Below are 101817 nucleotides of genomic sequence, written 5' to 3' on the forward strand. Positions count from 1 at the left end.
CGTCAGTGCACAGCTGCTGAGCTGGGCTTTTTCCTGCTAATCTCCCTTCAGCAGAAACTTACATTTCCATGTGATATTGAATGACACTAACATGGCAAGAGGTGTTTTTCTTTTATTCCTTTCAAAGCCATTCTTCCTACATTATTATTATCAGTACATGAGCTTTCTAGTCACTGGGTCAAGAGGGGAGTTCTTCATTTCTCCTCAGGGGATATCTGCAGCCTAGGGAGAAAGGTTGCTGCCTCTGCCTCTTTAATTTTGTGACTTCACACCACTGCATTTTCTTTACCCTTCCTCTGCTTGCTTATTAGCAGGAGAGCTTATGGCAATAGCTCATGCCACTTCTCTCTGCAAATGTTATACCCAAGAGAGTGTCTCCTTTAACTCTCACCAGCAAGCCAGCAGCTCAATAAAGACACTTCACATTTTCATGCTGTGAACACATAAAGTAACTGCCATGATTTCCTATTCATAGTGGCTGTCTGGTGCCCACATTTCCATAAGGATGGATTCCTTTCCATTGCCAGCCTAATGCATTGCCCAGCAGAGAGTCCCACTGCCTGTGGCCATACTGAAAAAAGGGCATATGTAGATCAGATATTTGGAAGAGATTCTTCATTGCTAGAGTGCTGAGAACCTGGAACAGGTTACCCAGAGGAATTGTGGATACCTCATCCACCCCACAAGTGTTCAAGGTTGGATGGGGTTTTGAACAACCTGGTCTGGTGGGAGGTGTCTCTGCTCATGCAAGGGGTTGGAACTCGGTGATCTTTAAGGTCCCTTCCAACCAAAACCATTCTATCATGGTGTGAAGGGTGGATGGACCATAACCACCTCAACTATCTTGCTTCAGAGAGAGAAAGCACCAGGAGCCAGTAGCTGTGGATGGAGGAAACCCCTTTTCCTGCCAACGGCCTGGAAAGCAGCTTGTTCAGAGGCAGTCTCTGAAGAGTTTTTAATTCTGAGCAGTTCTTAAGGGCCAGAGGGTTTCTCATTTGCCAGGGAGCCTGGCTGAGAGGCTGTCTCTGGTCACGCTCAGTGAGCTGGCATCTCACCTCCAGTGAGCTGCACTCAGCTGGGGGAAGCAGCAGTCAGCAGCACAGACCTGGGGCAGCACTGCTGCAACACTCTCATCTCCTTAGTGTGGTCACAGCTCCGGTGATGGTTTGTAAGCAGGATGCTGGGGAACCTCCCTAGCAGCCTGACAGAATCACTATGGGCTCTTTGGGTTTTTTGGGGTTTTTTTTTTTCAGTCAAACTGTGTTAAATCAGACCCAGACACACATGCACAGAGATGTGAGAAGGACAGGCAGTTAGCAGGGACCAGACAGTCTTGCTGTGCTCATTGCAAAGTCTGAGCAGACTCTGGGCAAGCAATAGAGCCCTGCTGAACCAGGTCATGCTGTTCTTTACTCGCCCATGGAGGAAGAGGTCCTGAGCAATGTAAAGGTATCCATATCCAAAGGCTGTATCCAAATGACCCAGCAAGATAGTCCTTGGTCTTTTGGGTCACAAAAATGATGAATAATTCAGGCTTGCTTCAAAGCTTTGGATACTACATCCAAGTTTTCCTGGTCTTGGACTTTTCTGTTTTGCATATCTGATGAAGGTAGATTTTGGAGACATTTACCAAAGATTTTCCACCCATTGGAGTTGGCATACATCTTCCTCTAGCGGATGCCTGTGCCTGACTTAGCTGGCCATGCCTCTCAAAGCATTGGGAAGAAGCAGGTCTGGGGAATTCCAGGTGAAAGGAGATTCCTAAAGTAGTTTAAAAGACTCACCACCTAAAAGTCCCAAATTGCACTGACTACATGGGTACTACATTCTCACAGATACAACACCATGATACTCAGTAACCAGGTGAGTTGAACCCCAAGCCCAGTAAGCTGGACATTTCCACACAAGCAGCAGCTCCAGTAAGTGGCATCCTGTGACCCTGCACAAGCCCCCACACATCCCACCTGGACAGTGGATGCCATGGCAGGGGCTGCTTCGGGGAGGTCCTGCTTGTCACCAACACTGTTTGGCCAGCATTGCAGGATGGTCAGTCCCTGCAAGGGGTCCTACCTGCTGCAGGGGTATTGCACAACCCACATTGCTCTCTCTGACCATGCCCAGGGGACTCTAGATTAGTCTGGGCACACAGTGGTGCAAATCCAGCTGTGTCTCCTCTGACCACAATTCAGTTTTGGGCCACGGAGATCCTGATTGCTGGAAGTACCTTGCCAGCACAGACATTATTTTCTTTTTCACCATTGCTGTTTTAATTAAAACCGTGTAGCTTAATCTCCAGTCCTTAAGCCTCTCTTCCTTATTCTCTCATCTGTCTCTATATGGGAAGGGAGAGGGGTTAATGGAGAGCATCTGTAACGCATTTAATTGCTGGCCCAGCATTAAACCATGAAACATCTCCATGGGAGTCTTTGGGATAAAGACCCCCAGGACAAAGCCCAGCGATAATCTCCCATGTGGTTATGGTGAGCCCTGGGGCTACCACCCCTATCTGAAGATCTTACCAGCTTCTGCCATCTAAAGGCTCATGGGCCTCACTGATAACCACTGGCCAGGTGGGACACATAGACCTCTCAAATCTGTATTTACTCACTTTGAAAAATATGCCTGCCCATGCCAGCATTGATGAGATATTTCTGTGAAGATCAGTTAACTAATGGCACAGAGATTTGGAGAGGGACATGTGAAACAGTGAGATAGTTGTGGGAATGTAAGATAGTTTTCAGTGCCAAGTGCTGTTAAGATGATTGCTATGTTTTAGTGCATTATCAGAGAAACCCATCCCTCATGAGTTGCATCTAGTAGCAGCTTGCCTGCACCGTGTCCTCTTACATCTACACATGCACCAAAGGCATTCTGGCAACCAGTAGTATTTTTTTTTCAGTCCACAGACAGCTAAAGTTGAGTCCCCTAGGTCAGAAAAGATGCAAGGACTCATCTGACCATAAAGTGTGCACAAAAAAGGATGTTTAACAAGAAGTGCCTCACCTGGAGCATCAAATCCTCTTTGAATATTCACACATGATGTTCCCATGACACCAGTGGCATTTGCAGACAGGTATCTGGTGGCAGAATTTCATTCCTGGACCATTTATTTCACCTTAAGGATCTTCTCTTAAGGAAAAACTAGAGGTGTCTTGTCCACCCTGACATGAATATGGGGTTGTCCTTGAGCTTAATATAACTTTACAATTATGCTGATGCCAGCAGAGATGAAGCAGACCAATGCCTGCCTTCACCAGCCAGCATAGTGAAAGTCCCTCAGCTCCCTCCAGGCTATCTCCTGCAGCAATCATCTCTTTCTCTGTATCTGGACTAGTGTCTCATGAGCTAGAGATGGGCTGTGATGTCCAGCACCCACATCACATCTGTCTTGCCTCTACTTACGTGGCAAATACCAAGACGAGAAATGCTGGGGAGAGTTTTTTCTAAGTATGACCTCTTTTCACCTCCTTTCTGCATCACAGGTGGTGCTGTGCCATGCTGCAAGCGTGGTCACTCACAGACAGGGGATGTTGGTAGAGCAGCAGAGAGAGGCAGGAGGTGAGAGTTTGGGGGCCAGAACTTGTGCCTATGAATTATCCATTTTCCTTGGGTGGTAAAAGGAGATATATCTGGAGTTACTAAATTTGTTATGAAGCCTAGATTTCACTATTGGAGCAAGATGGCTCAATTCCCCTTCATGCTGATGGGCATGTCACCCCACCTGGGTCCCCCCAGGCAGATGGTTTCTCACCAGGTAGGTTTTCAACAGTGCTTGAAATAAATGTAAAATATACAGCACTGGAAATGACAACAACCAAATAAGTACTTGCAGCAATGTTGCATTCTTGGTTTCCCTGGGGAGAGCAGTTTTGATATTGACAGCATTGCCTCTGTTTTGGGGCACAGCCACAGGATAGACCTTATTGCTTTTCCTCCTGCCTTTGTAGATTTAACTAAATTAATTTGATTTATATGGCAAATAAAACAGGAGCTTCTGTCCCTTGCTTGCAGACACAATTGCCAAATGGACTGCTCCTGCAGCCATGTCTCCACTAATAATAACAACTTCTTTTAGCTGCAAATAATAATTTAAAGGGGCAACTGTGTCTTAATTGCCTGGTTGCCTTAATTGCCTCGCGTCTTGATTCCAGGTCTGTTTTCCAGGGAATAACTAATGATTTTCATAATGAGATCACCTCTGGGGATACATCCACCTTCTCTCTGGAATGTTTTTCATGCCGGAGGATGCGTGTGGAAGCCCAGGAGCAATATTGTTGGCAAAAATCCCAGCTGACTCTTAGTGTTTTGGACTGTGATACAGCTGTCTCCTGAGAGGAAAGCAGAGCTTGACCTCAGTGTATCCAGCAGAGATCAAGGCTGCAAAAGCCCAGCCTGGGATTTAGATTTGCTACTCTCTTGTGTCAGGAAAAACTCTCAGAGCCTGCTCTCCAAGATTTGTTTTTTTTTTTTTCCCCAGCAAAGTGTTTTGAGTTAAATGTCTCGAGGTGAAAACGTCCCCCTGCTGGCAATGACAGCCGAGGGAGTTTCCACTGTGATATGGGTGTAATAGTACTGGGATTAGAACAGCATATGTTGCTTTTCATGGCACCTCAAAGGGTCAGGAAGTATTTTGAGGCTCAGGTTTGGTTTTTTTTGGGAGCTCAGTGTTTCAATATCTACTTGGCATTTCTTAAATACAAATAAAACCTGAACCTTCAGTAAAACCAAGCAACCAGACAGCTCAACACAAAACCTAAAAGCAGGTTATCGAGACTCTCCTGACTATACCATGACCCATTAATAGAAAATAAACAGCTCTTGCACATATTTGCCTGCAATTAGCCAGCAAACAGCAGATTTCTTCCACCACAGCCACCTCCCCTCCCAGCTATCACCCTCAATCACCAAAAGCCCCCCGGAGCAGAAAAGCCCTGACCCATGGCCTGGAGGCCCCTGTGCTCCAGCTCAAGAGGTCTCAAGAGGCTTCTATCCCGAACACACATTGGTTTACATTTTAAATGGCAATTTATAAAACCACAATACAACAAACACTGAAAACCAGATTGGTTTGAAAGCAATCCCGGTCACACAGCATGACAGTGGCAAGCCTCAGGCTTTGCTTTTTTTTTTTTTTTTTTTTTTTAATGTACAGATATCAGATGATCAGCTGACTACCTCAGTGTTATTTCACCTCTCGGTATGAAGCAAGCCCATCAGAGACACTTTTCTTAATTACTTAGCAATCCCACAGAGATTCATTTATCTCCAGGGTTAAAATACGCCAGGCATTTAAAGTGCAAACCAAATGATTGTATTAAAAGTTTGTCAGAGGGACTATCAGCATTTTATATGCATAACATCCCTGTTTGAATGATCTGGAAAGGTAGCTGGGATGTATTCCGTTTAATTATTTCTTTTGATGGTTTTATAAATGTGCTCTCTACGATCTACAAGCCCTGTACATCTCGATTATATAAGACGTGTTTGTTTTTAACTAAAAGCAAATCAATAAAGAGGCTCCACTTTTTATTTAGTGCTGCTACTGGATGGCTGCTCACAACAAAAACCCCATGAATATTAGTTGAATCATAAAAATCCCAAAAAGCTACCTAACAAAGCATAAAAAAAATAGATGACAGCCTTTGTTTTGGAATAAGATTATAAACCATGCATCTGAAAGAAACAGGCTGGAGGATAAAGAACAAAGCAGCACCTTTGTCCCTCTTCTTGCTGGGGTGGTGGCTTTAAATGAAAGCTGGAGAGGAGATGTTCTGCCTCAGAGAGAACTTGTGCCCCACCTTGGCCCCATCATGGGAAAGGAGGAGCTGTGATGAATTACAGTCCCAACGTTCAGATCAGGATTCTTTTGGCATTATTTTGGGGTGCCAAACACACTCAGCCAATGATCCAGTGTGCAGCCCAGAATTGCCACCTCGTCTGTGTTGAGGGTGAGATGCTTCAAAGCACCAACAAAAGCAGGACATGGTCACAACAGAGAACCTGAGCCCTCTGGTGATGTTTTGTGCCAAATTAATTTCCTTCAAATAAAAGAAATACACAAACAAACAGACAAACCCAGTATATTTTGGTTACTCTAGAATACTGTTGGAGGAGGCTTATCCATGTTGTGTCTCCTTTGCCCCTCCTGATTAGGAGGACAGAGATGTAGACTTGGGGACAGCAGCAGCCAGGATACAGAGGGACAGGGGACAGAGAGGCATTCCAGAGTGGAAGAGCACCCATGACACATGAAGCTGTGCTGTAGGAGTGCTGTCAGCCCACACAAGTGTCCTCAAGCCACTTGGGTAGTCCAGCTTTTCCCAGTCCGTGCATTTTCCTGACCTGGTTTTCCAGCCCCATTCAACTCGCACCACCAGTCTTGGAGTCTCTTGCCTCTCCTGGTGTGTCTGGAAATGGCCCCAGCCATGGGTGAGAAGGACTTCTCCACTTCAAAGGTCAGGGTAAGGAGAATGGTGGAGGAGGAAAACAGCACCCAGGTGAATCACACTTAGCAGTTATCACTCAAACTACTGGGTTTCATCATGAGAAGGTGTGAGCAAATAAATGGATTTAAGTGGATTTTGCTTCTTGTACACCTGCCTTTTCCATCATTTGCAGATCTCAATTGACTTCTCCTGGAGAAGAGAAGGCCCTTCTAGATCGTTTTCCAAGGCCTGGCAATTAATGTAAGCAGAGCCCTGAGGGGGGGGTTCGATTTTTGCTAGAGTGTCAGTCTCATTTATGGTTAATTTGGGATGGATCCACTCCACTTTGCTTTGCTGGACTGTAGCACTGAGTCAGATCTGTTTGTGAGATGCACTTTATTACCAGCAGAGGTACCCTCAGGGCACTACATCAATTTACAAGTACTTAGTCCCTGCTTTCTCTTAACCCATTGACTGCCAGAATATTTGCTTTTTGTAAGTTAAATAAACAGTAGTCCCTGGCTGACTGAGGTAAAGAGCAGTTTCTTTATCTAGCGGTTCCTACCGAATGAGATAGGAGTAAGGTGTCCTCCCACATCCCAGTAATTTTTCATCTGGGGGTCCCTGGGATTTTTTGCGACAGTGCAGGGGACAGAGGGCACAGGGATGGGCCAATAGTGAGTACATGAACCTCCATTTGCTGGTGGACACAACAGATGAGTAACTCAGTGATGCCTGCACAGGAGGTGTGGGCAGTGTATGGAAGAGATCTTGGAAGAAAACCCAAGTTTTTTCAGTTTTGCTCCACTTTCATGCTCTGGTCTCCTCCTTCTTCCTGGAGTCAGAAGTCAATAGGGAATCGTTTGGGTGGCTTTATGGAGTCACAGAATGATTTGGGTTGGAAACAACCTTAAAGATCATCTGGTTCCAACGCCCCTGCCACTGGCAGGGACACCTCCCACCAGACCAGGTTGCTCAAAGCCCCATCCAACCTGGCCTTAAACACTTCCAAGGATGGGGCAGGCACAACTTCTCTGGTCAACCTGTGCCAGTGTCTCACCACCGTCAAATTAAAGAATTTCTTCCTGATACCTGATCTTAATCTACCCTCTTCCAGTTTAAAACTGTTACCCCTTGTCCAATCACTACATGTCCTTGTAAAAAGTCACTCCCCAGCTTTTCCATAAGCTCCTTCAGGTACTGGATGGCCACTATAACTCCCTGGAGCCTTCTCTTCTCCAGTCTGAACAACCCCAAGTTTAATTGCCTGTCTTCATAGGAGAGGTGTTCAAGCCCTCTGATCATCTTTGCAGCCCTCACAAGGGCCTTTGTTCAGCCCATTACAAGGAGACCATGAAATCCTTCTGGTTTCCTGGATGTTTAAAGGATGCTGTTGAGTGCTGCAGGGAGTCACCCTTCCACCAAGGCACCTTCCCCATCAGTGACAGAGAAGGAAAGGGGTGCTTAAGGGAATAAGGCAAATTAAAAATAAATGAAACTGTTAAAAAAGGAGCTCAGGCACAGGCGTGACTCAGTCTGCTGGAGCAAGAAGAAAATTGCCCCTGATGTTTTCTGGAAAAAAAAGCTTTTCCACTCAATAAACATTTTCAAGAACATGCTACTTTCAATGATTTTTCATGTTCTGAGAAGTTTTTATTGACAAGAAACTCCCATATGTTTCCATTTCTCAAACCTTGGTTGCATTTCTCAGGCAAAAAGCTGAGAAAACACCAGCAGGAATAACAACAAAATCCCCATCATCTCTGGCTGCAGTGTAGAAACAACCCTGCAGATCAGACCCATGGACAATATCCCATCCTATTTGATCAAGGAAAACCTTCTCTGTGGTGAGGTCTGCAGAGCTTCCTTCTACATCCCCACAAGTGGGAGTAATGGTTACACCATGCAGAGTAGGGCAGAGGCAATGACTGTGTCCTACATCAAGGTCAGTCTTCTCCCATACTCTTTAACAGAAATCACAGTGAGATGAGAGACATGGACCCCTGTTCTACCAGGTTTTGGGCCATTTTTCTGCTCCAGTCACCCTTTGATGAAAGCTGGAGCAGAAGAGAGGGACAGTAAAACAGGGACCTGTAGGAAGTGAGAACAGAGAAAGTGTTTCAAGAGGTTTTAAGTGGAGAGCTTACAGCGGATGGAGGGCTAAATGTGGTTACAACACAAAGCGTTTTAAAGCCGATGGTAAATGACAACTGTGCTCCTTTGCTCCTTATTATTAAATCTCATTGGATTAATCTGGCATTAAGTGGTATTTCTGTCTCTCTCCTCTGTCACAAAGATGCATCATTCCTGGGCAGCACTGGCGGTGATAACTTTCACATGAGCTTCAACCAGCAGTGTGGGATCAGGCTGTGTTTGCAGAGGTTAGAAATGGATTTCTCTACCCTACTACTCTCAGAGATTGTGTTTCTAGATGTTACATGGGAAAAAAATTTTGCAAAACTAGGGCACTGACTGTTCAGATTCATCGTGTCTGAGTCTGTTCTTCCTAAGCAAAATCTGGCTATCTTGGGAAAATGTTTTCCTTGTGAAAAATGCATTGTACCACCAGCAGCTGAAACTGTGATGCTCGACCTTGTAGAAGACAGAAATGAAGAGGTCACGCTCCAGGACACATCAAGTGCTGTGGGGTGTGTTGGGAAACAAGGAGTGGTGGGTCTCAGTTACACACAAAACCAAACAGATCCTTTTAGTAGTCCTCTGTTATTATGGTCACCACGAATAGTGAAAGGGACATCTCTGAGAGCTGTGTTGCTCCTGTGAAAGTGGCTTTAAGATTGTAAATGAAAAACCATAGCTACTCTGCAAGACTTTACAGCAATCTCTCAGGTCATTTGGATAACTTTCAATTATTCTCTTCTGGACCTTCTGGACCTCAAATCTGAACCCAAAAACAAAACAAAAACAAAAAAACCAAACTTCAGATAGCAGCTATTCTGTTGAATTCTCTTGAGCTTTCTGATATGGTCCTAGAAACATGTATTGGGAAGCAGAATGACTGCAAACAGCACTTGGCATTGATTGAATATATAGATTGGTGATGTCTCAACTTCTGTTTTAATCTTTCCATTAGCTATGGTATTTTTTACAGGGAAAGTCTTATTGTTTAGAAAACAATTTCTATCAGCTTCAAATAGACAAGAAGCTGCAGCATCTTAATGGAAGGTAAATTACAGTTGTTTTCACAGCCCAAGAATCTCCCTGGTCTGATGTTAACCATTTAGGACCTCCTCAGTCTCAACACCATTTTTCAAGTGAATGAGAATTTGGATGAATTTGTTGTGTTATATTCAGTAGTGGGACAAGCTTCTCCACATGTGCTGTGAGGGATGGTTACTGTTTGCCAACAGGAGCTAAATTTTTAGCAGCCAAGAAATTCCATACGAGAAGAGCACCTGGCAGGGCAACAACTTGCAGGGACACATGCATCAGCATTTCACCCCATCTATCACTGCCAATGGCCCTGGTCCCAGTGACAGCCACTCCTTAGCTGTCAGATGAGGGCTGTTGGCTTCTGGGACAATTTTGGTGACCTGTCTCCACCTCCTTCTCCCAAAGCAAATGAGCAATTTCACTTGAGCACCAAAATCGGATTCCAGCTGAGGTGTCCAGGTGGGGAAGGCAATTGCTTTAATCCATTAAGCTACTTTAGCTCCCTGTCTTTATCTGAAACTCACAGACAGTAAGTGTCACTGGGAACTTGATGGACTTAACTATTTAGTGCAATCAGGGTGCCTGGGAGCAAATTGGACTTTCCTGGTTACCTTGTTTAAAAGGGGAACAGCCAAAAAGAAAAGGCTCTATTGTAACTTTGGGTGTAACCAAATCCTCTTCAGAAAACCTGTGCCAGCTAAAAAGCATCTCAGAAGAGGGTGGGGATGGGAGTGGTGAAGGGTGTTTAATCTGAAAATGTCTGCAGGCATGGAAGCCTCTTCTGATTTTAAAAACCAAGCAAATCCAGCACGTAAGCTAAAAGGCACAGAGCCGGTTAAATCAGGCAGACTGTCAGCAGACACTGGTGTGACATCTTGATTTTCCTGTCTCTCCCTATTATTTGGTAAACCACAGAGGCTTTCCACACCTCCATCTGTCACAGATCTGTAATTTAAGGTGTGCACCAGCATTAGAGCTTTTGGGTGATTGCAAGAGGCATGATGCAAAATGAAAGACATGTTTGGTGTCAGGCTTTTGAAGCCTCCTGGGCTCTTATTTGGTTTTGATTTTGATGAGGGGGAACACCAAAATCCTCCTCCAGCTCTGCCTGTGAATGGGCAGCAGACACAGGGTTCAGGTTATCTCCCTCCATCCTGCATCCTTTTATGGGCTCAGCCCAAAATTTCTGTGTGAATGTCATGGAGAGAGTAGGGAGAATTTGGGAAAGGACATGGAGCTGACACCAAACATGATGGCAATTCTCCAGGAATTCTCCTAGGAAAAAGCATCAGTGGGATTCTGTCCCCAGGGCTGAGCCTCAGGATGCCTCATCCCCACCCCAGGGGCCTTCTTAAAGGGGCCTTCTTCTTTCCCTTCTTGAAACCTTAACCAGGTATCCCAAAGCCTTCCTGTCCCACCCCCATCACATTAGCCAGCTTGACACAAACCTTAAAATGCTTCATGACTCTTCAAGAGGTTATTAAAGGCAATGAACTGAGGGACTCCAGCAGGTGAAGACTACTTCAGGTGTCACTGAATCAGGGAGGGGTGTAGCAGCTGAACAATGTGCACTCTCACAAGGCTTTGAAAGTCAAAGGCAGAAGCACGGGGAAGATTCCTTGTTGTATTGGCCCTTAGAAGCCCCTCATGCATTTTTTTCCATAAGGGGCCCTTCTACATGTTGCTCAGACAGCAGATGCCAGGCTGCCCAGTTTCCCCACTTCATTCTCTGGATCAGGAGATGACCAATCTTTGGTAGCTCCACTTCTGCCTGTGTTTTACTGGGGAGCAATATTCTGCTCCTATGTCCACCAATATCATCTTGAAGCAGTGTCATTACCCAGAGCTTCCCTTCATCCATCCTTCCTGACTTCTTTTTCATTACACATCAGTTCTGAGTGTTTTGAAGTTGTTTGCTTGGTTGTTTTTTTTCTTACTGTTTTGTCCCCTCTTTTTTTTCCCCTGCAACTTGCCAATTTCTGGATTGTCTGGCCCTTCTCTCACCTTAGGGTCAGGGCTTTTTTCTTTCCCTGAGTGACAGTCACCAACCTAGGTGACTGCCAGCAGGCAGGCAGAAGGAGACAGCTCAGGGGTGCCCTGGGGGAGACACCACAGCCACTTGCAAACAGATTTCCTCATTTATACAGCCCAGCTCCAGGCCTGAGGACAGCACAGGTTTCTTTGTGATTCTCTCCTCACCTGCAAAGATGTTTCCTAACCTGTGGCTGTCACAGTTACCCCCACAAAACTGAGATGTACTGTGATTTGGAGGGTTTTTATTCCACAACCTAGGCTCTATGTCCCAAACTTCGGATGCTGTTTGTTAATGGTAACAGCCAAGTGGATAAGAACCTGGAGTAAATTGAAGGCCCCTTTGAAAACGGGAAACAGGGGTTCAGAAGACTTATGCTCCTCATCGTTGGCTTTAGAATCTAAATTCTGGCTAATTCCTCATTTTATTTCCCAGCCTCATGCTCAAAGTCAGAGAGAACAATCCTGAGGGATGCTCCATACATCAGCTCTGAAGGTCATGGCAGTGGAAATGTACCCAAAGAGGGGTGGAGGGGGTACTGCTGCAGCCCATGGGCTGTGGTTGGGAACAGAAAGGTCTCCTGAGCCTCTGTAGAGAGAAAATGAAATCACGGTCTGAGAGCAGAGGGGGAAAGGAAAGTCTTGTCCTGGAAAAACAGGACTCCTGGACATGAAAGCTATCCTTAGTTTGACTTGTTACCACCTTTTGTGGCTAGATTTTTCTCAGTAAAAAGCCAGGATATTTTTTTTGCTTGTGCAGAAGCTTGTGAAAGACAAAGTCTCTACTCCAACGTGACTTTGTTGTGAGCTGGAGAACAAATTACTTTTGTCTGTGTAGAGGGGAGATTTTTACTATCGCAGGAACAAAGATTTAACAGCATCTGCTCTGTCATCCTCATTCTCTCACTGTTTTGTTTCCAAATATTTATTTACACTCTTTCCCCCTGCTTTTCTGATTCAGCTTTCCTTCCTTCTCTTCCCAAGCACTGTCAGCGCCCAGGACCACAGATGTGGAGGTGAGCTGGGGGAAAATGGGATTTTCCATCTCTGACCTTACCACTTAGACCTCTGAAACTCACATTCCCTCAGCAACTAACTCCTTCTGAACAGGATGGATCCTGCAAGAAGAGCATTCATAAGGAGAACTTACTGAGGACAACACATGAACAAGTTAGTGCTGCTGCATCTAAGAGGTCCCTGCACTTACTGTAGCAGCTCAGCTGGCCTTGACTGCAAGCAAGAGGGACCTGGAATTGCTCATGGACAAGATGTGTAATGGAAAGCAAGAGCTTAAGAGATTCAGGGCACCCAATGGGTCCTCCAGCTCACAGGATGGTGGTTTGCTGGACCTTGATGCACAGCAAGGAGCACCTCAGATAATTTTAAAGCCAGATTTACAGCACAAAGGCTTGGCCAGGGAGCTGCATTTCCATGCAAACGTATTTCTATGAAAGCATGTATGGAAAAACAGCAGCATGGATGAGGGAGTGGAGCTGAGGCAGGCAAGTACAATTTACTGTGTGAGTTGGGATATCAGTGGAAACTCCTCTCGTGTTCTCTTGATGCCTAGAATTCCACTGAGGAAGCAGAGAAAAGCTGAGCACTCATTCTAATCTTTAACTGTGAATACGAAGTATAGGTCAAAAGTACATTTGAAGACAGCATGACCACAGCAGTGTTCTGGGAGATGTGAGTAATAAAGAGGCACCCAAAAGTTTTCCACTTAACAGGCCTCAGTATATCACCACGGACACCTGTCTGCACTTCAGATGTGACAGTTTAATAATGATGAAGCAACTGGAAGCAATAATTGAGAAGACGGCTGACTAGAGCATTATTAATTATCTGTAACAAATCCATCAAGCCAATATGCTGTTGTACATGTAAGATTAACTTCAGCAGGTACATTAAAAGGTCAGCATGAAGCAAGGGGTGGGGAAACAGCATCTCTGATTTGTGGACTTAGGCTGTAGAGTCAGGTGTGAGGTATCACAGCCCTCACTTCACCTCATTTTAAACATTTGTTTAAAATGTTTCTAAAGGGTATATTATTATAATCAAGTACTTCCCATTTATGAATTCCAACTCTGCAAACACAAATCACATTCACTTACAAAGACAATTTTTGATTAGAAGCTAAGACCAATTCCTGATAAGACCACAGGTACAGAGGGACTCGTCAGATGTGCCACAGTAACATCTTGGCTGGGAACAAACCTCCATTAACCTTGAGGAATTAAAAAAAAAAAAATAAAAGCAGCACAGCAATCAGGCAAAGGGGATGTCCAAAGTACAGTTAATTTTGGTGATGCATATTGATCATTTTGCAGTAGTAATGAAGTGAGGTAATATATAGAGGTCTCCAAGGGTGTGCTAATCAAGAAGGTTTTGCCTTGGTACTTCAATATGATGCATTAGAGACAATATGGACAACATAGAGAAACCAGTCAAGAGACCACTAAAGTGATGATCTGCACAATGACCACATCCCCTAAGTGTAAGACTCTCATCAATATTCAAGTGTGCAGACGACCATAAAATAAACCTGTAAGATGTCAAAGGCTGGTCACTGAGGAAAGACCTCACCTCATGTAGACACAGCGAGGCTTTTAGTGGGAGGGGGGGATGCAGTATATTAAACCTGAAGCCAGCAAGAATTCAGACAAGATAAAACCCTAACATCAAAAATATGGGCATGCATGAATGCATTTTTGTCATATTGCTACTTTCATGTGATAAATGCTTTGTCTAGTCTTTTTGAGATCATTTCATACAAAAGAAATGTAATCACACTTTGAGTGTAATATTCAGCTCATGGGACCCAGGCACACACAGAGTCAACACCTCCAGGCTGAGTGTAAGGATGGAAGTTGGTTTTGTGAGGGACAGGGATTTACACGGAAGTGACCAAATATCCCTTTGGAATTACTAACACCAGATATTGAAGGGTGAATTATCCCTTCCCAACCTTTTTTATGGAATCTTTTTCTTCTCCTAAAAGATATAACATGTATGGGGAAAGGGAGCTGAAGACAGTAGGCAGCTTCTGATGCAGGGTCTGATAATGGCTATAAAAACAGAGTTTATTAAATATGGGACCCTTGCTTCATGGCTAAGACCTGAGTGCTCACTACTAAAAATGCCATGAAGCACAAGGGCAATCTGGTCACTGCCTTTTACTGTTGCATCAAATGGTATCAAGCAGAAGGTTTATTCAACTCATTAATAAACCTCATTAATATGAAGAGATTTTTGATTGTTCGTCTTTTTAGGATAAGCAGATGACAGAGTTTGCTTCAGATTCTGCCTTCCCAATCAGCATAACCTGCTTACTGCAGATAACTGTGACAAGTTTAATTTATACCCCAACAGTGATGAGAAAAGCTGAATCTAAATAAGACTTTTGACATAGCAGAGAGGAAAGATGATGGTAATTCATACATCTGTGTACACTCACAGCCACTGAATCTTATGACATTATTAATGAAGGTGTGTGGCTTTGTTATTTTTAAGGCCTAAAATATCTTCTTTGTTGGATGACTAAATTTAATGTCACATTGGTCTGGGATTTCCCCCTCAGGGAACTTGCAATTTGTATTAACCACCTGATTCAGTAGAGAGGCCCATTTAACACTCTTCTTAGCTCACTACAAAGATTAATTAAGCAATAATCTCTTCCAAGCAGCTCCTCACCAGTGGTTAATAACATGTTTGTTAGTTAACTTCCTAGGGCTAGATCTGTGATGGGGAACATTCTAGTGAGTTGGTTAACTGTTTTAGCAATTGTTAACAGTTTTATTGCCAATATAAATTGGACTTCATGATTTCTAACAGGAGCAGCATTCATAAAGAGTTATCCAAAAAAAAAAAAAAAAAAAAAAAACCACACCAGATTTAACCATGTAGAATAAAAAGCCAGTCATTTAAGCAGCAGGAATCTACAACTCAATTAGAAGAGGGCCATGCTAAAGACAACTACATCTCTACAGTGGTCTTTACGATATTCTTTACAATGTATTTTTAACTGTGCCTGAGACTTCTGCTGGTTTTTCAGATGTTTTTATTTGCAAAAGCTCTCTATTGCCATCTAATAACCTTTCCATGACTCCTTTTCCAGCAAGCCTGCACAGATCTGCCAGCCTGCAAGCAGCAGAACACACCAGCAGTGAAGGGATGGAGGGGGCCAGGGGAGAGAACTAAGAAAAAACTCAGGATCTGGCTGTATTTTTGCCTGCCCACCACTCATACAAGTCAAAAGTTGTTTAAAATTTCATTTTTTTATGTCTGGAAAGAAACTTTCTCATCTCTTGAGCAGTAGCATGTGATGAATCACAAACCTAACTGAATCTTGCAGAAGAGAGAGGAAAAAAAAAAACCCCAACAATTCAATTTAGTTTAGGGTTACATCGATTTCTCCTCCATCCCTTTATGGGACAGCATCAGCATTTATCAGACTGAAGTACATTACAATGTCTCTAGATAAAATATCTCTTCTGGAGCTGCAGAAGTTGTGTTTTTACACCCTGCTTCAAAAGAATGTCATCATCTAAATCGTCCTGAAGGTACAGACTGCAGACACCCTGGACACCTCTGCCCAAGGTCTGTGTGGTCAGGGCAGTGGCCAACACATTGATGCTCCTCATCAGAGCTGTCCCCTCCCCAGTGCATGGCTGGGAGCAGCAGGCTGAGCCCATCACCTCCTCCAAGGCAGAAAGACCTGAAAGAGGCACCAAGCTCTGGCCAAACCTCAGCATGATGGAAGAAACTCCACTGCATGTGTTAGTACAATTCTAAGGCAGATGGTTATCCCCTGATTATCTCCTGAAAACATGCAAAAACCTGTCTTTGTATTTCAGCAACAATAAGGGACAAAAGCCAAGGAAACTCTTGCTCTTTAGTTAATATTCCTTTTTTTTTTTCCTTTCTTTCTTTCTGGATACACAAATCAAAACAACATTGATTAAGTACTTTTAAAGCAACACAAGGTATTTCTAAGGAAAAAAATGAATCCTGTCACCTGATAAATCCTCCTCTATAGTTCTCTGATGAAGAGCTGACAACCAATTTCTACGGTTCAGAAGCAAACAGGGAAGGAAAACATCTTTCTTGATACTGGATTTATCACTTTGCTAGTATATCAATTTAATCATGTCATTCTCTTCACTGTTCAGATTGGTTTATACAGGTGAAAATTAGAGTTGAATTTCCCCTACCTAAATGTGATCTGCCCTTTCTGTCCAGATGTGCATGGCTCAGCTGAGCCTGGAACTGATACACTCCAGTTGCTAGAAAAAAGTCTAACACTGAATTTCCCTGTCCAGTTGCTTTATTTATTAACCACCCAGTATTACAGGCTCTGGCAACTAAATGCTAAACCAGGAAGTTTTATTTTCCTATGCTATTTAAGCAGTATTAAATAGTTTTCCTAAAACGGTGCTGAAGTGGGACCCTAATTTTAGCATTTTCTTATGAACAAACCCTGTGGTTGACATTCCCATGTAGATGGTGATGCCATTGTTCTTGCCTTCCAGAAAATGCTCATCTGCCCCCCCAGACACATGCAGTGAACAGAACCTGTTTTTCACAGGTTTGGAAATGCTTTGAAAGTGGTATTTATCAGTCTTTTTTGTTTTTTTTTTCAAGCTTCAGGTCTGCTAAGATTCCATGCTCCCACCTGGGTCAGAGGAAGCCACAAATTTAGACAAAGTTCTCTCCAGTGAGAGAGTGGCAGTGTGGCATTAGTTCAGTGTGGCATCCAGTTCTGGGCCCCCCAGTTCAGGAAGGATATCGAGGTCCTGGAGCAGGTCCAAAGGAGGGCAACCAGGCTGGTGAAGGGACTCGAGCACAGATCCTATGAGGAGAGGCTGAGAGAGCTGGGGCTGTTCAGCCTAAAGAAGAGGCGGCTCAGGGGAGACCTCATCGCTGTCTACAACTCCCTGAAAGGAGGTTGTAACCGGGTGGACGTTGGTCTCTTTTGCCAGACGACTTTCAACAAGACAAGAGGGCACGGTCTTAAGTTGTGCCAGGGGAAGTTTAGGTTGGATATTAGCAAGAATTTCTTTACGGAGAGAGTGATCAGACATTGGAATGGGCTGCCCAGGGAAGTAGTGGATTCTCCGTCCCTGGAGATATTTAAAAAGAGACTGGATGTGGCACTCAGTGCCATGGTCTAGCAACCGCAACAGTGGTTCAAGGGTTGGACTTGATGATCTCTGAGGTCCCTTCCAACCCAGCCGATTCTATGATTCCATGATTAACTAGGATCAAGCAACAAGATAGAATTGAGCTTCACATCCTGTATATTCTTTTGAGTCCACCGATGAATAAGTGAGACCATTGTTACAATTTGTGCACCAAGAAAGGGAAAAAAGTGGGTTAGATTATAGCAATAAAAATGGAAATTAAAGGGATGAATACAGCAAATAGATTATGCTACCACTCCAGAGCAGACAGTGGAGAAGTCACAGTTGCCCATTTATGTTTTTACAATTCATGCATCAGATGAGATTTGCAAAGAGGGGTGGGTACCACTGCTTGGGGAAAGGGTAGAACAGAATAGTTGCTGCTAAGTGTGAATTTAACAGCTCATTTATTATTTGGGTAATTTGGTTTTTGATAAGATGGGAGGCTTTTTTTTTTTTAATTTTCCATAAAGAAAAAAAAATCAGGAAAAACACCACAATCGAGTGTGTGTTCTCTCAATCTCTCTCTTTCCCTCCCTCTCTCTCTCTCTCTTGCAGTTGTCCTGACCAGACACGTCAAAGGAAAATTCAAGACATCAAATTGGGTCTTCTAGTTTCTACCAAAGTTAGACACAGCCTGCAGGCTTCTCAACAGGTCTTACTGTCTCCAAGAGTTGAGCAGTTTAAGCCCACACATATGACACCCTGCAAGATTCAAACATGCCTAGGAAAGTTTTCAAGCATGGGAATATGATTGCCTGAGTCTGCATGATTGCATGGCTGATTCTGGCCTGTCACAACCCAAATTGTCCCCACACACATTCCCCATGTGATTTGGCAGCTGGCTCAGGGGCTTTTTCCAGCAGACAGCAATCCCATCTCAGGAGCATGGAGCAAACTGCTGGGTACCAGTCACTCTCAATGCTCAAGAGCCATCTCCATTGCACGTAACTTCATACATTATAAGGACAGCCTTGGTTTAACTCCCAGGAACAAGTGTATATGCTCCCAGTATGATCAATCTTTTTGAAAATCTTGCTAAGTTTTGGCTTATGCACATACTCCAACATGAACTCTAAGCCTGAGCAGGCACTGGAAGGAAAATCAGAATTTCTGATTTGTTATTTAACTGTGCTGCCCTTTAATTTTATCAAATACAGTTTTGCTGTAAGGACCAGAAAAAAAAGTATCTTCTGTCCTCCTTTTTCTGGACCATTGTTTGACATATTTTAACTATAACTATGAATACTTCTTTCCTTTCTAAGGACACAATTCAGGAATTTTAATAACTTTGATTTGAGATCTGTACCTTCCGTGAGTCCTCACCCGTTTTGCAGTATCTTTTTTGGTACTCAGTGCCTGCTCATAGTACAGTTTCTACCTTTGCATACATCATTTTTCTGTATATTCTCCTATTTTTGGCTTTGCACACATATCTTTACACTAGTTAGAAACTTTCCACGAACTTCTGGCACTGATACTGCTAATCTGTGGCACTGCATGTTATGGAAGTCGATTAAATTTTCCCCTTTGGTGATGTGTCAATTTACACATCTTGTTGCTGACTGGCAGAAGGACTTGCAATGAGCAAAATGAATGGGCCGCATGGCAGCAAACACATTCCCTTGTGTTTTTTCTCCAGTTTTAACTGAATTCGCAAATTTTCCCATCTCCCTTCTCAGTCATACCCTTCCCAAATCACAAATGTACACGGAGGTCACACACTGAACCATTTGTGATGAAATGTGATCATTTAATTCTCTGTTTCACCTCCTGTTTCCCAGTTAATTTTTAATTTATGTCATTTCTTTATCCTTCACTTTCCACAGCTCTATTTTTTTCTAGTAACCTTGTGGGAGACATCTCATAAGTGCTGTGAAACCTCTTGCTGACACATTTTCTGTGAGCATGCAAGACATAGAAACAGGAATGACATTCAACATGGAGACAGCTGCAGGTTTCATGCTGACACAAAGCAACTTTACAACTTGGAGAAAATCTTGTGTGCACCTATTCAGGTCCACAGAGGTTTCCAGTATCCATCTTTAAGGAAAATATGAGCATCTTCGGCTCATCTGGTCTTTTGCTGACTTCCTTCAATTTTTTTGCCCCTTTTGTCACTTTTCCAAGGTGCATTTTTAGGAGACAGTAACCATTATCCATGCTTCTTCTCACTTTCAGGGCTCTCTGTGTCTGTAGGTTCAATTTAACTTCTGTAACCATGCAAGAGCAGAACAGGTGAGAACTGGCAGATACTACAGAGAGTAATAAAACCACAACTCTCCCTGATGGAAACACCCATTTGGGGCCATGTAGGAGCTACACTGCATGGTTCCAGAGGTTTCATCATTGAAATCATAGAATCATAGAATTGGCTGGGTTGGAAGGGACCTCAGAGATCATCAAGTCCAACCCTTGATCCACTACCGCTGCAGTTACCAGACCATGGCACTGAGTGCCACATCCAGTCTCTTCTTAAATATCTCCAGGGATGGAGAATCCACTACTTCCCTGGGCAGCCCATTCCAATGTCTGATCACCCTCTCTGTAAAGAAATTCTTTCTAATATCCAACCTAAACCTCCCCCGGCACAATTTAAGACCATGCCCTCTTGTCTTGCTGAGAGTTGCCTGGGAAAAGAGACCAAACCCCCCCCTGGCTACCCCCTCCTTTCAGGGAGTTGTAGAGAGTGATGAGGTCTCCTCTGAGCCTCCTCTTTTCCAGGCTGAACAGCCCCAGCTCCCTCAGCCTCACCTCATAGGGTCTGTGCTCAAGTCCCTTCACCAGCCTGGTTGCCCTCCTTTGGACCTGCTCCAGCACCTCAATCTCCTTCCTGAACTGAGGGGCCCAGAACTGGACACAGTACTCAAGGTGTAGCCTCACCAGCACTGAGTACAGGGGCAATTGCATTGTATGCTCAGAAAAAGGACACCCAGATCCTTCTTTCTCCACCATTCTGATGAATGAACTCCTGGCTTGCAGGAGTGTGAAGTCGTAACTCCCAGGTTTACAACTACAACCCATGGAAGCTCAGTTCTGTCCCATTTCTACTACTCCTTTCCTCAACTACTTTTGACACAGTGCCACGCATAGGCATAATCAAACAGAAAATTTAATAATGAAGTAGATGGAAAAGAGCTTTTTCCATCGCCCCCAGAGCTGCAACTTCTTAAAATCCTCACCCACTGCCTTAAATCATCCCTTTTGTTAAGGAACTGCATGCTTGCTATCTACACAACCTTTTCACATACACCTATAATCTGTCAGCTCATTGCTTTGTAACTCAGCAGTGTGTTTTAGGACATCTTCTGACACTTCGGTCTTTAAAGATATTACCTCAATTTCATTACCAAAGAGAAAAGCAAGCCTGTGGTAGATGCACCCCTGGCAATGAAAGCTGATACTAAGAAATAAAGCTTCCCCAGAATGCAATTACCTTCCTGCTCTCATCTATAGATTCCTACTGATAGGGGAGAGGCAATGATACTGTCTTGATTATAAAAACACCATCTCCATCCATAAAAACTTCCCTTTTGGGTTTTTAAATGTTTCCTTAGCATTTACCTCTCCCTCATGTTTGGACTTTTCTATTGATTATGATGGGACAAATTTCCACATTCTGGGGAACACAGTCTAGTTTAAGAAACCCCTTGCATCTCCATGCTTGGCCACATTGCTTTACTTAGGGGGTGTTTAGGGGTTTGTTTAGAGCTTTTCATTATTACTTTATGGCAATTATAATGGCATTTGCCATTCTCAAGCTGCCTCCTGAATTACAACCACAAAACCTTGCATGCCCACTCAACCTTACTGACTACCCAACTTGACCAAGCACTTGGTACCATCTGCTTGAGCTTCCCCTTTTTGCAGAATCACAGCATCATTGAGGCTGAGGAAAGGACCTCTGAGATCGTAACTCCAGCCCATGAGCTAACATCACCATGCTGGCTATACCATGGTGCTAAGTGCCACATCCAGTTCCCTAAACACCTCCAGGGACGTTTAAGGATGCACCACTTCCCTGGACAGTCCATTCCACTGCCTGATCACCCTTCCCCATGATAAAGTGCTTCCTAATACCTAAACCTCCCCTGGTGTAGCTTTAGGCAATGCCCTCTGGTCCTATCACTCCCCTTCAGGTAGTTTTAGAGTGATAAGGTCCCCCTGAGTCTCAGGGGAATACCTGTGCAGTAGAAAAAACACAAAGACCCTTTGAAAAGCCACTTTGACTCTTATTGCAAAACAAAGGAGGTTTCTGAGCTCTTTCTGCTGATAGCAACTGCTCAGATGGAACCCAGCCCCCCTGTGGTGTCCTCCCTCCTGCGGGCAGCCTGGACCCATCCAGCCTGCTCTCCGCTGAAGGGTTTCCCTATAGCAGGAAACACAACTGTGTCAAGCCAATTCAAACAAAAGGTTTAATTTAGCAAAATTGCCTTAAACTCTGCCTTTTGAGTACACTGTGCTGATGGCCCACTGTCAAAATCTGTATCTCACTCCACCAGCCAAGGCAGGAACAGCCTGGAAGTACTATTTGAGATAATGAACGTGACAATATCCCCTGACACAGGTCACAGCCCCATTTGTGTCTCCAGCTTCTCAAAACCTGCTCTGCCTGTGAATCTGTTACAGCTGCAGGAGCTGAGCACAGTGTTTCACCTGGCTGGAAGCCTTCCTCAGCCTATCAGCAGCTTGCTCTTCTGTGGCTCCATGTTCCAGACTGCACCTCAGGGATGCTGAAAACTAATTTATCATCCAACTAGGCACAGCACGGCCTTAGCAACGGGAAGGGCTGACATCTCTACTTTGCTACAGGGAATGCTTTAAAGTTGCTGCCATGGCTTACAAGAGGAAGCTGAGTAGGGATAGATGCTTCTCCACGTTTGCAGACTCGGAGCTGAAGCACACGCGGGCATCCAAGGCAGACGCTCAGAACCGAGGCCACAAAACAGGCTCCTGGGTAAACTGCTGAAGCCTTGCGAGATGAAAACTGGAATGAAATTCTTCCCTTTGCTCTTTTTCCACACAAAATAAAGCTAGGAGAGAAATGAAGAGAGGGAAGAGGATAAAAGGGTGGGTAGACTTCATCAAGGAAGTGATGATCAACCCAGGGAAACGGAGGGTCCTGAAGTGAGTTCTTTGGATTCAGATCAGTTTCCCACTTTTTTTTCTGAAATTGGGTTGTGGGCAAATCACCTTTTCTTGAAGTTATTGTAAAATTACCTGATGACAGTTTTGCAACTTACATACCCTGCAAACTAAACACTGGTTTTTTTGTTAAAATTATGGAGAGCAAAACAGCCATACACAGGAACTTCAGACTTGCTGGCCTCTACCTGGGCAGTAACACCTGCCAGGTGAGAGAGGAACTGCTGAAAAAGAAGAATCTGAGTGCACAATGTGCTTCTGTGCTCACAACTGATGCAAAACAAATAAAAACAAAGGAGCATAAGAGGCAATTTCAGCATCATTGTTGTGTTATTCCAACAAATGATGGCACAGGTCAGCACTGGCTTTGACTTTCAACAGGACATCACCACTTCATGAGACACTCATAGCAGCCCATCAAGCCTACTTTATTTTGCACTTTCCAGGGTAATATGAAATATTCTTCTGAAGAATAAGTACATATATACACCTTGACTGCTTTACAGGAAGAGTGTTTAAAATAAGCCTGGTGTAATTAAATGCCACACAGTGAATCTATTTTGTGTATTGCAGTCTTAGACAAGGCTGCTTCTACCTATTTAACATTTTTATGTCTTTTAGAGATGGAGATGGGAATAGGCTTTAACATAATCAGAAGCAATGATCTAATATTTTCAGCTTAAAGACAGTATTATTGTAGCTATAAAACAGGTGAGAATGCATTTAAATGCTGAATAGAACAGGTTCATTAACTCTTGCTCGGGTTAAAGTACTAGTGTATTTAAAAGACATTTTTTTTTTGGAAGCATATATAAAATCACTGATGACACTAAAAATAATAGACACCAAGTCCCTTAAAAATGTTGAACTAGTGAAAAACTTTGAAAATAAAGCTTTGCCTGGGTCACATCCAGTTTAATAAGAATCAAGCAAATGGTAGAAATTCTCATGTTATTTATATTTGATACAAGTACATATACACTAGTGTGGGCACTTACAAAAATATAAATAACCCCCCCCTCACATCTTCTTCAACAACATTTTTTATGTAGTATACAAACATTCTTCTAAAGGCTCATGTACCAGGCATTATGGGAAAGCATTATAGTAAGAAAGCTTTTTATGTGAACTGAACTGCTACTCATATTTAGGCTTTTCCTTGAAGCCAATACATCTGTCAGTAATCACAAGAGATATGAGACAGGCCTGCTGTTGAACTGCACAGTCAACATTCCACCTCTGTCTGCTGGTTCCAAGTGAAGAAAAAGGATAAGAAACTAACACAAACCAACTGTCAAAAAATTCAGTGGTTAATAACTCATTTTCAACCTGAACAAGAACAATGAAAGCAAGTTGCTTTGTAGCAAGCTAGTACCAAGGTTGAAATATGGATTTATTTCTCACTCTCCAGGAATAGAATTCAAAGTAAAAGTCCAGGTTTAAACCCAGGACAAGTAGAGAGGTGTACAGAGTCTGAAGACTTAGAAGCCTCAGTTTCACAGGGAGGCCTCCACAGACTACCTGAACATACCTGACTGGTATAATCCAAAGATCCCACACAAAACATTAACACTTCAAACTGAAAACAATTCTTACAAAACTGAGCCCAGGTTTGACAAGTCTCTAACTGGGCCCCTGAAATCTGTAACACCCAGCAAAACATGAATGCTCTCTGCCTTCACTGCTAACATATGAAAATGGTTGAAATTCATCAAGTATGAAATACCCTCAAGGTTTCCCCACAGGACTGATCTGCCCTCATACTTACCAGGATGTAAAATATATCCATTATTCCTCTTTTGTAAGCACCAGGCATTTCCAAAACAATCCTAGACCCATACAGGCATCTAAAACTGGTCAAAAATCACTTTCTGCAAGGTTTTTATTTTGCTGTTTACTTCTATTCATCAACAAGAAGGGGAGCCTTAAGTGAGTCAATTAGATTTTTATACCCAGAAATTATCAGAGGAAAACTGTGCTAGAGATGGAAAAGAGCCTAGTTTTGTCCAAAACCAGATCCATGCTAGAGACTACTGTGATAAGAAAAAGATTTGGGAAGAAAAGGCAGACAGACTCCCAGGAAGCAAGATATTTAAAGACATTTGAGACGTATTCAGAGACCAAGCTCGTGGTGGGGAAAAAAATATTCATAATGAGGAAGAAGATATGCAGACAGTTTTCTTCAGTTTAATATCAGGTGGTGTTATAAACTCCTAAAACCAGACATCTTCACATTATTACACTAGATGCACCATAAAATAGGCTTATGTTACACGGTAAGATTCCATATTATAAAACTTGCAGAGAACTTCACATAGAAGTCTTTATTTTTTACTCCTTTTACTCACATCCAAGCCAAATAATCCTTATGTGTGTACAAACGGAGTATTTTCTTCCATCTTCTACAGCTGCTTTCCAACCAACCAGTTCTAAACATCAACACCAACACTGGTTGTGGGAAATCAAATAGGAAGTGCCACTGTGCTCACTTGCTCAAGACACACAGACTTCTTGCTGGATAGCTGGTTGTGCAATTTTACTGTCCTCTGTCTTTTCCTGCCCAGGAACTTGGCACACAGTCTTTCGTTTGAATAACCGTAGACTCAACCGTAACAAGTCACTGTCCATTGCTCCAGAATTTGTGTAAGTTTGTTTCGTTGCACCCTATTGAAATAAAAATAGTAAAAAAAGAGTAAGGAAAAAGAAAGAAGTGAAAAGCAGTGGGTTTTAACATGCAAGCTGAGAAATTAACCTCAAGGACTCTCAATAATTAGAGGCTTAATCATACATATTCACTAGAAAAGAGTTTAAGCATTAATGATTTTGCTATTAGCATGCAAGATCATAAAACTTCTGTATGGCAAAAGTATTTTTTTGATTTAGAAAACTACCTAGGTACTTTTAACTGGAAGAACAGGATCTTGTGATTCTTGTAAAGTATGTGGAATCTTAGGCAAGAGAATTATTCAACTATTGTCTTCAAAATGGTACATTAACAAATTCTTTTTCACGTGTCTTCTCTAAAAGTAGAAAGTGTATCTCTCAAATTTAAATCCCAAAATAAGAAACAGGACCTACCTGTAGACTCAATCTTAAATTTATCTCTAATCCTAAACAAAAAATAAACACTTTACAACCTCTTTTTTTTCTTTTCCCAATAGTAGTCTGTTCTCTGTTATTTAAAGGACCGGGTTTGCTCCGGAACAACAAATACATAAATTCTCTCCCCAGAGAAGGGTTTTGCATAGTGGTATCTGTATTTTCACATTCAGATCAAGAACCACTTGCCTTTTCATTCTTCATGAGCTGCTTACGGATTGCAGAATCCCTTCGGAAGCAGAGAGCTTTACAGCAAGGACCCAGGTTACTGAGCAGACCTGCTCTCTCTTCTCTCCGTAGAAGCGCGGCCATGTTCAAGGCTCCCAGTTCATGTTCAAAAAGGTTTTCTGCATCTACAAAGAATTGGTATTTGCTGAGATCAACACATACATGATACTCTGGAACAGCAAGATACAGTAATATGAAATCTCTTAAGGTGTTACTACTTGTATTTCTGCCTTCTAAACCATAATGTTTGGGAAAAAAAGGATGTTGCCGTTTATAGAAAGACGCAAACAAATGCTACACCGAGGGGCCTAAAAAATTCCAAGTGACACCTGTGGGTTAGAAGAGGGGCTACAATTTAGGATCAGGTATGTATGACAAAAGCTGATTACTATTAGTGTTGAGCAGAACGTGGTCTAAATTTCACCTCTATGCAAGGCACAGGACAACTACACCAGTGTCATAATAGGGTTTGAATGGCTGTGCAGAAGTGTAGTGGAACAGAGCGACCAGGTGCCTCTGATCATCAGGAAGTGGGTGTGAGCCGCTATCAACTCCACCTGTGCCCAGTCAGGGCAGGGCCCCTATGGAGCATGTGCAAGACCATGGGGCCAATAAATAGTGAGGCTCACACCCACTGAGGCAGCTCATTCTGGAGCTAGTTGAGAGAGTGGCTGGTTGCTTCCATAGCAGCAGACCATCTTGCTAGTTCCTCGCTGTGGGCAATAGACTCAAACCACATCCTCCGAGTCTATACTACCATATTGACACCTCGATCTCGGACTAGAGACTCCATTCCGGTTACACAGAAGTGAAGTATGACTGAGTAGAATAATTCATTTACCCATGGTGGAGGAACCTGAAGAACAAGTCAACAGATTCTACTGAACTACCCCTCCTACTGGCTAACCTGAAATATTTGTTAATAGTACTCAAAGGGGCAGGACTAGTCCTTTAATACATTTAATTACAAGAAACAACATGAAGCTAGAACGCTTTAACTAAAGATAGCTCCAAACATTTGATGTTCAGGAGAGGATCTAACACCTGACTAGAGACACCAGAAAACCTAGGGAAAACTTAGAACCTAAATCAAGAATCATAAAAAGCAAAGACTGCTTCAGCAGTTTGGCATAATGCACACAGAAGAGAACGAAGATGCATTTTTAAAAACACTCAGTGAATTTGGGATGAAATTGAGTGGTTTTCAAACCAAATGAGACCAAACAAAAAAGTTACATGAAGTTAAGGGCAAGTTAAAGAAAACTGCACTGAAGTCATCAAGACAGCCTCAATGGACAATCAGCAACACAAGTTACAAGACACAAAATGGCCACTTCAAAGGTGACACAAAGGCCACTTGTGTCCCTCAGGGTTCAATTCTAGGGCGAGTCCTGTTTAATATATTTATCAACAGTCTGGACCCAGGAGCTGAATGAACCATTAGCAAGTTTTTGATACCAAAGTGAGAGATGCTATTGACTCTCTTGAGGGACAGGTGGCCTTGCAGAAGGACCTTGACAGACTGGACCACTGGTCTAAGATTGATGGGATAGAATTTACCCAGCTGAGATGCTGGATCCTGCACCAAGACCAGAGTAATGCTAGACACAAGTGCAAAATGGGAAATAAGTGGCTGGAAAGGAAGCAAGCAGACAGGGATCTGGAGGTGCTGGTAAACAGCAGGCTTAATATGAGTCAGCCATGTGCCATAGCAGCTAGGAGGGCAAACCACATCCTGGGGTGCATCACAGCATGACCAGCCCATCAAATGAGGTGACTGCCCTACTATATTCTACCTCACCTTGAGCACTGTGTGCAATTCTGGGCCCCACAATTTAAGAATGATGTAAAAGTCCTTGAATGTGTCCAGAGGAGAGTGAAAGAGCTGGTGAAAAGGCTGGAAGACATGTCCTGTGAGGAGCAGCTCAGGACTCTGGGCTTATCTAGCTTGGAGAAAAGGAGGCTCAGGGGACCTTGTGGCTCTCTCCAGCTTCCTGAGAAGCAGAAGTGGAGAGGGAGGTGCTGAGCTCTTCTCCTTGGGATCCAGCAATAGGATGTGTGTGTGTGAATGGTTCAAAGCTACACCAGGAGAGATTTTAGACTGGAGAGTAGAAAGCATTTTTTTACTGAGAGGGTGGTCAAACCCTGGCACAGGATTCCCAGATGTGGTCAATGCCCCAAGTCTGCCCTTAACAACATGTTTTAACTTTGGTCAGCACTTTTGGTCAGGCAGCTGGACTAGATGATCACTGTAGCTCCCTTTCAAATGAAACAGTCCATTCTATTCCACTGGTAGCAACAAATGACAGCTTATAAGGTCTGCCAATGTGCCAGATGCCCAGTGTAGCTGAAAACTAAGCATGTCTGTATCCTTAGAGGAAACAACATGTACTGTACAGAGAGTAAGTTAGCTACAAATCTGAATTTCATTACATACTACAGATTTTTGTTTCCAAAGAAAACAAATTAAAAAAACAAACAACCCCTCAAATGAGCCATTGCTTCATTTTTTTCAAGCCTTTCAATGTATTACCAGAAACTTTTCACCCACAAATACAAAGAAGGGAATGACAAACTCAGGAGTAAAACAGAGAAACAAGTTCTACCACCACGAAGAAGTCCAAAGTGAAAGCACTACATTTTCACTGTAGTGTATAATGAGTCAAGTTCATTAACTTTTCAGGGCACTATATTTGTGCCTTTGTTTAGAATAGACATGCTGTGGCTGTGCAACCACTTTACAAAGAACTTTCACCCAGCAGATGACAGAAGAAATGAATACACCTGAAAGCCCACTGGCAGTTCCACACGTAGCAGCTTTGATGCATGAGAAACTGCACACACCAATGGGAAACAAATGGAGGAACTTCAGTCTCAATTTGTCACAGAGCCAAGTTCTGCAGTATCTCAGTACACGTAAGACAGCCAAGGGCCAGTGCTGGAGAGCCTCCTTTTATCACCACTCCTCTAAACTTTGCTTCCAAAGAAACACAAAAGGATTGCTGAGGCTGTTTCATGTGTGGTTTTCAACAGCCAGGTAGAATGATTCTGTACTGCAGTTCCTATTGCAAGGAATCCCTGATAAGCAGCACTGAAGCATGCAGCAAGATTAAAAGTTGCAGGGAGAGAGGATGCAGTGAGGGGGACTTGATGATCTTAAAGGTCTTTTCCAACCTTAAACATTCTCTTGGTTCTATGGTTCTGTGTGGTGCTTAGGGATATGCTTTAGCATATTAGCACATCAGACTTGGTAAAGTTAGGTCAATGGCTGGGCTTGATCTTAAAGGTCTTTTCTAACCAGAATGGTTCTCTGATTCATCTTTTTACTGTATCAGACAGTTTGCAAACTGAGTAAGACTCAACGCTGTATCAATTTAATTGGTTATGTGAAGTCCTAAACATAAGAGATTTCTTTTTAACTAGAAGAAAGCTGGTACTGCATAGGAAGAGTTGCAAATATTGCACTGTCACACTTTCAGTACTTAGTAATACAAAGTACGTGCCTCAGATTATACTATGAGGCACTAAATATGTTTGCATTTAATTTAACTTTAAAAAAATGAAGCAGCAGCAACAGCCCATGATAAGCAGCTACACAATTTAAATGGCTCAAGCATGCAGTGACATTCATGGAGATAAACAGGGCGAGGAAAGGTAAGGTAATTTTTTTTTCTACTTTCCATTTATCTGAGACTGTGATGGTAAAAATACAACTGCATGAAGAATAATGTTGCAAAGAATTAAAAAAATATTATTTCAAATTAAGAACAAGAATTTATAGAGTATAAAAAAAACCCCAACACATTAGAAAAATCTCCTATTCCTAAAAACAAAGCCCCTGCAGCTGCTACTATTTATAAGCTCTAACTTTCCCACACTGAGATTCTGGAATAATTTGCAGAGATCTTATAGGAAGCAAATTTTCACAGTCCTAAAACTCCAATTCTACCATGCAAGCTGTTCAAGCAGCAATACCCCTTGTGCAATACCTCTGCTGACAAACTACAGAACTACAGTAAACACCACTGACACAGTTCATGCTGATCCCATCTATTGTACACATCATATGCCACACATTTTGCTCAAATGCCAGGCCTGTGTATTATTTGATTTCCCACTTCTAGCAGAGACACGATATACAAATTTCACTGAGCTCCTTCATTCTGGCCCCAAAACCTTCTGGAGAGGATGCCCCAAAGGGAAATAAAGAGACACACAAAGGACCTTCAAATGAAATAAATCTTATTTCATTCTCACAGTATTACTACTACTTGACTACAGATGATCTTTAGCTCTCAAAAAAAAAACAACTGCTGACACACTTTAGGAACACGTGAATGGTCTCACAAAAAGAATGTGTCACCAGGATGAAAAATCTTGTCCAGGCTATCATTCAAGACCTGGAATTCACCACTGCTGCAATTAAAGCACTAATCTGAGTGGGATGCAGCTGGATTGCATTCCTGTAATTTTCACATAATACTCATACTTTTTCTGGTCTTGAAACCTAATATAATGAACTAATGCACACTTTGTGAGGACTGAATTAAAAAGACAGTTTAATCTCTGCAGAAATAATTACCTTTAGGTTTTTCTAATACTTTCTGGCAAGTCTCTTTAATTTTGGTGAAGAGTTCTGGTCCTGCCAATCGCTTGGAAATGCCAACTCTCAACATAACAGCACCTGGTGTGAATTTTAAGAGTGCAGCCCCAGGCTCCCGTGGTTCTTTAGGCTGCTTTGGCATAAGACTGGACCAATCTACATCTATAACATCCACAGGATCTGCAAAAAACATTGACAGAGAATGAGTTATCACATTATCATCCCTTACCACACTTGATTAATTTCACATGCTGTGTACACCTGTCTCCCAAAAGCAATATATATGAGTTGAACATCATTCTCCAGTTTTTAAAGCCAGATTCTTGAGTACTTCAGGGAAGAACATTAAACCTCACTTAGCATACACATATAAAGCTTCTTGGACTAAAAACTCCACCCTTAATATCCTGATTCATTTTTATTGCAATTCTTTTGCTTAAAGCTGCTCAGACACTCCACTTGTGCACTCACAAAAGTCACAGTACAACTAAAGGTGCTACAACAGATTTAAATTAAATGCTTAAAGAACAAATTTACCACACAATCACGCTTGTCTAGTATGCTTAGCATAAAAAAATACAACTGAACATATAGCCCAGGTGACACAACTGCACTCGACAGGTATAAGATTCCATGCTTTCTAGTGCATTTGGGAAGCATTCAAGCAAGGATAAAAGCTGTTCATAAAAAAATTAGTTCCAAAAAGTGATCAAGACCAACTACTATGAATGAAAATATGTTAAATAAAACCAAAAAGCTTATCTTTCCAGCTATAGAAAACAAGTTAAATATTACTTCACAATACAGCTCCCAGTATTCTCTACTTGTTTCCATACTTCTCAGACTTACCTGACCATTACAGAACAAATGAGAAATAATGACTAGCATGTAAACTCCAGTCCTAATTCAGAAATACCATCAACATCACAACAGCATTACCTGCAAACTGATCTTATCTTTCTATTCAAATAATGATAAAGGGGGTTTGCTATACTTTTACCAGGCATCTTCTCATCCTCCTGTTGATCCTCCCGTTTTTCAGCATCACCTGCCAGAATTTCATCCAGTTCATCATCACTGATTGGCTCATATTCTCCAGCACCAGACCCCAGTGACTGTACATCATCTATCTTTGCTTCATCTTCTCCTCCTACAGGGACAGATATATATTGTAGCTTTAAAGCAATCATTCTTGTTTTCTAAACATGCTTTAAGCAGCTTGAACACAATAGGGGTTCAGCAACCTAAACTGTTAGTTGTTGGGGACAGGTATATTCAACATGAAAACAGGCATTAACTCATGGAAACACAAAAGGTTTTTTTTTTCCCATAAAGAATATGGCAGTTTGAATTTTATATATCTCAGTGCAGTATTTTTTGTGGGATTTTTTTTTTGCACAGTTATTAGTCAAGCTGCACAAAGAAGGCCATATTCAGAAAAAATGTGTCAATTACCCATAAGTACTTAATGATAAAAATATGCTAGCACCATAAAGTCTGATACTTTTGCACATGTATCTAGACTCAGAGTTCAGTTGAAAATGAAGAAGAATTAACAAAACCCCAAAATGCACACGAATCAGACTCATTAAGGTTGAAAAAGACCTCTCAGATCATCAAGGCTAACCATCAACCCAACACCACCACGCCAACTAAACCAAGTCCTGAACTGCCACATCCACGTGGCTTTTTAACACCTCTAGGGATGGTGACTGCACCACTTCCCTGGGCAGCCTGTTCAAATGCTTCACAACTCTTTCAGTAAAAATTTCCTGCTATCCAATCTAAAAAAGTGTTCTACCTCAACTAACCTAAACAGCAGCACATAAAAAGCAAGTAAAAGACATGCTAGCAGAGCATAAATGAACTACTCAGACCACCTGACAGTGCTTTGGAAGAAGCATATAGCATCTGGGGCATTATTTAAATTTAAGCCCAATACTAGAGCCAACACATCAAGGTTCAAGACCCTACAGTAATTTAGCAATTACATTACACATTTTGTTGGACAATATACTACAGTAATTTGTTCAAGTAAATACCAGATATCTCCTTAATATTATCAGATTTATAAACTGTATTTAGTTTCATTTTGTGTCTTATGATTCTAAATTGTCACAAACTGTATGATCCATCTTCTGCCTCCTCACTGACCTACCAGTTACACTTGCCCACCAAAACTACATGCTTTGAGAGCACAGATGAGCCATTAAAAAAATACTGTTCTCAGTTCATGATTAAAAATGAATACTCCCTCCATTTTGAATTTCAAATAAGTTTGATAATATCTAGATTATAATCGTATCACTACCTTAACTGTTTTATTGCAGAAGTGTACTTTTATATTAACTCTGCATTAAAAAGCCAACACATTAGTTGGTGAAATTGAGAAGCGTAGACACGAATAAAGTTATGAAAGACAAATGGGACTAAACCTTATAAAATGCTATGCATAGTATACTTTAATAAAATGGAATGCTATCTAACAGTTTACAAAAGACATTTCCTTTTCTAAAAATAATCCCAAATATGATGTATTTTCCTATTGATAATATTTAGAGAATTTAGAAGAAAACTATTGAAGAATACATATTAGAACACTTATAAGACTGCTGAAATGCCAGACCTAAAACCCACAGCCTGCTTAGTTACAGCCCTCTTGGAAAAAGGGCAATACACCTAGGAATAGCCTTTCACCAACCCTTCTCTGAAGTTACCACATAGCTCTCTCAGATTATTGCACCATTCCTTCCTCTACCTTAACAATTGCTGAATACTGTCCATCACAGCAAGACAGAGCATGCCCCCCTATGCTCACACTTCAAACACTATCTTTGACAAGTGCTTGCACTTCACAGGTAATCTCCTTAAATGGAACTTTCCTAAATTTTACCAGTCAACCTCAAGAACCACTTTGAGAGCAATCAGGTAGCAGATATGATAAGTAGTAAATAGTCCTCATCATCCTCTCCAGACAACATTCAATTTAACTGCCCAAGGTTAACAATGAACATCTACTGATTAATTTTTATTAAGCATTCAAATATAATACAACACTGTCCTGTTATCTTGTGTACAATTACAAAAGCTTAATTTCTCTTTCTGAAGATTATGGACTTCAAGCCTTATCATCCCAAACATGCAAAAATTCCAAATGCCTTTTTTCCTATCAACAGATTTTAGAGAAAACAACTCCTGCAATGACCAAAAGAGCCACCTTCCTGAACATAACAATAATGTACACCGCTCATTGTGGATTTTGATTCTTGCTTCTTTTACATTGTTGATATAGGTTAAAAGTCCTTCTCTAAATCCCTATCCATGCAAAGCTCAAGCTGTCTAATCCACATGACAAACACTTAATTACCCCTTACTTTATAAATTAGTCTGGAGTCTGTTTTGCCCAGTACCATTAGGAACAACAAAGCGAGTCTGCATTTAAGAACAGCACCTCAGGAAAGCCATTTTTAGACTGTTTTGCCACACCATAAATATGTTTCACCTGCTAGTCAAGACAATCCCCTCTATGATAATTGGGCTCTGCAGGGAAAAACTCCAAAAACAGTTCTAAGTCAGCACTGTTTTTTTCACTCACTACCTGTCACTTCCAAACTGAGAAATGGATCTTTTACATATATGCATATATATATATAAATATATATATACACACATAATAAATATATAACACAGCAATCTCATGCTGGTGGTGTTCTTTAGCAAACTGCCTATTCAGAAATGTTACACCTTGGTAAAATTACACCTCATATCACCTATGCTTCTTTACCTCAAGACTTCTTTAAAAATTTACAAACAGCATAACATAATTAACACCAAGAAAGACACTCATCAGAATTCTCTCTTATTGTGTCTGCTTCCAAACTAGAGAAACTGAAGCAAATAAGCCTTTCAGTGGAAAATTTCTGACATAGCTCAGTTCAGCACTATGCTAAAAGGGAGAGAATAAAACATCTGTCAGCCCAGGTTCTTTCCCAGAATATCTCACCTTCTAAACTCTCAACCTTTTCAGCCTCATTTCCATCTTCAAAACCTTGCAAGGGTCCTAAATCTTTGTCTGTTCTTTCCTTCTCTGAAGCTGCTGGATCCCGACAAGCACCATCAAATTCCTTTTCATGATCTCTGTCCAGTTTTGTTTCACTGTGCTTTGCTGATTCTTTCTGAGCGATTTCAAGAGTTCTGTCAGTTCTGTCTCTCTCTCTTTCAGAAGTATCAGGTAGTTGTCTCTCTCTCTCTCTTTCCAGCTCCCTTCTCTTCTCCCTCTCTCTCTCTCGTTCCCTGAGCCTCTCTCTGTCCCTGCTTCTGGGCCACTCCTTGTCAATATCCCGGTCCCAGTCTCTCTGTCTTCCCTCTCTTCTGTCTCTCTCCCGTTCTCGATCATGTTCGTGTCTATCCCGGTCCTGAAGCCTTTCCCTGCTGTCAAAGGACCCAGATCTGGAATGGACCTGACGATCTGATTCAGGAGAACTTCTTCTTGAACTGTGGCTTCTTGAATCTTGACGATCTGAATAAAAAATTTAAATATATGAGTGACTACAGCATGTAAATCTGATATAATTTTACCAGACCAAAGCATCTTAAAGGCTCAGATGTGAAAATATGCTTCTCAAAAGCATCACTTTCAAGTTAATGCCTTCAGATTGCCTATAGATTTAACCTTACTTAAAAAATATAAAGCACTCCAAATGAGGAATTTTAGTGGCTACTTTCTACTATGACAGAGACCAGACTAAAGGTACACCATTTAAACTCAGAAATTTAGGCAGTGGGGGTGGAGACCGAAGAATAATCTCAAAATTCAAGATTTTCAAAACATGTTTGCTAAAAGCAAGGAATACCTAGGTTAGCAAACAATAAATTCAGAAAAATAACTTCAGGCATACAACCAGAGAACTAAATTACTTTAGAAGAATGATATTTTCCTAATTATGCTCTTTAAATTTTAAAACATTTTATCCTTTTCTGAATTTATTTGCATAAACTACACAAAACAAGTCAATCAACATTATTTTGATTTGTAACAAAGATGATTTCTGTATGCATTAACAGTATGCCTAACAGGAACCATGACAGATTTAACTCTGTGAAAATAGCTCCTGAGATAACGGATCTCTTGCCTTGGAGAGAACATTTTCATTTTGCATAGACTTCAGAATTTCCATATCAAAAATAATGCTATTGATGAATTCAAAAACATTATTTAGATGACAAAACTACCTTGGTGTGCTGTTAGCATATGCATTTTCTCTTTCTACAGCTTTTTTTTTTCCTACAAATTACTTTATTCCCAGGGCAATGTATAAACAAAGTGATATTGGTAAGTGGTATTCCTGCTGACCAAGGATTAGCTTTTGCAGGAATTTGAATTCACCCTAGTTTTACAATGAACTGTAAAACCTTCAGCACTTCCTTTACCCTTCACACTGATTACAAATTAAAAGAATGTACGGCCAGGCAAGAATGAATTGGGACTTTGCACTTTTATACAGAACAAAAGCTCAGTTTCACCAAAATGTCTCTTATTACCTGATGATGTGCTGCGACTGGGTTCCCCACGTTTCAACTGATCAATTCTGGATTTCCGCTCCCCAGTGATTTCTAAGCTTTTCTTCTCTCTATCCCTATCCCTGTCCCTGTCCCTATCCCTATCCCTGTCTCTAGAACTACTATGTAGGATCCTCTTCCGTCCAGTCTGGTCATCTCCACTACGATGAGCTGACTCATTGGAAGGGGATCTAAGTCTGCTTGAGGCATGGCTCCGGTTGCTACCAAGGCTGCTGCTGCGCTTCTGATCCACGGGTTTACGGTGTGGTCCATCATCTATAGTAACATGAGGGGCTTCCACTTTTTCTATCCTTGTCCTGTGACTTTTTCTATGGGAGTCCTCAGTGCTTCTTTCTGGAACAACAACGTCACCACGTTCAGGAACATCCTCATCTGACCAGTCACTAAACGTTGTATCTTCTCTTTTCTGGGGGACTTCTGCCACAGATTTTCCGGGTGCCGCTTCAACCAATTCTTCTTTTGTTACAGGAGGAGTCCTTGGGCCTTTCTTCTTTTTATGATGTGGAACAATTTCTTCATCAGAAACTTCTGAATCACCCTTAGACCTCTTACGCTTTTTCTCTACATTCTTCTTTTTCTGACCTTTCTTGGGTGAAAAGACCTGGCTCTCCTCAGTGGTTGATTCATTAGTGTACCTTTCCACTCCACTGTCATCGTCTTTTTTCTTCTTTGTGGCCTTTTTCTGTATTTTGGACTTCTTCTTGCTGTCATCATGCAGTCTATCAGAAGCATCTCTTTCTTCAGAGGGGCGGTGTCCAAGATTTTCCTGAACCCTGGACCGAGAGCTTTCTGAAGCATCTGGCTGTTCCCTTTGTTTATCTGATGAAGAAACCCTTTCTTTAAACTCTGGCTCTTCGTAACGCCGGGAACTTTCTTTTCTGTCTGATTTTCGCTCATCTTCTTTCCAGCGACTCTGCCGCTCCTCTGTAACATGAGAGGGGCTCAGTGACCGGGATTCCTGGGGCCGAACAACCTGGCTCAGGAGTCTGTGCTTTTCATCTACAAAACAGGAAAAAGGATGCACTTGTATTCTTTAGAAAAGCAGAGTAGGTGACAATTTGGAATCTTGTGCATGCCAAAAAGCGTCAAGTAAAGTATATAATCTATTATTTCAGTTAAGTACCTCAGTTTATCCACTGGTGCAGCAGCAACAGACTATTTCTATTTTGGTAAATATGCATCTTGAACAATAGATGTGGAAGCCACTATCACCAGGTAGACTTAACACATAATAACAAAATTATGATAAAATACTAACACGCAGATTAAGAAAAATGGTGTGGCTCATAAAAATAAGGGGAAGAGAATGTTACAAAAGCTTTCCCCATGTTTTTTTTTTCAAGATTACAGATCATTTTCCATAAGTGGAGGATAAGATGAACCCAACAGCAGAGACAGCCCACTACTACTTACTTTTATCATCTCCACTGTTGTAAGCATCACTATCAGGAGAGTGCTCACGGCGACGCTTGGGTGACTGACGAGGACTTGGACTGCTTCCGTTTCTGTGGCGCTTCCTGCAGAACAAACATGCTCAGTCAAGTTTCTTCAGGATTCCTGAAGAAAACATTCATTAATTGAGTTCATCACCAATATAAACCCTGAAGTCTAAGCACCTCATATAGAAGACAACGCATAGGAGGATGCCAGAAGTTTCATAGTTTCCCGAGTTGTAATTCCAAAACTGTAAGATATCTTTAATTAAATCTCAAAAACTTATAACAACTACCTTCACAGCATAAAAAGTTACAAAAAACTATTAATATCAGTTTTTTCCTGTGGCAATGATCCTTGCAGTGAGCTGACCCCAGCTGGTAGCTATGTTCCCACCTAGATGCTTGCTCACTTCTCGTCAAGTGGGATGGAGGAGAGCCTGTAATGGCTGATTTGTGGGAATCCTCAATGCCCTGACACAGAAGCTACTAATTATTTAATAACTTCCAAGCAAAGCAGACATGCACTTCATGGCAACACTGTTTTGCTTCTTAGTGATAGAACAAGGCAAATATTATTGTACTAAATGAAAAAAAAACCAAAACTCAATAGTGAGTGAGTGCTATTTGGAAAAAGGAAGCACCATACATCTCCTTGGGATCCTGTTCACACCTTCACTGGTAGCCTTCCAGTATTGAAAATTTACGGGTGTAAAGGATAAGATTATGTTCCACAGAAATTTAATGAACAAGTCATGAACCTGGACCTAGTTAGTTGCTATATGGATTTCCAGGCTATAAAGGGTACAAAATTCTGCTGGTTTGTTTCCAAGAATGCCCGTATGACTAAAGACAAGGACACACAAGTATACTTAAAAGGGGAAATGACATGGTCTGACTAAATTGTTAGTTCCCAGGCAGTTCCACGATTCTGCACTAACAGAGCATCAGATTAACATCATCAGCACAGTACTGAATTCTGGGCAATCAGTATGTGACACATAGATACAGGGGAGATGTGGCTCCAGACAGGGCCTCTGCATAAACATGGAATCTTCTTCCTTATGATACTCTCCTGCTTGTTAACTTACTGAACTCAACAGTAAAAGAATGCATTTTTGGGGTTGCTTGTTTAGGTTTCTTTTAAACTGAAGTAGCAGCATTCAGATCAACTCACTTGGACTTTCTTTCCTCATGGACATCTCTTGAACTTCTTTCTTCTCTGATATCTTCTCTCTTATCCCTACGGTCATCCCTTCCTTTTTCCTTGTCATCCCAGTCTCTCTGGCGTTCTCTCTCTTTATCCCTGTCCCGACCTCTCTCCCTTTCTCGTTCCCGCTCTCTATCTCTTTCCCGCTCTCGCTCCCTTTCTCGTTCCTCCCGCTCTCGCTCTCGTTCCTTCTCCCTCTCCCTTTCCCGTTCTCTTTCCCTGTCATGGTCCCTGTCTCGGTCACGCTCCCGATCCCTGTCTTTGTCCCGCTCTCTCTCCCTCTCCCGTTCCCGAGCACGATCTCTTTCCAACTCCCTTTCCTTCTCCCTTTCTCTTTCCCGATCTCTTTCTCGTTCCCTCTCCCGGTCTCTCTCCCTCTCTCTCTCTCTCTCCCGGGCCCTCTCATCTCTCCTGTCATCCGCCCGATCCGCCCGACGCTCTTCCCTCCTCTCATCCCGGTCGAGGTCATCGCTCCGTCCTTGGTGTCGTACTGGTGAGCTGGCTCTCTGATCTGTGAGGAGAGGCACATTTCATTGTCAAGTCTTAACGGGACCTACACAACACTAATAAAAACCCAGGACAGCAATTGTTTTGACAATCCAGATACTGGATTGCATTAAACAAAAAGCAACTCCCTGCAGAAACTTGGAAAGTCTCTTTGGTGAAGAAGAAACTGAAAAAGCAGTATTAATTCTGAAATACTTTTCAACATTTAGGGAGTGGTTTTTCCCTGTTTTATCCAAAAGTTACTACAAAAATTTGCATTACTCAATAGAATTACTCAATAAATCAAGATCTCATATAAAATCTTGAAAAGCCTGGGTGACATACAAGTGAAATGTTATAAAAATTTCACCTCTCAAAGCTGTTAAGAGTCATGGTCTTTACAAGAAGCTGCTAAACTAGTAAAGGCTACTACAAATAAAAAAAAACTGACCTGCCTCATCACAGCAGAAATCCCTGCACAGAAACACACAACCAAACCCACAAGAAGGGGAGAGGCAAGGATGAGATTCAGGAAGCAGAACTGCTGGAAGTTTCCATATGTATTCACTGCAGTGTCTTACAGTCTCAGAATGAATTTTTCATTGTTCAGACAAGGGATCAGAATGTTGAAAATTACTGATTCAGAAGTGCAGTGAAACTTCATTTACCTAATGGTATCTGCTTCCCACAGATTTAGTTACAATTTATTAAATACGTTTTGGATATAGTTTTTTAATATTTCTTTAAATCTGGTACCTCACTAAAAATTTCTCTGCTGATGTTAGTAATATTAAAACCACAACAAATCAAAAAACTACTTTTCCATGGTATATATTAAAAGCACTACATGAAAGAATAAAAAATGGCATGGACAGCAGTTGGTATTTTTTGGTCTGTTACTCTGAGGCTGAGAGTAAAACTGAAACCATGTCCACCAGGGGTGAGCAGTTTCAACAGGACTAAATCAATAACACATGCATTTCCAACAATTTAATCAATTTTCATCTCTTGACTGAATTAGCAAAGACTTAATGCTCCCCTGGTAGCAGGTAAAATTAAAAGCAAACTTGAGTGACATTTCTGCTATGGATGTAACACTTCTTTCTAAAATGAGTAAATCATCAATCCATGCAATTGATTCCATGAAAAGGTTTCATGTTCTTTAAATGGTGCCTATAATATTATAATATGATTTACTATGCATACTAAGTATTAGATTTTAAACAGCTCAGAGAATCACAGAATGGCTTAGATTGGAAGGGACCTTAGAGATCATCTCCTCCAACTACCCTGGCATTGGCAGGGATGCCTCTCAACTAGCCTAGGTTCCTCAAGGCCTCATCCAACCTGACTCTGAACACCTCCAAGGAGGGGGGCATCCACAACTTCTCTGAGAATCTATTCCAGAATTTCTGGTTTGGGCTATGCCTGGTTTAGCTTTTTAAAAAAAATGTTAATTTGATCACCAATTATATGACAATATATCTAGGATTTATGGGGGGTGGGGAGGTGTAAGAGATGAAAGTTAGTTTGCCAAAACCACCCCCCCTAGGACACATTCAGACTAGGATTTTCTGGCTGCAAGAAAAGAGAAGACTGGAAGCTGTTTGTTTAAATCCTGCCTTGAAGATAAGACAGATTTCAATGACCCAAAAAGCGTGTCTCAAAGTAGCATACAAAACATCCCTTTGAGAAACTGAAGTTAAACCACAGATAGAACACATTTGTCACTTCCTCATCCAAATTCTAGAGAAAAGACAGTGTTAATTTTACATTTATTCTTCACAGATCCTCCTCTCATTTCCATGCTATTTTCATTTGCCTAACTCCTCCTGTCCTCTTAATTGGTGAGCAATACAAATACTTTCCAGAGTGAAAGTTGATACTTAGAGACAACACAGTTCACCTTCAGGTGCACAAATGTGACATCCTGCATACTGTGTCTAAAAAGAGTAGTCTTGCATACTCTTTCTATGATCACTGACTGGTATCTGTACCAACACTTAATAGCCAATTATTATTGACCACAGCAAAGCATTCATCAATATTAAATTCCCCAGGCAATAAATTTTAGAATTAAATATAATTTAAAGTGTCTCTTGCTTCTGGAGTAAGCAATTTGTAATTAAGTCAGTCCAGCAGTCAAGCCTTCCCCAAAACACACTGAAGTAACTTACAGTATAAGTACAATGTTTCTATAGAGACAAACTGAACCAGTAATGAAATTACTCTAGGCTTACATGTGTATGTGCATGAAGTGGAGAAGGAGGCAAAGAGAAGGAAAAAATGTTTTGCATTCAAGTTTTATAATGAAAACTCTAGAAGCTTAACTTGTTTGAAGACTGCTTGGATGAATGAAAACAATGTGCCAAAATCTAGCTACAGAAAGAAAGAAAGGCCATAGCATTCATGTGTGCACCCCCAATGAGAGATCTTACTACAGAAATTACCTTACATCATGGACAGGACCAGTGTGTGGTGACAAATGAGTCATTTAGGAATTAGCAGTGTGTAGGACAAAGGAAATAAAACGAGGGAGAGAAACAAACACTCCTACATATACATTTGACTATGTATGTATGTGTAAAAATACACATGAAAATACCTCTTTCTCTGTTGTCACGCCTGTCCCTCTCCCCATGCCTTCTCTCAAAAGAGGAATCCCTTGCTTGATCTCGACTGTCATAGCGATCCCGATCGGGGTAGCTACTCCTTGATTCCCAGCTGTCGTGGTAATTCCCACTACTGCTGTGACTGTCAACCTGTGAGCCTCTAGTCCCCCGACTTCCTAAAGGAGATGTGTCAATACAAAAGATGAGTTTGCACATGTAAGGAAATACACTGATATTTTATACAAATTGAATCAGAAACTTTTAATAGACTTGAATTAATTGATCCTAGAAATAGAAATTGTAGTTGTGAAACTCTACTTAACAAACAACTCAAATTTCATGTTTTAATTGTAAAGTTGTTATCTTCAAACTGCAAACTCAAGACTTTGAAATAACCATTCTTTATCCACAGCATGAGGTCTCCTGACTAGAAATGTAAGAGTCTAAAAGCCAGTCGACATTTTTTGAGCAGGATGTAAGCTAACACAAAGTGCAGCTTTCTGTAAATAAGCAAATTAGAGATAATTTTCCCTGTGAAAGCTGTACAGCATTTCCATAATGAAAATGTCACAACAAGCCTGAGAAGGCCAAAATATATTTACTACAGATGATTAAAAGGTGAAGTGAAGCTGTTCTACGAAGTGCATTGGACTATCAAAAATACTGCCAAAGGTTAAAATCCCACAGTTGCTTCTGTTAATCAAAAAGGGGTGGGGTTGTGGGGGCAGGGCAAGGTGGCTGTGTGTGAGAAATGGTTTTCAAGTACCTAAGGCATGCAAGTTGCTTTTGACAGAACACAAAAACACCTGGTGCCCAGTACTTTGAGACACACTTCCCCCAACAAATCTTCAATTACACAGCCTCTTGTGTTTGTAGCCAATGGGAAAACCTAGGGTTGCAGAAACATTAAATACAGTGGCATAAGGGTTAGGATTTGTTTTAAAATGGGATGGCAGAATACCAATATTGTGCCACCTTTAATGAATGGAGAACTCAGAAGTTCTCAAAAGTTCTGTAAATTCAAGCGACTGTTCAAATTTAACAACAGATTTGAACATGGCTTTAAAAGCATGAACTATTTGGCAGCAGTTCCATACTAAAGAAGATAGTATAAATGTCATCATTCAGCCTCCAATTATAGGGACACATTAATTTTTTTAATCACGTAATACCCTTGTCAGATAATTCTGGACCTCTGCCTCGACTTCTGCCAGTTCTATCACTTCTGCTCTCATTTCTGGAGTCACTTCTGGAGTCATTCCTTGATTCAGCACGAGAGCTCTCCTCTCTGCCATGGGATCTTCCATAGCTGCGTGAATCCTCCTGATACTGGTCATCCTTTTTGTGGGCATCACGACTCTCTCTGTCTCTGTAGTCGTGGGAATCTCGTGTGGAGCGTGAGTCTCTCTGATCACGACTGTCTTTGGTATCTCTGCTGTAATCCCTGGTATCTCTGGAGTCTCGAGTGTCTCTGGATTCTCTTGCCTCCCTCCTGTCTCTGTTGTCTCTGGTGTCCCTCCGATCTCTTCCATCACGAGACTCTCTGTCATCTCGATGATCCCTGGAATTACTCTGATCCTGGTCATAATCACGATCATCTCTTGTTTCTCTTTCTTTTTCTCTTTTTCCTCTGGTTTCTGTAAAATGTTTAGAAGCATGTTATATACCTAGCTTAGAAAGAGGAAGTAAAAATTTAGCCTGCAAATAACCTTAAAATAATACAATCAAAATATACTTCTGAAATACTCATAGAAAATCAAAATGAGTATGTAACAGAAGACGACAATGTTGGCCATCTACCTACACACCCAGTAAACTTTAAAGATATTTTTGTCAATTTGAATCTGTACATTACAAACATTTACATGTTCAAAAGACAATAATATAATAAAAATAAATTTCAAATATACTGAGAGTCACACATTTCAGTGATTTTAAAGTAGAATCACTTCTCTTCCAATCATAGATTCCTTTTTTCCTTCCATTCCAATTTTCAGGAAATTTTTGCTAGACATAGAACACTTGCTTTTAAGAGGTCAATGCCCTGAAAAAGTCTCTTCTGCTTGTTTTAAATTACGTATTTATGTTGTTACTGCTACAGGAAGGTAAGCTTACAGCTAGACTACAAAAAAGCTGACACATGCTTTTTGTAATCTGCCTCTAGAGAGAAACAGCATGTTTACTGATCACAGATTGCTCAACCAGTTTTACAGATCTCCAGAGGGAATGAATGTTTCTTTGCACAGACCTCACTTAATGTCAATTAAAAAGACAATACATGAAGCAGTCAGTGAAGACTGGGCACCTCACAGAAAAGTCATTGTTACTTACAAGTATCCCACCATCACTTGACTGATCCACTAGTACTTGCCTGATAGCAAGAGAACATCACTTACCTACTGACACCATAACTGCATTACACAAGAAACACCTAAAGCATCTTTACAATCAGCTGAGCCTATATAAGCAGTTGTCAGGAATATTCCATTGCACGGTCCCTGAAAACAGCACCACCAACCCAGGAACAGCCAGGATTTTCTTCAGCTCCCAACTATTGGGGAATAGGTGTATAAAAAGCCCAAAATTGGAAAACTCCAGCTTTCCAAATGCAATTTACAAACCAGTAAAAACCACTCTGAAGAGCTACTTTTATTTTTCATTCATACCATCCCGCCTTTCGTGGCGCCTATCGTGAGACTGTGACGTCCGATCACGATCGTGTCTTCCCTTTTCTCTTCCAGGAGATCGGTGCCTGGAAGGGCTTCGCTTCCTCTGAGGAGAAGAGGAGGCATGTGGGGGATATGGAGAAGAAGATCTCCTTGCAGGTGGGGAAGCTGTCCTGCGGTAGGATGGAGAGGGAGTTCTTTTGCGGTGGGGAGAGGGAGAATGTCTTTGAACAGAGGACCCCGACTGCGACGAAGAGGAGTGATGCCTGGAGGATATGGGAGAATGATGCTGACCTGATGGAGAAGCAGACCTGCAGGGAAGGGTTAAAACAGGCAGATATATAACAGCTTGATTTGAAATGTTCTTGCCATACTCTACAAAAGAGAATGATTAAAATAGTTTGTGCTTTCTCTACCCTCTCCCTGCTGAAAGTAAGCGCTGTTTTATAAAACATCAAATGAGTTGTCCATCCAACCAGTTATCCATACCAAGGATATCCTTTCCAAGTATGCTTATCTTTAAATACTTACTGTTTAATTAATGTCCAAGAATAAATTGTACAATCAAAATTGTGTTACAGAGCTACCATGCTTTCCTAGGAAAGGAAGGGAGGAGTCAAAAAAACTATTATCATCTCCTCCACCCCCAAACCAAGAACAATTATTTTTTTCCATGTAAAATGTTTTTTTTGGAGTTCCTGGTAAAATCAGGCAGGTAACTTTTACAGTGTTACCTAAGGGCAATTTTTCTTTTGTTTCCAATGCATTCCATTTTTTAGAAAGTGACAATGTCTCCCTCTTGTAATTTTTAACTTCTTTCCTCAGTTAAAAGTATTGATCTCTAAACGATTTAGGCCTGGATCCTGAAAAATCATATGCATACCAACTTAAAATTTTAGCACACAAGAATATTTACACAAACAAGGAAAAGTCCTACCTAACAAAAATTAAAAAAATACAAAGTCTTTCTCATCTTCAAACTCCCATCAGTTGCCTGAAGATTATTTACACAACAGTAAACACATTTCCTTACAATACATTATCTCACACACAGTCAAATGTGGACAAACACACACTTTAAGTCTGAGCTCAGTTTTATCTCTCTGCTCTTATTAGCACCAAAGAAACTTGCAAGCACCTTCTCTCATGAGAAAACTCCGAAGTGGCGTCAGAAAAAAGCATTCATGGACAACACATTTTCAAAAATCCCACTTAATTTTAAGTAATTTAAGTTTCTGCTTTTGAATGTCCTTGTGCAGTGTTGGTGACTTCAACTAAACACTCAGATCATATAGATGAAACTGCTTCATTTGAAAACACTTAAAGTATTCTTCCCTGCTTCTAGAAGAAGGTCCATTTATCTTCCCTGCTTAATAGTCCCTTGCACAGCACTTGATATGCCTACACAGAATCCTCAAGCAGGTAGTAATGAGCAAAATATTGCAATAGGTTAGAAAAAGGTGGGGAAAAGGATACTAAAAATTTGTTTTTCAGTCTCCTTACTAATGCCAGCTGAAGGGGGAACAAGGCTGCTCTACTCCTTTGCCTGTAAACAATCCAATTTAGTGAAAATGTCCACCAGTGACATCTAGCTTAACACAATACAACATTGTTCCAGCTGAACTGAGTCACTACAGCAGCAGATGAGCATGCTTACAACTCTTGACTGTTGAATGGATGGGCTTTATTTTGCTTTTCTTGTCCACTATTCAAAAGAAGTACAGAAAGTATGCCTCCCCCTCCATTAGAAAATCCAGGACTGCAGTATTTAGCACTGCCATTCTAAACCTAAGCTTACAAGATTCCTTCAGACAAAAGTAAGAAGCCTCCTGCTTTCTAACAGGCAGTAAAATACTTTTTTTTTTTAAAGGCCCTTTGAACTAGAAGAATAATACCTTCCTGCAAGAAGGGTCTCTGAAATTTTCCTTGTATTGTACTGTTTAGCCAGCTGTATTTGCTTTTCAGGGAAGATGTGTAGATCAAAGATCTGTGTATCACCTCACCCATTTCAGAACTGAGAAACTGTTCCTTCCCCATCTCCAAGATAGATGACTTCTCACATTTTCTATATGTTAACAAGGGGGAAGGTAAAGAAGAAAAAAAAAAGTTCCCAGAGGAACACAGACTGACCATGTATCATTTCAGACTTGAAGTTTCACCTGAAATGAAAAAATTTGAGAGGAACTGATAGATAATAGCTTGCACAATGACTTATGTTCTTGACATGACAGGTACTCTCAGTGTAGTAACTTAACCAAAAAAAGAGGCTCAGAGCCCAAGTGTTTGAGGCACAAACAGACACATATGAAACAAGTAGTCAAAATAACAGAGAAAGGTTGTAAAAGATAACTTGTAATGGAAATAAAACGCATGCAATTGACCTCCTACCTGCGAGAGGGTGAGAAGTTGTGCTTGTGAGTGGTTGACTTGGCTGGAGCTCGGGATGTTTGTCTTCGCCTGGCAGCAGGTGGGGAATACTCCCTGGAAGGGGAAGAATTACTGCCAGAACGATCTGCAGGACTGGGAGAGCGCTTCTGTCTGTGAGAGCTTTCAGAGGGATCCCTGGAAAACAAACAGTGGCTTTTTTAACAGGCGTAACAAGGCATTAGTACATTTCTAAGAAATTACAAAACAACCCCAAGACAGAACCAGTGCAGGTCCAAAGGAGGGCAACCAGGCTGGTGAAGGGAATCGAGCACAGATCCTATGAGGAGAGGCTGAGGGAGCTGGGGCTGTTCAGCCTGGAGAAGAGGAGGCTCAGGGGAGACCTCATCACTCTCTACAACTCCCTGAAAGGAGGGGGTAGCCAGGGGGGGGTTGGTCTCTTTTCCCAGACGACTTTCAACAAGACAAGAGGGCATGGTCTCAAGTTGTGCCAGGGGAAGTTTAGGTTGGATATGAGAAAGAATTTCTTTACAGAGAGAGTGATCAGACATTGGAATGGGCTGCCCAGGGAAGTAGTGGATTCTCCCTCCCTGGAGATATTTAAAAAGAGACTGGATGTGGCACTCAGTGCCATGGGCTGGTAACTGCAGTGATAGTGGATCAAGGGTTGGACTTGATGATCTCTGAGGTCCCTTCCAACCCAGCCAATTCTACGATTCTATGACATTTTCAAACACTAATCAGAGTTACAAATGAACTAAAAATATCTTTCAGAATGTTCAACTACTTACCTTACTGTACATCACAAAGATCTGACATTATTTCTTATTTTTTAGAATTTAGGAAAAAAAAAAAAAGCCCATGACTTGAAATACAAGTCACCATGGCAATACTGATTCTAGTACAATGGTAAGACAAGTATTCTCTTTTAAGCTTTCAGCATTGCTTATTTTTCTACTGCTTATGACCTTCTTCCAGAGAATGAAAGCCTGAGGGATATAATGTAAGAACATTTCAAAGAATGGTGTAGTTTATTTAATCAATTAAAAATACACAATTCATTGGTCTTCCAGCACTTAAGTCTTTGCTATGCCAGCTAGAAAATAAACACTTAAAAACACATGTCCTACATTCATCAATGTAATAAAGGACTTGAAAATGCATATTTTGTATTTTTCAACTTAAATGGAAACCCATGCTTCTTGAAACTAAGAGGATGTATTATATTTGCCCATCACTTGAGATATGTACATATTTAAAAGCAAAGTAATCAAAAATTTCACAGTAGTCTGACTACTGCAAAAACAATCTACTGATGATTAGGGAGAGGTTAAACATGCAATTCTCAATTTAGAAAGTGAAATTTAGGCAAGTGAATGACTTCAACAAAGATTTTGGCAAACAAATTGTTCCACTGGTGGAGGTCCAACTTCCTGAAAAGTAATGAATCACTCAAAAGAGCATTTTACAAACTTACTAAGTTATGTAATTAAAGCCTACCAATCTGTACATTATAGTCTACCAATCCATCCAGGTAACAACCTTAGCAAGTTAAATCAGTACCGAAAAGGCTGTTGGCCAGGCAGGTAAAAATCTCTTACTCACTGTTCTCTGTAACTTTAAAGACAAGGTTCCAATAATGTTAAAAGCTAATAATGCAACTAACTTACCTCTGCTTCTCTTTTTTCTCCTTGTGCCTTTCAAAGTCACGCCCTCTCTCTTTCACATCCCTTGCCTTTTCTTCTGAACGTTCTTTTGCTTTATGTTTCTCTTTGTGTTTTTTCCCCAGGGAAGTTTCCTCTTGTACTGGAGGAGGAGGACTAGGGGTACGGGGACCTTTCTTTTTACTCTGGTTACTTTTAGAACTCCTAGAGACAGATGAACAGGAGAGGAAGCAAAATTAAGGACAGCAAATTATGTCAGATGATTTCTGAGATTTTTGGCAGGAAAGTTATAACCTAAGGGACCTTGAAGCTTTCAGGACAGATTTCACCACTCCATCAGCAAGCAGGACTCAGTAGCTGTATCTGACTGATGTGTATGCAGATGATAAAAACTCACACTGAGCCCTTCAATTCATCTCCTTTGCTTCTGAACTGAACAAAAATACTAATACAGAAACAGTTTTCAAGTTAAAAAGCCCTTGCATGAACTGCATACATTAGAGGACCAGAACACTATAACAGAGAATCTTGTTAAGAGTCCCATTTCTGCAATGAAATACCCCAAACACATGCACAAAATGGCTCAAACAATTCATGCCTTTATTTTAATATTAACTACCTGATTCAGCATCCAAATATCTTTGAATTTGCATCTCACAATATCAAATAGTACATAATTTTCCATATAAAGTACCACTGCATGCTGAACATCAATAACATACTAGTCCATGCCTTACGTTCTCATGGAAGCAACATGGTTTTGTCTAGGAAATTTTTGCTTAGCAAATGCAGATCTGTCTGCTTATATTGTGGCAGTAATTTTTTTTCCTATCTAAAAGCTGCAAACAGTGATTCAAAAGATCCCTAGAAAGAGGTTCCGGTGACTGACTTTTTGTGGCACGGAGCCCAGTTTGAACTTTGTGTGATTTTTTTACCTACCCCATCCTTAATTTTTTCCTTTACCCCCTAAATCCCCTACATTTTGCCCCCTCCTGAATTCTAAGAAATTTCCTGCCCTGAAGGTCAAACAACTTTCTGAACAGCAATATGCAATACCAACAGAGTGTACAGTTGGCCAAATTTTAGACATTTTACTTCTATCTAGGTGAGCTACTTCATAAGCTTCAATATCTCGAATAAAGCCATTTCCCACTTTTTAATCATCTGTATTTCCTAATCACCTTCTGGAGACTCTGAACATTCAAAGAGAAAAGAACTGCTTGTAAATAATTAAATTATTCAACTGAAAACAATGGGCAATTTTCTGAAGATGTTTTACACTACACAATTTAGAGACCTTCCCCTGACGTTACATAATCAAAGCCCTGAAAAACCACATTCATTATTAAAACCCCAGCAATAAAAATCCGTGTGGTTCTCTGTTCTCACTTTCTCACAAGAAGCATCCGCATACTGACCTTTGCTGATCCAAAAGTGGAGAAGATACTGTAGATGCTTTCTTCTCTTTCTTACTAGCTGAAGATGATGATTTGGGACTGGATCTTCGCTTTGGAGATTTGCTAGACTTTCTTGGTGATGGTGAAGGTGACAATTTAGATCTAACCACCTCTGGAGAAATCTTGAGGAAAAGAATACATTAATCAGTAAGATATTGATTGTCAGAAGTTTACCTGCATGGTGATACATGTGTCAAATATGTAAATTTAATTCCAGTCTACATCTGAGATCATAACCATCTACCTCATCATACACATCTACCTCAAATAAACTCACCACATGATTTCACAAGAACACCATAAATGGAACAGGACAGGAAAGGGGTGGGGGAGGCAAAGATAATACATGTAATACCTTACAAAATCTGTAAATGACTTTAAAATCAGTATATTCCCAGTTAGCAGTCATGTTTATCTGAAAACGCAAGGCCTTCTTTCAGCCTTTTTTTTTTCCCCAAGCTTCCCCCAAATTTTAGGGTTTCTAACACTTGGAGCTTAGCCTCTGTCTCTACTCTGTTTCTATCAGACATGTTGGAAGAGCTTGACAAACATTAAGCCTTGTGTTTTCTGCTACAAATCTTCTCTGTTGAAGGTCTTATTAGTTTTGTATCAATACAATGTATGAAATCCTACTCACTTAAAAGCTGACTTCACAAAGCATAAAACTTGGTTACGGTGCTGGATGATGGACCAGATACTCACAACCAATAAATAATCAAGTCACTTACTAAGTTATACGGGTGTCATTTATTTACTACGTGATACAAGAGTGCATTTATAGTGCAGGAAGCTCAGGTCTTCCAGGAAAGAATTAGAAACCTAAGAAGTAGCTGATGAATTACTGTTTTGATTTCACATTTACATAATACAAACCTCTTTTTTAATGACTATTTCCTCTCGTTTCTCCATGTTTTCCTGTTCCAACTTCATGAGTTCTCTCTGAATCTTTTGGCGCTTCATTTCCAAAGACAGCTCATGATCATAATCATAATTAACATCTCCATTATCAGAATCTTCATTAAAATAAAAAAAGTAAATCGATTAGTAAATAATAATATCAAATAAATAATAATACTTAGAATACTGGATGCTAAGTATGAAGATATTCTTGAATTTTAAGCTCTGCATGAGTTGAACAATGAAGCTAAGGCAAATTTCTTCTCCAATTATGTCTGTAAGTTTGAAATAAGTTAAGTTAGTTCCATATAACCTGCAGTTAAATTCTTAGACCTCATTAAAAAAAGCCCCTCTTTCAGAGACATCAATTATTTAGTAGCATAGGAAACCAAATAAACAATTAATTTATATTAGAATAATAATAACAAAAAAAAATTAAATTAGTTTGTTTTCACATATACCAAAAATATGTACCCAAACTAATAAATTGGGAAAACTCACATGAAATGGATTTAAATAGTGATGCATGATGCTAGAGGTTTTAGTTAACAGAGTACCCCAGAAATCAATTAACACACTAATTTAATTACATGTACATATTGATTGTAAAATAAAAGAAGTCTAGACATCTTTCACTGCATAAGCATCCACCACATAAACATAAGAAAAAACTTTTTTGCTGTGAGGGTGACAGAACACTGGAACAGACTGCCCAGGGATGTTAGAGCCTCCTTCTCTGAAGACATTCAAAACCCCCTGGGACACGTTCCTGTGTGACCTGCACTGGATGACCCTGCTCAGGCCTAATGTTCTGTGATAAAAACACACTTCAAGAGTTTATTTCTGATTTTAAAACATTACTGTTTCCTTTTTAAATCAGAAAAGGTACTATTTCTCTCACTTTTTCATTGTCATAGCTAGTTAATACTACATGCTTCAAGCCTTGCAACTGAAACCTTACTGAAAATTGTAGTAGCTTTACACTGTTTACATTTCTTATTTTGTTTATGGCTATTTAAGACTAATGCTCAAAAAACACTAGGAAAATTACTGTCAGAGAAAAGATGACTCCATTATAAAGTCATTATAACCCTTCCTATATGCAGGAACTATATGAGGTTTTGTAGTAACTAAACTCAGTCTACCAATTGCCTTTCCTGTGTCATGAACAGCTTAGAGAGAGATGCAGTTTCTAAGAGCACAGCTCTTTCTTAGTCCACCCATCTGCTTCTCTTGCAATAATATAACTACTGATATTTACACAACTACTTAAACACTGCAGTTCATTAGAAGCAAACAATTTCACTGTCAGGAGCACTTGGTCTCTAACAAAAGTGGAATGGGAAGACTCCAGGGAGAGAGGAGAAAACAAGGACAGTCTTTTCTTCACCTTATCTGCACATTAAACAGACAAATATTTTCAACAAGGATGATGAAATCACCTCTTAACCACACACAAAAAAAGACTGTGTAAGGCAATACAAGACTCTTAACCACACTGGCAGTGTTTTCAGAAGATGAGTAGTTCACAAATTCCTACTGTTAGTTGTTATGCCGATTCAAATGGAGCCCTTGTTAATGAGAGAGCCACAGAATTATGTTGGTTGGAAAGGACCTCTGAGATCACAGAGTCCAACCGTAAAATTTAGACCACATCATTTTATCACAAAAAAACCTGCTGACTTTTGAATTCAAAGTCATGGTCTTTTCCTCAGACTGACAAGTTTCAAAATTACTGGTAATTTAATGTAACAGATTCAACTAATTCCTTGTTGTCTAAGGAGTCAAAACGGAATAAAAAAGCATGTGTTTTTAAAATAAGTTGGTTTTACCACTGCAACACTCCAACCCAGATAGCTTCTTTGCTGTCCTCCAAAAATAAACATTAATAGCTACCACACCTAAGATTTTGCTTAGAGACCAAATCTTTTAAGCATTTTATTTTACATATAGCTCAGTAATTCTGCAATTCTTTGAGCTGTAGGGAAACAATTAGTCAAGTTATAGTTACCTTCTCTATTTGTTTCCCAATCTCCATTTTCATCTTCACTTTCTGGTGTTCTCTCCTTCGTAATTTTGATATCCTCCTTTTCTCTATGTCTTCCTCGTGAAGACTCTTTCTATAAAGGGAAAAATGCTGCATTAGAGTATACAACTTTAACTTAAAAGAAGCCTGAAGAAGCAGGTACATCTTACGCAGTATTTTGGCTGTTTCTTTTTTATAGAGCAGAAAGCATTTTCCCCCTTAGCCCATTGAACAAATACTCTCTAAAACAAGCAGAGACTCCAAGGGCAACATGTTCTAATGCTATTTCATATAATCAGTATGCAAATAGCAGATGGGGCAAAGAGAAGAAAGGATTCACAAAATCAGAAGGTTTAAAAGCAGGGCAAGAACTGAGCACATATCAGCAATTAAAGTTTCAAACAGGAACTCAAAGAACAGATCAGGTTCTTATGACGAGAAGTTTAATGAACATTTAAAGAGTGTAATTTTAACAGCTTGAGTAAGAGTTCTCAGCTGTAAATAAGAATATTTATATTCGAGGCAGATGAGACTCAGAAGCTGAACCATTCAAATCTCCAGAGAACGCAGAAGGAGTGGGGGAGGGAAATACTAAATAAATGTTTAAAGCCCCAGAGACTCTTGGCTGGTAGAAAGAAGGCAAAAAATGGGTAAGACAACACACAGTAGAACAAAACTGATATTTGAACTTCCACTGGCCCCTGAGTTGTTAGACAAGTCTAACTACTGCAGAACTCATTTTGCACATGGCAGATGGTCCTGTGTATACCTAAGGAAGCCAGAGACTATTTTTACAGGAAAGATGATGATTTCAAAGGGCAACTGAACCTCTGCAGCTCTTTCCCCCCTGGATAAATTCCACTAGGAAAGCTGCATAGTTGCATCACTGCCTCTGCTGAATTAACACTCTCTAAATAATCTACGTAGGCTGAACTCAAGTACAGGACAAAGTTTTTTCACTCTTTGCAAAAAAAGAGCTTGCAAGTTTGCATCTCATATTAATTTATTAAGTAGTAAAATAGAAAGAGCAAATAATCAAAGTCTGTCCCACATGTCTCTTGTTTTCACCCCCCACAGTGTCATGTAGGAACCTTTGTTTTTATGCCAAGGAAAGGAGATGCCCAAGAATTTTGCTAGCTATTTCTTATTGGGACATAAATCTTAATTTAATTTAAATCCTTTACATCACCTTAGAAACACAGCACAGATATAACATTGTGGATGGTCACTCCTGAGTGACCAAATTACAACTTCTCCTTATTCACTAACAGTGTTAAAAACTTAGCTCTAATTAAGAGACATAAATGATGACAGAACAAGTACTGCATTTACCTAGCAGACTAAAACAGATTCTTCAATGCAGTTATTTCAAGCCTCTCAATACGTTCAGTGTATCATAGTTAAAGCCTTAGAAGCTCTGGAAGAAAACCTGACTGACTGTTACACAACATGAAGGAACTTCACATTTAAGAACTAATTAGTCTTATGTTTAATTTTAAGCAGCTCGTAAAATACAAAAAAAAAAAAAAAAAAAAAAACAAAAAAAACAAAAAAACAACAAAACAAAACAGTAAGTTATTTTTCTCCATTTCATGCCAGGTTCTCTAAAAAGATGAACAAGATGCTAATTTGGTTGCTGACATGAACTGCCAAAACAACTAAGCACCACCACAACATGTACTAAAGTCTAAGAGCAACTATCCTGTTAAACTCCAAGGCAAGTTACTTTGAAGAAAAATGTGTCTGATGAGATTTGAAAATCTGTAGCTTTAGCAACAAGGCATCCCTGCAACCTTCTTTTTTTTTCTTAAGACAATCTGAATTATTCAAGACCACCCTCCTTCAAGCTGCATCTGTTCTGTGTAAACTGTGCACTTCTGCTATATACTCCAAACTTACTCCTACAATATAAACAATCAGTAAACATTATTTCTTGAATACAAATCCTGCTTTCTGTTCATTCAACACTATTTGTTATTAGCAATCTCAAATACACACGTTAGGACATCTACAAACTGATTTCAAAAAACTTTAAAGATAATTTCTGAAATAATTTGCCAGCAGAGAATGTGTAGGAAGTCACAATGCTTCATGACCAATTTAATAACACAGAAGGACTGCATATCTTGCCTACATCTCCAAACTTAAACAAACACAAGCATCTTGAAACAGCCTTTATTTTCCCTTCTTAGTAGAGAGATCTAGTAGTGGCACAGTCATATTTCTACAGAAGAACAGAGAAGAATATCTATGAAAGGGATTTTACTGAATTTCTGGATATAGGTGAAGGGAGTAGGGAATTTTTGCACAACCATGCTATTTTACAAGTCAGGACAATTTGATCCAAGCCCTTTAATAAAGTAATCGACTTAAGTTGTTACAAAAAAAATTCTGGTAACATTCTATCTTGAAAAACAAATAACTTTTTAGAAACAGTGTATTTTCCTGGGGCACACAAATCAAGAATTTAACTTATGATGGTTTAGAACACACTGGATTTTCTCATCAAAGTCTTCAGCATAGTGGTTTTATTGTACTCATTCCACTTAAAAATGCATTTAATAACCTCATAGTATGTGAAGCAAATATTTCCTTTATATTCTTAAAAACCTTCCTGTACTTCACGTGCTTTTTTTTCACCTCTCACTTACTAAAATAAGTCAAACTCCTAAAGGCCAATAGCACATCTTTCACTTGTACTTGAATATGCTGTATCTACTTCAGCCACATTTGTAAACAAACTATTTCCCCCCTGACTCTGAAAAAATGCTATTGACTAGACAAGAAACAATAATCATAATAATATCATTATTTAGGAAAAAAAATAGTGAGAAAAATATAGTGAGAAAAAAATAGTCTTAAGAGTGAGAAATAACTTAGTAGACTTTGCCTATGCTGTTTTCACAAACTATTTACATGTGTTGGACAGATGATTACAGTTTAATGTTGACCTTAGGAGAAATGCTACTTAAAAAACAAAACAAAATAAAAAATTCAGACATTATAGCTGAATTCTGTGAGACTTTAATTTAATGTCTACTTAAGTTGAAGTTGCACAGCCCGTAAGATATGATCAGTACTCTACTGGACAAGACTTGGTATCGACTTGAATGAATTTCCCCCTACAGCCAGAAGAGCTTGGACAAGCACAAAAGGACTCATCAAGTCTACAAAACATGCTTCTAGCCAAGAAGTGTTATTTTGCCAACACCAATGGAAAGAATATTTGTAAGACTCCTACAATTTACAATTCTTATGAGGCAGAAGCTTCAGTTTCAGCCTTATCAGTACATGTACATGCACTTGCAATATAAACTAATTCAAAAGTGCAAGTTCTCTTGATATCTAAAATAAGCTATCATGTACTACAGCTATAATCTTCTGGCCAAGAACAGTACTATTTTGTTCTATGTGTAACAAATTTACAGTATAAACTACCATACTACACAACCATACAATAAAATCAGTCTGGAGTTTTTCTGTAAGAAGCAGGTATTGCTTCCATTTCAGAGATGGAAGACAACGTGGACTTCCTTTTCCAGTGAAGATATTCAAAAGCCACAGAGACAAAAAGCAAAGGTACGAAACAAGTGATAAACATTCCTTATAAAAACCTTTCCTAAATGTACATTAAGCTCTTCCCACCATTTCTCCCAAATCCAAGTCTCCCAAGTTACACCCACCTCCCAGGTAATACTTCAAATATTCCAATGTATCTATCTTATAATACAGAGAAAAAAGAAACATAAAAATTTCCAACTAAATACAGTAACAGCAGAAACCTTATCTGATTATTTGCATAATAATAAATACACTAAAATATAATTCTGAACACAAATCTGAAAAATACAGAAACAACTGAGTTCCATATAGTTGTCCATGTAATGCTGCACATTATCTCTGAAAATAACAATATAAAACATGACAAAATCATAAGGGATATATTCTATAAGTTGTCCGTATAGGAAGTTTCTTCCTAAATACATACAGATTTTACTAGTTACCTTATATCTCCAAAGAAGAAATCCCTACAAGATTTTATACTAGTTGTACTGTCTCAACTGTTTGTGAAACCTTTTCAGGCTTTTTTTTTTTTTTTTACTGTTTCTTCTGGCAATCAATAAGTATTGTCATATTTAATGTAAACAGCATTGACCCATGTCACTTTCAAGTCTGCCATTCTTTCTGCTGGCATTAAGTATGAATATGACGCATCCAATTTACATTCTCTCAGCCATTCATCACGTGCATCCACCATACACCCTTTCTTTCCTCCAGTCTCTTTCTCACCTCCTTGCCCACACCAAAAAGACCTTTAAATATATTTTCTTGCACTCATGTGATCACAACCAAATAGCATTTCAAATAAAACTGGACCATGAATTTCTACAGCATAATACTGATCACTTTCTATTCCATTTTTATGCACCTGAGTGTTTGCTTCTGCAATTATGACTGCATTTAGAACAGATGATTTCATTGAGCTGTCCACAATAACTTATTTTTCTACTGTATGGTTTCAGTTACTTTTGAAATATTAATTCACCGTTTTTTTAGCTCCAGATACTTTCTTCACTGTGCATTACCTCATGCTTGCCAACACAAGTGTCATCTACCATTGTACTGCCAAAACCGTTCCCCAGTCCTTACGGCGTTCCTCACGTTTTAGTAATCTCAACAACTGCTTTCTTAACTTCTGCAAAGTTTGAGACTTAGGATGTCCAACATTTTTTCCACTAAAAATTTACAGCTCTTCAGAAGAAGCATTACAGCATCTGCTGTAACTTTACAATTTTCTTTAGACAATTGTTAATAATAATTTAGTATTAATCTAAAATACTCCCCGTAGCTGACTTCTAACCCAGACAATACTATACCTGCTATTCTCTGGCTATGTGCCTCAAAAGTCTTGTCTTAAAATAAGCTATTTAAGATTTCATCTATATTAGACAGTTCTCTTTTAGCACTACTGCTTGTTAGTTTTAGAAACTGAAGCACAAATTTTGTCTGCAGAAAGAGTCCTATTGTCTTCCTTTTTTTAGAAAAAAATGTTTAAAAAAACAATTATGAAACTTTTTATGGAACAAGATACCTTTTGTTATTTCAAAACAAAATCGAAATTTCTTATTCAGCTTCTCTGTTATCTCAAAAGCTTTAATAAATGGAAATAGAAGGAAACATCAGATCAGACACTGGATCTTCACCACAACAGCAGCTCTAAGAATGGAGCAAGATTTTTGCCAGCACTTCAGTCTTGTGTTCTTTTAGATATTCTCTTTCTTTGCAATGCAACTCCTGATGACTGTCCTTCATCTGTTTGTTCAAAAATATTTTCTTTCTCCGAGAGAAAAACTCTTTGAGAATTGCTTCCACACAACTACTACAAAAGCTCAGTGGTGTCCTCAGCCTTCTGTTCTACGAGACTGTAGCAGAGTAGTTTTTTTCTCTGCAGTGTGCTTATCCTGTAAATAAGTCTTTGGTGTTTTAACAAACCCATTAATTCTTCAATTCATTTTGCTTCCTGTTTCCGGAGGTTTAGTTGTTTAAGAGTATTATTATGTTATGTATTATGTGTGTATTATTACATTAATAGAATACTATAAAAAGCAGGTAATCAAAATCAAAAGTAGGAATTACATCAAAATGGGAGTCATACCAGAAGAGAAGTTACAATAAATTTTGAATAACAGTAGGAAGAAACACTTCTCCTACCAACCATGGACTCAATAACTGAACAGTTTATTCAAACTATTAGAAAATAAAGACATTTAGATAAAAGAGCAAAAAGACTGAAAGTTTATACAAATTAACAGCAACTGAAAACATGATTGGAAGGCAAATTATTCTGCTTTTTAATGATAACAGCTGCTGTTGATTTCTTTACACCTGACATAAAAATCCATTTTACACAGTAAGTAGGAACAGACCAAGACGAAAAAAAGAATGCTGTTAAATACCTGCAGAAGCAAAACTGTTTTTTCACAAATAAAAATTTTTAATCATCATTCATATGAAGATGGCCTCAAAAAACATGACGCAGGAATACACTGATGCTGTTGTCACACAGGTGCAGGGTCACACTCCTAGCTCTGCCCCTATTTGTTTGTCACATCAGTGCAGCAACAGGTAACACATTTTTTAAATAAGTACCATCTGACATTTGAGAGGTATAGGGTTGCAGAAAGATGCTTAGAAAATGAGAACAATAATGAATTAATTTTTTCCAAATTCTGAAAGTGAGCAGTTGGGATGGCTGATGAGTGTGTGAGGAGCAAGGTGAAATGAACCAGCACAGCAGTAACTGTGTGGTCTTATCAATACCAAGGCTGGGATGAGCAGTTGGCAGTCAGGATGCACGTAAACACTGGATATGAGTAAGTGTTGGAGGGAAAACTAGTGGATGATTGGAACAATGCTTAATACACTTTCTTGGTAATAATCAAAGAGTCTGCACTATTACTAAACACCTGTTTAGCAGTATTCATAATATGTTTTAGTCTGTTGAACTTATATAATCTTTGGGAGCCAAAGGATGAGAAAGTGCTATAAAACTGCAAAATGATACAATCATTAAGACACTTCACAATACAATATGCCATACTATGTACAAAATGATCAAAGCATTAAAACATTTCAAGTATCACAGGTCACCACGATCAGGTTCTAGGACACACTGCCCAATTGCTACTGAGGGATTCTGGAGTTCTGCAAACTCCATTCTTACCCTAACAGGAGAGGATGATTCCTCTGTACTTCGTTTCTGTGGTTCTGCCTCAACGTCTTGACGTTTGTTCTTCATTCTTTCCCGAAGATCTCCAGTGGGTCTTTCTGGTGACCTAAATAATACAGAAATATAATATAACCAGTTCTATGGGACTATTTTAAAAAGAATACAATCTGTCTTAAGGTCTTTTTTAATTAGTATATACAGAAAGATCTAAACCTCCCACCCAAAAGTGAAGTAGATGAATAAAAAAGTGTTAAGGTCTAATGGGCTTAAGCACTCTAAAAAAACACTATTTTTAGAACATCAAGGAAGACTTAACTCCAAGAAAAATTATTTGTACATGTATACATAAGGTATGACTCAGTTATTACTCTGATCAGCTTCAAGTGGTCCTATCCAGAATAGCTCTTTCTGACTATCACCATGTAAATGCGTGTCACAATAATCCCTACCTCGTCTTTCAAGCTATCTTCACCCTTCTCCATGTTCTAAGCTGCACCAATTTATATACATATTTATATAAATAAAATTAATGCAGAGTCAAGCTACTGTGGACTGGCAATGACAGTCCACACAACTCTTGAATGTGGATGAAGACTGCAAGTGATGAGAACCTGACCTAGGTGCCATCTCCTATGACCTCGGTGAGACTGCCACACAAAAAAACCCCATGTCTCAGAAATTCACTGTTGGAGGCCTCCTCCACTTTCCAACTTGCAGTAAAATAATTCTTTCATTATTAATTACAAACTATTGGATGAACTCTATTAGTCATGCAACTTAAAGGTGTATTTTCTGCACAAGGTATTACTGTGAAGTGGGAAGGGAGAGGGAATAGTCTACACTAATAAAGGACATCCATATAATTTTGTTACCTCTTAGTATGGATTCACAAGTTTACTTATCCCTTGTGGGTTAAAAGTGAACAACCCACAAATTTAAACAAGTTCTTAAGCAAACAGAATGTAGGAGCTGCTTCAAATGATCTTTCAGTTCAATAAAATAGATTTTCTCTTCATGCAAATCTGGCTTGACACTGAGTTTGGTAGTTGTGTGATGGCTGTCGGTCGTAATTAAAGATTCTTCTATGAAACAGCTGTATGAAAGTACTGGATCTGTATCTATCAGTTTATACTACAAAATCACAACAAGATATTGATGCTGTCTTCATTGATTAGAGGAGTTATATATAATACTTGAGTAATGAAATTTGCATTTGTTTTGTTTTTCAGACTGAATTAGGACTTTCATTTAGAAAATACTGTTTATCCCAACCTTCCTCTGTCACATAATACACAATAAGTAACCTGTCTTTCACAAAATATGAATACAAAAATCTAAATTAATGTATTTTAATCTTCCACCTGTGCATACATGTAAAACAGTAATTGGTTTCCACTTCCTCTTTTGCAATGTATCTGATTACTTAAACTGTCATAAGGTTAAGTGTCTTAGGACCTAAGAAGAAAAAGACCAGTGACTGCTCTCATTTTTAAATGCATTTAATTCTTTGTGAAGTCATAAATACAGGTCACTAGATCAAAGGAAAGGTACAAAACAGTAGCACACTGCTTTTCTCAACCCTAAAAAGAATAAAGAAATATCCAGCATACAAATCTAAACAAGTTTTCTTTGCATGCATTATTGTAGCATCTTTAAAGTGTCTGGCTTGAGCAATGGTTATATTTTAAGGTATCTTTTTTTTTCCCCTCCATCTCAGGAAAACAATTCCTTTGCATTACCAAAACATTCCGATACATTCCAACCATCAGCTACCTCAACAAATAAACTGTCTTTCAAGACTGAAGTGGCAATTTAATGCCTTAATTTTTAATACTTCACCTATGGCACAAACAATTTGGATTTTTGAAACTGATTATTAATTTGAAAGACAAAGCAGTTACAGATAATGTACTATCAACACTGTTCCTTGAGGTAGCATTTTTACTCAAGAGGAGAAATTTCAGAAAAAAAAGCAGCAGCTGAAGAGAGCAAGATAACTGAAACAGGATACAGCTCATGTACTTCCTAGAGAGACATCTTAAGTTTTAATACTTTTTCCCCCCCATTGGAGTGAAAAAGCATTCAAACATTTTCACTCTCAATTTGTGCCTTTTTCTGTATGGGAGTGAAGAAAAAATTTATTATATGAAAACATTATTAAGATCCACCTAAAGATCATAAAAATTATCAAAGCATCACAGAAATGAAAAAAGCTATAGCTTCAGTGTTGGGATTTAGTGGTGTTTTTTCTTGGGTTTGGGGTTCTTTTTTTCAGCTTTAGAATACTGAAGCAAAGTCACAGTAACCGTTCTACCACTCCTCACAAAATATGGTAACATCACAAATACCCAAAAGGTCTAATAAATCAGTCTGAAAATCTGTCAAATTTTAAGAAATATTTACTCAGGAAGCTGTGACTGTTTTCAGATACTTTGGCTTAATGCACAGAAAACCAAGTTGGCCTACTAACTGATTTTCCTTTCAGGTGTACCACAATTTTAATTTTATATAGTGGCTTATTTTCTACATAACTTCCCCCTCTCCTCCAAAAGGGACTTCTGGTTATTCCAGGTGATGCACACTGCTAAATTTCAACAGATAACTACAATTTTACCTCCACAATTACATATTGTGTGGCTAGAGTGCAAGGCAGTACCTTTCACACAACAGGCTCCACAGCATTACCTCTGTACACTGAAAGCAGAAAATGCTCAATGAAAAATATATCCTTAAGGACTTATTATTTTGTGCTGGGGCCATCCTTTAAGTAAGGCCTAAAATACATAATTTCATCATTTGAAATTTTAAGCAGTGCAGTTAAGTGATTTTAAACAGCATTACTCCCTGCAACAGTTCAGTTCTCCAAATTCAGCAGCTTGGTTAGGAAATGCACTTTGATAACAGCACCTTTATTTGCTCCTGTACCTTGCACAGTGTCAGGAATAAGACCCTAGCAAGAGGCACACATTAACACACACCTATCTGAGAATATCTGTGCAAATGTATGTGTGGGCACATAGTTGTGTGTATTGGCAGAAGACAAATATTAGTGTATAATGTACATATTATAACTGAATGCTCATGAAACATCATCCAGTTTTTCAGTTTCCCATACAAAAATATGTGAACCTTGAAAAATCCATACATTCTGGCCTAATTTTACTGCTGGTTTGGTTTGCTTTTTTTAAATCTATTACGATCCAGAATGAACAGATCAGATAGACTAAGAGAGGGACACTAAAATGGCATAGATTCTCACAGTAATATAAGAGAATCAGCAGAAAGCTGCCAAGCAACTAATAATCTATGAGTGAAGCAAGAGACCAAAATTCCTTGTGGGACAGCATAGGCCTTGTCTTGTTAGCTTCTCCTTTCTTGAGGTGACTGGAAGACTGGCAGGTGTTATTACTGAATTGTTAATATCCTCATCAGGAAAGACTTGTATGTAAAAACATGCTAGGTTTTGTAACAGTAAGATTAAAACTCATGCTGCAAGGGGCAGCATTAACACTGAAATGGAATTGTAATGAAACCTGACTTAAGAGTCATGTTATCCTAATGCCTGGTCACATTATGAACTCTGGGAGGCAACAGAATTGGATTAAACTATTGAGAATGAGACTTATTTACAAGAGGTATGAAATGAGAGGGGAAAGACAAGCATAAGATGTGCTTTGTCCTACCAAATTGGTTGCAAAGCAGGCAAGACTTCACCAGTATGCCTGGCTGAACATGTGTACATGTTGCCATTATTTTGTTCATGATACTTTACCCAGAGTCCTCTTTGAACTGAACTGATGCAGAAGCAGCATTAGCTTGGCTGGGAAGAAGCCAATACAACTGCATTCACAACACCTGGATAACATTTGTAAAAATCTCTGTGATGTTAAATGGCATGGAAGTGCCAATATTTTATTATGAATATAAAACAGCTTTTTCTGTGCCTGGCCAAGAGCTATCGGCACAGATTTCAGAAGACAAGAACGCTTTATTAATCTGTCTGGGTTTTTTGTTGGGGGTCATCCTCCCCCTTTTTAGGAACATATTTCTTAAATGTTTAATGTATCTGTGAAATAACAGCAAGACCTGTCCTTTGACTTTTTCATGCAGTTCTAGTTTAAAAAAAAAAAGTTAAGAATAAAAAGAAGTAAATCAACATTATTCTTAATTATCAGTGGTGACAGTAAAGCAGAAACAAAGCTTTAATCTTTAAAAGAAATGTAGCTTTTCTTCAAATGACCCCAGAGAACTACATACTGAGTGTTCCAAACACTGAAATGAAGGAGAAAGTGACATTCTAACGGTTTTTAAACTTAATCTCTCCCAATAAATCACTCCTTTTTTCCCATCTGGAACATTCAGAACAGAACAGAGTAAAATTTTTTATAGGGAGAAAGAAACATTAAACTCAGTGATATTCTTTGTATCCTAGCTGCTACCAGCTCAGAAGCATTGGAAGACCACACAAGCAAAAGCAAGATCATCCTGGGAGTGTGCTGCAGGAGCAGGAAAAGGAAACAGAAACAGAACCCTGAGCTCATGCCAACCTTCCTGTTGTTGCTTGACACTTTGATGCTTCAGTGTGCCCATGCATAATCTAGAGGTAACACTGATGTTACCACAGCATTATGAAGCACAACTCCTTTAAAATGTGAAGCCTTTGTACAAAGAGGTACTACGCTAAAACTCTACTAGCTTTTTGCCCTTGATAGCAAGAGTATTATGAATTTACTGCCACAGTTAGTTTCAGTTAAGTAAGGTGTTAATGCCACACAAAGGACAGTCAAAAAAATCCTCATTTTTAATTACAGTCCCTCTGTCTAGAGGCAGACAAAAAATAGACTCTTCAGAAAATTGGAGTAATGTTTTAGAACCCTTCCTATTAATACAGGAATTTGTTCTGTATCTGATAGAGAAATACACAAAACTATGTTTTTGAAGAGAAGTATCTCCTCACAACAGGAGAAAAAGGATAGACACGTTATTCATTAAACAATACAGTGAAGACAGAGGGGCTTCAAGTAGGTGAGTACCACTGTAAGTAGTTGCAAAACAGCATTTTAGTAAAGGACAGAAGTGCATATCAGAAGCTGCAATGACACTATGCAAAAAATAACAATAGCATATTAAGTTACATGAACTTCCTGTTTCAAGTAATGCAAAAAGTTAATCTGCACCCACTGAACTCCATTCAGTTTTTGAAGCTACACACACAAAAAAATCTTGGGAAAACCCACTGCAAGTTGCCAAATTAATTGTTCTGAGCAGCTTCACAACACGATCGGTTATCAATAAAACATACCATTAGGCACACCACAGCATTTCACTTTAAAAAAAAAACAAAAAAACAAAACAGAAGACAGTTGCAAAAGCTATTTTCCTACAGCATGTGAAGAATTCAAAGTGAGTTCTTGATTTACCTTCTATAACTGCTGCTATAGCCTTTACCTCGTGGTGAAGGGCCATGTACGAATCTACATGTGTTCCCATAGAGGCAGTTGCCAGTCTTCAGCCAGTTACGGCACTGTGTCTAAGAGACAGACATTACTGGGTGAATTTCACACTCATTTCTGGAAATACCATTGGTGTGAGTGTGGCAGAACAAACAAATGACTCCACATTAACTCCCATTTATCTGTAATTGCTGTTCACCAGTAATATAACCAATTAAAAAAAAAATAATCAACAATGAGCATCAGGTCTGGCAGAGAAAAATGTAAGTTGGTGGAAATATTATTAATATGTACAGTACTACTGCTCCTCTCCAGAAGCTGGGACAACACACGTTATTTGAAAAGTCTTGTATTAGTATGCTGAACATCCATACATTAAGGAGTTCTTTCCACCTTTACTAACATCAGTGAAATCTGAGTATTGAACACTTGTGAGCTACTCTTTTCCACCACCTAAATCCTGGAAAAGAAGATGCTGGGGTGGGGAAGAAAAGAATAACACTTTTACAACTCACCTCTGCAGTACTTCCAGTGCTGGGTCCAAGCCTTTCAAACACACTGGGTCTTCGGGATGTGCTATCGGATATGGTCTTGGTATTTTCCACTGTGACCTTCCTTCTAATTTTTGACATTTTGTACTACTTCAACCAAAAAAAAAAGCAAAACTGTAAAATCCTTCAATTTGGGGCTATTGACACTGCACTTGCATGAATAAAATAGTATGATATACATTGTATGAGTTGCTGCAGAGGTGATGAAGAAAGAAAAAGAAGTCATAAATGAGTGAAATGTACCTAATAACAAGGAATGCCTCAGATTTGAACTAGTCAGCTGGACACCAGTAATGATAATTTTCCATTTTATTTTATGACTTGCTTTGGTTTCTTCGGCTTCCCTTTAGGAAAGATCATATTGTATGTTACTCATTTAGACAGCAAACACCACACAGAACAGATGCTTTCCTTCGTCATGTATTTCTTGTGCATCAACTCAAGTTACTTGAAGTGAAAAGAACCATTTGCTGTTACTTCATCAAACTCTTAGAAACAGGTTCTGATCAGTAGAAATGGCTCCCAATTTCAGAAACAGATCTCCAAAACTGAGTGCTTTTTTATTTCCCCTCTTTGTTGTGTGTGACAACCTACTGGAAACTAGTTTGATATCATCCACAGTCTGTCTTTGTTGCTGATTTGTATTCTCTAACTATTTGGAACCATCTGAGTTCAAAAATCAACCAAACAAAAAGCCACTAACAAACAAATTTAAAAAAAATAACCACAACAGTGATACAATTAAGCTTCTCAAAAAGTAAACTCCTTTTCATTAAGAAAAAAAAGATTTTGAAGCAAATACAGCACAAGTTGGATAAATGAGAAGTCACAATTTAGCTTACCTGAGAGAGGAAGGAATTATTGAGTACAGAAAGAAAATCAAATAAATAAATAAAAAAATAATTATACATATTGGACACTGAGACAGGTTGTAGAAAAGGGCAAAACAAGCTCCAAAAACTACTGTTCATTCTTGAAGTGCTGCTTGATCTACACAGAAATAAAATCAAGGTGGGAAAATCTGCTAGATGCTGGACTATTTAAATGCAGCTCCAGAAATCACCTCTTTGCTGTACTGCAGAAAACCATCATTCCAGAGTTTCTTGGTCAGTGTAACATGATTAGCCAAATGCTCATTTCCTACTCTTCTGCTCCTTATCCATAGGTCACTGTGTTTAGAACACACACTTAAGCTAATTTCCTATACACAAACAAGTTATAAATGACAAAAAGCTTACCAGCAGAGTGAGAATAATACAAATTTAAACTAATCCCCACCAGATCGAGATAAGACAAATTTTCACTGATCTGATCAGCAATGTGTTCCCATAACATTCACATGCTAAGGTTCCATTCTACAGCAAAAAAAATTATAAGGTACAAATGTAGACAAACGTACATAAAAGGTAATACTGCTGTAACTTGTATTTTACACTTGACACTTCAATAATACTGGTTTTCTCCCTTGTATCTTGGTGAAATCTTGTTATCTGAATCCTATGGCTACTTCAATAACAAGACTTCCCTAGAAGTTTGACACCTGCAGACTCTACAAACAAAACTGTGCTAAAGCTCTTCCTAAGCACTGCAGCTCTTTGTAAACAATAGAAGAAAGCTTACACTATAAAGCTGAGAGATTTCTCAGCTCAGCTCTAGTGACTACTTCTCTAAGTCTTTGATTATCTGAAGAATTTTATCTCACAAGTAAGGTTCAGATAACCAGGACGTTAAACAAGATGCTCAGAGAGGGCAGAAGTTAACCATGTGGTATATACCAGACATTAATAACAATGGTTAACTTCATTTAGTGGAAGCAGACAGTGAAACAAGAATTTGCCAGTAGTAGGAAATTATTTGGGTTAGTAAAAACTGTGGAGAACAGAGATTTCCAGAAAGATCTAATAGAGTTAGGAAATTGAGTAATACAACAGCAGATGAAATGCAAATAAATATAATGTAATGCACACAAGGAGAAATTATTTTATCTAAATACTTGATGAGTTCAAATTAGTCCAGTCTTCTGAGAAAAATAATTAGAAGTCATTGTGGACAGCTCAATGTGCAGCAGTAGTTACAAAGTCTGACAGGATAAACCATTAATGTTAGAAAGCAAAACAATACCACATCTCACCTAGCTGAGCACCCTTCTATTTCAGGATTGTTTCCCATTGTGTTCCAGAAAAAAAACCACACTGCATTTCTAAGGTTTCGTGCAGCTACAGCCTTTAATAGAGCATACAAAAATCGACTGACATATGCAAAAGCATTTTTAGTAAGACAATCATATACCAAATACTGAATTTGTTTCAAATGTTTACAATCAAAAGAGCCATATCTGAAATAAAAGGGGTTAGAAGAACGGCACTGGCAATGGCATAGGGATAGGGTTCAACACATGAATGACAGATAAAATGAGTGCATATAATACGTAAGTACAGTAAACACTGACATGATAGCAGTATACAAATACAAAAAGTCACATTCATTTTGCCTCCTGATTTGAATGTCCTTTTATTTTCAAAGACACAGAGGCAAAAAAATCTTTTTTAAAATGTTACTTTTTACTAGCAAATAGTACCTTCTTGGAATTAACTTCCTATAGAAGTTATAATGATGAGTAGGTTTAAAAAGGGCTATTACCTTGGTAACAGGTAAACTTCATTCCAACTTCCTATACTCCCTATATTTTGACTGATAATTTCCAATGTGGAAATTGGGAACAAACACCATCCAACCCTGAATCTTCTATGTTTTGCAAACTCCCTTTATCCTACATAAAATAAAAACTTGGAATGTGAAAAAAACCATCCTCTTTCAGGTAGCATTCTGTCAATTCTATCCTTACATTCTAATCCATACCCACCAGTTTGTGATTAAAAACTGATAGTTTTTAGCAGTCAAGATTATTTCATAAGAAATTCTTCTAAGCAAACAAACCCAGCACGCTGTAACTACACAGTGCATTGCTACCTACATGCACACACTGTCACCTGAGTCTCACTCCTGCAATCAGAACTGTGTGAGATTTCACTGTTAAATGAATAAATATAGTGTTATACAGGTGGCAGGATGAGAGTCCAGACACATTCATCGGAGACAAACTGCAGAATTCTCACTGTGTCAAACCCTACATTTGAGAGACTGTATCTGAAAACACAGCTACTCTCATTTTCATTCTTCAAAGATCAAGCAAGTTGGAAAAATAAAGAGACTATTAATAAAGTAGTGCACTTGAAATTTCAAATGCCTAATGTCAGGTTTATATTACTCACAAGCCTCCTTGGCTATAAAAAAGCATTGCAAGGGGAAAAGCTGTACTGTTTTATTTCCAAATCTTTCAGGTTGCATATTAATGAATAATCAAGAGCAATTTAAATGGTACATCCAACAAAAACTCCAATAACTCACTCAATTCTCCCCCATTTTCATCATCCATTGCTCTGCCCTTGATGATCACAGTTCTGCTATCAGTCCCACACTGATGGCCAGTGAAGTAATTTTCCTTTCCATCAAAAGCCTGTGGCTCCAAACTACCCTCTCCTTATCAAACACTCATGTGGACTGGACAGCACTGAGTTTCCATGTGAGCTGAGCCCTGAGCATTCGTATTTCAACATCTCAAATAGTTATTGCCATGTTGATTTCAAAAGTTTGAAAGTAGAAAATTATGTACTTCTCTATTTCAGGTACCTGACATTGCATTGCTAAATCTACCCAGGGGCACTGAAGTGTCTACAACTTCTGAAACAGCCAACTACTACTAAATGAAATTAACTATACTCCTAAAATAAATTCTACAGATTCTACATTTTCTACAGATTCTACATTTTTCTGTAAGAGCCATGACAACCTTTAATAATAAAATAGAAATACTGTAACACTACAATAACTCACAGACGCATATATGTTATTCTTTAAAACGAGTAACTTCCCCAGGGTGAGGGAGAATGTGTTAAGGGCATTAATTATACCACCGTTTGAAATAAAATGTATCTCAGAGAGTTACTTCATGAATAAATCTAAAACATTGACCAACTTGAGAAAAGTGAGTATGTCTAGTGGACACTAATCAAGCAACTGAAATCAATTAATTATGACATGATTGACACAATATTTAGTGCAATAGTGTATTTTTATCAGCACTCCTGCACTTTGGTGTCAAACATTCTTTTTCTTCAACAGAAGATACCACATAAGCCACGATCAAAAGAAACACATCTGAAAAACCTCCTTTTCTGTTAGAAAAACCTAATCCAGCCCCCTGCAAACATTAATCCTGCCTCTACACGATAACTAGAAACTCAAATGTAACAGTCCAAAAGTAAAGTTCACAAAAAAAAAACAACCTACAAGGAGGTAAAATGTCCTTTAAGAAGTCCAAGACATCACAAGCATGTCCTTGCATGCATACGTGCACACCACACACAAGCTAAACATTACATCACTTGAGCAAATCCTACCTGTGAAGTGATAAATAACATGCCCTTTAAAATAGCAAGCAAAATTTTCAAGTCCTACAAGAAATTCAGATACTAACTGACTGTAACTCTCTAGGATGAACTAAATACCTGTTGACAACTAAATAACAGCTTGGAAAGAGGAAAATGTCAGTGCTCCCCTTCATTCTTCCAAAATGAGGAGCTTTTACCTGAAAAGGTTTTGCTTGTGATTGCAGTGTTAACATTTCCATGTCATAATTCTAATAAAATACTGATATTTGAAGGGGTTCCACAGGTTTACTACCTAAAAATGATACTAAAAATAGTAAAACATGTTGTTAACCAACTTTCAAAAAAAAGTCAAATACTAGTTGCATATATATACAGTGTCAGTCTAGCACTCTTCAACTTGTGCAAAGAAGCCTGTTTAACAGAAAACTAGAAATTATTCCAAGTTCACTTTAATAACTCCATGCTGTTAACCCAAACCTACCCCTCTAATATAAGGTATTTCTGCATTTGCAGTGATAAGCAACTGCTAATTATGTCTTCACAAGTATAAAATCAGGGCTGGCTTTCAACGTGTAAATAAATAATTGAAAAAAACAGGGACTAGTATCATGAAAGAAAGTATATGGTGTTCTATAACTTGCCTAAACAAGTCCTCATACTCAAAGAAGATGCTTCATGAGACTTAGGACAGCCTAAGCAGAAAAGAGCGGACAGATCCACGCTCACTTGGCCTTTATATCAAGTTTGTTGGATTCATTATCTCAAATCTGTAAATCAGATCACCCCATCAGCACGCTGTCACACTCAAAGAAAACATGCTGAGAAGCAGGCCATGTCATCTTGGGCACAGCCACATATTGCCACCCTTGTGCAGTTTCCAGATACACAGTTCATGGGATGAGTCTGTCCACTCCAGTCTGCACAGAGGCACCCTATGTGTTTCACCACCAGAGCAAGATGCCATAAGGTCCTGGTTCCTAGCCCACTGTCAGAGCCTGTTTTCAAAATAGTCTTGCAGAGGGTTGATAAGAAATCAATGGTGGAGTAAGAATCCAGCAAAGAAGTCAAAGGTGAGGACCTAAGCAGCCCAAGCATAACACTAACCCAACATGGCCACTCTACAAGTTCTGGAAGGGATGGGGAGGTAGTTGTAGCCGCTACCCAGAGAAATGGTGATAAGTGATTTTATACGAGCGAATTTAGTAGCTCCTCCAGGCGCATAAAGCAGAAACTGTTTTACTACCAAAGAGTGGGAGAAGAGCCCCACATAAGGCAAAAAAACCCACCAAAACACACGAATATGGAAAACCCAAGCACGTGGGAGGCAGGCTCCAGCACGGCCACAGCCCGATGGAACCGCACCCCGAGCAAACGCCTGGAGGGCTGGCACGGCGAGGCACTCACCCGCGGCCCTCGGGCCGGCTGCCCCCAACCCTCCTGGCCGCGCCCTTCTCCTCAGGAACCCCCCCGGGGAGCTCCTTACGCCAACCCCGCGCTGGGCCGCTGGACCGCCGCCCCGCTCGGGGGCCCCAGCACCCCGGCTCTCATGTGGGGCGAGACGGGGCGGGGGTGAGGGGGGTGGGGGGGCGCGATCCGTCCCGCCCCCTCCCGCCTTTCCCCCCCTCACCGCCATCCCTCACCGCCATTCCTCACAGCCTTCCCCTCCCCCACCCTCCCCGCCCCCGGCCGCTCCCCGCCGCACTCACCTGCTCCTTCCGCTGCCGCGCCGCTCCCCGCCGCCTCCTCCGCCGCCGCCCGGGGCGGAGAGGGTGGGAGGGGGCGAGGGGGGAGTCCGTCCTCCCGGGCCTGAGCGCGGAGCGACACGGAGAGGAACCCGCGGAGCGCCGCCCGCTCCCGCCGCCCGCCCTGCCCCCGCGCCCCGGGGCCGCTGGGTAACCGCCACCGCGCCCCGCCGCGCCGGTGATGGCGTCAGAGGGCGGGGAGGAGGAAGGGCCGCCAAGTCGCCATGTTCGAGGGGGGCGGGGAGAGGCGGTGGCGGAGGCCGCGCAGCGACGGGTTCGGCTTGCGGGAGGCCGTGGCTTCACCGTCTTCGGGCAGGACCGGCTGGGTCGGTGTTTCCCGACAGCTTTGGGCGTGCCCCAGGCATTTGGGCTGACTCCATGGGTTTGCCACTGTAGTCACCCGGCCTGGGCCGTTCAGGTGTGTGTGTGGGGATGATGAAGAGGGTGGCTGGTAGGGAGAAAAGAGACACAGAGCAGTTCGTCCTTTAAAGATGGTTTAGTCCAAAGCTGCTGCTGCAGCCAGGGGCGTGTGTCACTGGACCAGGCTGATCAAAGCTGCATCCAACCTGACCTTGAACACCTCCAGTGCTGGGGCATTCACAGCTTCTCTGTGCACCTTCTGCCAGGGTCCCACCACCCTCACAGCAAAACATTTCTTACTTGTGTCCAACCAAAACCTATCTTCTCTAGGTTTAAAACTGTTCTTGTGTCACTGTAGGCCCTTGGGAAAAAGTCCCACACTGCTTTTCTTAGAAGCCCTTTTATATATTGAAAGGCTGCTGTAAGGTCCCTGCGAAACCTCCGTGCTGAACAACTCCAGCTCTCTCAGCCTTTTGTCACAGGAGGGGTGTTCCAGTCCTCTGATAATCTTGATGGTCTCCTCACAAGTTCTGACAGATCCGTGTATTTCTTTTTGCTGGACACTCTAGACCTGGACAGAATACTCCAGGTGGGATCTCACTGCAGAGGGAGAATCACCTCCCTTAACCTGCTGGTCGTGCTTTGGTGCAGTCCAGGATACGTTTGGCTTTATGGGCCGTGAGCACAGGTTGCTGGCTCATGTCCCTTCTCATCCACCAGTACTGCGAATGATTTCATGTCAGGACTGCTCCATGCCAGCAGCCTCTATTGATACCACAGGTTGCCTTGACCCATGTGCAGAACCTTGCACTTGGCCTCACTGAACTTAGAGAGTTTTGCAAGGGCCCACTTCTCAAGATCTGGCAAGATCGCTCTGGATGACATTCCTTCCCTCTGCTGAGGGGCTCTGGTTCTCATCTTCACTGACAGTCCTAACATTTAATGAGTGTGCCAGTGGCAGCTTGTCTTCAGGCTTGTCTTGGTTCTGAGCAGGAGATGACTGTGTATGGAGGAGCTGGTGATCCAGGTGGACCTAAGCAGACCCAGGGTGGTCTTGTACTGCTCCTCATGTGCAGTCTGTCCCTCAAGCTTATGTTGTGCTGCACAAACACTTGGCTGCAGGATAAACAACCTTAGCCAGCTAATTGTAGCAGAGGAGCTTGTAGGCAGCCCCCACTTGGTATCATTCATTTGGCCATCTGTGTGTCCTTGCAGCAAGAAGTTCTCATGTGAACATCCTTTCTGTTTGACAGTGTGAATGATGAATAGGGTTGTTTTTTGTAAGGAAATCCTGTAGGATCTTGAATGACTGAAACTGGGAAATTTATCCTATGGATGCAGTCTGCCCAGCATGCCACAACTCGATCAGACAGACATTTGATTCTACAGAAATCACAGAAGGTCAGGGGTTGAAGGGATTTGGAAAGATCATGGAGTTCAACCCCCCTGACAGAGCAGGGTCACCTGTAGCAGGTCACACAGGAACACATCCAGGTGGGGTTTGAATGTCTCCAGAGAAAGAGACTCCACAGCCTCTCTGGGCAGCCTGTGCCAGTGGCCTGTCACCCTCACAGTGAAACACATTGTCCCTTGTCCTGTCACTGGTCATAACTGAGAAGTGCCTGGATCCACCTTCCTGGCACTCACCCTTTACATATTTGTAAACATTAATGAGGTCACCCCTCATTCTCCTCTTCTCCAAGCTGAAGAGCCCCAGCTCCCTCAGCCTCTCCTCATAAGGGAGATGTTCCACTCCCTTAATCACCTTGGTTGCTCTGTGCTGGACTCCTCCAAGCACTTCCCAAACCTTCTGGAACTGGGGGGCCCAGAGCTGGACACTATTCTAGATGTGGCCTCACCAGGACATGGTAGAGGGAGAGGAGAACTTCTCTTGACCAACTAACCATACCCTTTCTAATGTACCCCAGGATGCCATTGGCCTTTTTGGCCAGAAGGGCACATTGTTGGCTCATGGTCAACCTTCTGTCCACCAGAACCCCCAGGCCTCTTTCCCCTTCACTGCTCTCCAACAGCTCAGTTCCAAACCTTATTGTGGCACTTGGGGTTATTCTTTCCCTGATACTACACCACCTGAGGTTCCCATCTACAAGGATATAACATTATCTATGCTATTTTCCCTTCTAAGAAATAACATTTTAAACTATACCTTAAAAAGTCTGAGTGACTTTCTTACAGATGAAGCCAGCAAACACTGCTTGGTGCATCACAGCTTTTTCCATGGAGTTTTTTAATGTGTATTTGAGTATGGAGTGCTGGGAAGTTGTGTTGGCAATACTCTTGCCATCTGTGTTGCTGTCCTCATGGGAAGCTCCAGTGAAATGCTGTTATATGTGTAGGTATATAAATGCAGTTGAAAAAACTTCATGGACTCTAAAATGAAGTATATAGGGTGCAATCATCCTTTTTTTTTTCCTATATGTAAATAATTTTAATAAAGCAGCAAGGTATTATTATTGTTGTTGTTATAATTGTTATTATTAAAGCCAACTGAATCCATTCATAATGACATAAATTCAGCATCACATATTTTGAAGAACATGCTGAGCTATCTCTTTGACAGCAGAAAGTGCTTCTAAGCAAGTTGGTTTGATTTGCTGAGGAGGAAGCAAAAACCCATAAGTTCCTGTGTCCCGAAGCTCAATGGTAAAGGAGTATTTAATGCCAAGGTCATAAGCCCAGTCATCTGACCCTCCAGGAGCTAAATCTGCATGTGAAAGGGAAAAGATTTAACTGTTTCTTGAAACCAGAACTTGAATTTTCTGTTCAAAAGCTGACTTGTGATGTTGGCATGGATGTGCTGCCATGCCTGTTGTAGGAAAAGTCATACTTACAAATTGTTTGTGCACCAGCACCAAGGATGTAAGTTTTCCTTGTTGTCCTCTTTATAGCTATAGCTGCTTTCTTTGCCAGACTTTCCTAAAATTAAATAAATAATTAGCTTTATAGCTTTCTGATAATATGTATTCAGTTAGGGTTTATCTATGCTGTACTATGGATCTTGCATTACTTAAACACACACAAAAAGCTCTAGAAAACCCACAGAATGTGTTTAAATTTTTCATCTCATGCCCATGCTACAGATTGCATTCCTGCTGTAGCTAGCTAAAAGTATAGGTGGGACCTTACCACCCACTTCAGGCAACAAACTGTCATCAAACCACTTGTTCCTGCTTATTCTTTCCTTTTTTCACCCCACTATTTAAGTCACTGTTGATTTATGTAGGCTTGACAAAAACACCAGAAAAAGATTCTCACTGAGGGAATTCTACTCTTAATCCACAAAGAAGACTTAAATGCCCAGAATTAGTACATCTCTTTCTGCTTTACAAGGATGGAGCCACAAATGCATAAGAATTGTTCACTCACAAAATCATTTTTTGAAATGCAGTATATAAAATTGTTTCTGAAAATTAAGCTGTAACTTAGGGTAAGAACATCTGTTGTTTGATACATTACTGGATTATTTTTTTAATTCATCTTTTTAAGCTCTCTTATTGTCTGTCCTTATGTTTTGTAGGATGTGAAATGACCTGTTGTCTTCCCATATGACCAATCCCAAAGCCTGCAAACATCCTTTCTGGTCCCTGTTGCCAGATTTCTGCTCCTTTCCTACAGCTAGGTGAGAGCCTCTGCTGCAAATAAAATAATTTCTTGCCTCAGCACTTGGAGCTTTGGAAACAACAAAAATGAGTTAGGAAATGCAGGAGGGGGAATGCCTTGCTCTTGGGGATTTGATATCTTTAAATAAGAAAAACACTACTAAGCTGTGTACCTACTCTTAGGGTGTAATCACTTTATTAACAAATACCATTTTAGCTTGGATATTCTTTACAGATCTGCACAAACCCAGAGGTTTCTGGTGCAGTGGCTACTTTTCCCATTCTGTCTTCTAGAAGAGTTCTTACTCTGTGATATGGTGGTTCAAGAATATGAAATTCTATATAAGTAGGATATGTTTTCCATCCCACCATTAGGACCATTCAAAATAACAAACAAAAAATTCCAAAACTCTTTCACAAAAACAGCAAGTGTCCACCAAAATATTCCCTTGCTTAGGTCTGTGGAGGGTATTTTTCAGTTACAAACCCAAGGAATTTCAAAGTTAGTGATAATCATATAGCATAATTAAGAGTTTGCACAAACATCTTTGTGGGGTGTCAAAAACCCAAGACCCTGTTCTTTTAGCAGCAGGTTAAAAGTATCAGAGGTTGATGATGGATCAGCCTGGAATAACTTTTCATTTTTCCATGGTCTTCAGAAGATCCTTGCTGTGCTAGACCAGCCCAGACTTCTTTAAGAACATCAGGACAAATCTCGTTTCCTTTATTCTTTATCTTCAGAGCATTCTAACTCCTTCATTATAAGCCTAACCAAGGAGGGTAAGAAATTAATGTGAAATAAATGTGGAACTTAAAGAGATGGGAAGACTTACCAGCTCATCATGGTCTTTGCTTTTGTTTGTAGTGTAAGAATATGGAAACAAGACCATCTGGGAATAAGAGTGCATGGTTATGTATGCTTTAATGATGTCTTTGTGATCTCTGATAAAGCGAGCCACTGCTTTCACTTCAGGTTCAGACTCTGGGTAGGGTCCACAGTATATCTCATGACATTCGTAGGGAGATGCTCCTTCCCCTGTAACAAAAGAGTGCAGAGTGTTACTGCTTAATCTCTTCCCTTCTACATTTCTGTTCGTCTGGTAAAAGAGCAGAGTGTGATGCTAACACACAAGAAAACATGGACTGTGCCATATGAGGAAATCAGTGTGAGCCTAATATTATTTCTCATCTACTTACTCTTGAAAAAAAATCAATAATAAAAAAAAATATTCAAAAGTCTTAGAGGAGAGGATGAAAATGCACCATTTTAAATCATCAAGAACAAGATTTTGAGATCCCTTCTTAAAATATAGAAGGAAAAAAAACTGTTCTAAGTTATGATCTCAGGTGAAAGCCAAGTGCCAAACTGAAACTGAAGAAATGCACAGCAAATTGAAAATAATGTACCAGGTTTTTAAGAATGAGGAAGTCTGGGCACTGGAACAAGTTACCAAGGAGACAACTAGGATTCACCATTTTTGCTGTCTTCAGAATAAGGCCAAGTGATTTTCTGGAAGCAGCCAGGATCTTTAATGTTAAATGTCAGCTCTTCATGTTTTAATAAAACTTGTAAATTTTCTCCTTTGCTACTATCTGCTTTTTAAATGGACATTTTATCCTTAAATCTTATGCAGGAACAAAGCTCACTGAGTACTTTAACACCCAGAAGACTTTCTTCATCTCCAGGCACTGGGACACTGACAGAAATTATGAATGCCAGTACATTGGCAGAGTAGCAGCCCTGTAGAAGCAAGGCAAGCTGTTGGCATGTGGTATAGGAGGGAAGGAAATGTCTTCTGATACCAGTGATATCTTGGGAAGATCTATAGCATGCCACAAAGTAGTGGGGAGCATATCTGAGCCCCCAAACCATTTTGTTTTCAAGTATATATGCTTTAGGTAAGTAAAAGTTGCAAGGATCTGTGCAGGTGTATTTTATTGGGATTTAGCTGTGATAGACAGAAGGACCCAGAGGATGTGGGAAGTTCTCCCACTTTGGAAAGTTTTAAGTCTCAGCTCGACAAGGTGCTCAGACATCTCACATAAACAGTATTAGAAAGGTTGGACCAGATGATCCTCTCTTACTGGAGAGAGTCCAGCATAGGGCCACTAAAGGGATTAAGGGACTGAAGCATCTGCCCTATGTGGAAAGGCTGAGAGACCTTGGATTGTTTAGCTTAGAGAAGAAGAGGCTGAGGGGGGATCTTATCCATATTTATAAGTATCTAAAGAGCAGGTGTCAGGAGAATGGGGCCAGACTCTTCTCTGTGGTGTCCACTGACAGAACAAGGGGTAATGGTCACAAACTGGCACACCAGAGGTTTAAATTAAATATGAGAAAATACTTACTCACTCTGAGGGCAACACAACACTGGAATAGATCACCTGGGGAGGCTGTGGAGTATCCATCCCTGGAGATCTCAAACCAGTCCTCATTCCTCTCATACCCCTTCTAGGGGTATCCTGCTCTAGCAGGGGGGTTGGACTAGATGATCCTCAGAGGTGCCTTCCAACCCATTACCATTCTGTGATTCCATTATTCTGTGATTCTGTAATTAGGGCCAGCACTAAGTGTAGCCAGATCTGATCTATAGGGCAACATTTTGAAATAGTAGTTCTGCAGACTATTAAAAACCTGTCAAGTACGAAGTGCCTGTGGGTATGTAAACATGATGTAGCCTTGGCAACAAACACCAAGAGCCAAGATTTTGTCTTGGTCAGCTGGGCATTGATGAAGGATGACTGAGGTGGCCAGGTCATGCAACACAGTGAAGCATCTACTCAACTGTGTGGTGCAACAGGCATTGGGTGATGTGGCAAGGGCCACCTCTTCCCTCTTGCCTCCTGCCCCAGCCCACTCCTGTTGCATCATGGTGTGATGCAATTGGCAGGATCCAGCGTCCTGATCCCACTCTCTCTTGCCTTTGTGCTGGGAAGATGTTAGTCCTGGGTGTGGAGGACTTCCTTGGGACTAAAAATCCTGGGCCCCAACAAAAAACAACTCAAGTTGATTAAGTATTCACTGGTTCATATCAGTTATTCAAGTCTTGATAGCAGCTTTGTGAAATAGTAATTGAAAATGTTTTCAAAATAAAGAATCTTAGAAGCTAGAAGTAGGGCAGGGGTAGAATAGGAGAGAAATTATGTCATACCACACCAGTGGGCATCAAAATTCCTGTTCATGTCTGTACCAATGCATTTGCTGTTACTGTGGGAGGAGCGGCTCTTTCTCCACAGCCGGTTCTGTGGGAAGAGACATAAAAGCCATCTTCAGGAAAAAAACTGAAAAACAATCCATCATCTCACTGGCTAGGTAAACATGACTTCCTACTTGTGCCTCTGCAGATCACATGCTAGTGAAGAAGAAAAAGGAAGATTATAAGAGCACAATTTGTCACTGAAGCTCATGGACACTGGGGATGGATGATAAAAGGGAATGTCGGGCAGGATAAGAAGTGGTCATGTCTGCTCTCTTTTCAGTGGCTTTGGACTGAGGGGAGAACCTGTGTGAGTTTAGAGGTCCAAATCCAACCTTCCTGTAGGTCTTGCTGGCAGCATGTGGAAAGCTGGAAATTTAGTGTGCAGTAGCTGAGATATTTCTAGATATTACCCAAAAGTGAGCCTAGCTGGGTTAAAGATTTGTTGAGCAAAAGAGTAGAGGAGATTGATTTTCTTTTTAACTCGAGTGAAGGATTTAAAAATCAAAGAAATATCTCAATGACTCAGAATTCCCATGCAGTAAATAAAATCCTAGACAAATGGTACCTGTTGTACTTCATTTATCTCAAATAAAAAGTACTCAGAAAATCGGATCACCACTCATGAGGAAGGAGTGAGTTATTGGCTGTGCTCTCTAATGCAGCACACTCTTCAATCTATGCTGGATTTGTAAGTAGGCCACCGATGGCTGACACAGGCACTTGTGACATCTGGAAATATTGAAATCCCAAGATGGGATTCTGTCATTTCCAAATGCATTCCCTGGAGCTTTTAAGACATAAAGATACTGTGGGTCAAATGCCAGTTAGTTGCAGTGGCATTAGCTACATAGGGCAGAGATGCAGAAATTCCAAGCACAGATGAAGAGTTTGGGATCATAGAATCATAGAATCAGCTGGGTTGGAAGGGACCTCTGAGATCATCAAGTCCAACCCTTGATCCACTACTGCTGTGGTTACCAGACCATGGCACTGAGTGCCACATCCAGTCTCTTTTTAAATATCTCCAGGGATGGAGAATCCACTACTTCCCTGGGCAGCCCATTCCAATGTCTGATCACCCTCTCGGTAAAGAAATTCTTTCTCATATCCAACCTAAACCTCCCCTGGCACAACTTGAGACCGTGTCCTCTTGTCTTGCTGAGAGTTGTCTGGGAAAAGAGATCAACCCCCCCCTGGCTACCCCCTCCTTTCAGGGAGTTGTAGAGAGTGATGAGGTCTCCCCTGAGCCTCCTCTTCTCCAGGCTGAACACCCCCAGCTCCCTCAGCCGTTCCTCACAGGACTTGTGCTGGATCCCTTCACAGCCTCCTTGCTCTTCTCTGGACCTGCTCCAGGACCTCGATATCCTTCCTGAACTGAGGGGCCCAGAACTGGACACAGGACTCGAGGTGTGGCCTCACCAGTGCTGAGTACAGGGGCAGAATCCCTTCCCTGGACCTGCTGGCCACGATGTTCCTGATAGAGGCCAGGATGCCATTGGCCTTCTTGGCCACCTGGGCACTCTGCTGGCTCATGTTCAGCTTCCTGTCAATCCAGACTCCCAGGTCCCTTTCTGTCTGGCTGCTCTCCAACCACTCTGTGCCCAGCCTGGATCTCCCCATGGGGTTGTTGTGACCAAAGTACAGGACCCAAACTACACTGCATGTGTAGTTCCAGGATGGAAATTACACTCTAAGCATGCACACTGATAGTTCCCAGAAATGACTGTTAAATAAAGTTCTACATACAGAGGGATGGCTCCACGTGTACACGTAGCCATCCACATTCATCACAGGCATGACATAGAAATCAAAGTGCTCCAGAAGTGTTGTCATGGTTTGGTCTCTCTCACGCACATGGATTGCCTGTAAAACACAGGGGAAACTTCTTAAAACCATTCATACTACTGGTTTTCTTACCTTCCTAGAAAGAGGCTGGAAATATCTCCTGGTAGAGATTCATCACATCACAAAAACTGCTAAATAGCAAAGTAGCTCTTTAGTTGGAAGTGCCAGGGAGGGGGTAGGAATTGAAAGGATACAATCAAAGGCACTGAGTCCTTTAATGCTAACGTGGTCAGGAGGGAGAGTTGAAGCCTATAAATAGGAAGGTTTGAGTTTTTGCTGCTTGTGTAAATGTTGTGTACATATCCCTCCCTCCCAAAATACAACAGAAGTAGTGTAAAATAAAACAAAGCCAAAAAGAACAAGTAACATTTCACATGGCTGCTGCACAAAAAATCCTATGTTCTGGTTGCATTATGAGTTCAATGCACTTGCTGTGATGTGTGCCAAGAACCAGTAAGAGCTACATTGCTAGTTATGCCTCACAGGCTATTTTGAAGTCTTTAGTGATACCTAACCTGGTTGTTGGTCCATAACACAGATGTAAATTTTAAATTCCATAAGTGGTTTTGTTACTATTGGAATAGACCAAGTCCTTAATCATATCTTTCCTTTTCTTTATGGATCATCTTCTTTCATTTTAAATTCTTCCTATTTTTCCTTGGGCCATGGACTTTCTCTGATTAAATGAGAAATAGCAATATTTCTACAACAAAACTGAAGAATGAACCCATTGTAAAGAATGGGCCTAGGATTTGCTAGAGAGATATAGTAATTTTAATGTGTGTGAGCACGTGTATTAATGTCAGATTTTAAAAATATTACTTCATAAAGTTATATAGAAATAGAATTTGAATTTAAAACACATAAATTAGATTAAGAGGATAGAAACCCTAAATATTCAGCTTGTTACTTCTGAAAAAAATGCTGCAAGGACATGTCACTGGCAAGGTAACAACACAGCTGGTAATTATTTGGAGCAGCATGAAAAGGGCAAATGCATTTCTCTCCAAGGAAACCTTGGAGGCTGAGATAATCAGTGGGTCACAAGGTACATCCAGCTGTATCTGTTCCTAAGTCCTGAAATCTCCTTTCAAATGTTATAGTCATTGAGGTTTTATAGTTGTAGCTGAGGGCAGAAATAAACACATTTCTTCTTGCTATCGTTATTATTATCTTCATTATTTAGTTCCATCATGGGTAAACCATAATTCATGTTTCAAGGCCTCGTCTATGTTATTTCTCTGGCTACAGGACTGGTGACTGGTGACTGTGTAGCCTCAGTCTCATCTAGCTTGTTTTTACTGGGAACTTGGCATTTGGGAAAAAGTAGCCATCAATAATATCTCAGTACATTAACTGAGCAAGCTGGGCAACCTTGTCTGGGCCACAGAGGCCTTAGAGCCTTTTCCTGGTTTGTATTAGGAGCCATCAGCTCAACATGATGAGTGAAACAGAGATACCTTAATTTCAAAAAGACCAAGAAAAGACCAAGGAAACATATATTAAGATTCAGGTGCAAACCGTAGATAATGTAGCTTTGTTCATTATCCTGAGCAATATAGATCAGACGTGACTATCAGTCTGCACTTGCACACCAAAGCTGGTTGGGCTAAGCTCATATTACAGCCTCATTGCATCAGTGATTTATTAATTTCCATGAACTGGTGCCATGTGAGTGGCTGGTAGTGGTTGGTCATGGCAGTCTGAAATGAGGGTGTCTCTAGCAGAGATGGTACCTTCAGGAGAAGGTGGCTTGTGGGGCCTCATTCTCTGAATGAGACAGATCCAGAAAAAAGCAGAAGCATAAATAGAAAATGAGAAGGCAGGAGGCAGAGGAGCAGCAGCAGGCACACCAGCAGCTGACACATCACAGCAAGTGCTAAACTGAGATTGCTGGTGTGAATGCTGGTGTGGAGTTATCTTGTGCCTGGAGCAGACAAGGATGGGGTACCTATTGCTCAAGGAAGGCAGGTAGGGAAGCACCAAGGGTTATAGAGCAGCTTGAGCTCCTTCTGGATATCTTCTGATCTACTCCAAGCAGTGCCAGCAGGAGTCATAGGGGCATGAGCCACCATGTGCTACGTGACCCAGAGCCAATATTATTTCTTGAATCCAAATGGCAGTACAGATATAGCCCTGGTAGTTTACCAAATACTCACATTGCCTGGCATGCCCTCTCCATCCCTGGCTATTCAAAACTGTAAACATCTCTGTTGAATTCACTGCACAAATGTGGACATTTCTTCCATAGTTGAGAACACATCTGAGCTCTCCTGTATTCAATCCCTATGGTTTTCCTTCTCTCCCACACAAATCCTCCTCTCCAGCTGCTGACACCCACATTAGCACACACACTCCCAATCACTGCTATGTGTTAGATACCCATCTCATGTGTTGGTGTTGTGGAAGAAAATGGATTAAGACTTTATGGAGTTTAGAAGGTAAATGGCATCAAGATGTTTTGCTTTACTTTGAAAAATGTAATCAGATGTGATTATCTACTCACATGGCCTATGAACCACAAGCAAAAAGCAGGAGAAATCCATTCTCTAGCATGGATACCACAGTCAATCCAGATGGCCCTTTTGGATTTTTCCTGGCTTTTAGAAAGCTGTCAAAAAGAGAAATTGTAATTAAATGTCACCTGTGTTAAAATGTACTACATAAAAGTGGAAATGACAAGTTAACCAAGATGGAAGGAGCATCTGTCTTACAGGGAGAGCTTAGACTGATCCTAGGTCAGGATGCTGCTCTCAGTTATATCCACACACAGTCAGAGAGCCATATTCAGACTACTTGCAGAAAGCTCCTGACATAGACACCAGGGCTGTGGCAAGACCTGAGGTCAGAAGGTAGATTACCCACTATGGAAGGCAACAAACTAGATCAACTCCATAGTCAACAGAGGAGGGTAACCACCATGCTGGTATTTCATGCCATTGGGTGATGACCTAGATGTGACAACTTCATTGTTAGCCCAGCAAGGAACCTAATGAGGTCAAATGCCTTTGTAAAGGTAATGCACCTTCCTAGAAGCACTTGGGAGACTTCTTAAAAACACAAAATTATACATGTAAATGTAGATTTAAGAAAGTGTCTTGGCCAAACCCCAACAGTTGTCTCTGTTAAAACCTGGAAACATTTTGTGGTAAGTCATGGCTGTACCTTTAGAACATAAAGTGGTCTCTTTTCATATGATGATCCAATATATATTTTCTGGAGAAGGTCAGAATGCACTTTCACTATTTCTTCCATCCAATGATATATCTGCAAGGATGAAGGAAATTAATAGGTCTTCTTCCTGTTGTTTTCCTTCATCTGTGAAGGTGGTCTAGACTTAAGTTTATTCTCTGCAAATTCTGCCTCTTTAGCTGATGAGAAGAAACAACTAGAAAATCATCTGACATTTCTCTTCAGTTCAATTTGGTTAAATTATTATTAATTTCATGTTTTAAGGATTTATATGTTGTTTTGGGACTTCATTTTGCTTCTGTGTTGGCTGCATTTGAATGGGAGTTTGAGGCAACACATGTATGAGAGATTCGGTCTGGTTCTTCGTTCTTTCTCTATGGAGGCTTTACAGCAAGCACAACTCCAACTGGCTGAGCAATGCAATGGTAACAGTTTACCTGTTGATGATTTATTTCTATATCTCCATACTCAACCAGGAGACAAATTTCAGCCCTTGAGTCTACAGAGGAGCACAACAAAAATATCTTACTTCTTTCATTGAGTGGTAGTTTTCATAATATGATGAAGATCTGCGTGGGTTGACTGTGTCATTGATAGTCTGTTTTTCAATAAGTGCTTCAACATTTTCCATTGAGACTCTGAATAACAAAGAAAGAGCACAGCCTCCTGTTAAAGAAATGACAAACAACTTTACAGAAACATGGCAAGAAATAAAAATGACATACTTGTGTTGGATGGTCAGTTGCCTTAACTGAGCTTTTATGCTATTTATGCTGGATGCCCTAACATAGAAATGGACTTCTCTGTCCTTCTTGATGTTTTCAACCACAACAGGTTGCCAGAGAATGACCTGCAGAGTTTCAAAAATATTTTTATTTTTTTTCTACCAAGGAAAAAAATAACAAACAGCAAAACATTTAGTAAGTATTTTGAAAAGAATCAAAGCATACATTTTTGATTTAAGAGACTACTTGTAACAAGCACTGTAATGTTCCCTGTGTTGTGCTACAGCATTCTGCTACAGCTGGAAATGAAACATTTGTATTTAAGGAATGTTTGTAATGACTTCTGCACATAAATTCATAAATCAAGAACAAAGACAGGACCATAACCTTTTCTGAGATAGTATTTCTAGTATAATAGATGTGTTTAGCTTGCTGTTATGTTACATGTTTTCAAGTCTGCTGAGAGTTATTTTCCCTGAGGGTATTTGGAGAATTAATGAAGATCAGACCAGTCTGTGCAGTTATTGTATTCACTGATTACTTTGATCAGGAAGGAAATAAATGCCAGAAGGGGGTTGAATATAAGTCAAGTTGGAGTACAGAGATTAGAAATGGGAGGAAAATAAGAAAATTAGATTCTTCTTGGTAAAATGAAATCTTTTACAATAATAAAATCAGAGGCCGACACATTCAATAAAACATGGAAACTTTAGAGGCAATAATACCAAAAGATCTAGGGCTGACAGTGAGCAGCAAACTAAGCATGCATTTACAAAATGAAAAAGGGCAGCATAATTCTTGAATGCATTTCTGAAGAGATTCAACATGGAGCCACCAGGCAATAGGGTTGCTTGGTTTTTTTCCTTTCTGATGCAGTTGCACCAGGAATACTCAACTTAGGGCACCATGTTTTGCAGGCGTGTGTCAGTTGTTCACCTCACTCATTTCTCAAGAGTCAATACAGAAAACTCTTCCATGCTTTTAATCAAGACTTTGGAACAATAAGTGGTAGAACATCTGAGCCCTGGATATATTACTGCCACGTGCTCTACAAATGGCTGAGCTTGTGTCTGTGTAACCATCCTCATCATTATTGGTAAGACAGCAACAGCATGGTAGAGCTCAGCATTTTGGGGGACATCCAAAGAAGCATGTTGGACCCTCAGCTCCCCAACACTGATTTCCCAGTTGTCCTCACTAGCCTGCTGCCTGCTCTGATTCAGTGCACCAGTTCAGACTTAGTTTCTCTTTGGAACAGTCATTCCACATAAGAAAAACTAGGAAACACTGGACTGATGCAGCTGAGGTGACAGAAGAGCTATGAATGGGGTAGTTGGGAAACTTTCATAATGTATCTGATTATTGGTCTCTTCACCCATCACCAGCAATGGTACTGCTCCTATAGCAGCTCTTTCGGAGGTGTTCCTGCATCTGGGTCTTCACACTGCTACCTACAATGTGTGTGCTGTAAGAACAAAGCATTTCATTTTTTAGATTTTAGGTTTTTGCTTTCTAACATTTTTTCAGGAGTAGCACCTGTAATTAGATGAATAATTCTTCTTATAAGGTGCTAATTTTCAATTAATTTTTTTTTTTTTTTTTTTTTTTTGCTATATTGTAACCATTAAAATTTGTTGGGGGATACTATTTGTGTCTTCCTTTCCCATTACCATTCCTTCCTTTTACTTTCCCTCTCACATCCCCTTTCCCTGTTATTCTTAAAACTTGCCAGATTCATAGCCATGGAAAAAAATTGGCCAGTTTATGACCCTTGAAAAATGTGCAGTTTGCATGTTCTCATAAGTGGGATGGTGGAAAGAGAGCACTGCATGCTCACTCTGCACTGAATGTGCTGCTCTTCTTCATGGCTTCTTGGATCTCGTGCACATGAAAGTGAAGAACAGCAGTGAGTAAAAGATGGAGAAGGGGAGATTTGTTCTGATACAGCAAAGGAGATGGGTAATGTGAGTTCATGTGTGGAGGTGGAAAAGAGCAAGTAACGTTTTCAAGGGCTGTGAACTGAGGGGAAGAATCTGAAGATGCTAGGAGGGACATCAAAAGAGTAGTAGGGTTTTGAGGTGAAGATAAAATGAATTAGAGCCAAGGAAGGTGGAGAAAGACTGGGCATAGAGACTGTTAGAAGCTCTCCATCATCTGAGACACATCCTCAATCATCTTGTAAATTATATTAGTTGAGGAAATAGTTAACACCTTTTTTGATGGGTGTTAGCTCCAAACTGAGAGTGTGTCATTGGTAAAATGCATTTGAAGAAGAGATGCCTCATTTTAATTTAAATTAAATATTAATTATGACAGATAGAAGCAAATAAAATAAATTTTGAAAGTATTGCTTAAGAGATTTCTATCTTCTAAATGCTGCTTTGTGAAAAATACCACAGAAATCCAGTCCTAATCTTCAAAGCTGTACAAGTCACATGTTCAAGACTGTATTGGCCTGAAGTGCTGAGATTCTGTGGTGAAAGTTTTTTCTGCTTACTGTATGTTGCACAAAATCAAGTGCAGAAATCTGAGCTCTAATCTAATGCACTAGAACATAACGAAGAAGGGCTCTCCTCATGTAAATCAGAAGGTAGTGGAGCAGTGAAAACCAAGCATTTGCTGAGTTGCTCTGATAGAACAAATGGATGAAAATGGGCTAAATCTCCTGGGGAAGAAAGAATATTAGAGCACTTGGGGGAAGAGTTTAGCCTAGAGACCAGACAGACAGAGGAAACTGCTTACCTCAGTGGTGTTCAGTAAATCCTGAAGGGCTTCAACTTGCATGTCTGTTTGTGGGAGAGCCCACAAAACTTCATCCCTGAAAAACAAGGATATTTAGGCAAAGCACAAGGACCTGAAACTACACCAGGTCATGCAAAAGAGAAGCAGGTTTGTCTGTTCTTGTCTTCTCTGCCTTGGCTGCCACGAACTCAAAGATTATTCCATAGTGAAAATGCTGAGCCCCATTTCAGCCTCTGCTTCTGCCAGTCAGTAAAATCTGTGAAAGAGGTGGTGCAGGGCTTTAGTAGCAAATATCAGCTGCTGGATTCTGAGATATGTCCTGGCAGCTGACACCAGCACAAGAACTGCCAGCATGTGGAAAACTAGCCTGGAGGATGAAGGCAAGGTTCCTGTTTTTCCCTGAGACCCTTGGTCTCAGTCACTGTTCAGCAGAGACATGAGCCCTCCCAGTCTCCTGCAAAGCCAAACATGATGTTTAGAGGATGTGCAGAGGCTACTACCATCATCATTCCTTCAGCAGTCCATTTTTCCCAACCTGCTCATTTCTGTCCTTCTGACAGGTATGGTTTCTGCTGGTCCACAGCACTGTCCTTTGCACAGTAACTTTTACTCTCCTTCTACCTGAAACCCATGGTCCAGATGCACTGTACACGAGATCGTGTTCCCCAGCTACCCCATGCCTGACTGCACCATCAGTGACAGAAGTGAAATTCACTTTCTGGAAGAAAAAGTACCCCTTTGCATTGTAAATCCAGCCCAGATCTTCAGTGCTCTCCAAGCCCTTTAGTTCAAAGTTGCACTGGTTAGAGAATTACAATAATTTGTGTGTGCAACAGAAGGAGATTAAGGGGAATGTCAGACCCCTCTTTCCATTTTCTGGGCTGGGGAGGGTCTTGGCCCTCTCATCATGTGGAGCTGGTGGCAGTGCATAAACCAGTCACTGTCCCTCCCAGCCCTCTCATCTGCAAAGGTTATCCTGAAAATAAAACAGGGAGGGCTCTCAAAACCAGTGTTTCCAAGCTGCATAATGTGGTTGTCACAACTCGTTGTTGTGACTGATTTCAAGCATACACCTGACAGCATCTGGCAACAAGGCAATTCATCTTTTCTACTTTTAGCCAGGCTCCAAGCCATCACTGTTGTTTCTTATGCAAAGCCAACAGTGCACCAGCCCCATTTTTGGCCCCATCATAATTCACCAGAGCATCAAAAAGCAATCAGGAATAGGCAGGGTCATCAGTTTGCCTGTTTCTTTAGACAAGTGCACTCCAAACCTTGTTTTGGAGGCTCCTTTTGAAGAGAATTTGTCATCTTGTGTCTGAGGGAGTCTTTTCACAGCTGAGACAAGAAAAGGGTGGCTGCATCTGGTTTTGGGCTGTGATTCCCACAGCCTGAGTCTACCATAATGGGGAAGCTGGTATGGACTGGTACCCCACTGCTTGTTGCACAAGTGTTTCAGCCAACTGTGGTAATTACAGGGCAGGTGTTAGCTAGCAGCATTTCTTCTGTAGCTCTCATTGGTAGGACCTGAATACAGCTGACTCAAGCTCTGCCCTTGCTCTTGTCCTCATGTTTAACATGGGAAGTATTAACAGCTGAAATTGTGGTCATTTGGCTTCTCAGTTCCTCTGCTTCAATTCGGCATCATAGCTCTTTCATCTGTCTTTTGCCACAATCCCATTGGCAAACACCATGACAAAAGCTCTAATTATTGCCTTTATACCCATCACAGAGACAACCTTCCTCCTCAACTTTGTTCTGCCTGCAGCTTTGGTGCTATTGGACATACTGGTCCTGAACACACCTCTCTTCTTTTGCTTTCTGTCTTCATGCCTTTCTTCCCTGACAGGAAATTCGTCCTTAAGAGGATCCTTCTCTTTCCTCTCTTCCAACTTTCTGCCAGGGTCCCACTAGACCCCACCTGTTCCCCATTTCTTTTTCCTCTTCCTTTTAATTCTGGCTAAATAGCCATCCAGCTGCCACACTACAATGCTCAGATCTTCTCCCGTAGCTATGACAGAGTGAGTTGGGTGTGGTACAGTTCATTTTAGATGGTTTTTGCTAGTTTCATCTCAGCTAGTCAGTCTCTTAATAAAGAAACAGGTACTTTCAGGGTTTGTTTAACCTGGGTAATCTAAATGTGTGTACTAATTCACAGTGAATTATAACCTAGGTATACCTATTTTTCTCCCCTAGTTGTACAAGATGAAGGGGACTTGTTCCCATACAGAACTGTACAGAAGACCTCTATAGGCAAGTGAATCCTATCCAGGGGACCTGGACACTATTTCATGGGTAGACATAAACCAGTTCTCTGCAGGAATTTCAGTCTCTCTCTTCATTGTGTTTCTCAGTCACTAAGGTGGCTGTCAGCATCACATATCACACGGGCCCATCACAAAAACCAAGCATCAGAGTGAATGTGTCTCCCCATCCTTATAGCATGACTTCATTACACCTTCCACGTTCTTTCTGACTAACATTTCAGACCTCCCTAGCTGTCTGCAGATGAATGTCTTACCCTGACTCTCAGCAGGCAGTGTCACTGGAAGAGTTAGTTTAGGTTAGATATTAGAAAGAATTTCTTCACGGAGAGGGTGATTAGGCTATGGAATGGACTGCCCGGTGAGGTGGTAGATTCTCCGTCCCTGGAGACATTTAAAAAAAGACTGGATGTGGCACTCAGCGCCATGGTCTAGCAACTGCTCCGGTGGGTCAAGGGTTGGACTGGATGATCTCTGAGGTCCCTTCCAACCCAGCTAATTCTATGATTCTATGAAGAGTGCTGCCAGCATCTGCTCCTCTCCTCCTTGACCATGTGTACTTTTTATCAGCTGAGAGCACAGATTTCAGCCTCTGGGCTCTATTTTCTTCCATTTTGCTGGCTCTCCAACAGCCTCCAGCCTTTCCCTTTCCCTACAGGTAAGCTAGGTGTATTTTTCCAGTGCCACCAGCTCTTTCACAAGTCTCCTAATGTTAGGTATTTTTTTGAGGAGTCCATATGAAGTAATCACAGTATCACCCTGCAATGGGAATATATGTCTATGTAATGTATTTGTATATGTAATGTATGACAGTTAAATCCCTCAACACTAGCACTCAAATAACAGTCAGTTGTAATATATCACCTTTAAAATCTCATTATTTTAGCCATTTTCATATCTGAGGCTGGGAGGGCTGGATTCATGCTATCCAGTGAGAAATGCCATATTGTTCTGTAAGGGTCAGATATTCAGTGTTTTATTTAAATGTGAAATAAACCTTCAAGTAGCACAGAGTATTGCTCCCCTGAATTCAGCTAAAAACTCATCTAGCTGTCCCCCTGCTATAACCCTCACACCTCCATAGCAATCCACAACAAAATATGATTGCAACACAAATGGAGATGAAAGATCCTCTTTTTGGGGCAAGAATTGAGTGGTGTTCACTTGTCATGGGTCTGCAGCTGACATGTGGTACAGCATTGCAGAAGGGCTGTGGGACATAATTCACTATAATTTGTGTAGGTATTTCAGGCCTGGGAGCAGGCTGTGTTTGATTGTGATTTCTGTAGGTTGTTCAGCTTGCTTAATATCACCACATGAGGTGCTTATCCTCTTAGTTCTACCTATTAAAACATTGCAGGTTTTTAAACCAGCTGTACAGGGAGAAAATAAAAGCACTTTGCCTGTCTTCATCTCTGACATATGTTCTCACGGTTTAAGAAAGTATTTGGCTTCAGGGCATTTCTGAATTTTATTGATAGGTAACGATAAAGCTGCCTCTGAAACATTGTACAAATACCAAGTGGTTATTCAAAAATGATTTATGACTGGAAAAACAATCATAAAAGCTGCTTTAGAAAGAAAACAGATTGTTAGCACTTTCTGAAATGGTTTCTCTTTCTACCTCAAGAAGTAATTCACTTAAGATCTTGTTTTAAGGCAAATGAAGCAAATTATTTTTTCCCATTAAGTTTCAGAATGCCCTTTATTGGCATTCAAAAGCACTGAATGAACAGAATTGATTTGCACTTAAGACCAAAAAGAATAGTTTTAATATGATTAAAAACATAGGATTTATGGATGCAAAGAAGACTTAGAATAATTTCATTTCCTTCACCCTCTATATATTAAATTGAACCACGTATCCAATTACAAGAGCAATAAATAAATGTCAACCTTTGCCAAATGTTTTTGTATGTAACTTGCAGTTATTTTTCCTTAATACTTTCCCTGTCCTACTCACCACACACTAAAAGCCCAGTCATATCAGCAGATATTTACCTTGGAAGACTGAAGACATGCTTCTCTTGAATCCAGATAAATAGGGTAAAAAAGAGCAGGTAAAACTTCATCTTCATGGCATCCACAATGAAACCAAATGCAATTGGAAAGCCAGGGGTTCAAGACCCGTATTATTGATTTCAAAAACATTATTTAAAGAGTGGTTAAAATTTAATACTGCCTCTCACCTCAACCCCAAGCTCCTGGTGGCTAGGTCAATATGACAGAGCTCCCTGGGGAGGTCCTGCTCATATTAATGTTGCTCATCTATGAAAAGATACAATACCTTTTGGCCATTTGCATGTGGAGAATTTGTCATCTCAGACTTTGTGTCATTTCCTTGCAGCTACAAATCCCAGACGTAAGAATGAACACCAACTAAAAAGTTGTGACCCTCCAATATCTATGGAGATTCAGCAGCGTTCTATGTGTCCAGAACTCCTGTATCCTCTCACAGACAAGCAGGAGGTTGGGTGAGAGTGAGATCATTAAGTCCAAATGGAAAAATCCTGAGGAGGAAAGCTTGTTTTGCTGGCATTTGCTAGGTAGAGAAAACAAGGAGCAAATGGGACATGATACTTACTTGCTCTGGAGGGCCTTTGATGAAGCACATCAACTGGGTCTCCATCTTCCACAGCTTCTACCTCTTTGGTCAACACTTGACTCACGTAAGGATTATCAGATTGCTTGTGTTGCTTCATGTTCTCTTTTCTGTGATGTTCTGACATCCATGTATTTTCCATATGTCATTCTGGGTTAGCCTTTCAAGAAAAAGTACCAGTGAGACTTCATCTCATTATTATTATTTTTTGGATGCCCAAGATTTGCCTCCACAGTTGTCCTGATAGGACATGCTGAAAAGCTGAATCAATTTCTTATGTCCAGAATAGATGATGTCCATCTTTATTCTGTGCTTGACCAGTAAATCCAACTTAGCTAGGACATAGCTTATTATCATGGTCCAAGTCCTCTTCCATGCACCAACAAAACAGTTCAGGCATGGCACTGGTTAGAGAACCAGCCTTATGGCAGCCTTATGCAGAGCAGAACTGGACATTTACATCTCCAGCATCAGATCCACCCTCATGCTAGCTCTTGACTGAACATATTGGATTGGTGTAAAATGAAGGAACAAAACCTGCTGTCTGATATAAAAGGTTTTTCAGGGAATTAATTCCAGAAGAGGATTGAGGAGTGAATCACCATACATGCAATGGGAACACCAGAGAGCCAGGACCTGGGTGTGAATAGGGGAACTAAATTATTTGATTCTGTAGGTGTAGCTGAAGGTTACAGCTGTAGAACTGGGTGAAAAATGCCTGGGAGCAAGCTCTGGGGCTAAGGTTAGGGAACATGGATTTAGATTGCATCCATCAATCTCCTCCAAAATAAGCTCTGGGGTGGTTCACATCAGAGCTAGTGCATCAGTAAGGCAGGCAATCAGGACTTCAGAACTCAAATTCAGTCCTGGCTCTTTTTATTTAGGAGACCAGACTTGCTTTAAAAAGTCAGACAGCTAAATTTTAGATGACTGAAGTCAGCAGGAGTGAATCATGCCCCCCAGTGAGTACCCTGGAGTTAATGTCTCTGTGAAAATACATCTACACTGAAAATCCCCAAACTGGAATTAAGCACAAACTGGATTTTTTAAAAAGGGAAGAAAAAAAATATAACCCAAACCTCACAGGAAGCTAAACCACTGACACCTTACCTAGATTTTGTAGTTCCTATTTTATCTTTTCTAGTTGTTGTTCAAACAAAAAGGAAGTTCTGGCAAGGTACAGAGGAGGTTCCTGGTAAGCACAGTGGGCAGCATTCTGCCACAGGGGTTGATATTTAAACCGATGGTTCAGATGCCCTTCCCTCACATAGGCAAATGGAAGCTGCCAACACAGGATAAAACACAGGAGAAAAAACTCAGTCACCTGGGCTTGCTTTCATCTGGAAATGTCTGATGCACAGGCAGGAATGTAAAGAAAAAATAATTCTGCTGAGGTAGGTGTGACAGAGGAGGCTGAAAAGCCAAGAGAGCAGGGTTGCTGGTATAAAAAGAAAGAAAATTATTATATTTCCCTGTGCCTTAAAATTGTTGATTAGGTGGGAAAAGGAAACATTTTCTGTTGTCTACCTGAGGAGAAAGCTTTGGACAAATGGTAGGTGTCAGACCATTGGTTGCTTTTCCTATGGGTTTTCCTGCTTGTTGCAAAGGGTTCACACCCTGTTTGGAAGCTGCACTTCTACTTGCTTTTTGGCTTCTGGTATGCACTGGAGATGTTTTACTCAAAAGGAAAAAATGAGTGTTTGAGGAAACTAAGCTAGAGGAAATTCTGAGGGAAGGACAAACCAGATTCTTGAGCTGGAGGCATTGCACAGGTTAAAATGCAATAAATGCAAAAGTAAATGAAAGGATGAAAGGTCAAAAATTCAACAAAAAAATAAAATGGAAGATGTGACTGCCCAGGAATAAAAAAATGTCTATCCTCATGCCTCTTGCTTGTCTGCAAACCTCACGGGTCCCATGGCTAAAGATAGGACACAAATCAAGTATGTGTCTCAAGGATGTGCTGGACATTGCTTATTTGGATCAAACACCTTTCTGGTTTTTCTCTTTTCCCTTTCCTTAGTATTTAAGTAATGAAGACAACATCCTCCTCACCATCTTTAGCCACCAGCCTTGAGTGACTGAACTGCAGCTCCACATCCCCCACAGCTCCATCCCAGCACCACTGCCCTACCAGCAGCACCCAAACTGTTCAGATCTGGGTGTCTAAAATATGGTTCCTGGCCTGTAAGCATCTCCATGAAGTGGGCTTATTTTTGAAAATGTGGAGGTTTCCCCTTGCAAAGACACTTGTGCTATGACACACATCACACACAAAGGCAATTTCTGTGACAGTGCAGGCTCTGTGCAGGTCAGATTTCCTTTCCCTTATGATCCATATATACTGTGTGGCTGCATTTTGCTCTGATGAGCAACCACCTATACAGTGATTACTCCAAAAGCCCCGTGAGCTGCTGAGGAGTGCTCTAGCTGTGCCCAGGCAGAAAATAAGCTAAAAAAGAACCCCAACACGACTGATGAAAGAAAGGGATGGGGATGTATTTAGACTCCAGACTTAAGTATTATCTTCCCTGCTTCCACCCAGCTGTTAGGGTTCATCGTTTGTCCTTTGACTTAAGTTGACATTGCCCCTATCTGCTCATTTTATCCCTTTAGGAAGAGAGATTCCCTTTCTCTCACATTAGCCCTTCCCAGTGCAGACCACTACACCTGAGCAAGTCACCTCATGCCACTTGTATCTGCACTGCACAGAAGTGGGCAGTTCTCCAGAGCAATTCATCTGTGACCTCCTGTGGATATCTCAGAGGGGAATGGAACTTCTGGTTCTCTTCATAGCCACTGGGCTGACACTCTCAGAGGCAGCAGGCTGTGTTTACTCCAGTGAATCCCGTGGATTCTCTCTCTCCCTTCCTCAGCTTGGACACTTCAGGTGTTTGCTATGGTCAGATGGAATATGTGGGGTTTTGGGACACAAAAGTGATAAATTAAGATTAACTTCCTCTACCTACAACAGTAAATTGTTTCTCAACCTTCAAGAACTGCTGAGAACTATTTCCCACATAAGCTGGGGAGAAAACCGTCATCTTAAAAACCACTGTGAAGGGTGACTATAAAAAACAACTGAATTAATCAAAGCAGTTCATTTTTATTATTTCAAGCATTGTTGATTTTTTTTACTCAATTTCAAGGCTTTTTCACATTTTTATTAAAATCCTATTTGCATTTCTATGCTCTATTTTTAAGACCTGGATGAAATAAGACTGAATTTAGGAACTATTACAAGGGGAGATTTCAGCTGTTTGAAAGCTTCCTTTTTTGAACAAATATAATTTTCTCTAATTGGGAAATTCATCAAAATTGAGCCTTCCCAGCAACCCTTTTTGCTTCTGATGTATCAGCATTCCCTGATGAAATGCTGCTTGGTTGAAAAATCTGGCTGAGTTCAAAGGTTTTGCTGCATCTGTAGTAATTGCTACTCCTACGTGGGCCATGCTGAACTGCTGCCTGCCAGCCTTGCTGCAGCAGAGTTGACCAGGAGCCTTGGAGTAGTGGGGGGCAGTTTGATCTGTGTTGGTTTCTGTTACCTTTTTGAGTGGGTTTGGGACTCAGGTGCCAATTTTCAGAGCAGATAATTAACAAAGAAGTCTCTTGATTTCTTTGTTGAAAACTGCACAGGTGGGAATTAGGACTGGCAGTAAATAAAACCTCCTCGTGCCATTACTGTGTTTATTGTTAAAGTATAATCACACTTGGAAGGCAATTCTAAAGAAGTATTTCCACTCTTTTAGCTGAACCTGCAAATGTGGCAGCAGAAGGACACCAGATACCCAGGCTCCCATGTCCCATCTAAGTCAGGGTATCTGTCATTGCTCAAGGACCTTCTGCACCAGCATACACTGAGATGCTGGGTTGTGCCTGGCCATCACGCTGGGCTCCTGCAGCTGCTTTTGCTGCTGAAGGAGAGCCAGACCCCAGAACATGGTCAGATAAAACAAGTCAAAGGAGGAACTGCTTGAACTGCAGCCAGATGGTCTCAAGCAGTTGTAGCAGTGACACTGAGTAATCTTCAGTGACTCCCATCTGTGGCACCCTTGGCTTTCAACAACCAAGTGTCACAAGATTTCCTCTAAGCTCAGCCAAGACCTAAGTGCAGCTATCCCCTTTGATCCTGGGGCTCGCACAGCATCCAGCATCAGGATTTTAAATAATGAGCCTCATCCTTCATTGATTCCCAGATCTGAGCCTGTATTTCAGCATGTGCCAGAGCCCATACTAGGTTGGGATAGTCTGTTCCTAACAGTGAACCTGATAACAAGCCTACAGAAGGGGCAGAAGGGGCAGAGGTCAGCTGTTATCACCAGCCACATCCCTCAGATCCTTTGGGATTAACATATTCTGCTATTGTTTTGATCCTCCAGAATCCTTTTGTTTCCAGCTAATCAGCAATGAGTCCCGCCAGGGGATTGGTAATCACGCTGATGTGTCCATGTGACTGAAGCAGAATAAAAAAAGCCAAGTCAGTCGATGGGAGCCTTCTTGGTTCTTTAAATTCAGCTTCAAATACAAAATCAATCTCCTAAAAAACATTTACAGGCTTTTGCCCTTTTTTTTATGCATTTTCGCTACTGATGAGTCCAAGGCTAACTGGTTAGCATCCTTCCTACATGAGGGAAAGGACAACTAAAATCTAACTAAACTGATCTCTGTTGCTTGCTGTGCGATGGATCTGAGTGCTTTTGCTCATGAACCACACAAGGATGCAATTAGTTTAACAGCTTTTTATTATGAATTCAGCAGAACAGAATTAGAACTCAATTTACAAGTCCCCCTTTCAAAACCATTCAGCCGTTAAGGCCGCATCATCTTTCAGTTTTCTAAGGCATATAATTGATAAATGATTTCTCCCTGCACACCTCAGCTCCTCATCTTTATTCATGAACCAATTAATCTCTGTAGGATGCTGTGATCATTTACATACGTGGCCAATGTCACCAACCTCTGTCATTTCATTCTAGAAAATATTTTGCAGCCTATGAAACCACCAGAAGGGAGAAATCTGGACTAAGTCTACATTTCTGTAGTTCTGGCATTTCTCCCTCATGTCATGCCCAAGCATAAAAATCAGATGCAACCTGGGACAGAAATTTATGTGTTAACCTGGGAGGAAACAGACGTCTCATCCTTGGGTGCTGTACAGGCAATGTTTCAGTTGTGGCTGATAGGTGTGAACAGAGGCTGAAAATACATGTTCACTTTGCATCTTGAAGAACTCATTTATGCCAACCTACTTTGTTCATTTCTTATTCTACTCCTCTTGCAATTTTCCAGAGTCAGCAGAGAGAAAAATGTTGTATTTGGGAACGTGAGGAGATGTCTGTACTAAACACATTCCTCATGAGCTCTGTTACCTGATGGTCTATTTTCAGCTCCTACCCAAACAACATGTTGGCTAAGTCACTTATATTTTCTTATTGCCAACAGATATTTGCCAGGATCCTAAAAAGGACCCCTTGCAAATCAAGTTTAACTTTGTTAAAAAAAAAAAAAAAATATATATATATATATATATATATCTCAAAGGGAGCCACAGGAACACTCCAGGCAGAGCTAGAAGGTGTTCCAAGTACCACATGCAGAGAGTACACTTTAGCTAAGGTGCAAGCAGGTGGATGCACACCCATCTTCCTCTCTCTGTACATAGGTATGTATGTACATATCAGGAATGCAATCAGCCACAGAGTAGTGATTCATTCTGCCTGTCCCTGAGAGCATCAGCAGGATTCACTGCTCTTCTCTGCACTGCTTGCACTTGCTCACATTTCTTGGATGGCACCTGTCAGATGTTGGAAGAATGGGACCTTCCTTTGAGGTTTTGGACAGTGATGGGACCTGTTTGGAGGATGCCAGGACCTGTTTGAGAATGCTGGTGAAGCAAAGTTCCAAGGATCAAAGCTCCTGCCCTGTTTTGTTCACCCTTCTCAGTTGGTGTGGTCCCCACTGTAGACAGGCACTGGCTCACTCTCACCCCGTGCTGACCATCAATCTGTGCAAGCAAATCCACACTGCAGAGAGATTCCTTGTATTCCCAGAGGAACAGTTCCTGTACAAGTGCATCCAAACAGTCACTTGACTTTTCTTCTACCCATCCAGGGCTGGGGAAGGGGAGAGGTGAACTTCCCCACCATGCATTCTCAGTGTTGAAGTTGCAACCCAAAAGCAAAGCAGTGACACTGTTGTGTGGTTGCTCTGGCCCAGCATGGTGCAACTTCTCTGGCATCTGAGGACATTTGTGCTGAGAGCTTCTGCAACCTGCATCCAGGGACCATGCTTTGAGAACTCCATGCTCCTTCATGGATGCTAGCAGAGGCTGTGCTTGTACAAGTAGGTTGTTCCCACATGATTGGCAAAGCTTGGCAAACCAAGGAGGTTTCTGACAGTACAGGTTCCATTAGCACAGTTTACAACCTCTACTTCGAATTTGGATCCAGCAATGAATTTGGGAAGCTTCTAGAGGCATTTGACTGTTGGGCAAAGTCTGATCACCACTTGGGCATCAGACTTTGCCCCATGCTGGTCTGAGAAGGATGGTGGCTAAAGCATTATGGAACACTGCAGTCACCTTTCCCTGGCATGGAATGTAATTTGATGGTGCAGCAGGCAGTGGAGGGAAGGCTGGTGGTGAGGGCCTACGTCCTTCCTCAGAGATCCTGATTAGTTTTCACTGATGTGGCTGATGTGCCTTTCACTGGCATGCTACTTAACCACAGGACTGTTTCACTAGCACCTAAGCAGACACAGGTCTTGAGGAGAAGGCATGGAGGGGCTGATGCTCCTAAGGCTTATCCACCACCTCTCAGATCTGCAGGATGTTCTGCTCCGGGGCTGCAAAACCAAGAGAGGACATCTTACTGAGGGGCTGGTCAGAAGACATCTCCCCACCTGAGTGCCAAACCAACATGTGCCAAACCAACTGAGGTGTCCAGTTTGCTTTAACTGCAGTGAAGAGCCTGGAAAACTTCATGGTTGCAGTGAAGAGCCTGGCAGGGAGATATTTGTGTTCTGTCTCTGTGAATCAAAGCAGCACCAAACATGTCGATGACCTGCTAGGAGATTTCCCTGGTGATTTTCTGGGGTTTCTCTCCATGCTTTGTGTGTTCACAGACATTCATTGCTGTGTTCCTTTAGATCCTTAGCACGTGCACTAAATGAGTTCCTGCCCTGAGGAAGTTCAGTGTTTATCTGCATGGCTGGTTGCATAACTTTCTGCCCTTTTCACACATTTTAGGCATATCATTAACTCTAAGCCCATGACTTGTGGGAATTCAGGCTTTTCTTTGGACATTTTATCATGGACCTGTGAAAGTAATAGTAGCTTGCACCCTGGGAGTAAGTTAGGTTTTTTGTAAGATGCTGTTGACTTTAAAAGGTGATCAAGGTGCAGAAAGTAAAAAAGGAGTGATTAAAAATGCTTTAAAACCAGCAATTTTACCTCAGAGTTATGTGTCACCTCCTGAGCAACAAATGACCCATCAGGAGGACAACACCCATTTCATCGTGGCAGAAGAGAACTGCCACTGGATATTGGTATATTGAATATATACCAATATATATAAAATATATATATTGGGACATATAGAATATATAAAATATAGAATCATAGAATGGTTTAGGTTGGAAAGGATCTGAAAGATCCTCTAGTTCCAACCTCTCTGACTAGTCCAAAGACACCTTCAACTAGACCAACTTGCTCAAAGCCCAATACAACATGAACAAAATGAGAATGTTACTAAGTTATTTTGCTCCTAATTCAGAGGTTGCCTGCACTCAGTTACATGAAATCTATCACCTTAGCAGTATGCAGTGTTCCCCTATTTACTGCCTTGCTTCTTGGACAGCTTCTTGGTTTTGTATAAATTTTAACTCTGTCGTTGCTCACCCCTCAGCAGGCAATGAAGCTCAGGCATCCAGTGACCTTGCTCTCTGCTTGCCTGAGAAATACTGGACTGAGCAGCTTGGAGAAAAATGCTCCCAAATTCTTAACAAGTCCATTCTCTCAGTGATGGAGGAGGCTGCCAAAAGTAGGAGAAGATGGGGAGATGGAGATTTCCAGTTGCAACACAACATTTGGGTTTGCAAGAGCAGAAGCACCAGGGTCCATATTTCCATCAAGATGAAATCAGTGGTAACTGGGTAACTAGTGTAGGAGCAGTGCTGCTCATGTGTTTTTTTGGAGCCATCTACCAGAAACAGGGTCCTGTTTTTGAAGCAGGAGCCAGACCAAAGCTGCTGTATGTCCAGGCAGCAATGGACACCAAGACCTGAAGTTTTTGTTCAGGCTGACAGCAGAAGTAAGCTGCCCTTGGAAGGAGGAGTGATACCAGCTTGGGGTTTTGTAGCAGGAAGCGCCTTTCTTGCTCCTGAGGCTCCACAAGCTGCTGGTCTCTGCACTACCTCACACCAGAGTGAGCTTCTCTCTGGGTGTGTGTCCCACCTTTATTGGCCCCCTGGTAATAGGGGGCCTGCCCTAACCAGGCACAGGTGGACTCACACCCACTCTTTGGCAACTTGAGGCACCTGGTTTATCTTGTTTCTCTACAGGGTCTTGGTTCAATTCTATCTCCAGAGGAAGCAGAAACATGACTTTATCTGTCCAAGAGCACAGTATCCAGCCATACTGTTTCCTATCCCCCCTCTAAAGGCAGGACAGATTATTTCTATCCAGGATAGATGATTTACAAGAAAGTGTAAAATCCTCATCATGCTCCTAATTATGCTCTAGTACACTATGGGGGGCTATTTCCTTCACAGTCCATCTGTGATCAGACTGTAGCCTGAAGCACAAGGATTGATTTCCCTCACGTTTTTTTCCTCCTGCTTAGTCTAACTGCTGATGCTTTATTTTTATTCATATAAATGTCTCAGCCTTTTTAAAGCCTTGAAAATTATGATTAATTGTGCAATGAAAATCAATAATAGAAATGCTTACAAAGCCAGCTTGATTTGGGAGTGAATCCCAAAGACAGCTGCTTTCTCTAAGAGTGATGGGAAAAGTTGGAGAAAAGCAGCAGCAGAAAATTCC

At 40.7% G+C, this 101817-nt stretch overlaps 2 protein-coding genes across 6 annotated transcripts; both read right to left on the minus strand.

Moving 5' to 3' along the window:
- Positions 1–23364: 23364 nt before the first annotated feature.
- Positions 23365–72358, minus strand: ZC3H13 (zinc finger CCCH-type containing 13). 5 transcript variants are annotated; one of them, XM_030444171.1, is made up of 20 exons: positions 72192–72358; positions 65999–66124; positions 65451–65560; positions 60025–60136; positions 53286–53394; positions 51251–51390; positions 50339–50499; positions 48927–49124; positions 47260–47433; positions 44872–45182; positions 43378–43842; positions 42199–42381; positions 39075–39618; positions 37878–37981; positions 36426–37463; positions 34888–35403; positions 31879–32034; positions 30864–31064; positions 26243–26406; positions 23365–25618 (listed from the first exon to the last, which is right to left on the minus strand). In XM_030444171.1, exons 2-20 carry the CDS (start codon positions 66113–66115, stop codon positions 25448–25450), a joined length of 4974 nt encoding a protein of 1657 aa, XP_030300031.1. In that variant the 5' UTR covers positions 66116–66124; positions 72192–72358; the 3' UTR covers positions 23365–25447. The 5 variants fall into 5 exon arrangements, with proteins under 5 accessions (XP_030300031.1, XP_030300040.1, XP_030300058.1 ...); XM_030444180.1 differs by having other exon boundaries at positions 65999–66121; positions 72192–72352; XM_030444198.1 differs by having other exon boundaries at positions 31885–32034; positions 72192–72351.
- Positions 72359–75046: 2688 nt separating this feature from the next.
- Positions 75047–92291, minus strand: CPB2 (carboxypeptidase B2). Its single transcript, XM_008492795.2, has 11 exons — positions 92177–92291; positions 87912–87987; positions 85170–85294; positions 84974–85082; positions 84418–84519; positions 83759–83863; positions 81154–81270; positions 79360–79450; positions 77041–77243; positions 75440–75524; positions 75047–75312 (listed from the first exon to the last, which is right to left on the minus strand). The coding sequence occupies exons 1-11, from the start codon at positions 92251–92253 to the stop codon at positions 75128–75130; spliced, it is 1275 nt and encodes a 424-aa protein (XP_008491017.1). The 5' UTR covers positions 92254–92291; the 3' UTR covers positions 75047–75127.
- Positions 92292–101817: the final 9526 nt, after the last annotated feature.

This window comes from Calypte anna, chromosome 1 (genome assembly GCF_003957555.1).
Source record: "Calypte anna isolate BGI_N300 chromosome 1, bCalAnn1_v1.p, whole genome shotgun sequence".
NCBI classification, from domain to species: Eukaryota; Metazoa; Chordata; class Aves; order Apodiformes; family Trochilidae; genus Calypte; species Calypte anna.

Coding starts and splice junctions, on each gene's coding strand:
- CPB2 (XM_008492795.2), bottom strand. CDS start 92,253: ATGAAGATGAAGTTTTACCTGCTCTTTTTTACCCTATTTATCTGGATT. Junction 87,988..92,176: donor CATGTCTTCAGTCTTCCAAG/GTAAATATCTGC, acceptor CTTGTTTTTCAG/GGATGAAGTTTTGTGGGCTC. Junction 77,244..79,359: donor TTTTGATGCCCACTGGTGTG/GTATGACATAAT, acceptor CTTTTGTTACAG/GGGAAGGAGCATCTCCCTAC.
- ZC3H13 (XM_030444171.1), bottom strand. CDS start 66,115: ATGTCAAAAATTAGAAGGAAGGTCACAGTGGAAAATACCAAGACCATA. Junction 53,395..60,024: donor AATCATCCTCTCCTGTTAGG/GTAAGAATGGAG, acceptor TTCCCTTTATAG/AAAGAGTCTTCACGAGGAAG. Junction 31,065..31,878: donor TGAGAAGATGCCTGGTAAAA/GTATAGCAAACC, acceptor TGTTTTTTGCAG/ATCCTGTGGATGTTATAGAT.